The sequence below is a fragment of the Ascaphus truei genome, chromosome 3, assembly GCF_040206685.1.
Source record: "Ascaphus truei isolate aAscTru1 chromosome 3, aAscTru1.hap1, whole genome shotgun sequence".
NCBI classification, from domain to species: domain Eukaryota; kingdom Metazoa; phylum Chordata; class Amphibia; order Anura; family Ascaphidae; genus Ascaphus; species Ascaphus truei.
Genome location: NC_134485.1, coordinates 316,168,364 through 316,296,123, shown reverse-complemented (window position 1 = coordinate 316,296,123; position 127,760 = coordinate 316,168,364). Strand labels below are relative to the sequence as shown.

At 42.0% G+C, this 127,760-nt stretch overlaps 1 protein-coding gene across 6 annotated transcripts; it reads left to right on the top strand.

Annotated features, from left to right (window-relative positions):
* Positions 1 to 9,236: 9,236 nt before the first annotated feature.
* TSC22D1 (TSC22 domain family member 1) lies at positions 9,237 to 97,196 on the top strand. 6 transcript variants are annotated; one of them, XR_012799932.1, is made up of 4 exons: positions 9,272 to 13,079; positions 92,125 to 92,176; positions 95,437 to 96,456; positions 96,580 to 97,196. XR_012799932.1 is itself a non-coding variant. In XM_075591101.1 (3 exons), exons 1-3 carry the CDS (start codon positions 10,300 to 10,302, stop codon positions 95,704 to 95,706), a joined length of 3,102 nt encoding a protein of 1,033 aa, XP_075447216.1. In that variant the 5' UTR covers positions 9,272 to 10,299; the 3' UTR covers positions 95,707 to 97,196. The 6 variants fall into 6 exon arrangements, 5 of the variants coding, with proteins under 5 accessions (XP_075447217.1, XP_075447216.1, XP_075447221.1 ...); XM_075591101.1 differs by having other exon boundaries at positions 95,437 to 97,196; XM_075591106.1 differs by lacking the exon at positions 9,272 to 13,079 and adding an exon at positions 83,649 to 84,050 and having other exon boundaries at positions 95,437 to 97,196.
* Positions 97,197 to 127,760: the final 30,564 nt, after the last annotated feature.

The window sequence follows — 127,760 nt, the reverse complement described above, 5'->3', positions numbered from 1 at the left end:
CCCTCTCGGGTTATACCAATTCGTCACTATGCCATTTGGGTTACATGGGGCTCCAGCCACGTTCCAAAGGTTAATGGACAAGGTACTATGACCCCATAGGGCATATGCCGCGGCCTACTTGGATGACATTGTCATCTATAGCAGACACTGGCAGTCTCATATAAAAAGGTTAAGGGCAGTCCTAACGTCCTTAAGAGAAGCAGAGCTCACTGCAAATCCAAAAAAATGTGCCCTGGGTAAATCCACTACAAAGTACTTGGGCTATGCCGTTGGGGGAGGGATAGTAAGGCCACTAGCTAGCAAGGTGGCTGCCATAAAGGAAGTCCCCACCCCACAGACAAAGACACAGGTCCGCTCCCTTTTGGGGTTAGCAGGGTATTACCGGCGGTTTATCCCCAATTTTTCAGAAATATCTGCACCCCTAACAGATCTGACAAAAAAGAGTGCCCCGACCCAAGTTAAATGGTCTTGGGAGTGCCAAGACGCCTTTGACATGCTAAAAAAGTGCCTGTCAGAGGGCCCCGCTCTTCGGAGCCCAGATTTTAAAGAGCCCTTCATCATCCAGACGGATGCCGCAGAGGTAGTACTGGGAGCAGTGCTGTCTCAGCAATTTGATGGTGTTGAACACCCCATACTGTTCATCAGCTGGAAGCTGTTCCCAAGGGAAGTGAGGTATTCCATTATTGAGAAGGAGTGCCTCGCTGTAAAATGAGCAATTGAGGCCTTGAGACATTATGTTGCCGGAGTACACTTCACCCTGGTCACTGACCATGCGCCCTTGAAGTGGTTAAACACCATGAAGGACACAAATCCAAGGTTGACCAGGTGGTATATGGCCCTCCAACCCTTCTCTTTTGATATTCAGCATAGACCTGGAAAAGACCATGGAAATGCTGATTTTTTTGTCAAGAGAAGGAGTGGAGGGTCGGGCTTCAGCCGTGTGGGACACTAGCCACACACAAACAGGGGAGGTATGTGACAGGGTGAAGTCAACCCCTATCAGTTATGCCTTGGAAACATATGTCTGAGTGCTTCATCCAGCACTCATAAGGGTTAACTCAGGTGGAAGCTAGCTAATCAGGATGTAAGCTGACACCTGAGAGCCAGCAAGGTAGATAAGAATCTTGTTACGAGCAGTAGCTGGCTGTCTGAGATGAGAGCACATGGATAGATGTGCTGCTAGCCAGAAGGATACAGCACACTACTTACTGCAGCCAAAGTAAGATTTCTTTCATTTGTTTGCATGACTGCTTAAAAAGATTCTTACGGTTTGGGTATGGTTTAGCCAGCCAGCCTGCTAGCTAGGACTGCTGTATTAGTCAGTTTTCTCCCAACGTGGAGCAGGATTTATTTGCTTAAAGGGACAGTGTACCCGCATGTTATGTTGCTGTGGAGAAATAAAGCCACTGAACGTTTTCATTTATCCTGAAACTACACGTGTGGACTGTTCCCTGACCTCGGCTACAGGCCGTCCTGCCACACAACCCCTCTTTTTTTGTTTGGGGAAGATGCAAAAAATGCTTGGGGGAATACAGTTTTGAATGTATTTGGTGGCACAGGGGAGTTAAAGTGGGTTTCTTGGAAAAAGATGATGTCTCCTTTTGTTTTTTTAAACTCCATAAGTGACAGTTTTCTTTTTTTGACTGAGTTGAGACCTTTTACATTGAGCGATATTAGTTTTATAGCAGACATTTGGAGTCTAGCAGCTTTCCCGGAGCTATAAGCTCAGAGGCTCTTGGATTTCCCACGACAAGAGCCGATGTACCTGGGGCCCCTGAGGAGGTATGGGGGGGGGGGTAGGCGGATGAGTAGGACCGGCACCTAATTCTTAGGGGCTGATAAGCATCCAGCGAGAGGAGTTCAACCAACTATTGGGTGGTGGCTTCCCCCTTGGTCTCGTGGTGCATTTGCAAAAGTTGGTTTGCTGGGGCCGTAGGCACTCGACTTTCCGCTGCCTCTTCATGGTTTTGGAGCAAGACAATTCCTCAAGCACGTGCAGGGTATGTTCCCTCCATGTCCCAAAACTCTTGTTCTCCGATGAGGGTGGGGGATATTCCGGAGAAAGCTTTGAGCTTGCGGTAGTTGTGGGACTGCGAGGACTGCGCTAGACTGTCCACCAGTTGCTGTAATGTTCCATCACAGTCCAAGCTGTCAAACGGTGACTATGGCAGTCAGACCGGCAGCTGTGTACTGACTCCGGGCTAGCTTCTTTCTGTCTGGTGCTATTATCAGCGGATGGCTGTTCAGGCCCCATTGATGCTGGTCGGGGACTGAAATCCTCTATCTGTATGGCTAGGTCAGGGTATATGAGCGGACAACCAGTGGGTAGGGCTCCATCAGTAGGTAGGATCCCACTTGTGGCCTGGTGGCTGGGCTCCGGCTAAACCAGGAAACTGCCTTGGGAAGGTGCATACTTGATGTGGGGGTGTGGTGGATGGGACGTCCCCCACCGTGCCGTGGCGAGGAGATTCGTGGAACTCCACGGCCCACTGACAGACCTCTTGTTTGGAGTGTACGAATATGGTTTGATAAATTTGGTTCTGCTATCTCGGGCACCCCAGACCTGAATCTCAGCAGCGCCTCCAAATGTAACACCCTTTCCCTATGCCTATTAGAAACTGTGGGCGATTACGCGTGCTGCTGTTACCTGTGTGACTCACAGGAGGCCAAAGCCTCCACTTCTGGGGAACCTGGGGTACTATATCTCATGGTGCAGCACCTCCACCTATGAGGATCCCAGCTCTAGCGGGATCACTCCTCATTGGACACGATAACTACTATACAACCTGGTATAACATAACTACTTTACTGTCTTACAGTATAACAAAGATAATATATATTTATATATATATTTTTTTTTTTAAGTTATTGTGGGTGAAAAAGGTGACAGAAAACCTCCACTGTGTGTGTATGTATGTATATATGTATATATATATATATATATTTATATATATATATATATATATATAATCACATCAATACAACGCTGTGCCCTACCATCAATGGCGGTCCCCCAAAGTACTGATGGTGCCCTGTGCACCTAGAATCCCGGTGTCCGCAGAAAAATCCAACCCAAATGTGAGGTAGCGCTACCCTGTGAGTGTAGGTGCACGTGGTATCTTCCTGGTCAACGGTCCTGACCCGGAAACACTTGGGAGGCAGAACTGGATCAGGTCCCACGTAGCGGGGCCTCCAACATAAATCCCTCATGCCTTACAGGTGGTGATCACGTGCAGTCTTGTCCAAAGGCCGCTGGTCGCCGCATGGACATCCGTCCGGCAGCACAATGGTGCGAGTTACAGTTCTACTTGGAAGGGTCCCTATCTAGGGCCTTCCCTGAAATACTATTCTCAAGTGTGATCGGGGCCTAACTGGGGGCCTTGGAGGCAAAGTTCTAGCCTAGTCCAGTGGCTTACTAGCTCCCTGGACACATCCGTCACCTTTCTTGGCTCTGTGACGACTGAATTAATTCTCTCTGTCCCGCGCAGGATATCGGGAGTCCCTCAAAATGGCCACTCGCGTCTCATTGATTGGGACGGCCCATGTGACCCACCCCGAGACTTCTGGGAGTTGTAGTTTCCATAGGCACTTGCGGAGCCAATCCAAGATGGCCACCGCACTCCTGATACTGCGCATGCGCGCCTAACATGGCTGTCCCCACACTCCCGATCGCGCTGAGCTCCGGAGTCCGGCCAGACAGTGGAGCAGTTCCCTTCACACCGGAGACAGGATAGGGGGGACCCGGCTACAACTGGAGATACTACTACAATTAAGTTGTCGTCTTGCTCCTCTTAAAAACTAATCAGTGGAAATCCACAGCTCAAAGGAAATGGCCAATGCGTGTATAATTCAGATTTAGGTGGAAAATTTCCCCATCTCTACTTTTTACCCAAATCTGACAGCTATAAGTATTTTATATTTGATTAGGAAAGTTCTTTACAATGGGCTATTTTTTGGCTAGCTATAGCGGATGGCAACTTTAACGATTATATAATGAACTCACAGCCTAAAACACCTTCAAAGAAGCAGATCAAGTGCACTAAATACATTTGTGCATTCGGGGACAAGCAATCACTCTGCTACTTACAGTATATAAGCAAGTACATGGTAACAAACACTATTGGTGCTTGACTACTGTAAACATAAAGGTCAGTCACCCACCAAAACACACGGGGAATCTTTATTTATATCCGTGCAAATCATCATGTGTAAAACTTGGTATTATGACTGTGATACTGTATATTTTATATTGTGCTGGGTACATTACCCACTAATGTTTTATAGCTGTTTATTTTTGTTATTCAAATACAGCATAAAGAGCACCCACTGGTGGTCTCCTGAGCTGAAGTTGTCTAGCACTGCTTTAAACTCTACATTTTAATAATAAGTTTATTTCATACAGTGTTTTTCTCCCAATGGTACTCAAAGCGCGTCACAATTATAGTATAGTGCGCGGTACGGAGCACATAGGATTGTTACAGTCCCTGCCCAGATGAGCTTACAATCTACGTTTTAGGTGCCTGAGGCACAAGGAGATAAAGTGACTTGCCCAAGGTCACAAGGATCTGACACCAGAAATGTAACCAGGTCCCCCCCACCCCCAATCAAACTCAGAGACACTGTTTACAGAGTCAGTGCCTTTACTCACTGAGCCACCCCTTCTCCCACTTAGCTATAGAATTCTGTGATGAACACCATATCACAAACCATACTGTATGATTCCCAGGTAAATAAAACTTGCTTGAAGCAGCAATCTCGGCTATTGTTTTTTTCTCTTTTCAATACATATTGATTTCATTTGAACCAGTGTGTGTGGGGGGGGGGGGGGCGGGGGGGGGGTCCTCCAGAGCTGAAACATGCTATTTTTTGCTCCAGTTCCCACTCCCCGAGATACTTACCAGTTTATTTGCAATGTACCTGCTCCCACGAGGGGCATGAAAATGGCTACCTAATCCCATAGATCTTCCAGGCCAAGACGGAGGGATGATGTTGAGGCTTCCCTATTGGGCTGACCATGGGCATCGTCATCGTCATCAAAAATCCAGAAAGAAAGACAGAGCTAGAAAGAGCGAGGTGCATCTCTGGATGACCCCAGTTCAAATTTCTGGAAAAAAGCATGGACAGCTGGGGGATTTGCTGCTTTACCAAATCAGTGAGAATGTCTACAAAATATGTTGTTTGATAAGTATCCTGTAAAAGCAGGGTCAGCCAAACCAGTTCTGGCGTGTACCGCACATTATAATGGTATGTTTAGGAAGGCGTTCTTCCTGGCCTCTCATACAGTCTATATGCGATTCAGTATTTTGCAACAAGACTTGTACATGTAACAGCCTCCCAGCAAAAGTGGTTGGGGCAAATTCCTTCTAATATTGTGTATGAATAGGAATGCTCTTTCCATGACCATTTTGTGGACTCGAACATTGTCCTTTGAAATTCCATACTCCAAGAAATAGATGCTTTAGAATAAGACAATTATTAAGTGTATACCTAGTATTAAAATAAGTAGTATGTTATGTAGTTATATTGTTGCGTGTTAAATTGCATTAGGAATACTTAATTTCTGGAGGTTATTACAGTAGAACACAGCTGTAAAGGCGCAAACCTTCAAATATCCTTTGGGGAATACAGGCAGTCCTCGTTTTACAACGTTTCGTTTTACCACTAATGGTTTATCCAACACTATGCAATGCATACCAATGTTCATTTTTACAACGCCAAAACGGCTTTTCCAACGCTCTTACAACGCTTTGCAACATTGTGTGTGTGTGCATATATATATATATATAGACAAACCACATTGCAAAGCGTCGTAAGAGCGTATATATATATATATATATATACTAGCTGAGAGACCCGGTGTTGCCCGGGATGTAATGTTCCTGCTCCTCTCTCTCTCCTCCCCCCTCTCTCTCTTTCCCTGTCTCCCCCCTCCCTCTCTTCCCGTCTCCCCCCCTCTCTCTCTCCCCCCCTCTTCCCCTGTCTACCCCCTATCTCTTCCCGTCTCCCCCCTCTATGTTTGTCCCCCGTTCCAATCAATCCAGCTCCCCCCCCCTTTACAGGTGTGGTCCCCCCCCCCTTTACCGGTCCGGTCCCCCGACCCCTTTCCAGCTCCGTTCCCCCCTCCTTTACAGCTTCATGCACTGTGTGTGTGCGCGCGTCAGTCAGTGTGTGTGCGCGTCAGTCAGTGTGTGTGAGTCAGTGTGTGGGTCAGTCAGTGTGTGTGTGTGCGCGCGTCAGTGTGTGTGTGTGCGTCAGTCAGTGGGTGTGTGTGCGCGTCAGTCAGTGGGTGTGTGTGCGCGCCAGTCAGTGGGTGTGTGTGCGTCAGTCAGTGGGTGTGTGTGCGCGCCAGTCAGTGGGTGTATGTGTGCGTCAGTCAGTGGGTGTGTGTGTGCGCCAGTCAGTGGGTGTGTGTGTGCGCCAGTCAGTGGGTGTGTGTGTGCACCAGTCAGTGTGTGTGTGTGTGTGTGTGTGTGTGTGTGTGTGCGCCAGTCAGTGTGTGTGTGTGTGCGCCAGTCAGTGGGTGTGTGTGTGCCAGTCAGTGGGTGTGTGTGCGCACATCAGTCAGTGGGTGTGTGTGTGTGCGCCAGTCAGTGTGTGTGTGTGTGTGCGCCAGTCAGTGGGTGTGTGCGCCAGTCAGTGGGTGTGTATGTGTGCGTGCACCAGTCAGTGTGTGTGTGTGTGCGTCAGTCAGTGGATGTGTGTGTGCGTCAGTCAGTGGGTGTGTGTGTGTGTGCGCCAGTTAGTGGGTGTGTGTACGCGTCAGTAAGTGGGTGTGTGCGTGCGCCAGTCTGTGTGCGCGTCAGTGTGTGTGTGCGCGCGTCAGTCAGTGTGTGCGCGTCAGTCAGTGTGTGTGTGTTTCAGACGCGCGTCAGTCAGTTTGAGTTTGTTGTGTGCCCCTCCCCATCTGCTTTTTCCTCTGCCTCCCCTCTGCTTTTTCCTGTGCCCCCCCCCCTCTGCTTTTTCCTCTGCCCCCACCCCCCTCTGCTTTTTCCTCTGCCCTGTCGCGAAGGGGGGCTGGTTGTTGATACCTGCTCACGCTCCCGGCCTGGGCCTGGCCGCTGGTCCGGGTCGGGGGGTCGATACCTGCTGGCGCCACCTCGGCCGTGGGGGGGGGGGGTTGTGGGGTGGTGATAGCTGCTGGCGCCACCCGGCTTCCCGGCCGCCGGGGGGGGGAGGGATGATGAGGTACTTGGCTGCTGGTGCTCCCGGCGGTAGTACTGTATGGTAGGCGGCGAGAGGTGAGGTGGAGGAGGGGGGCGTTTGAGGTGAGACTGTGGCGCCGAGGAGCGTGCGCCGCTGGCCCCATGGTTCAGAGACTGGGGTTTGCTGTGGGGGGGGGGGGGGGGGGGGAATAAGGGGAGAGGTGAGGCTGGTGCGCCGCTGGCCGTGGGTAGCGGTGCAGAGGCTGGGATTTGCTGTGGGTGTGGGGGAATATGGGGGGGGGTGAGGGGGTGAGGTGGTGGCGGCACCGAGGAGCGGGCAGCGTTGGTAACTGTGTCGGTGGCGGGTGAGTGTGACCAATGAGGCATGCGGGGCGGGGCTGGTCCACGGACCAATCTGATTGGCCAGAGGGTGAGTGACAGACCAAGTGACCAATCAGATTGGCCTTATCAGATTGGCCTTTGGGACAGACATACAACGTTTTGAAAAATATAGATATAGATAGATGTAATATTATATTATACTAAATAATTTATTATGCTATATTATATATAGATATATATATATATCTATATATATATATAATACAGTATACACACTATATAATTTATGTGTGTGCTGCATATCTTATTGCCTGCGTAAAATATTTGGTGTATTTTAGTGTTAAAAATGCCTTCAGGAACGGAACCTTTCATTTAAACAGTGTTCCTATGGGAAAACGTGTTTCGCTTTACAACGTTTCGCTATCCAACGCCATTTTGGAGTAACGCATTGTGTCGGATAACCGAGGACTGACTACATGGGAAAGCAAAGTTCTCTCAAAAGTATTCAGAACTCTTTTTCCTTACAAGAGATGCTATATAAAGGATTCTGGGTAGAACAGTTTCCTATGTAAAAAAGGACAGTCACTTGTTAACTTCTCCCCAAATGGAAAGGTAAGAGTCACTGCATAAAGCATAAGGTTTGTTAAAAGGAAAATTTAACAAATCCTTCCCCGCCCCCCAAAAAATGAAAAACGAATACCACTGGTATACTGTATTTAGTTTGGCTCCTTCAACTGCTCAAGGGTGAGCAACACACTGTGCTACAATGCATTGCAGTGCTCCCTAGGAAGGTGTTTTTCAACTGGGGTTCCTTGGGCTTTCTTATAGGGTTCTGTGCAATTTTCAGATCTTTTGTAATTTGTTACAAATTACAGAATAATTTACAGTGCATCTTATCTCACACGCTATTAGAGAGGGTTGGGATTCCTTACAATGGATCTGACCTCAGACGCCCTATTGGAAAGGGTAGGTGGTTTCTTGCAATGCATATGATCTCAGCTATGCTATTAGAGAGGGTTGGGGTTCCTTGCAATGCATCTGATCTCATACAAGCTCATAGAGAGGGTTGGGGTTCCTTGCAATGCATCTGATCTCATACAAGCTCATAGAGAGGGTTGGGGTTCCTTACATTGCATCTGATCTCAGACACTCTATGGGTTCTGTAGAATCTCACAATTATACTGTTCCTGAAACAAAAACATTTTGAATACCACTAATCTAGGGACAAACGGGTTAATTAACAAGTGTCAAGCTTTGCAACACAGAACAATATGGATGAGCAGAGCACTAAAACAAGAACATTTTGCAATCAATTGTGTTTCCACAGTGACAATAAATGAAAAAAAAATGACATGCTACAAGAAGCATGAACATGACACGATGACTGCCCTTAACATGAGTCACTGCCATGCGTCTGTAGGTGAGTAACAGACACCTCATAACCTCCCGGCACATACCCCTGGGACAACAGGTGCATTAACTAGGGCTCTCCTTGTCCAATTTCACAGATTCCGATAACTGTTGGATTATTTTACATCCTTCATTGTTTCTTTAAAAATGTAAAATGTTGTTCACAGACAATCCCCAGCCACGTGGCCTTTGCATTGCACAATAGTCTCTCCCCCATCCCAGCGCACTAAACTGCTCCGAAGCTCTCAGACAAGCTGGACACGTCTGCCTGACTCCTGCACTGACGTCACCGCCCTGTGCGGGGAGAAGCCGAACGCTCCCGAAACCCTCGCCCTCTCCTCTTCGGCAATTTCCGTCACATTTACTAGGGCGAACCCTCCTGCGTCACTGTCGGCGGCGAAAGCGCCGCCCTCTCCCCTGCTCTCCCTTCTGCGGGCCTGGATCTCTTTATGCCTTTCTGTAGCCGCACTGCGCATGCGCGCGGCCGCCATCTTCCTTTGCCTCCTCCCTCCCCAAGCTCTCTGCCCCTCCCCCTTTTGTGATGTGCTTCCCCGGCTCTGAGCCGCCGCCGTCGTCCTCCAATGCCGTGTGAGATTTAAAGAGGGGGGAGGGACGGGTGCTGTGTAACAGGGAGCCGGGGCAGAGAGGAGACACACCGAGAGACAAGAAAGGCAGAGTCACGGGGAGGGGACCGGCCTGCTCCTTATAACGCGCGCTGCTCTCCGGTAATAACGGTGGATCCGAGGCAGACACCCCCTCCCCCTACAGCACGGAGAGAGGAAGAAAGACTCAGCAGTTGCCCCCATTTACACATCTCTTTATAACGTCTCTCCCGGCTACAAGGATGGGGTCGCCGCCGGGACCCGGACAGGCTGCATGTTGATGGCTGTCAGTGATGGCCGTATCCCCCGGCACCACCGCTCAGCTCTCCCCGTCCAGCTCCTCACCCACCGGACGCCGGGCGCACGCCCGAGCCCGTCACCCAACCGGATAACGCGACGACCCCCCGGTTCTGTCTGGTCACCCCCGACAACCGCCTCCCGGATACAGGGCAACAACAACCATTGCTGCCACCGCTCCAGGATTGATAACGAGGGGTTGTTCATAAAGAACAGTGCTAATCATTGTAATTAACAGCAGAGAGGGAGGCGACTGCGTGCCAGTGTCACACTGCGCCTCACATCCGTGTATTATATACATAGAAATATATCATTCGCTGGACACGACTGGATACTGCGCAGAGGAGTGGGTGACGTCCATCTGTATTTATATACATATATATATCAGGGCTGCAGCTGCCTGATCTCAGCGGGGGAGCTCTTATCCCCTCAGTAGGGGGATCGCATATTGCACGTTTTGGAGGAGTGAATGTGGGTGGGCTAAGGGCGAGAGGAGGAGAAATAAAATGCACCAGCCGGATCCAGCCGCAGATCTTGCTGCCAGGAAGATGGCGCACCCGGCAGATTTCCCCAGAAGGGGCAGTGGCAGCTTGCCTGCTTTCAATTCAGCAGCAGGTCCTGGGGTTAGTGGCCATGGCCTGTCGTCCACGGAGGACTATCAGACTCCTCTGCTGGTGCAACCGCCACCTCCCCCTGCAGCATCTTCATCTCCTGGACCCCAGCAGCATCCTCCCCAGACCCTGAACTTCCTGCCCCAATCCCTTGTGCAGAGTGGGTCCCAGATGAAGAAGAAAAGCGGCTTCCAGATCACCAGTGTAACCCCTGCCCAAATTTCAGCCAGTATGAGCTCAAACAATAGCATAGCCGAAGACACTGAGAGCTATGACGACTTGGACGAGTCCCACACTGAAGATCTGTCATCTTCTGAAATATTGGATGTCTCTTTATCTCGAGCTACAGATCATGGGGGTCCAGAGAGAAGCTCTTCAGAAGAGACTTTGAATAACTTTCAAGAAGCTGAAACTCCTGGGGCAGCCTCTCCAAATCAACCTCACCTCTCACAGCATCATTTACCTCCAAACCCTCAACAGCATATCATGATCAATGGGAATGTACACCACCACCATCATCTTCATCATGGGCATCATCATCATCCTTCACATCCTGGGATGTCTAGTGCCTCCATTCCTGGAGGGGCTCCTCTAAATGCAGCGGCTGTAAGACTGGCTACAACTGGAAGCTCTGAGTGTCCTGTCACAGTAGCAACCATCTCTTCTGCACCTTCAGCTGCTCCACCTGCAGGATCTATACCACCTACAGCACGTAAAGCAAGTGGTCCTGTAACTACAGGTATCAGCCCTGCCACTGGCAGTAGTACAATCAATAACGCTAATATTGCAAGTTCGAGTGGATTGACAAGTGCTATGTCCAGTGGTGTAAATGTAAATTCAAGGAGTGTCGCAAGTACTGGTAATGCAAGTGCTGTGTCTGGCAACATTAATACAAATATTCTAAGTACTTCTGGCAATGGCAACAATGCTTCGTCTGGTACCATTAACAATGTTTCTGGTGCAACTGCAGCATCAGCAGTTGGACCAGCTGCAGGACAGCAGCAGGCAGCACCTTTAGCAGCAACATCTAGGTTTAGAGTTGTAAAATTAGACTCCAGTTCTGAACCTTTTAAAAAAGGCAGATGGACGTGTATGGAATTTTATGACAAAGAAAATGCAGCAGCAGCAGCAGCTGCTTCAGAAGGAGCTGCAATCAACAAAGCGGTAGAGAGCATTAAACAAAACCCACTTGAAATGACGTCTGAGCGGGAGAGCACCAGTGGGAGCTCAGTCAGTAGCAATATCAGCACTCTGAGTCACTACACAGAAAGTGTTGGAAGTGGAGAAATGGGGGTGCATACAATGCAGCAGCAAGGGTTTCAAGGATTGGTCCCTCAGCAGATGGACTTCAGTAGCACTATTATTCAGAATGTCCCTGCACATAATATACCACAGAGTATTTCACAGTCCCAGCTTGCACAGTTACAAATACATTCACAAGAAGCTAACTACGCCCCACAGAAACATGTAGTACAGTCTTCTGCTCAAACTACTTTGAATGCTGCTGTTAGTGTTCCGCCGGCCCCAGTTAATATTCTTGGTGTACCATCCTCTTTAGGACATCAACAGCCTGCCATTTCCACTATGACACCACAACAATTGCCATATACTCAACAGGCACAGCCCATGCAAACTCTGCCAGCTGTTCCACAACAACAGTTACAATATGCACATCAACAGACGGCCATGGCTCAGATGACTTCTGGGCATGTCATGCCAATCAATCAAAGTTCTGTTCCAGGGAATTTACCAGAATATCTACAGCATCCACAAATACTACAAACGGCAGTGGCCCCTGTGCAGTCCAGTTCCACAGGAGTTGGTAACACTGCAACAGTGCCTGTTGCCCAAGCACAAGTTATGCAGGCGCACATACAGTCTACAACAACGCAAGCTTCACTGTCGGCTCCGGCTCAACCTGTGGCACATGCTCAGGCAACTATACCTGCAGCAGGAGGTCTTATTTTAGGTGTTGGCCAACAAGGAAACCAAACTACTGCAGTGCATCAGACAACTGTTGGTCAAGCTGCAACATCAGTTATGCAACAGACTGCTCCTCAACAGGTGTTGCCACCCATTCAGGCTGCAGTAGGCCCTCAGGGAATACAAGTTGGTCCCCCTTGCCTTCCACAACAAGTAGCTATTGCACCACAAAATCAATTACCCCCTGCACAGCCTCAGGCGCAACTTATTGAACCTGCTGTTCAAGGAATGACAACTCAGCAGGTACCTGCAGTTAGTCCTTTACTTACAGCCACCAATATTCCTGCTGTTCAACAACTAAATACAAGTGTGCCTCCTGGTATATCTTCTGCACCAACAAATTTGGGCCCACCACCAACTGTCACTCAACCTTCAGCCATGCAAAATGGGAATTTGGTTCAAAGTGCTAACCAAGCACCTGTGATTGCAAGCTGGCCAATAGCACAAAACCTGGCCCTACAGATGACATCACGTGCTAGCCAGTTCCTCGCACCATCGCTCATTCAGACCGTGGCAAGCCGCATTGAAGGTGCCCGACAATTGATGGAGCGTTCAGTGGTTGGCTTACCCCATGGCATTGTCACCGAAGGAACTGCTTTGGATGGCAGTGGTGGCCTACAAGTTTCTGGGTCCTTGCTTCCACTGAAGTCCCTGCCCCTGTCAACATCCCTGGTTGATGGTGAAGATGAAAGGTAAGGTGGAATAGTTCTTGAATTGGTCACAATCCTTTATCTAATAACTTTTTTTAGTCTTACAAATTGCTTAGCCCCATTTCAGTCAAGTTTTTAATGCCTGCCTTTGAGCTTGTAGAGGGCTTCATGCATTTTCAATGTGTTATCTCCTTTCCCAGTTTATTGGCCCCAATAAGGGACTTCTGCAAGACTTTGAACAACTGCCTTTCGACGCACCACATATGTTTTGTGCTCAATAGAAACAGCATTCTTTTTGCATCTATTTCTCTGGTACATTGCAAAACCAGAGGTTTTTTTACTTTGTAAAAAAAAAAAGTTAAGTTAACCTCTTTAGCTGTAGAGGGGCCTCCAATTTTATAATAGTGACATTTGTTTTTCGGACCCTCTATTCCTTATTTATACATTTAATACGTTTATACAGGCATTAATTTCATCCACAGGACACTCACAAATGGTTTCCTTCAGCATGGACCGCTTTCAGCATTTGAATGTGATCAGAGCTACTCAGTATTTTATTAACTGGCATAGAAGGGTTTGGCTTCTTCCCACACTGCTCTATATAAGCAATTATAAAAACATGTAACCTAAGTGGCCATGCTGCAAATAGTGCCATATTTACATTAGGGGCATTTTGTGGCGGCCAAACGTTCAACTTCCATTAGTACATGTGATCTCGGCTCCTCTAATTGATAAAACCAATTCCTTATTTAATGTTGCTTTCTCCTTTTTTAAAAGCCATAATATTTTTTTGTTTACTTTTAGAAGGGCCTACAACAATTCCTTATCGCATGCTTCTAGCAGCTAAATAGTTGGTGTCATTACTGCCATCACACAGACCAAAAAAGCAATTGGATCCAATGACTTTAAGTTTAGTACATGTCCGTTCTTCAGAGGAAGTAAAACATATTGTTTGGCCTTTAGAGAGTGACCGAAACGTCTACGCAGCTCTGTACATAGAGCTTTTTAGGCACAACACTCTCCTTTTGTAGACCCGTAAGTCGTCTTCTTGGTAGCATAGGATGACTTGCTCAAGGTCGTTAGAAGCTTTTCAAACATAGTTCACCCATACCAAAGTCAGTGGTTAACAATAGATTGCTTCTTGCTGCTCAAATGTAAACACTGTACAGTGTAACTGTTTTAAATCTTAAACTATGACATTGACAAGTTGGGGGGAATAGCACGAATACTTTGTAAATATTAGGCTCCTTCCGACACGTTTGTTTGGTCTGTAGTCTCTCTTTAAATAAACTGTTCCCTGGCAACCCTGAATACTGCACTAGCCAGAATTGTCTGCATAAAAAGATGCTATTATACTAGTGTAACGTTGTGCCAATTATGTTCGCAACAATTAGAGAGTATAAGGTACACTTTAATACACAATTCCAAATGTGGAGAGTGTAGCAGAGCCCTGCAGCACAGAAGATGTTATTATTTATTTATAACATGTTTTACCAGACAGTAATACTTGAAAATGAGAGGTAACTCAATGTATGTCCTGGGTACAGACTTATGATGACAGATACATTGTTACAAAGATATAGTTACATTAAGCGAGCAAGGTTATACATTATATACAAGGCATTGCATGCACAGTAAGATATAATATGTTATAGGTAACAGTTACAGACCAGATTAAAATGTTAGAGAGATGATTTATAAAGCAATATGCTGAGCAATGTGTTAACACACAAACGCCTTAAATGGCACATCGTGTAAATTACTGCAACGTGAAATGTCCAGAGCAATGAAAGTTAATAACATTTTCTAGCAAGAAAAACATATAAATGCATCCAGCCATGTTACCTTGTGATGCACCATTAACATTAAATCTATGCAGGCATTTGTATGTATAACTATACAGCATTCACTTTGTTAATGTAACATTTACCTTTTGATGTAGTATTTTATATAACAGGTTCTATTTTTGGTGTAAGGTGTGACTTGGAGGAAACGGTGGTTAGATACAGTACAGCAGTCATATTAAACAAGATTTTAAAGGTGCATCCAGTGCTCATGTATTTTAAAAACCACTTATGTTGTGTTCCTATTGTCACTTTTCAGCAAGTGACATGTTTGCATTGTAATATGTTTTGAGGTCTGCTTTTCCATTTTGGAAGATGGAAATGGCTAAGATTTCTGCTACAGGAAATATGTTTTGCAATACGAGTAGTTACGTTCTGTGGAGAACAAACATAGCAATTTAAAAAAGGTGCTGTAATATTTCTTGCATAATATTTTGCGTGCTTGTCTTTTTCAAAGATTTTTTTGGAGAAGTGTTGTGTGTGTGTGTGTGTGTGTGTACATACTGTATGTATATGTGAAAATATATATATATATATATATATATATATATATACACACGTGTGTATGTATGTGTATATATATGTATATATATATATATTATTTTTCTCTCGTCGTACATTACAACCAACCAAATGCTGGTTCCATGGGTTGCATTGCTGACTGTTACATCAATCCCATTTCCTGCCAGGTGGGTCTGGGAACCTTCAGTAGGCAATATTCCAAATCCCTGTTTCGTTCGCCCAAATATTAGTAAGAGGCAGTTGGGTCCCACCAACAGACCGGTTTCTAGATTAGGATGGAAAGACATGTATACTTTGTACAGGAATAAGGGGGCAATATCTTGTTGTATCTGTGCAGTGTACCCCAATACACCATGCAACATAGGACTGAGAAGTTTACGAGTGTGTGACTATTTTTATAATGTTGACATGGCTAGTTTGGGAGTAGCGCTAATGACTAAAAGGATTGTGCAGGGGTGCGCAAACTGGGGGGGGGGGGGGGATGAGATTTATTTGGGCTGGCAGTGGCAGAGGTCCCACGCTCTTCCGCTAGGCATTTAAATGAAATACCGGTTGACTGCGCCCAACCTCTGCAACCTCTGCCACCTCTGCTTACCGAGATTCAGCCGGCTCAGGACGTATCCCCATGGCAATGCGGCATCATGGGAACGTGATGTCAAATGACGCAGCGGGTCACGTGATGTCACATGACCCCGCAACGTCATTTCATGCCGAACTAAGGTAAAGGGGGGCACGGGAGGGGAGAAGGCAGGGGGCGCAGCAAGAAAAGTTTGCGCACCCCTGTTCTACTGTACCATGTGATTGTAATGTTTTGGTGCCCTATAAATAAATTTACGCAGATTAGTGTCTAATCTCTGCATGGGGGACTAATATCTATTGGTTGGGTAAAATCTATATTTTATTTATAAAATGTTTTACCAGGAAGTAATACATTGAGAGTTGCCTCTCGTTGTGTACTTGGTGACTTTTTTAATAATTTGTTTTGTATTGGTACAAATGCTGTCTTTGCATCTGTGGATGCTATGGGAGGAGTATTTAATGTAGCACAGAGCTTTTGATGGAGGTTACTCTTGCTTATAACTCTGATCTAGAAATAAGCCAGTGAATTTCCACTGCTGCTCTGTTTACAGGGAATGTTGGTGATGCTGTTGCCAAATGACGATGCGAACAAAAGGCCTTTTGTTAACACCTTTAGTCCTGGAAGGCCTTCTAATCCATTGCTTTGCCGGCCTTTCCAGTGATCAGGGGGGTCAATATGAAAAGGGATGGTACTGTTTACAAGTTACATTTTTGTAGACTGCATTTTGGGTACTAGGATGCAATAGGGCATCAAATCCATCTGCTGACCATATGCATTGCTTATTAAATTGATTTCAAGGGGCATCTCTATGTAGTGGGCAAAAGCAACTTTGAATACTATCATTCTATTTGGCTTCATTTCAACTATTCAATCACTAATGCAGAAAAACTTGTATCTTGTGTAAACTGTTTATTTTTCCGGTTCTCTGAAATTCATATTTTCAAGATACGTTCAGTATTGTTCTATTCATTTTGCGGTTTGGCTAATGATGGTATCATAATTACTGTACTGACAAAGAACACAAAACAATGGACACTTGACACTTTTCCTGTAGCTTCTCAAATCCTCATCCTGTTTTATCACGAAATTAGATTGTGGTTGTGAAAAGCCTCAGAAGTATCTGGTCCCATGGACCGAATCAGTCTAAAATCCTTAAAATACTCGTCCGTCCTTCCTTCCCGTTTTTCTTTCTTTTTTTTTTTTTTAGAAAGGTTGCCAGTCTCCAATATAACAAGTCACTGCCATTAGTTCACTTTGGTACTAGCTGGGACTTTATAACGTTAGAGTAACTTTGACTTACTGTAAAATTTTGAAGGCAAATGGCATAATAGGATGAGTTCATAGTTTAGTTTTTACTGATTTTTCAATCTGGACAATCGTGCGTGCGTGTGAAAAAAAAAAAACCAATTATAATACAGAAATTTTCTTTATTGGTCTTCACATTTTGGAATTTCCATTTTATATGCAAATGTAGCTCTTGGTGTCCCGTAGGTTGCCACCACAGTATTTTTATATACTGAGGTTTGTTTTGAATTGGATAGCGAGGAGACCAACTTTTTGGCAGGATATTTCTCTGCAGCATCTAGAGCAGAGGGTCCTCCAGTCCTCAGGGACCTCTAACAGTGCAGGTTTCCAGGCGGTCCTCACATTAGCACAGGTGGCCCAATCATTTTGAGTGACCCACCTGTGCTCAAGCTGGGGTATCCTTTAAACCTGCACTGTTAGGGGTCTTTGAGGACTGGAGTTGGGAACCTCTGCTCTAGAGCAATACGTACTTTCCTCCCGAAATCCCAGCACTCGGTCTCTCACTAGATTTGCTACCAATAGCTAGTGACCTATTTTAAAAGGTCAATTTGAGAGCAAGGGTAATATGCTTAAAATAGTGCAAGTCTGTTATCCCCTGCCATTACACTTGCACCTTTTTTTTAGTGTATTTTTTCCATTTGAACTTTTTAATGTTTTTAATTTCTGAAACATGTAACTACTATTAAATCCTTCTGATCCGTGATATGCTGAAGTGCAGTTCTGTCCTCCCAATATTGCTTATTTAGAAAGCGAGCTCCACGTGATGGTCTTTAAAGTAGATTATCAACTTAATTTGTCTTTTTTTTTCTGTCTGTTATTTAGTTTTAAGTTTATAACAAAACAAAAAAACAACTCCAAGCCTGCCGTAGTGTTCACATGGCAACTCCTGGTGTTTTATTCTTCCTTCCACCAGGCAACACAGCTGTTTTATGTGCAGGCTATTATTGTTTATTTTGTAAAGTGCCAGACTATTCCACAGTGTGGTACAAAGAATATTATCTGAAACTATCTTAAATGTTTCAGACCAGCTTCTTTTGAAGTCACTAATTGTCACACTAATAGTTACTTGGGTCACTAATTGTCACACTAATAGTTACTTGGGTCACTAATTGATAGGGTTTAGGGGCTCATTTTAAGAGTAAGGTTAAGGCCATACAGCCTTCGCCCATGCAGAGGCGGGCGAACGCTGTGACATCACCCGCGTGAAGCGGTGCGTTTAGTGTCCATGTTGGACGCGCCATGGGGGGGATGCCCGGGGGCGTCACAGAGCTGGTTTGCCCTCATTGGACGAACCGCTCACATGACCTGCCTGTCACGCCAAGAAATCAGTTTCTCCTGATTTCTTGTGCAACGCGCACCCCCTCCTGCTTGCGTCTGAGCGGTTTATGGGCGCGATCTATGCCTTTTAGGACACCCCCGCGCGGTCTGCAGCAGTATGGACCTGCCCTAAGATAGTGTTTACAAATCTGATCAAGGATCGAAACTAGAACAGTGGAAGCTGAGATCCTACTGTACAATATTGTGAGGAAATCTTTAAAAAATGTAAGCAAGGGAACTGCCTCTTTTACCCTTTTTAGTGTTTTGTTGAGTGCCGTGGCTGATTCAGCACTTGCGATCCCGTTATCGTGACAGCGGTCACATAAGGGGAGGAGTCTTACCCCTTCCGTCCGCCACCAGTTCGAAAGGAGTCAGGACGCGATCTGATCTCCCCTAAGAAAACATACATTTTTGGGGGTGACAGAGCTACTACATCATGGGTGCCAGAAACCATGATGCATTAGCTATGTCCTAGGGCACTCAAAGGGTTAAATGGCCCTAAAGATGTTGTGCACAAGCTTTCAATACCTGAAGAAGAGTTCTTCCATTGAAGGGTGATATCGCATATGTTTGATCGGGAATTTTGGAGTTTACACATGTATCATTGTGGAGACCTTAATCCGGCACTTGTTCGACAAGGGCTGATGTCGGGATGTGTGCACACACTGTGGCACTCCACTAAAAATGGCGTTCTGTCTGGGTACCACTGGAGACGGTAATACAGAAAGGATGACGCAGGCACTCCAGGGCTTGGAAAAAATGAATAAAATTTATTACAAAACGATCAACATTTCAGCTCACTACAGGAGGCTTTATTTCAAGACGATGTATACGTATCAAGACAAAAATGTATATGAAACCTAGAGCAGTATTATGTTTTTGGCATAAACATATGCCTAAAAACCAAATGCTAAGAACAGGTGTCTTATTATTTAATCTCTTCAGTAATGGTTTTAATGAACCTCCCTTATCACTGGACAAATATTTCCACTTATTTTCTTCTGCTTTAGAAGTAATAATCATTGCATCATTAGCCAGGGTGAAGACCATACATTATTGGTAAGATAAGAATTGTAGTAAGTGAATTTTTTTTTTCAAGTCTATCATAACTTGCCAGAAATGGTCTGTATATGATATGTCTATATATTGTGTGTAACACGCGCACGCACACGCACACAGTGCTGGCATGGTGTATCGCACAGTGATCCCGTGTTAGTTGGCATTGGCTCTTGTTGAATCTTACCCCATAGTGGAGGATGCTGCCATCTTTAATAGAAAGTTTGACTGCCAGAACACTGCAGTTTCATCATTCTTCCTGTTGTTGCCTACAATTTTTTTGTTTGTTTTTTGAATGAGTTTCACGTACAACTGTTTCCTTCTTAGAAGAGATTGTTAACAAATGTAACATCCAGGAAAGCAGGTTATGGGAGAATTTAATCATTGTGAAGCAGAAATGGCAACACTGATAGTGCCTGTTTAACTTACACAGAAATTCACCCTTGAGCATGTGTGTATAATTTTTTCCTAGTACTGTAATATGTTTCACAAGAGATAAGAGCTAGACTATGGCAGACCCTGCACGTTATCCAGTGCTTGAAGGCTAGGCTTGGAGAGGGCAATGCGGTAACTTTTATCATGCATAAATAATTATTATACAAATCATCCTTAAAATATTGAAGGTATTTTGATTGATAAAACTGCTTTATAAAGCATTAATCGGAATACAAAATATTTAATTGGTGGATATATATGTACATACGCCACTATTTCACACCCAAAATGTCGGCTTCCAAAGTGTACACCAGCTTCTGGAATTCAAAACAACCTTTCTACTTTGCTTCTAACAATAAAAATGTATCATGAGGGGAGGTTTTTGATGGGGGGAAAGCATATTCCATTTAATTTTGTACTTGGGTCAGCATGTCAAACTTCTCATATCATTCCAAAACATCATGGGAATACGTACACAATGAATGTTGTTGAGACTTATGCAAAAAAAAAAAAAGAAGTGCTAAGCCAGGGTTACTGAAAATGCTTTTAAAGTAAATCTTAACGTAACATTTAAATAACCATTTAGTGCCAAAAAAGCCATGCATGCTTAAGCCTTTAAATGTTGCCATTAAATCTAGTCTATTTCCTTTTAATCGCATATCTGTGTTCTGTCAGAAGGGAAGAAATGTTCACAGAATAGAAACACCCCAACATACCAGAAAGGGATATGCATTAACATGATGTCTTGTTAATAATTTAATGCAGCAGTAAGAGGCAGAGATGGATGGCTGTGTACAATAGTGTCTATGGCTGAGCACCACTTGTTTTTGGTAAGAGAAAGTCTTATATTCAAATAAGCGATTTGTCCACTTAAGGCGAGGTAGGAAGCACATTCCCAATATAAATAATATACCACATTTAAAGTTGGTGTTTATAATGAATTGGTATTTTTTTAAACATTACTTGGTGCACTATTTATGTGGACAATGAATGGAGGAGTATTATGATTCATTTTTATTTTTTATGTCTAGGTACTCCTGGTAATTCAAATATCGGTGACTGTGAAAATCCTTTCAGTTATTTTCAGCACAATATTACGTTTGTCATGTAATTCTAAGAGCAATAAAGTGGGAGTAACAAAGCAACCCTGCTGTGCTGAAATAGTGCAGAACCGATATTAAGGAAAGTTTTCGTGCTGAAGAATCTACAAATGCTAAATGTGTAAACTGACCATATGTCTTGATCTAAATAATTGAAATAAAGTGCTGAATTTGGTTGTCTTTAATATATTGTAGGGGGTAACAGCTAGCTCCTGTCCTCTAGGACCTTTTTTAGTATTTGCCAAAGTTTGCTAAATTACAGTAACCCATGGGTGTCAACATGGCAAGTATTGTTTTGAATCTGGGATGAAGGAATTCTGGTTGTAAGATCATTTGGATTTAAACTGGATACACAGACAGTTGCAGTTATCTATCTCTACATACTCGATTATTTACAATTTCTATGGAGATTATATTTATATTTCATTTTACAATGTCTACGGAGTATGTGGACATTTGACATATTGCACAGAAGACAATGTGCTGTTTTATTTGAAAAACAGCTTTTTTAAAACAATCTTTCATGGCAAGGTACTGGAATAAGGATACAGGCCGATAATGCTTATGTTTTGGGGCAAAATAATTTGTTGTAAAATAACTTGATCCCTCTCCCTCCATTTTCAGGAAGCAGTCAAATTTAAAAGTGCAAGGATTTAATACTACTAGCCTTTGTGCAAATCACTCTTAATCCATGGAAATTCTCAAACTCTAAAACCAACCACTGGAGGAAGTGGCTCACCAGTATTGTCCAGAAACAATCAATTGCAGGTCTCTACAGTCCGCCTTGCCTTTCTTTAGACTAGACTGTTTCCAAGTGACAGGAACCAATAAGCAAAGGCAGGACAAAGGAGCTATAGTTACTCAGCACCATTCTGGCCCATTACTGGTGTTCTGGTTTGGGCTCATCTAGATGGGGAGAATAAAGTTAGAAGAAACTTTGCACAACATTCAAGTCAGTCTACTGAGAATCAAAATATGTTTGGGATAGGATTTAAATATGTGGTTCGTGATATAACATCACCGTTTGCTTGGTGCAATATCTGACATGCCTTCGGTAATCTTAGATGTCGGAGTAGTAAGATCAGTCCTTGACAGACCACTATTATCGGGCTGGCATGATGCACATCAAAACCATACATCCTTCTCTAGCAATGAAGATGGGAATTGATGCCCAGTCTCATTATTTTGTTGGACTGTATGGACCAGTGTAATGCAAGTTGAAATAACTGTTTACAGACATTGCAGTTCAGGTTCAATTAAGTAAAACCTGGCGGGTTGAGGAACAGGATCTCCGTAGTGGTGGCAGTTATTCTTTCAATCAACATCGTCTCCTTTGTGTTAGGGCTTTACATTTCTCTGTTTTTGTAGAAAGTACTTGTCTAAATTTGCAGATGCGCACGCTTTGATCTTGGCACATTTTTCGTAAGGATCTTCATCTGTGTGTATTTAAAGTAAGGTATGATTATAAATGTAACAATGTTTGAAATGAAAGCTCTAAAAGTAGCTGGAGAAACCTGTTTTATTAGCTGTGTTGTAATTTAATTCTCCTGAAGTAAAATGTTCAATAAATCTCTTGCACATTTTGTAAGTGTGGAAGCATGTTGGCCCAGGGAGAAATCTGATTGCAATTACTGGAGTCGGGGAAGGTTTTTATTTTTAGCCCTTATAAGACGTGTTTCTCTGGATTTTTTTTTTTTTTTTTTTTTTTTTTAAAGCTTTTCAATGACTTAATATTTCACTTCAACTGCCCGTGATTATACATTGAGCCTGGATTTCCTAAGTAATCTTAAAATCTAGTCAATTGAAACCAGAATTCACTTTTTAGTCAGTTTGCCCTAAAATTAATCTTCAAAAGCCATAAGGAAATCTGTTTGATTGTAGAAGGTGGCTTACACACGGCTCCTGTGTGGTGTAGGTCAACAAAACATGACATAAAAAATATTGAGACCGTTAGTGAGCAATTTTGTGTAGCAGTTCACTGTGAAGCCAAAGGCCCTAAACCACTGCTGCAAACCTCATCATAACTGCTTCCAGTGCAGAATCTTGTGGTCTGGCCAGTTTTTCTTTTATAAATTGTTTTGTAAGAACTTAAACTTTTATGATCAAATTCTGAAGTGTCACAGTTACCTATGCTGTGGCTTGCATAGCATTGTGGACAGAAATGTTGTGGTTAATTCATGCCTCCAGCAGAGCATGGCATGTTGGGTGACTGAACTGATGGTATGCCAATGCAAAATTAATTAAAATCTGCAATCCTAATTACATTTTGAACATTAAAATGTAAGGGAAAATTAGAAATGTTTGGAATATTTTAATCCTGTAGAAACCAAATAGTGCCACAATAAATCAAATGACTTCAGCTAATGCTTTTTTTCCCCTATTAATAATGAGTTGTAGTTGTATGTGCAGGTTGTCTAGATAAGGATCTGTCGGTGCTCTGTGTTTTTAAAGTACCGTTTGATTATGTTTTAATTTCCATTTGAAGTATTGAATTTTAGGAGTAGTTTTGATCAGACATTATTTTCTTTTGCATATTTTTGTACCCAAAATTGGAGGTTTTCTGAAATATTTCAGGGACATATCAGGGTCTTTTGTTGTTTACAGTGTTAGTGTTTTTTTATTTTTAACCAACTGTGGTTTCTTTTTGTGAAATCAGGTGGTGCCTTTTTATTGGTGTACGAGTGCTGAATCATTGGCTCCCTTAAATGTGAATGAGGATAAATGCAGATTGGTTTATGTTTTGAAGTTTCATGGTACTCTGTAACACATCTCCAATAGGTTTGTTCACAGTGAGGAAGTACCTGCACCCAATGCAGTGACTGTGACCATCATGGCGGTTTTGCTTGTGTCACACAATCGGAAGGGAGAGGACATCCCCCTTCTGTTCCCAACGTCCAGGTGTGGGTGATCTCTACACATTCTATCTTGATGTCACCGTATCGCCAAAAGGGTTTAAATTGATTTGATTAACTGAATCATACTTGTATGTTGTAGTTCTGGCTGTCTGTTTCAGATCAGGTTTGTGAGACGTAGCATGTGCATGGGTATTGTGCCTCGGTGTAGGAGCACTCCTAAACTCTTAGATACATAAATAACAAAGCAAGTTGCTGAAGCATCTAATTGTGCTTGAATGAAACAATGGCTATTTAATTTATTCATGGCTGCAACAGAATTTATTTGGTCTGCCCTTTTGCAATGATGTTGCTCTTTGGAGAGTACACTTTGCCTAGGCTTTCAATGTATTAGTGGTCGTAAAAGTGAATGTTTCAAATAGCTGATCACTGCTGAAATTGCAGGACTGAGTATTAAAATGAAGGGGGGCGGGGGGGGGGACCTTTCTATGAACGAAACGTTCATTCATTTTGACTATATTTTCAGGAAGCCATTCTCTTGCTTGAAGAATGTAATTGTCAGCATAGCCATGGCTTAAAATAGCTTTGTAGACATTGCTGCCCTGACATTGGAGATCCGTTGGCAATCTGCCAAGAAAATGTAACACAGGAGCACAAAATGAGTTTGGATACCATGCTGTATTGCTGATCTAAAAGGATATATTGCATATTTTGACTGCACACTTTTGAAAGGCAATAAATCGCTTCAGACACTTCTTTATTGGAGACTCCTAGAAGTGAGAAGTTGTTGCAATACATGAGCTGTTAGGACTCCTGACTTGTAGAACCTACTTGTCCACTTAATCTAAGTGACCAAGCAAGCTGCACTGCCATAAAGTGTTTTGTCACAAGGTACATTCTAGTATCTACTACAAGCTCACAGAGGAACATATATGGGAAGTTAGCAGATATCCTTCCTCTGTTCAGCTAGCTATCAATAGGCTTCCAAAGTGTCTTCTATTGTAAGTTTGGTTGAGAAAATGCTGCGTGGCTTAAACCTTGAGGTCCACTGAATGTTTTGATTTTTTTTGAGCAGAGCTAAAATACCAATGCATGAGTTCGCATGTCTTCCTCAGGCCCCCAAACCTACTTAATTCGTTTCAGTATCATACAGTAATTAAGTTGCAGACAAGGATTCTGGGGAGTGACATGTAATCGAACACCGGCAGGCGTGTTACTTTTAGCATACTGTCCACTTTATTTTATGGATACCCTAGGGCTTTTGCCTCATGCATTAATCCGCTTATCTGGCTAAACCTGGGTCAAGAAAAAAACAGAATCAGTGGACCCACTCAGACAGCTGTTTTTTGTATAAAATTTTTTTTTAAATGTAAAAATGTTTAAAACCTTTAACATTGCCTATTAGTTACCATTTTGTTTTTCACTTGCCAGTTCAGATATATGTATTTTTAACACCAAGTAGCAATTCTCCACACTTTCGCCATCTTCCCCTCAAACCCAGATGTAATATTTACTGGAGATTCCCCCTGCTCATGCCTGTATCAGTCGTAACTCCAAGAAGTCCTCTGGTTCTGTAGATATTAGACTTTAAAGTCGTTTTCTTTTTTTTCTTTCTTTTTTTCCCTACTGGTAATCTTCTGGAGGAATGTCTAACATACAACCTAATGTTTCTTTCAAGTTGTAGTTGGAGATTGGGCGCAAAGTAGAAGATAATCTTGTGGGTCGGAGAAAATAAAGTTGTCAATTCCCAGCATTAAATCTGAGCCCAACGCTGTCATAGGTTCAATATCTCATGTGGAACTGCATCCTAGATGGTGCAATCCTAGCAAAAAACTTTAAACCAACCTGAAGAAGAGGCCCTATTACGACTACTTGCCTTATTGGTTTTTCTAAACACATGTATTATGTTTCTGATTTTTATAAACGGTTTGTTTTGCAAGATTGACACTGTATCAGATACAATTATTATTTCCTCTCCCAGAACCCCCTGCTTGTCCAATTATTCTTTCATTGGCAGTGACATCATTGTCTCTTTTATTGTATTTTGTGTTTTGCAGGGACTTTCCATAGCAGTAATGTTGCAGTATGCTCATTTAATAATCAATACTAGAAAATATTACATTACATGGAAAATAAGGTTTAAAAAAAAAAAAAAAAAGATACGCCCACACAGAAAATGTTTTTTTTTTCCAACCGAAAAAAAAATCTAAAAAATAAAATAAAAACCCTGTGAATAGCAAGTGCTGCTGCTTTTAAACTTTGTGTGTTTTACAATGAAATTCCCAAATGTCAAATTGAGGCTAGATTGCACTTCCCCCTCCTAGTTTTCAGCCTGGGTAGTGCAACTCCTCTGTGATCTTTAAATGACCCACTTAACATAGGAGATATTTACAAAACATGATTGCATTTGCATGCAGAAAGACTGCTTCAGCCACATTCCAACTATATGGCTACAGCTTGTCTCCAGCAATAAAACAAAGTGCAGAGCAAATACTCCACGGCTTTTCACAACGTGTAATCCATGGCTAAAATCTTTTATAAAAGGTGCCCCTGCTGTATGCATTTCTTGTAGTTTTATTCGGGTCTCTTCCCTTTTTGAAAACTTGACATTCAATCTAAGGCTGCGCTTATACAGCCGGCGACGCGACCGATGCCGTCGCCATTGCGGAAGCTGTGTTTCAGATTCTGGAGATGTCGCTGGCTGCAAGGCCAGTGACATCAGCAAAGGGGAGGCAGACGGGCGGAGAAGCTCCACTGATTGGCTTATAGCCAGTCACGTGGAGACCGTCTCTCCAAAAATCAAATTCCACTGGCTACCAGAATTTTGGTAGCGCCGTCGCGTCCACTATAAGCGCTGGCGACAATGCATTTGTTTTGACTCGACGTCGCTGTCTCCGGCACTATAAGCTTTAAAGAGGCAATCCAAGCAGCTTAAATTAAAAAAAAATTGTGTTAATATATGCAGCCTTTGATGACTTTTTTATTGAAAACTAATTACCTAAACTGACGATCGATTTTTGTTTCCTGTAATCGATCAGCAAAATCCTGTTTCTCGAGGTTCACTAAATGGCTGCCTTTCAGTTTCAAATCAATCCTTCAGTCCGTGCAACTCAGCAGCTACAATGTATTCTTATATTACTATGGTAACAGTATCTATTGTTAGTTTGCAGCTCAAACGGCTGGGAATATTGGCAACAAATTATCACAACAGAAAAGTGTTACAAGGATCTTGCACTGCTGGGGAAGTGGGCTAAAGTCTGCTATAGAAATCAAAATGTCAGTGTATTAAAACTAATTGAAAATGGCATCAAGAGTAGAATGTACAAAAAAGGGATAGGAAGTATTATATAAATAAAACCATACATATAGGCTATTTTTTGGATTGCTCCTTTAAAAATTGATAGGATGCTAGAATGCCTCATTCCTGTCTGTTCATGTATTGCAGCTCAAATTGCCCTGAGATGCTTCTGTCATTTGGACTGACTCAGTCTAGATGTCCATGTGCTTCTGTGCATTAAACTTGACTGTAAAACACCACTGTTGTGCTTAGGAAGCACATATTCAGGGTAGCAGACCTGTAAAGGTAAAGAAGACAAACATACTTTATATGTATATCTTTATATAGCGCCATTAAAGTACATAGCACTTCACAGCAGTAATACACATGACACAATGGTATAAATAACAAATCGTACAAATAACACAAAATGGGAACAAGTGCTTCAGACATAAAAGTAACATTAGGAAAAGGAGTTCCTCCCCTGAAGATCTTACAATCTAATTGGTAGGTAGGAAGAATGTGCAGAGATGGTAGGAAGGTGTCCTGGTAAGTGCGTCTGCAAGAGCCAAGGTCGATGCATCAGGTGTAAAGTATCAGCCACAGAGCTACTCGTATGCTTTGTTAATGAATTGAGCTTTAAGATAGGTCTTAATGGTGGAGAGAGAGGGTGCTAGTTGGATATTGAGGGGAAGGGCATTCCAGAAGGGTGGAGCAGTGAGTGTGAGAGGTTTAAGGTGGGGGAGGGATTTAGATACAAAAGGGGTACAAAGAAGACCTCCTTGAGCAGAATGACGAATGAGTCGGGATGGTGTATAGTGAGAAATTAGGGCTCAGATGTAAGGAGGGGCAGAAGTGTATAGCCTTAAAGCTGCAGACCAAGCAATATCAAACGTGTTTTTTTAATTTTATTTAATAAATCAGTTCTATACTATGAGAAAATACATGTAGCGTTTTTTTTTAACTCTGACATTTTAATGTATTATAATGAAACAAGCATTTTTTTTGTTTCTATAGCAACCATTTACAAAGTCACATTGCCTTCCTCTTCTGAAACAGGCTCTGGCACACCCCTTTTGAGCCCTGCCCTCCCTCTAGCAGTGCACCAATTGTATCTAGTGACTGCCTGGTCACATGATCTTCCCCACAGAACTTTGTATCTTTGGTCCTCTGCTGCTGCACTGACAGCCATTTAATGAACCCCCGAGCCGAATCTTCGCCGATCGATCACAGGAGAACGGATCGATCTGCAACTTGGCTAATTACTTATCATTGTGTGATTGTATTGATGCACATATTAAAGGGGGTGGCAGCTTTGACTGCTGCTTTAAAGAAGGAGAATTTGTGTGTGTGTGTGTGATACAGGATTTGATTGGAAGCCAGGAGATGGATTTCAGCAAGGGAGATGCTGAGACAGATTTAGGAAAGACAGCAGCGTTTAGGATAAATTGTAGGGGAGACAGGTGAGAGGCAGGAAGGCCGACAGCAGGAGGTTACTGTAGTCGAGACGGGTGAGAATGAGGGCCTGAGTCAGAGTTTTAGCAGTAGAGCAGCAGAGGAAAGGGTGTATCGTTGCAATATTGCGGTGGAATAAATGACCTGTTTTAGCTACATTTTGACTGTTTAGTAAGAAAGCAATACATTTGCAGGTAACTTGTTTTTTTGTTTTTTTTGTTTTTTTTTCATTTATTTATTTATCTTTAAAGAAAGCGAAGGGCAAAAAAATGACAAGTCTGAGCTGTACTTGGGCATTTTTGTAAGGGTTTCCTAAAATGGTGACTGTTGCAATACCATAGGGAAAAGAACTGCAGAAGGAACCACTTGTTTTCTTCTCGAAGTAAATCTAAATCATTGAGTCCTAAGTACTGTACAAAATATGAAGGTTCTTGTCATTTTGTGTAGGTATATATGATAGATTTGTACTTTTCTACTCTAAGCAGCTGAAATGCATAAGGCTGCGCTTATAGTGCCCGGCGACGAATTCCATCCATCGCATGCACTTATAGTAAGTGCGACGGACCTGCAAAAAATTTGCAGCCATTGAAATTTGATTTTGGGAGAGACAGTTGGCATAAGTGACTGGCTCTACACCAATCACAGAGCGCCTACTGCATTCTGCCCGCCCCCTTCGTGACGTCACTGGCCTTGTCGCCAGCTACGTCGCTCCAAACCTAAGTGCAACTTTCGCCTATTGGCCAGCACTATAAACGCGGCCTAACACTTGAGGTGCAGTGTTATGGTTTTTGGGTAATGGTCTTCGGTTCAAAAAGTTGTGGTTCTAATATTGAATACAACTTTGAATCCAGGGCATCATCGAGCTGAATTGTGGCTAATACATAGCCCCACACAGCATGGTATATATACAAAATAGAAAATAAACAATTTATCAATGTCATTGACTTCCTCAGAAAATGAAATGATCCCTAAAGTAAATATTTTACTTTGTGTCGGATGAGAAATTAATCTTCCTTTTCTTTGGATCCACTGAAATTCGTACTGATACTTCGGATTATCATTTTGAGTAATGGGCATCATAATTACTTTTTATTTATAAAGAACAAAATAAAATGAGTAACTGTAGATTTGAGGATTACACAATACTCTTACCACCCAAAAGAATGAAATCTACATTGTAAAAACTACTCAGCATTTGTTTCTACCAAGGAAATCATGTAATAAGACTGGTTATTTTTGTTAATACATTTAATTTATTAAACTTGACGTGGTTTTATCTGGTTCCCAGGAGGGATTTGCCCCTTTGAAACTACTATATACATACTTCTTTGTGTATGTGTGTGTGCAGAACAAAAAAAAGTTGCTTAACAATTTTTGTCAACATAATCTAGGAGTCTGCTAACCCTTTGTAAATAAATCTAAATTGGCTGGAGAGTTAATTTAACTAATTACAGTATGTAACATTGTTTTCCTCCTGTTCTTTAGCTGTATTCAGTATCAAAGACCTGTTAATCTTCTGGATTATTGTTATATTGAAATAATGAAAGGGGTGGAGATTTGCTCCGTATTTGTTTTATTTTGTTGTTGTTGTTGTTGTTTTAATCATCCTGCAAAGGTTAATTCATTGAGTTCAGACCGCCCTAAACAGCCTGTTTGGTACTAGTTGTATAACAATATACAGTAAAGAACAGCTGATGCACAGCATGTTTGTGCACTAGGCCTTTGTACAGTATGTGTACATCAACATACAGGGCTTTCTGTGTTCTATTTGAACTATCTACTTTGCACTTTCAGAAGTACTTTTAGTGAAGGTTCCATTTTTCATTATTCAAGTAAATGTAGCCGATATTTGGGTAAAGCCTTTGCCTCTGAATTGGGATATCTGTTAAATACTTTGCTTCACACAGATTTTTGGTAAATACTTTGCATAGCACTTGATTTCCAGATCATCAGATTGAGATTAAAGTTGCGGTCGGGGGACCCAACGGCACTTCTGCGTCATGTGACCGTTCCTGGAGTGATCACATACTGCAACTGGTGCCCGGGTGCCTGAAACGGATGGGGAGGGAGCTCTGCTACCGTTTTGATCAGGCTGGTCACTCATTGGGAACAGTCGGCACCATATGCCCCTATAAAACGAGCAAGTGCCCATGATGTAGCTGGTATATCAAGCTTGCCATGCCCATGCTGTAACTGGTTCATGATGAGGGCACGCTAAAGATTAGAAAGGCATTCTGATTACAGGCATACCCCGCATTAACGTACGCAATGGGACCGGAGCATGTATGTAAAGCGAAAATGTACTTAAAGTGAAGCACTACCTTTTCCCCACTTATCGATGCTTGTACTGTACTGCAATCGTCATATACGTGCATAACTGATGTAAATAAGGCATTTGTAACAGGCTCTATAGTCTCCCCGCATGCGCACAGCTTCATTACAGGTAGGGAGCCAGTATTGCTGTTCAGGACGTGCTGACAGGCGCATGCCCGAGCTGCCGTTTGCCTATTGAGCGAGATGTACTTACTCGCGAGTGTACTTAAAGTGAGTGTCCTTAAACCGGGGTATGCCTGTAATGGGTTTCTAGAAAGTTTGCAGTGTTAAAACTGTTTCAATTCTTGGACTCCCCCCCCCCCCCCGTAATACAACAGTAGTTTTTTTTTTTTCCATTTAGATTGATAGTCTCCCTCATAAATAGGAAGAATGGTCATAATCTTCCCACGCCTGTATTTTTACGGCATTTGACTTTAAATCGTAATTCTTCGCCTTTGACGGATGTTTAGAAAAGCAATTAGCTAAATATTTCAACTGGGAGGCAAATGGTTTGAAGGTAACATTAAAATAATGTGGTTCTTTATATGTTTGAGAAGCATTTGAAAAATCAAGTACTCTTTTTGCCCTAGAGTAAAATGCCTAGCTTATCTCTGTTGCAAATCTTAAAAGTATCACGTAGGGGGGAAAAAAACCAAATGCTTTAAAATGAATGCGTTCATTCCCTCGGGGCCAGCAAACCGATACTTCACAGTGCTTTGCACGAAAACCTAGGGGTGATGCACTGGCTATTGCACCGTTTCAGAACCTTTTATCTTCAGGGAGCCCCTATTTGTATGATCTAGCGCTAAGAATCCCAAACAGAACAGGTGAAGCAGGGACAATGGCAAATTAAAAAATTATATTTCTTTTTTATTTTTTATTTATAAAAATGTTTTACATTGAGTTACCTCTCATTTTCAAATATGTCCTGGGCACAGAGTTATAACAATACGTGGTTACATAAAAAGAAGAGTTTATACAGTCAATTCACAGACATTTCATGGACAGAGTTGGAAAATTGGGTACAGGGGATAAAAGGGCTGGAAAGTTTCAGATTGAAATAGAGGAGGTTTTACATCAGCGAACGGCAGAAAATAGTTCACACCTTTTGGTTGCCCTTCGCCCTTGCCAATGGCTGCCCGCCTTTGGGGAGACGCAGATGTACACTGAAGGGGTTCAGATTGAATACAGCTGTGAATTCAAAGTCCTTTGTCCTCTTGACTCATTAACATTCCAGTGGGTGGGGTTGACGTTCCACATAGTGCAATCAAATGTTAACCCTTAGCACGCTGGTCCTGTGCAGAGGGGAACAGCTCTTGGGAACTCCATCAGGCGTCGCCTTTGGGGCAACGCAGATTTACACTGGAGGGGTTCAGATTGAATGCAGCTGTGAATACAAAGTCTTTTGTCCTCTATATAAAATACTTCTACTTTTCTACCTATTAACTTTAACTTCCATGATAAGCAAAAGCTTTAGGGTTGAGGTGTTACAACCTTTTATCTAATGTCCTGTTGATAAGACTGTCAGACTTAGGGGGATTCTGCTACCACCATTTGGAGATGAGCATGTTTGTTTTTCACCCTTAAAAACATTATATTTGTCATTAAACCATACTAAGAAACTACAGTGAAATCTCTAATTATTCCCATATCTTGGTTACAAATGCATTTGGGAAGTGAATGGGTATATGCGCTGCATCAGACTTGATAGAATAACCCCTGAACTTGTGAATGGACTTATATTTTGCAAAACCATTGTATATTCTAAACCCGTATCATAACTTATGTTCATCCCTTTTGGTGTGTCTAAGGCCGTGCTTATAGTGCCGGCGACGCAAATTCGCCCAAAAACAAAAGCATTGCCGCCGCCGCCGTCGCGAAAACCCGCCGCCGGCAAAATTTGATTTTTCAGGGGCCGTAGCGTCACGTGACGGCCCTTGAACAAATCAAATTGTGGGAATCCCGCGATGTGGCCGACCGGCGAAACATAACTTGCGACGGGTGACATCACCCATCGTTTTGCCTTCGCCGGCACTATAGGCAACGCCTAAGGCAGCCACCTTAATAACTTAATAATGTTGAATTCTAAACCAGCGTTCTAAGCATTGTTGGAAAACCCATCAGAATTACATGGGCACTCTATTTTTTGATCAAGTTGATCTTCTGATTTGGACATTGTCACTTGAGTTTTTAATTCACGCCCGTAACCAGCTCTGTAGCTCTGTATCTCTTTATCTGTGTCTAAAGTGTACATTTCAAAATGTTTGTTTCAAAATAGCTGATAATGACAATTTCTTGGGAATTAGATCACATACAGTTTGTGTAGCAAATAACATTTTCACTTGTGAGCACATTGACATGCCCGACTGGTCCACAAAAATGCCTTTCCCTATTATCTCTTAGCATACAATGCTTCCACTGCAGCTAGGGATTGTGGGTACTGACATGCAAATGAGCACTGTGTAGCTTTTTGCTTCTTCTCCATTTAAACATGGACCCCTATAAGCTTATGCCTGCCGTACTACATGGCTTTTTCATTGGGAAAGACAGGGTTGCAGACCTATCTAAGACATACGAATGTACTCACAAATGGTATTTTTATTTTCCGTATGGTGGAGGGTTTTCATCGCTTTTTTTACTCACCATCACTTCTTTTGTGTCTAGTTAAAAGATTTGTAAATACTGGTAGTCTTGTCTATGTAGTATGTAGGGTTTTTAATTAAACTAATATCTTCTAGTTTCTCAAAAGGCTTATTGCCCATAATTTGAGTCTGGGAATTGTAACCATTTTGTATAGTGCGTTCACTGAAAATGCATCTGTGTAATACCTAGAATTAGATTTCTATTTATTATGTACCAATGTGGAATTCAGCAATATCTCGTTTAAGGCAACAAAACTGCGAAAAAAGTGAACCTTCCAAGCAATGTAACACCTACTTACCTACAGTTCATATTAGTTAATACTGGTATTTTTCTAAAGCCCTATGGGAGCATTTCACAGTAAAAAAATAATACAGGAAATCTGTCAGAAAATACATGAGTTTAGGAGAGGGCTATACATAAAGTCAGAGCAAGGATTTTGCATGTTTGGCTATTTTACTAATAAGTCAGTCTAGTACAGGTATGTGCAGGGGATATTAGTTTAGAAAAGTCGTCATGCTAATACACATTTTTAGCTGGTCAATGCTTCCACAGATCTGGCAGAATTAAGAGGCGCCATTAAAAAGCCAAATGGCACCATTTGCAGATGCAAATCTTGATACATGTCACAGAGATACAATCCACGAACGGTTTAACACCCGCTTCCCAAATCACTTACTGACGCGAGTAGAGCAAATTTCACACACAACTCTTTGTTGAAAACTGATGCTCCTATTGTAATTTTAATGACTGACATTCAGTCTTTGCATATCCATCTCCGGGCCTGGAGTCTGGTGACATTTCAGTGATGTCAATGTAAAAAAATGTTGGGGTTTTTGTAAACGAGGCATTTATTGTTTTAGGTAAAATTAAATGCTTCTATCTATAACTATTCTGTTTGTTAATGAGGGCGCACATCCTTTGGAAATATGGCCCTTTGCCAAAGATATGTTTCACCATGACACTGTTGCTAGCGTTGGGTCGTGATTAAGGTACTCGAAATGTGTTGTGTATCCAATTGAAACATTTTATTTTTTATAAATATACTGGTGAGAATCAGCACGCCCACGAAGATTGGCAAAGTGACAAAACAGGTGCAGGGAACCCAAAGAGATCCTTCTGCTTGGTCTGAGGAAAGGGCATTTGGCCCTGAAACGTTACCTTGTCCACTGGCTCTGATGAATTGAATTCAAATAGAAGTTTTTTGACTCTACTTCAGTCTTTTGTGTGCTCCTTCTAATCCTTGTTCACTACTAGTTCATGGATCCAGCTATGCGACGCCAGGATCAGCAGAAGGTGAGCACCAAAAGGGCATACTTTTTTACTCATCTTTATTAACAGTGGTGTGCCACTTTTACCATATATATATATATATATATATATATATATATATATATATATATATATATATATATATATATACATATACACATACACATACACATACACATACACATACATATACACACACATACACACACACACATACATACACACATACACACATACACACACACACACACCCAAACACATACACACACACACACACCCAAACACATACACACACACCCAAACACATACACACACACCCAAACACATACACACACACCCAAACACATACACACACACCCAAACACATACACATACACCCAAACACACATACACCCAAACACACATACACAAAGTATTAACATGGGGACCCGGACACTCAAAAAGATGCACAAGGAGAGAGAGAGCAAATTAAAAGAATATATTTACTGAGATCATATATAGAGGACACCATATGAAATGAATCCAAATGTACAGGCGAGTGAGCTTTAAAGACAAATGTGGCTAAAGCAACAAACAAAATAATTGTAAAACAAGTGCAAGAAATATACACGGAGTACTTAACTAGTCTCACTATAAAAGACGCAGGACTAGGCATGGAAAAAGTACAAGAAATAGAGCTGGTAAGTAAAAAAGTGGATGGCAAGGGAGAAACAGATGGGAATAGGGGAAGAATTCAAAAACAAAAAATGTGGAGAGGGGAGGGATTACAAACAAAGGGTAAATAATAAAAGGGGGGCATCGTCTCGGGGAACATCCCGTCTTCACGCCTATTCCCAGCAGTTCTACGCCACCGTGGTACTTCTCTTCAAAAGAATGCCTGTGTGAAACCCCCCAAAAAACCTGTTGCCAGATATAAGTATTTCAGCCAAAGTTCAGCAGCATCAGCCAAAACGAAATGTTCTATATGGGAAGAAGTCTGTCAGAATTAACTATAGTGAGACTAGTTAAGTACTCTGTACATATTTCTTGCACGTGTTTTACAATTATTTTGTTTGTTGCTTAAGCCACATTTGTCTTTAAAGCTCACTCGCCTGTACATTTGCATTCATTTCATATGGTGTCCTCTATATATGATCTCCGTGTGTATCTCTTTAAGTGTGCGGGTTCTCCTGTTTATACATTGTCTATTTTACTTTGTATGTACTAAATCAGTGGGGTTTTTGAAAATGAAAATATGTGGAACCCCAACCCTCGCTAATAGCACGTCTGAGATTAGATGCATTGTAAGGAACCCCGACCCTCGCTAATAGCGCATCTGAGATCAGATGCATTGTAGGGAACCCCAACCCTCTCTAATAGCGCGTCTGAGATTAGATGCATTGTAAGGAACTCCGACCCTCGCTAATAGTGTGCCTGAGATCAGATGCATTGTAAGGAACCCCAACCCTCTCTAATAGCGCGTCTGAGATCAGATGCATTGCAAATTCTTCTGTATTTGGTACAATTTTCAAGTGACCTGAAAATTGCAGGGAACTCTTAGGGATGCCCGAGGTACCCAGAAAGGTTGGGAGGTTTACAGAGGTGGTAAGACGTGTAATTGCAATGGATAGCAGTGCTTGGCCCAAACACTTTTTTTTTTTCTGTTCATGTACGGGTGCATGGAGAGGTAGTTCTGAGTCTAAACTATTAAAATGATTAATTTAGACGGTGTTTCTTTCAGATCTTATTTGAGCGTGGGGAAAGGTGCTTGTCGTTGGTGATTTGATAAATGAGTCTGTGTGATCCTCACTTTTTTTAAATTCGGACGAATGCACAAAGTTGAACTTGTGAAGAAACGCTGTTTTCGCAGCAGTTGCAAACATTGGCAAATCTTTGCCCTACTTGTTGTATACTCATCTTCTCCTCGGGACACCCTGCCAGACCAGATAGTGGAAATAACCAAAGAATTAAGTACATGTTTTGCACTTATCTTGTATGTAAATGTATAATCCTATTAATCTGGTTATCCCTAAAACATGGCCTTGCTTCGGTGTCCTGTGGAGAGGTATCAGAAACCGAAAGAGTGAATTGTGCCAATGTTGCACAAGAAGGAACTGAAAGCTCTAATTGATATTGCTGAAACCCTACCATTGTTGGTGCTCCATATGACATTTAAATTGGCAAACAGAAATATAAGCCCTAGCACCATGTTGTGGGGCAAAGTATGCATTAATTGATCAGTGTGTGTTTTTGCAGCTCAGAGCATGTCAGTTTTCTCTCATGATGGCAGAGATTGAAGGATTGCTTTGCAAGGAGAAGCGATGCTCTGACAGCAAAGGGATTGAGATTAAACTCTACCTTCGTACAAGCTACTTACAAATGTCACTAAACTGGGGATGCCTTTGTGACGTCTAACGAAGGATTCCAAAATCTGATCTTCCAGCTTTGTACGTAATGCATGTTCAGAACTCTTATGCCAGCTAGAATACTATTTGTACAGTTAATTAGAAAAGGTTTTTTTATATTCGTATAATTAAAATGAACCGCATTAAGCAAAATAGGTTTTTAGAACTCATTTGATGCTGAAATCCTCAATGCATTGAGTGCATGTCCAGCTGAGATCCTTCAATTTCCATACGGTTCTACTTTACTGTCAGATCCTTTCCAATGCTTGCTTTGCCAGGTTGGTGCTAATGGTGCAGCAATTACATGTATTTCAAAGCATTTGTTACCTCTGTAAATCACTGCTATAAAAATATACGTGTATTGAGGGTGGTGTATGCCTGTTTTCTTCTATGCCCAGGACATACTTGAAAACGAGAGGTTATTCTCAATGTATTCTTCCTGGTAAAATATTTTATGAATAAATAAGTTATTCACTGTGTATGCTTTCCCTGAGTAACAATACAGACCACTAGTCGAATGGTACAATCCCTCAAAAAGTCATGAAAACGCATCGAATCAAAAGTACTCTTAAAAAACTTACAAGAAAATGCATTGTTGTGTTTTTTGCTGTGCAAATTATAACTGTAAATTAGTGTACAATTCAGGAAACGTAATCTGTTTCTATAGCCTAAAAAGTGTTGCTGCACAATGCATACTACTTCAGCAAAATATGATTCGAACTTTACTAGAATACATTTGACCTTTTTAATGTATTCTGAGATTAGCATTAAAAAAAAATCATAAAATGTGCTATGTGGGTGGGTGTTCACTTTAATACAGCATCATTATACCTGGCTACATCTGAGCGTTAATTTGATTCTCCTTATCACAAAGAAGTTAAACATTAGTCTGTAGACCATTTACATTCACGCTGTGAGCACTTTACATACTATTACATTAAGCTCCTGTGATGTTGTTTATTACTGCCATATATTCACAATAAACACTGGTAATATTTAACCTGCCAAATTGTGCCTTGAAGTTGGACTGGAATTCCTAAAACATTTTTGAACAGCAGGGGATCTGGGTAACTTGGGTGAGTTGGGTAATTAAATGAGACAAAGTAGGGATATTGGGAGCTGAACCTTTTTGTTTCATAATTTAAGATATGTTTAATAGCATTACAAATTGAAGCACCAAAAGTGTCTTATTCTATATACGCCAAACTGTTTCTGGGTCTAAAGAATAAGGCCCTTAAAGGGGCAATCCAAGAAATATCTTACGTGTGGTTTTTTTCTTCAAATAAATCAGTTCTGTAGTATTAGATCATACTTGGGATACTACCATTTTTCCCCCTCGACTCTTAAAGCTGCAGTTCAGTCAATATCCTGCATGTGTGTTTTTTTTAATAAATCAGTTCTGTAGTAAGAAAAAATACTTTTAGCATTTTCTGTTTTAAAAAAAACAACTTTTAAAGACCAATTTTCTTGTATTCTATTTTAACAGCTATTTGCTAAGGCACTGCCCCTTCATGTCCTGTCACAAGCCCTGGCACACCCCTTTGTCAGCCCTACCCTCCCTCTAGCACATGTCAGTGCTGGAGTGCTCATGAATATTCATGAGCTTCCACTGACAGACAAGCAGAATATAAACAGATCCCTTCACTAATTATGTCACCAAATTTCGACCTATCAATACATGGAGAAAGAATTGACCTGCAGCTATACAGTTCTTTAGGTAATTAGAGATTGCCCACATAAAACTATTAAAGTAAAAAAATAAATGAAAAAAAAAAAAACTGAACTGCAGCTTTAATGCCATTTTTAATTAGTTTTAATATGCTGCGCATCCTTTGATTCCTTTAGCAGGCTTTAGCCCACCGCCTCAGTGGTGCAAGATCTATGTAAAACTTTCATGTTTGTGATAATTTGTTGCCAATATTCCCAGCAGTTTGAGCTGCAAACTGTAACAATAGATAATGTTACCATAGTAATACAAGGATACATTGTAGCTGCTGTGTTACACTGACTGAAGGATTGATTGAAACTGAAAGGCAGCCATTTATTGAACCCTGGGAAGCAGGATCTTTGCTGATAGATTACGGGAGAACTAATCTATTGACAGTTTAGGTAACTAGTTTTCAATATAGGTGATCAAAAGCTGCATATATTAAAACCGTTTATTTAGATATATTTTTTAACATGCCTTTTGGATTGCCTCTTTAAAAGGAAAATTCCATATACTCTGAAGCAGTCGTTTCGGCTGTTTTCAGCAATAATTTTAGGTTGAGAACAGCTATTTTGGCATATACAGATGTGCCCCTTAAATCTCCCTGAACATATAACTGTTTCAGATTTTATTAAGGGCTTATGCCTTAATGAGGAACACGTGCTTCATTTGTTCCACCGTAATAGTGATGAGTGCTGATGGTTTAAGAGAAGTTAAATGATGTAATGGAGCACTGGTTTGTAACTTCAGTACTTGTAGCTGGCAGTAAGTTGAATTAGATAAGAATTCATGGACCCGTTGTGCTGAGGGTAATTAGTCCGATCTTCCTGGCATGCATCCCGCTGGGAAATATAAGTAGAAACAAACAAAAATAGGATCACAGCAAAAAGATGAGAATTGGAGGCACTGGATCAAAAATACAAATCAACATTTATTGCAGCATTAAGCCAATGGAAGAAAAAAAAGGGTGTGTGTGTGTGTGCCAAGAATGCGCATTTTAAGTGAAACTTCTTTGTCTTTTATCACAGAAATTGTATTTGTGATGGTGATTTTAATGAAAAATCAAAACACAATTTCAATGCCAAAATGCAAAGAAGTTTGACTTAGAACGCGTGTGCTCGGCACCCCCCCCTGTTTTAGCTATTTGCACTTCTATATTTATACTAACTGTGAATTCCTTGTGTTGTTGGGTGACTGTGTGTGTGTGTGTGTCTTTGTGTGTCCCTATGCTGCTGCTGCAGAGGCCTCTGCGCATGCGCGCCGAGCGGCTAACACTGATGTCGCTGTCGGCCTCTTCTGCCAGCAGTGATGTCACTTCCGTTACTTTACTTCCGGCACCATGAAGGCGATTTACTGCAAGCAAAATTTTTAGAAGGTGCCAGCAGAGAAGTTTCACTTCAAAAAGGAATCTCTGACGCGTTTCCTGCTGTAGGTGGCACTTTATTAAAGAGTGGTAAAGCGACAGCTACAGCGGAAAACCTTTTTCTTCCATTGTCTTAATGCTGCAATAAATTTTGATATGTGATCTAGTGCCTCCAGTTCTCATCTTTTTGCTGTGCTCCTATCTGTGTTCGTTTCTACCAATTGATGTAAGCAGCGTTAAAGCTGCAGACCAAGCAATATCCTACATGTGTTCTTTTTAAAATAAATCAGTTCTGTATTATGAGAAAATACTTATAGCGTTTATTTTTTAAAACAACTTTGAATTACGTTTTTCATGTATTATAATGTAAAAAGCCTTGTTTTTTTTTAATTTCTTTAGCAACCATTTACAAAGTCACAGAATCGGAATCAATACTCCTCTGCAGTCATTTAGTGCAGGGGAGCGCAAACTTTTTGAGCTGCGCTCCCCCTCGCTTTCGCACCCCCATCACCTTGTTTGGCGGCGCAGGGTCATGTGGAGTGATGTCACGTGACCCCATTGCCATGGAGATGGACGTGTGATGTCACTTCGCATGACGTCGCTTTGCCATAACAACGCATCTTACCAGCTCTGCAGAATCCCTGTAAGGGAGTTACAGAGGCCTCACGCGATCCCCCGGCATTTCATCTAAATACCACGGGGAAGAGAGCGGGGCCCACCGCTGATTTACTGAACCCCCAAGCCGAATCTTCGCCGATCGATCACAGGAGAACGGATCAATCGCCAACTTAGCTAATTACTTAGCATTGTGTGGATTGTATTGATGCACATATTAAAGGGGCAAAAAATAAAATGTAAATAAAGAAACGCCAGCTTGGACTGCTGTTTTAAGATGGTTCAAAGTGCTTATTCCACTTTCTTGTTTTACTTGCTTAATTGGTACTTTTTCCAGTAGAGTTCTATTTTGCAGGATTATAGATGTCTAAAAAAAAATGCAAGGTCTTATTTCCCGAGTTATGTAGAAGTCCTGAATTATCTTTTATCTAAAAAAAACATGCAATGTATTGTCATGTTAGTGTATCTTTCATGGCCTTTCTCTAGATTTAAGTTTGCACGCTAATGCTGAAACAAATGATGAAATAGAAAGGGTGTTTATATATTTTATTTTCTTAGTGGTGCTGTGTGACGTTGCACATTCTAAAATGGTGGCACTGTGTGCTCATTTGCATGTAATTTCCCAGAATCCCTGGCTGTAGTGGAAGCACTGTATGCAAGGAGATAATGGCGAAAAGGTTGCGGACCTATCTGAGACATGTGATCATAAGTGATATTTCATTTTCCTGTATGATAATTTCTTTTGATAAAGTCCAGCATTGTAACCACCACTTGATTCATATAACAAATGGCACAAGTGTCAGATGTTGCAATGGGTTGATTTTATAGTCTGTCATATTAAATGTTACTTTACCTTTTCACGCAGTTCCTAACGTAAGGGCTGAAGAAAAGTCCTCCTTGGTGCTGGTCTTCAGAGTGGCTGTGATGAACAGTGATATAAGGAAAAAAACAAAAATAATTCAGTGATAACCCTCTATTATAACTACCGTAACAAAATCACCACTTGTGCAATAATGTGACTATTGTCACAACATGAATTGCACATTATTTCACAAGTGGTGTTTTTGTTACAGTAGTTATAATAGGTTTACACTGATTTATTTTTGGTTGTTTCCTTATATCACTGTTCCTCACATCCACGACGAGGACCAGCACCAAGGAGGACTTTTCTTCAGCACATTTCTGGGAAGGATTTTGGACAATCCAGGAGTCAACCCGGCTGCAGGACCTCAGTCACTTTGAGGTGTTTTTCACTCGCATTTGGACGTTGGTTAATTTATATATATTATATAATTTTTTACTTTCCTGTTTGGATTTAGCGCTTAGTTGTGTATTTTTTCTATCCTAAGGTACGTGCCTGAGTAGGTGGCTCTGCTGTATGCACAGAAAGAGTATTTGTCTTATAAAATATTCACCAGGCTGCTTTCACTGCAGCCATTTCACAGAGAAGTCCGTGACACATGTTAAATAAATAAAATATATTTCCAACGTTTCTAATTACAAACTGCGCATGTAATGATATATCTGCGGGTCCGTTGCTTGTGGGGATTTTTAATCCACAATGGGTAATTGGTCACTAGTATATGACCCTTTAAAGAGCTGCCCCCCCCTCTGTTGTAATGTATGTACTTGGCATTTTAATGGTTTGCTAGTTTTTTGCAATTCATTCACTGCCTCTGTTGATCAAGCTAGGATGGTATATCTTTTCCCGGACACCTTGACAAAAGTCATTGAATGTGTGTGTATATGTGTGTGTATATATATATATATATATATATTTATATATATATATATATATATATAAATAAACAGATGGCACACACATATGTGGTAAAAAGGTGCTTGTCCCATACAGGTAATGTATAGATAGGTTCCTTACCGAGTAGATCCAGGATCACGAGGCAAGAAGGAGACAGCACACTCAAAGGTACAAACACGAGGCAAGAAGGAGACAGCACACTCAAAGGTACCTTTGAGTGTGCTGTCTCCTTCTTGCCTCGTGATCTTGGGATCCTGGATCTACTTGGTAAGGAACCTATCTATATATATATATATATATATATATATATATATATATATATATATATATATATATATATATAAAACAAAATGGGGCAGCCGGCACTCCCAATACCATAAATAGTTTGCGGTGCATGTCCTATACCAATAGTAAGAGAAAAGTAATCCACTCCAGCAGGAGCAGACACAAGACAGCACTCAAAGGTAAGTAAGAAAACTTGTATTAAAAAAATAAACATAGCACAAACATGACCAACGTTTCGGTCCTCGTGGGACCTTCCTCATGTGTTGGTGTATGTATGTGTGTGTATATATATATATATATATATATATATATATATATATATATATATATATATATATATAGTGTAATTACTTCACTTGTAGTTTTTTAAATTAGCAATCCACGTGGGGTTTTCCTCTTTTATATATTTTTTTCTGTCATTTTTTTAATACAGGATTGAAGCAGGGCGTCTCCGGAGCTGAACCCCGTTAATTTCAGCTCCGGGAAACCCCCTGCTTCAAGAGATACTTGCATCCGAAGTGGGTGACGGTATCTCCTGAAGTTTCCTCCAGTTGAAAACTCTCGCATCACATGTCCCAATTGGAGGAGTTAACCCCTTAATTACCATAGCATCCGCACGGGATGATGTCACGGCTTCCTATTGGCACCCAGGCTGCGAGAGCTTTGAAAAGCAGCCATAATGGTGAAGCTACCAGCACCCACTACGGAGGTAAGTACCTCCAGAAGCATGGGGTCCCCGGAGCTGAAGTTAATGGGGTTCATCTCCGGAGACCCCCTGCTTCAATCCTGTATTAAAGGAATAAAAATGAAACGGCATGGACTGCTGCTTTAAGATGAGCAAACCTTTTTGTTTAACCACTTGCTTGTTCCAAGTCCATTCTGAATATTAAATAAAGAGGCATTATTAAAATGTAGACGTGCATCAATAATGGGATTAAAATGTGTTCTGTGCAAATGGCAAAGGAGTTCTGAGAAAATTCAGTGGCCTTTTTAAGAGTGCAATGCTTTTCAGAATGGTTTTGGGAGATGAGGGGGGCTTTTAAAAAGATTTCCAGCACCCTAATTTTGTATTTTGTTTACTTAACCGATTTATTAGTTATTGCATCTGCTGTAGACCCTTAATGTAATATTTACATAGAGAAAAGTTATTTAGATTGTAATGATGCAGTAAAAAAGGGACTAACCTAAATAAATGTTAATGTAGTGAACTGTGTGTGGCTAGGGCTTTAAATAATATATTAATACAGAATAGATTTGGACACGGAGATGGCGTAAAGGTTGCTAAAGACTCATTGAGGGACGAGGGAAGCACAACCGAGTAAAATTGGAATTTCAGTGTATTAAACCCCTCAGAAAAGCCTTCCCTGGAATAAGCTGCTTTAATCCACTCATTTCACTTTATTAGTGACCACATCAATTGCCTGAGCTTTTCCATTTTACCTCATCTTGATCATATACTTTGTCAAGGTCGGTTATAGAGAAATGATGTAAAATGCTATGTGGGGGCCTATTTAGCACTGTTGCCATTGGGGTTTTTCTCAGAACCTGTTCAGAACACCTGAAATCAGTACAGCACCGCCGTATTCTTTCCTCTTTTCAGTGCAAGTCCAAGGGGGTCATTCAATATACTCTGGAGTAGCCGATCGCACCACTATTGGCAGAAAACCCCAATTCAAGTCCATGAGGGTTTTTGGATGATCTCTCTGTGATCAGCTTCTTCAGGGTATGTTCTATTACCATGTAAAGAAGGAAATCTAAATTGTGTTTTGAGAAATATTATTGTGCAATGCCGATTTTTAAATGTTACGAATTACATTTCACTTTCTAGCACCTTCAGTATATCGTGATAACGGGGACCATTTTTTTCAAAGTGGCAAGTAAGAATATGTAATGCTTTTAGGGGAATTGGTGAGACCGTACTAGTATTATTAAAGCATATTAAAGTCCCGTCAAAAAACGGCATGCCACTTACGTGTTGCCAAGTAATGTCATGGGTCTTGCAGTGATAAATTCACCATGCTGTTTTTGGAGTTAGTTGGGTAAGAATAGCTGTCGAAAAGAAATTGGACACTACGGGATCTATATTAAGACATCATATTCTGCAACTGAGCCGCTTTCTGCGACTTCTTATTTATTTTACTATTTGAACACCACACTCGCTTTAAGTGCATGAACACGGAGACCTCTAATTGCTGTGGATGTATTTGAGCTAATTTTACTGGCACACCCTGTTTATTTAGCAGTATGTTTCTGCAACAGCCCATGACTGTTGTCACATTGAGTTCATGCACTGCCTGTGTCATTTCTTCCTGCTTTGCTTTATCAAGGCGATAATCCCTGTAACAGCTCTAAGGCCACGCGTATAGTCCCGGCGATGCTGACGTCACGCTGAAAAAATCAAATTGAAGTATATTATGCAGTGAAAGGGGCTCGGTAACCAAGCTGATTTGGGGTTTGGACTCATTTGTTAGGAATAAAATACATTGATTTTGTTTAAACAATGAGCAGGGGGAAAAAAACTATAGAGGTGCAAACAGACATCTTACAGTATATATATTGGGAAATAACCAGAAAAACAAAAGGTAAACATGCAGAGGGAACTGTCCATTTAATTCATTGGCACCTTAGCCTAAGATATTTGCTGATGGCAGGAAAACGGACGCTTACAAGTAATTCTTGAGCAGCCGATTGGCTGCATCCACAGTAGTACCATGGTGTACGAGTGGTACCTCCGTACACAAGGATGGTATTTTAACCCCTTATGCCCTTGAGCCACGCAGTGAACCTGCTTAAACTCGTATTTTCTGAGAGTACTGCAAGATTGTTTTCTAGGAGATTTCAGGTTTTGCAACTGGCACGTTTAAAAGCTTTACTTTTCGCATCCTGGGCACGTGTTTCATGGTCAGCCGTACCATAAGATATTTTTCAAAATACACTTGAGTTGTAATAAAGGTGCCAGTCCCCTACATGTAACTTTTTAAGCATGCCACGGACGGTCTCCTGAGGAGTGCCATCTAATTCAACCCTGATCGGTGAAGCTTTGGCATGGCTACAGCCCTCCTCCTTTCTGCATGAGCTCTTTACAGTCTAATTACCGTTTCATTAAAGTGGAGCAAACAAGATTGTCAATCAGTCTCCAGTAACATTAAAACATGCATTTTAATTGATTCCATTCAGTATAAATTAAAACATTTTAAGAATTCTACAAAAAAAAAAAAAAAAAATCTTATGTTTGTTTTCTAGCTTGCTATTGTAGAATGATCAATTACACAGAAGCTTAGGGGGGAGAGCTACTGTTTTCTTACCCTCCTTGACAAAGCATTTACAGGACAGTTAAAGCCCAAGGTCGCGGACTTCCTCCAGTCACCTTCACGGCTTACTCACTAATCAAACCGAAGCCTTCAGCCAAAAAGCCCATGGATATATATATATACATAAACATTTAGTAATCGGCTTGTATGACACTGCCTATTAACATTTTCTTTGGTTAATCAGTCCGGTGTAATAAAAGTCCCATGACTTGGTATTGCTCAATGATTGCTTTATGCTTTGGACTTGGCTTTTTATTGCTAATGTAGCTTGTTGAGCAGTGCTTCCTTTTCTAAAAAAAAAAACCTTGATGTCTATCAGGGACACAACCTCTTTTATATGTGGGGAAAGGGTCAACCAGGAAGGGCGTGAGCAGTCCTAATCAGGGCTCAATAAATGTCCCTTACCTCCACTCGTGTCTGCTGAAACTGCCCCTTATCCATCACATAGCTGGAAAGACCAATGGTGTAGAAGACGTCTGTTGGTGACAGAGCTATAAGTAACCGCACTGCTTCCAGCAGTTCCCTCGCACAACGCCAGGCATACCGCTTCACTGTCGGGTGCGACTTCCGAAAGCATTGCGGCAATTGAAGTCCAACGCGATCATATATACACAGTTTTGTAAATGGAAAGTTCTTCCTCTGCCAGGTGCCGAAAATAATAATTTAAAAAAATCAAGCACAATTCTCTCTCCTGGTCTGCTCTTTATTTCATATTTTCACTCGTCCTGGACAAGTGTTTATTTATTTTTTATTTAAGCCCTAGTCCTAATAACCATGAAAAACAACTCTGGATCCATCGAGATACAATTTTGGTTTCCTATTCTGTTATTATAGAAGCCATGTTTATAATCCAAACATGATGCATATTGGCAGTGAAAAAAAAACCTCATACCTTTGGGGGTCTGTGCAGCTTTTATTTTTTACTATCCTTCTCCATCTCAATCTTCACCCTTTCATACTATTACCTTGTCTTGGTATGTACTCCATTATGTTTTTGCTTGATTTCTGGAATTGAGTCTATGTGCAATTTAACATAACATTCAACAGTGAAAGCTCCCAGGTTTCCTGTGGGAGATTGGCGTACTGTATTTTAACAACCAAAGCTTGAGATATACTGTACAGTGTATATCTAAACAGTAACCTCAATCAAACACATACAGTCAGTCAGTGTAACTATGTGATCTGTAGACCAGTAGATGAAGCAGGAAAGAACATACTGTGTGTGTGTGTGTGTGTGTGTGTATCTATAGAGAGATCTCTATCTCTCTATTTGAGGAGCAGAGTGTGGAAAAGCAACAGTCAATTTTCTCAATAAATTAAACATGGTACATATGCTAGGTAATTCTAAATAAGCAATTCCTATCAGAGGAGTTACGCCGAAATGCACAATCCCCTGGCACCACACAGTTGATGCATAGTTTATTTTCTAAATACGTGTACAGTAGCTTTGGATAGTAGCTGTTCAATATCTAAACCGTCATCATAAATTAACCAGAATAAATTAATCAATGTTAAATTAGAAGTTCAAAGATCTATACTTCTACATAAAATGGTTTAATCAGTGGGCCACAGCAGGAGCAGACAGATAGAAAAGGACCATTCTGCACAGTATATACCGGCCTATCAATTTAGTATTACTATGATTAAAAATAAGCAGCATGAGCTGAAAGCTTCATTTGTTGCAGTATAAAGTAATTACCCACAGTTTTGATTTGGGTCGCATTGTATTGCTGTTTCCACTATGCACTATAAAGATTGAAAGCTTCTCTGAGCAGGGCACCTCATTACCTATTGTTTTCATTAAGTTCTGAGCGGTTTGTATTGAATGTTTTTTCCATGTCCTTAACGCTTCTTACTGCGCTGCGGAAAATGTTGATGTCCTTGAAATAAAATATAATGCAAACTCCTTTTCAATACTGAATAGAGCTTTCAGTTTCCTTGAATGGACAACGTTTAGGAGAAAGATGGCTTTGGGTATCAGCCCGGTTCAAATAATATATATTTAATTTAATCATCTATTTACTTGTGTATTTTAAAACATTTGGAGCAGATGAATGCTACAGGATCGAGATGATAGAGCACATAGGCACCCTGGAGGAGAGGGATAGAGAGTAGGCCGTTGGGTCTTTTGGTCTCGACACAAATTGGATTCCACTTGTTCTTAGGACTGCTTTCCTAACTGTTGGCCTTTTTAGTGAACCTGCTCCTGTTCTGCGCTGGTCTTTTCATCCGAACTATTTCTTTTTACCTTGTTTGCAAGGACAGGAAATCCTTGTAGCCTCAGGTCTGTGATTCACATTGTACAATTGACTTGCATTTTCTTTTTATTATTGACCTATCTATTTATAAACTAGTTGTTCCTTTGCCAGGCTGAGGGACAGGGCACCCATGTCTGGTGAGTGTTTCCTAGCATTTCATAGTGAAGATCTGTAAAGACGTTCAGTATTCCAGAATCATCATTTGTATCTGCATTCTCTGTGATCTTTTGTTGTTGTTGTTGTTGTTGTTGTTGAATGGTGTAAATACAACGGAAAAATGGTACTTATGTAATGTTGTGTAAAATGAAGCTTTGGTAAGGTAGCTTTTTGTGAATTCAGATCCTGTTTTAGTTTTTGCTTGAAGCCTATGCGTGAGGTTGTGTATGCTCTGCTGCTTCTCTCTGGAGGCTTGGTAAGGTATATAGGATCTCGTGCCCTGCACAAATAGACCAGTGCTTTAAATCCTGTTAAATGTGGAAAAGGTTAACCTGTTTTGGACATATTTTTATTTATTTTTCACTTGGATGGCCATGAAATGTGCTGCTCACCTTCACCTTTTTTTTGTTATGCCGATTTTCATTGCAAACTTGTGTTGGATGCTTGTGATTTTTGCGTGCAGTATTATGCCCCTGGAGGAGTGCCTGGCTGTGTAAACTCTGTCTTTAATCTTTCCCTTATAACAATACAGCAACCCAGCTGAGACCGTAACCAATTTTCCACTGCCATCATAACCCCACCTAATCATCCTTCTGGTGCTTCCTCTTGGCTTTGCTCTTGTTGGTTTCTAGCTATTTAAAGTGCTTTATCAACGACATGTGCTGTTCCACATAAACAGCTTTGATCTTTTAGTTGGCTTTGATGACCTGCACCCAATGCAAAAACTTCCAGGAGACAGCTGAAAAACCTGTCTGCCTTTTGGCCTGGGTGCATTGCAACACTACATTGAGACGCTAGTTGCGTTAATTGAGGGAAATAATGCTTCTAAATTCGGTGTACGTACATTTTCAATGATGAATTATCTGGAACTTCAGTGGTAAGGGGGTATGTTGTATACACACAATAGGCTGAACATGTAAAGAAAGATACTGACTTTGAAAAATGCTTCACGGCTCATCCATTATTAATGAACCCTGTAGGTAGTTTTCAAAGTAATTTTGGAGTAACCCTGCTACCTATTGTGTCTATTGTATGTGTTCACTGAACACTGGTATGGTAATTTTCAGTTTGACATAGTAAAAAGTAAAATATAAGTTGCGGTGTTTGCACAATGTCTGCCATAATGTGACACTGCGGTTTCATAATTGCAATCACAGCAGCCGCGTTCTTTCCTCGGTTGTGCGTGTGTTCCAAAATAAAGAGCAAACATTCGGCAACGGGGTGATTTTTAGAGCTTTTCATGCCTAGATTTTATAAGGCTATTAATGTTGGCTTCTGTCATTACAAATAGCGGCTACCGTATACATTTCTAAGTCTCTCTTGTTTCTGTGTGAATGGTATATATCCCACTGTGCAAACATATGTAGCAGTTTCCATACCATGTTTTTTTTCTTTTTCTTTTTTAATGGTTTTACATTAAACAATCTCCTTCTAAAAAAAAAAATGGTACATTTCCCAATCAGCTACATTTCAATCTACATTCAAAGGTAAAAGTGTTACTTTTGTAGTCTCCCTTCTATAATTTGCCTTCATGAATATTTTATGATAAAAGCTTTTCAACTTAACTTGCATAGCAGAGATCTTGCTGTCTGGCTTGGTTACTGTATTCATACTGTCAGTACAAAGGGGCATAAAATGAGATTCTAGGCTCCAAGCTAATCCCTTGCAGTAAGCAAATATGCTAATGTATGGTGGTCCCAAGACAGAAAGCGAGAGAATGAAGTCTGCCAGATCCAGCTTGCCACCAGACACTGCTGTGGTAGAGGTCTTTGTGTGGGCTTTCTTTTGAGTCCCTAACGACGAAGGGTGACATCATTGTGCTTTTATGAAAGTCCCTTATTAGCTTTGTTTTGATGGATGTCTACCTGAATAGTAGAGGAATGTGTAATCTTCTCTGCAGGAATCCCATATTATTTAACCATTTCGATTTTAGATACATACATCGTTACCATTCGCAAAGTCCTACACTATTTTATGGAGTGGATGCATGGCAGATGTGTATTTTTTGTTATGCTCTCTTCCCTTGCTCCTCATTACATGTTATTGTACATGAACTTTAGAGGCCGTAAAGATGTAGTAGAAAAGTTGCCAAAAGGTTAACGCTGCTTTCCTCTTAGGGCTGGGACCTGCTGCGCTCGGCGGCGCGGATTGCCACGCGAGCGTTCCCCACCAGCAGGGGAATCCTCCCTAGCCGGTCCCAGTCCCCCCTCGCTGACGGCTCACTACGCACTGTGATGCGTCAGCCGGCAGGGGATTCAAGAAAATTGTGATCCCGAGCAGTGACGTGGTGCGCTGATGAGCCAATCAGCGGCGGGGGCGGGAGCTGTCATCAGGCAGCTTCCTACTCAAGGTTGTGTGTGTGTGTGTTTGTTTTTTGTGGAAGAAGGTGGAGGGAGCTGCTTACCTTACAGCAGCCCGCAGCAGCTCCCTCCTGCAGCCCGAGCCCGTGGATGGGGGAGTAGCGGGTCCCTCCGCTCAAGCCACGCCCCCTCCCGCCCACCTCCCGCTCCGGCTCCCACTCCCTACAGACCGCATATCGCGGTCTGTGTCTGTCAGCGCCCCGCCTGTCTGCAGTGCGGGCGCGCTGACTGAGGGAGCGGGGCCTTAGCCTTATGCTGCATTCTTTGCATGCTCATCAGCTACTGGGTGGCAGCGACAAAACAACAACAATCTGTTAGCGTGTCTACAATGCCCATTGCAGATGCAATTAAAGAAGCTAGACACAAAGAGCCTTCTTTTTGGGCATCTGCCTAGAATATAAGTTGCTAAAAATAAACTATACCGCCTCTACCCACCCCCCTAAAAAAAACTCTATTTTCAAGGCTATCAAACAGATTTGGTTAAAACATCAAAGACAAAAGACATTGCTGTGTGCGGTCTGAAGCTTTTCTTATGTAATAGGTGACCAATGTCGGATTAAGGGGTGGGCTGGCCAGGCATTTGCCTGGGGTGCCGACCAAAAGGGGGGGCTTCTCCTCACGCTTGACTTTTTGCCACGCGCGCTCCGACCCAGGGGTGATTCTATGTCCAGGGCTCTTGCTCAGTCAGACGATCCATGCTTTGAGAGTGAATGATAACTCGTGTGATGGTATCCAACTCCTTGTATCTTGTTTCCTTTAGTTTCCAGCCCTCTCCAAATGTACCCTTCTGTGGGAGGATTTTCAGATGATCTGTAATGACAACGCTAGGCCCATCAAACATATTGTTAGGGCACTTCGTAACAAATCTTACTGATCCAGTATACATATAAACCAAATGAAAGCTCTTCATGCAATGAAGAGTTTGTAAAGCATACTAGAAACAGGGGTTTGGAAAAGCTTTGTGAACAAATACCTACTAAACAAATATCATGGTAACCTGGTATACCACAAATCGTGTTAAACTCTGAGGCAACATAGATCTTTGTACAAGAAATAAAATAAACTGGCAGTAATGCTACCCTTTCATGGCCTACGTGCATATTGCAAATACAAGATGTCTGGATTACTAGTATCCCCATTTAGGCACTGCAACAATGTAAGTTCAAGGAAACATACAAGTGGCAGTAAAATCCCAACTAGGATACTCGTTGTCCTTACCAGATCCAAGGCCCTTTCCTGTTCAGTCTGCTTTAAAGTCACCTTCCATATGCTGGCAGAGAGTTCAGTACTGCTGTCTTTGCCAGCACAGAAAATTACTTCACGGTTTAAGTTGGCACCTAATGCTTTTATTCTGTGGTACCCACCTCTAATAGGATTATCTTGCCTGTCCCCAACAGTATTTGTCTATTTGCCAGTGTGTTTTAAGTGTGATGGTACTAAGGGGGCACAGAGTACCACTGCTTTTTATTTGCAGATCAATATTTACACGCTTGGCCTCCGTTTAAAGAGTTGGTATGAAGTACTGAATAGACTAAGGAAGCTTTTACAGTGCGCGCGTTTGTGTAAGTCAAGATGGCTGATGTCTACCTTCTGCGCAGAAAAAAAAAGACATCTGGGAAAGTATGTTTTTAATGAAACAGAAGTCTCCTGAAATTCCCCACAATCTCTCTGGGGTATTAGAGTACAAACCTTCTGTTCAGTTTCCCATCTTTGTGAGAGCGTTTTTTTCCTTTCTGCCATTTAAAATCACTATCCCTTCCAGTGTCTACCTTGACATTACAAATTCAGTAAGGCTACCTGCTAAGCAGAAAGTAATGTAATGTTAATTGTGTATTTTAGATTTCATTTTGTGACTTGTGTATATCTAAAAATATTTTCTCTCTGAGCTTTTGTTTTTTTTTTTTTGTTTTTTTTTTTAAGAGGCCTGCCTGCCCTTTTTGTCCTAAAGCAGTAATCCCCTGCCTCTCTCCCCCCAGAAGCCTGTGTGGGTTAGGCTGAGGCCCCAGTACCTCCGCTGCAACGCTCGCCCGTGAGATTGGCGGCGCGTGCAGCCGATGCCCCGGCCTGCAGCTCACTGCAGGAAGAGAGACCGGGGGGGGGGGGGGGCGTGACGGGGGCGCGGCCATAACGTCACCCGGCAGGTTCGCCCTCATTGGCTGAACCGCCGGGGGGCGTGCCGTATCGCTCGACGCGAGTCCTGCTCTCAATTCTATTCAGAGCAGGAGCAACTCTCGCCCCAGCGCTGCAGCCCCCCCTCGCAGCGGGCCCGGCGCCATTGAGGGGAGGGCTCTCGTCCGTGCAGCGTCCGTAGTAGGCAGCAGGGTCAAGGCCTTATTCTCATAAAATTGTAATATCTTTCCCCCTAAACATGTCCTGATTGTAATGTTTTTCTTCCATCTCTGGTGTCTGACGTCACCATGGTAACCATTACACTGCACAGGGCCCAGGAAGAACTTTATTTTAACTTCCTCAACACTTCCATAGAAACACAGAATTTGACAGCAGATAAAAAAAAATCTTTTCCCACCTAGACTACCCATTCCCACTTACTATTTTACGCCTCTATCTCCTTTTTATTTTTAAACAAAAACTGCATTGAAAAGTAAATATTGATCGGTGCAGAATATGTGCATTCAGGTCCCTATCTGTCTGCGTAAGCAAATGTATTTCCTAACTCATTTTGGAACTTTTAGTGTGTTAATGCTAACAAAATATGTTTACAACCTTTTGTCATGGGACTATTTGGGTGTTGGGTACATGTTCTGTTCTCTCCTCCTGTGTTGTTGTCTAGCAAAGTACTTGAGGTCACCATTACTAGATGGGGAAAAAAAACAGCATCCAGTTCTTTATATAAGTGAAACTTTCTTGTCTAGCAGATGGCACTGGTCTCTATCTCCTTCATACCCTTGTGATATATTTTTATGGGTAAGTTAACCTGAGTTGTGGGCCACACAAGGCAACCACTAGTTGAGCCAGATTTATATGGTCATAACGTGACTACTGTGCTTAAGGTTTATATTTAAGCTGGAGACTATGAAGACTTGAATGTGATCTGGCATTATCAAACTGCTCTAATAATTCCCAGGTGTCGGTATGGATTTGTAAAGGGGAATGAAGTGTCTAGTCCATCTACTATAGCCTACATAGCCTTGATAGCCTACATAGCCTTGATAACTATCACCTGTCATGAGTGACATGGTCTGTATTTTCACAGGGATAGTGTCTACATCTGGCTTATCAGAGGTTACATCCAAATAGCAAAGTATATGCACGATTAACAGTCCAAGCGCTTCTCAGGCACTATATCACCATGTAGGGTTGATAGAGAACACTGGATATTCTCCTTTTGTAACAAGCCCTATTCACTGTGTAGTGATGTATAAGTTATACTTACAACGTATCAACTAACTGAGAAGTGTGATGAATTGTGCTGTGTGTGAAGAAACACAAAAGCAACATTTGCTGCACTGCTTTCTATATACACTACCCAGTGTGCAATAACCCTGAGACACTTAGGCAATAGTTGACAACAATTATACAAACACAATAACTTTGATATAGAGATCACACATCTGTATATTTTACTGACAATTCCGTGCAGGATATTTTAGAGATTGGATCAACTTGTAGGCAGGTATATACAGCAGTTGTTAGCTTGGTGTATGTGATCTTCTCCAGATCAGGATCCTGACACAGCATTCTGACATGAGAATTGTCTAAGATGTCCAGTAAATGATCAAAATTAGATATCATTGTAGCGACATCCTTGATTTGGATACGTTTTTATGGGTAGTATAATCTTTTGTGTGAGTTCACAATTTATCTCTCACTTCAGTAACGAGCCCACTGACAATTCAGCGCTCCATTAGGTTTTAAAAGTTTGTCTTTCTGTAGTTCGTTTATTTCTAATAAAATGTTTTTATTTTGTTATCAGTAGAGTAGTGTGCGTCATTTAGGGTCTCTCTCTTTCTCTTCTCTGTTTTTGATATTTTGTGCGGTGTCAGATCTCCGAATACAAAGCCTGAGCTTCACGTTACTTTCTCTATGCAATAATGAAAAATGCAACCAAGATTTTAACTGCTTAATGACGTAGATCTGACATAGCAGTTGTAGTGCAGACCAATGTGGATGCATGCTTCCTATGCTTGGAAGATTACATTTAGCACAGGTATGTTTTAGCATGTCATTAAAGAGAAACATTTATCCATCAATGGTCACAGGCAAACCTTTTAAAGTCTCAGTCCAACTTAGCACCATATATTGCGTTTGCGGTTTAAAAAAATTAAAAGCACAGAAACCAAAAGACCAATAAATACAATTTATACTTTAGAGAACAACCTTTAAATGAGGTTAAAATGCTGGAGTGGCTTCTAAGTTGCAGTGATTTATTTTTTGCCACGTTAAAAGGGCTGTTCGTAGGAAGTTCAGTATGCCGGTCCTTGTTTAGAGTTTCACAGAAAAAATATCCATTATCTTAGGTTGAAAGTCGCGGACGTATTTAACAGTGACGTTTGCTGAAAAGAGCAATTTCTAAAAGTGTTTATACCATCTATATGGGACTGTTGCTTTAATTCCAATGAAAGCCATGGAATAAGTTATAATGGAATATAGTGCTTACATTTGTGCAAAGTAATCTTATTCCTGGCACTAGATGTCAGTCTCCGACATGTGTTGTGCAAAAACATTGGAAGTTGATCCTCTTCTGCCACCTTTTGGACAGCTTGAAAAGTGCAGGTACAATTCTGTGTGTAGAGTGTTTGAGCCGTTTCCTCAAAGTTGTCTCCTATATTGGTGCCTGCAATAGAAATAAAAAGTGAAAATGCACCTTCTTCCGATTTATCCCCGTTATCTGTACATTGTTTTAAGCTGCTAAAATGTGGTTCGATATGAAAAAAATACTTAACCCATTAGTGCTTGAAGGGTTTATTGAAGGTACATCGCTGCTTTAACAGCCTACCTAAGAGATGTACTAATGATAATGAAAATGTTTTGGTGCTTTAACATTAAATGTAAAATGTGTATGAGGTCTGATCACGTGCTCATGTTCTGATTGTACCGTTGTTTTGTTACCATTGAATGCGTGTGACCTGCGCAGTGTGGACATCCATGGTGAAGCTAAAGAGCAAATCCAAAGTGCCAGTGGGATGGTGAACCAGCCGACCGTGTCTAACCATTTGAGGGCCAGAGGGGACTGGTTCGCCCTCATTGGCTGAACCACCGCCGTGACGCGGCCAGCGCCCCGTCGCCACAAGAAAAGACAAAATCCTTGTCTTTACAAAATGTGGTAGCGCATTGCGCATTGTGCTGGGCACGCAGGCAGCTACTGAGGCCGGCCCCATAGAGGGCCGTGCCTTGTGTGCGCCACGCACGCCGCCGCAGCCACTGGGGACCTAGCCCTAGAAGGCAAAGAGAACAGCAAAATGGACACGTGTTGATCAACATTTTTCCTGTGCTTCTAACACTTTGCCTAATTTCTTGTGAGAGTAATGTTTGTAAAAACAAGCATTTGGTTACTATGGAGTTAAGGTTTTTTTCTTCTTCTTAAACTTATTTATTTAAAAATATATTTCACCTATTGAACGTGCCACTGCCTTTAGTTCACTTTGGTCCTAGGAGAGACTCTTAATATTCGCAATGAGAAAATGGTGTAAGTGAGGCGGCGTCTGTCATGCTTTTATATATTAAACTAGTTACATTTAGTGAGTATATAACACTGTAGGGCAGGGGAGCTCAACTCCAGTCCTCAAGCCCCCAAACAGGACAGGTTTTCAGAATATCCCAGTTTCAGCAAAGGTGGCTCAATCAGCCCCTGCTTCAGCACAGGTGGCTCAATCAGATTGAGCTACCTGTGCTGAAGCTGGGATTTCCTGAAAACCTGACCTGTTGGGGGGGCTTGAGAACCGGCGTTGAGCGCTCCTGCTGTGCTGATTGCTCTTGGCTAGTTTTAATATCCCTTCATGTCCCAGATTGTTGGCCAAGGATAGACAATAAAACTCATTGTCAAGAATGAAGCCTATGGCCACATTTATAGTGACGGTGCTGTCGCCTTTGGCGAAAGTTGCACTTCAACTTTGAGCGACGTCGCTGGCGACAAGGCCAGTGACGTCACAAAGGGGGTGGGGGGGCAGAGTGCAATAGGCGCTCTGTGATTGGTGCAGAGACAGTCACATGTGGCGACAGTCTCTCCCAAAATCAAATTCTACTGACTTCAACATTTTTGGTCGCTCCGTCGCGCTTACTATAAGCGCATGCAACGGATTCAATGTATTTGTTTTGGCGCAACGTCGCGTCGCTGTCACCGGGCACTATAAGAGCAGCCTTACGCTCTGACATTAAACCTCTGCGCAGAACATCTTTTTCTCCGGAGATATTTTTGTGGAGCTATCCCTACGCCTTCGCCTTAACTTTTTTTTGCGAGCCCTGAATGAGTGAAATGTATGCAGTTTACACTTGTATATAGAGAGACCTGTACTGCCTGGAAAGGCTCTATAGGTTGCTTGCCTTTCCTGCAGCTACTGATATCACTGAACACATTAAAGACGGATCTGATTTGCAATAAAAGGAAAATTGTAATGCATGTGACACGTTTATTTACCAATTTAAATGTTTGATACATTCTATTAAAAGCTTTTCACATATAGGCCCAAAAGCGTAACTCCGAAACATCACATCTAAAATGTGTATACAATACTTCATCCTTTCCTCAAGGGTTGTTTCAAGCAATGAGGTAGGAATGCTACTGTGGCATTTGGTTGAGCTAGAAGTGTAAACTCTCACAGGGACGGCAGTTATATATAAAACAAAAAAGCGAAAAAAGCCGTTAACATGAATATTTCTCTGAGAATACAAATTGCTAGAGTTTGATGTAGGTTAATAGTAATGAAAAAGGGAAACTAAAAGCAATAACTAAAAAAATTGGGAACCGTCTGAGTTTGGAACTTAACACGGTTTTTATTCTGTTATTCCTCTTTAGCGTCTGCTGAGCGTTGGATTTTATTACAGTATAAAATTAAGCTACAGTTTACCGACATGTAGGCTGTGTGTTTTAGGCAAGTAGTTATAAAAGTTATTTCAGTTTTGACATTCATATTGTGTTCATTATAAACCACTATGTGGCAGCATTGCCCAGCAACATTTTGAACATTAGCTGGTGTAACAAATAATATGCAGTAAGTCGTACGCTCAGGCTCTCAAAGCGGCAGTTCACACTAATCACCATTTAAAAGTAAAAACATTTTTTGTTTTATCAGGAAATGTGTTATTGCACTTTCCGTGTTTGAAATATTAGGTGTCCGGGAGGTTAAAATCGAGCTCTACCCACAGCCACTGCCGTCTAAAGGTTGCCATGGTAACTTTATACTGTAGATGAAGAAAATCATGATTTCCAACACTAAAAAAACATTTTAAGAAAAAGGCAAGTCCTGCTCGGAGGGCAAGATGCCAGCATTTAACAGTGCATTCAAGCACTATTTCATGTTTTCATTTCAAGAACTGATGTCTTAATTTACCCTAGCATATTTTGTAGGCAAATCTGGTTAGAGCACCAGCTAGTTCCACTAATACTTAATACACAATTAATTAAAGAATTAGTTTGATGCAAAGAATATATATTGTGATTATTCTGCTAATCACTTTGTTTTCTTCATTTTCTCCCCCCTTGACTACTGTTTATCCTTCTGAAATGAAATTCTATTATTCTGTGTCTGCCATCAGGTAAGACTATTGCTTTTTCTTTTTTCCTGTATATTAAGTGCTTGAAAACTTGTTTTATTTCATGTTCAAAGCCCCTTTCCTTCTTTGCAAGCTATTTTGGCATTGCAATAGACAGAAACCATTCAGACATTAGTCTACCTTCATGGAGAATAAATTTGAATTGTTTAGTAAATGTCAAAGTACAAACCATTTTCATAAGCTACAAGTATGAATACACAACTAGGACTTGGCAAAGTGTTATAGTGCCGAAGACGTCGCTTCAAAACAATTGTATTGATGCCATCGCATGCGCTTATAGTGGGCGCGACGGTGCTACCAAAATCCTTGTAGTCACTAGAATTTGATTTTGCAGAGACAGTCTCCCCATGTGACTTCCTATAAGCCAATCTGCCTTCCCCCTTGTTGACGTCACTCCCCTTGTAGCCAGCGACATCTCCAAACCTGATTACAACTTTTGCGACGGCGATGGGTTATGTCATCGGTGCCGTCGCCGGCACTTTAAGCCGCTTATAGTGCCGGTGACGCGCGTCAAAACAAATGCATTGTCGGCGGCGGCTGCGCTTATAGTGCACGCGACGGCTCAACCAAGCGACAGCGCTACCAAAAATCTGGTAGTCACTGTTATTTGATTTTTTTTTCGCCGACGGTCTCCTTGTGGCCAATCGGAGAGCTTCTCCGTCCCTCTGCCCTCCCCTTTTATGACGTCACTGGCCTTGTAGCCAGCAACGTCGCCTAAACTTGAATTACAACTATCGCGATGGATGACATCATTGGTCGTGTCGCCGGCACTATAAGCGCAGCCCAAGTGTGGCCTTGGAGGTGTCAGTGGTATGAGACAAGTTTAAAGTGCATTCACCCGTGTAGATAGAAAGTAAAACTTCTGAATGTTTTCACCATCTGAAATTGAGCATTTTTTGTATATTATGTAGATGTCTATTTTATATTTATTTTTCTGATCTTTTATGCTGTCCTCTTGGTTACTGAATTGCTACCTACAAAATATAATATGTTCTTATATATAAAAAATGTTCACTGAATGTTAGAACCCTGGGATCTGAACCTTCTTCAAAGGCTGTGTCAGTCCTCCTTGTGACCTTGGGAAGGTCACATTAACTCGCTGTACCTCGGCTACCAATATTAGATTGTAAGCTTTTTATAGGGCAGGTACTCGTTGTGCCTGGAAAATGCTATGTACAGCCCTGTTTGAAATTAAGAAGAGAGAGGGAAAAAAAGGATTTTTACGCTTGTCCACCACCAGAAGGGGGCGCGATAAAGCTATCAATTCTGTGGGGATGAAAATACCACCAAAGGAAAAGCACTACAGTGGAGATGTGAAGAACAGGGGGAAAAGGAATATGCTAAATGATCTATAGCAGGGGTCTCCAAACTACGGACCGGGGCCACATCAGGCCCGCCACAAGATTTTATCCGCCCCACAGCAACTTGAAATATATATATTTTTGCTCATTATGTATCATTTCCCAGTGTAAGCACGGCATCCTTTCTTTGTATTTGTCACATTTCTCTCTTGTTCTGAATCATAGCATGCTGATTACCCCAAAAAGATCCAAATAAAACTTATTTATTCATTTATAAAAAGATTTTTTTTCTTTGGCCCACAAAAATGTGTAGAATATACGATGTGTCCCTCGTACTGAAAAGTTTGGAGACCATTGATCTATAGCAATCTTGGCAGCTATGTTAAATTGTGCACTCTCCATGAAGGCACCAGATTTGTTCTTTAAGCTTTCCTAGGTATTAACGTTCAAAATCCCCAGGACCGATTATGCATTACAGCACTGCTCTATGCTTCGGAGCGAAATGGCACCTGTCATTAATAGATATTGCTGCTGAAAACCATCCAGCAGGTTACACAATCTGTGTACAATATTTTCTATCATTATTAAACCAAAACTATAGGAAATTATATATTCAAACCTTTAACTCCTTCCACAAAACAAGCAAAAAGGAAATTCAAAACGCCTACAATATGTATTCATGTTCTTTGTGTTCCTTTACTTCGGGTGACATTATATGGGAAATTGTCATGGTTATTTTTCTGTCTACTTCGTTATTCTCCTTTATGCATGCTGCAATCTCCTCGGAAGTCTATATGAGTTTAACTCGCACGATGTTAGTATCTTGCCACCTGAGCATGTCCTTTTCTGCTGTTAAAAAAACATGGTTTTCGTCACGTGTCTGAGGTTACCATGGTAACATTGAGACTGCTCTGGGCCGAACTTCATTTTTTAACCTATAAGACACTTAATATTTGAAACACTTATCACCTCTACAGAGCATTTAGAAATAAAACACTTTGGAAAAGGCAAAAAGATAAAGCAAGTCAAAGTACAAGGCAAAAAACATGGCGATCTGCTCAAACTGCTGTTTTATGTGGGAGTTTAGGTTTGCCTTCACTGAGGAGAGATTTTAAAACTGCAGATGTGAATGTGGAAATTGCTTAGTGGCTGCCTGTCCAGGGCAAGAATAAATATTTATGGGTCCGCTTACATTCACAGTTAACCTGCCGGCTTGGGCAATTAGATTGCCAGCACATCAAGATGGTGACAAGTGTAGAGAAACCGTACACGCGTTAATTCATCCCCATTAGGAGTATAACGTTCCTATCAATAACATTAAAGTAAAATACATTTTTAATATGAGACTTTTTTCAATATTTCTTGTAAAATTCGAAATGCATTTTTGTTTCACTCCAGTGTCTGATCTACAGTATAAAGAATGGTGCAAACTCGATTAGGTAATTTTACACCACAGAGGAATGTCTCCTGATTACACTGGTGTGTAGAACATAGGAGTGAATAATTTACTTTTTTATTTATTTTTTTAAAGATTGTCAACATTTCGCAGTATAGTAGGGTTGTAAAGACAATAACAAACTTACTACATTACTTTTCTCTGCCTTTATAGTCTCAGGTCTCAGCAGTGAACTCTAATTTTATTGGTTCTTCAGTGTACAATGAATCAGTCTTCCTCTTGCTCAGTGACTTAGATTTTTGTGGGATGTCTTTGCTTGGTATTTACAGCCCAATTTGAGAGTGAAGTTTGATGCCAGGGATAATGGTCTCTATTTTTATTTAGTATGTTGCAAAGCTTTCTTTATCTTGCTAAGGAAGACTCAAACATCATTCTTTTGAATTGGGCTAAAATCTTCAAGCGGAAAGGAAGGACAGCTTTGTATCATATTTATGTAACCCCTTCTTAAGTGTGTGTGTGTGTGTGTGTGTGTGTGTGTGTGTGTGTGTGTGTGTGTGTGTGTGTGTGTGTGTGTGTGTGTGTGTGTGTGTGTGTGTGTGTCAGAATATTATACAGCTGTCTGTCCGATTTTAAGGCAGAAAATGGAAAACATGATCCATTCCACATTTTCACATTTGCCGAGACTGTGGGATAGAAACTCCAGTAAAGAGTTTACAGTGGTTCTGGTTTTCACTCACCTGCTCTCCTAATTGAGGAACAGAAATATATTGCAGTTAGTTTGGCAGCGAAAGTCTCTCTCTTAGAGCCTGGAGGCTGGGAGGACGCTGCTCCCCAGGATCCAGTTCAGGGTAGACGGCCCCCACGTGTTGCAGCACCTGAGGATCTATTGGGTCGCTGTCCCCATCTGACAGTTAAGGACTCAATGTTATCTCTGTGTGTTTTATTTAGAGTTGGTAACTGGCTTGCCCGGCCAACATTGCAGATAGGGATATGCATGTGAGATAGACTCCAGACAGGAGTAGATGTTTATTTTTATGATTTTGTTTGTTCCTAAAGTGACGGTGTTTAAAATGTTTAGTGTCACTACTGGAAAAATAAACCACTGAAGGTTGAGGGGTGAGTTCCCCTTGTGTGTATACACGTGTTTGTCCTCCTTTTCTACAAATTAAACCCTAGAACAGGGGCGCGTAAACTTTTTTTTGCCCCCCGCCTTACCTCCTCCGTTGACCCCCCTCCTTACCTCGCGTGGCATCAAATGACGCTGCAGAGTCGTGTGACCGTCGCGTTACCATGGCAACCGTGATATCACTTGACCCCGCAGCGTCAATTGATGCATCATTGCCATGGTCACATGTCCTGAAGCCGGCTGAATCCTGGTAAGTATAGGTTCCAGAGGCCTCGCGCGGTCCCCCGGCATTTCATCTAAATGCCTTGGGGAAGAGCGCAGGACCTCTGCAACTGCTCGCGCCCCCCCCCAAAAAAATGTGCACCACCCAGTTTGCGCACCGCTGCCCTAGAAGACTGTGTCGCGAAGCCTGGGCAAACGGCAGCCCTACATAAATGGAGCCATTTGTCACAAAAAAATAAAAATAAAATAATTATATATATATATATATATATATATGTAAATACAACTGTATGTGTGTGTATTAGTGTGTGTGTGTATATATATATATATATATATATATATATATATATATATATATATATATATATATATATATATATATATATATATGTATATATATATATATATATATATATATATGTATATGTATATATGTATATGTATATATATATATGTATATATATATATATATATATATATATATGTATATGTATATATGTATATGTATATATATATATGTATATGTATATGTATATATATATATATATATGTATATGTATATATATATGTATATGTATATGTATATATATATATATATATATATATATATATATATATATATAAACATATATATTACACACACACACACACACACACACACACACACACACACACACACACACACACACACACACACACATACACATACACATACACACACACACACATACATACACACACTAGCACCCTCTACAGCAGGGGTGGGCAACCTATTTTTCAATGTAGCCACAGGTGTGGCGAATTAGTGAAAATCGCCACACCATGTAAAAATGTAGGTATTATGTTGCGCATGCGAAAATTTTAAACACACGGTTTCAAAAAGTTTATAAATTCTCAGACCATAACCCCCCTCAAGCTCTCTCACCCCCTCAAGCTCCCTCACCCCCCTCCTCCTCTCACCCCCTCATGCCACCACCACTATCTTCCTCCTCATCTCATTTCCCCCATCATCTCATGTAAATCCCCTCATCTCTCCCAGCACCCTTCATCATCTGCCCCAGCACCCTTCATCATCTGCCCCAGCACCCTTCATCATCTGCCCCAGCACCCTCCAACATCTCCCCCAGCACCCTTCATCATCTGCCCCAGCATCCTTCATCATCTGCCCCAGCACCCTTCATCATCTGCCCCAGCACCCATCATCATCTGCCCCAGCACCCATCATCATCTCCCCCAGCAGCCCCCTCATCATCAGGCAGCAACAGCCCTCTACCCCCGTCCCAGGCATCAGCCCCCACCCCTCCCCCGTATCAGGCATCAGCCCCCGTCCCCCTCATCAGGCATCAGCTCCCCTCCCCCTTGGCAGGCATCACCCCCCCCCCCCCGCCCCCATCCCAGGCATCAGCCCCTGTCCCCCATCCCAGGCATCAGCCCCTGTCCCCATCCCAGGCATCAGCCCCCCCCCCGTCCCAGGCATCAGCCCCCCTAGCCCCCATCCCAGGCATCAGCCCCCTTCCCCCCGTCCCAGGCATCAGCCCCCGTTGCCCCCGTATCAGGCATCAGCCCCTGTCTCCCGCATCAGGCATCAGCCCCCGTCCCCCGCATCAGCCCCGTCTCCTAACCAGATTGCGGCGGCTGAGAAAGAAAGGGAAGGAAGTGGTGGTGACGGGCCTGGCCAGGGGAGGGAGGGGATGGGGAGGAGCGTGTCAGCGCATCAACTTCTGGTGCTGGAGGGGAGGAAGCGCGTCACACCACTGAAGCGGGCTGGGAGGAAGGGGAGCGTGCCACACAGCCGGAGCGCGCTCCTTCCCTACCAAGTAAGGCAGGCCTGCACAACTCGTAAAGCGAGAAGGGCCGAACTGCTCCAAGGAAAACAAATTTGGGCCGCGCGGGAAAAATCATCATCATCATCATCATCATCATCATCTCTCCCCCATGCACCTCTCATCATCATCCTCATATATCTCCCCCAGCACCCCTCACTATCAACCTTTGCGATACTCCCCCACCTATCTCTCATACCCCCATCTCTCCCCCTCACCCCATCTCTCCCCCTCACCCACACACATAATACTCCCTCTCCACATCAAATATACAATACCCCCCTTCACACCACACACATCCCACCCCCCCTGCACTTCACATCCTTCTCCCCCCGTGCACCTCACATCACTCTCCCCCCGTGCAAATCACATCACTCTCCCCCCCTGCACCTCACATCACTCTCCCCCCCTGCACCTCACATCACTCTCCCCCCCTGCACCTCACATCACTCTCCCCCCCTGCACCTCACATCATTCTCCCCCCCTGCACCTCACATCACTCTCCCCCCCTGCACCTCACATCACTCACCCCCCCTGCACCTCACATCATTCTCCCCCCTGCACCTCACATCATTCTCCCCCCCTGCACCTCACATCACTCTCCCCCCTGCACCTCACATCACTCTCCCTCCCTGCACCTCACATCTCCCCCCCTACCTCCAATCACCCCCTTACCTCCAATCACCCCCCCCCGCACCTCCAATCACCCCCCCTGCACCTCCAGTGACCCCCCCCCTGCACCTCCAATGACCCCCCCCCTCCCCCTCCAATGACCCCCCCTCCCTCTCTACCTCGGTTTGCTCGGAGGAGGCGGCAGAGAAGGCACGCGCGCGCTCTAGCAGGCACGGAAGTGCCTCAATGCTAGAGCGCGCTGCTGCCTGCAGTTCCCTGAGCGGGCTGATCCGGGAGGGGGGAGAGCGGGCTGATCTGGGAGGGGGGAGAGCAGGCTGATCGGGGAGGGGGGAGAGCGTGGGGGAACGGGAGCGAACTCGAGAGGGAGAGCGGAAAGCCGCCGTGGGCCGCACAGTGAGTGCAGGCCCTTATATTGTGGTTACTCAATTCGCCACACTTTGACTCCCAATTCGCCACAAGTGGCGAATGGCGAAAGGGTTGCCCACCCTGGCTCTACAGGGACTCTCCAGTTTCTGATATACATAGCAGTGAAGTTACTGGTATTACATCCTGGGGTTTTTTTTTCTTTTTTTTTTTTTTTTCTTCAAAATATACTTATTGAGTTTTTCAGGCGTTATATGTCATAATTAACTTACTTTCATTTTGTGTTACATTGTTGTTTTTCTTCTCTTTACTAGATGATCACAATTATTACCTCACATTGGACATTTATACTTATATAATACTTTAAACCTACTAGTCCATTGATCTCTTCATAGTATATGTCGCAGTGTGACTTTACATTCAGATGGTGGTCACATAAGGAAGAGTAGTTATCTGACATCTATTAAGGTTCTTAGTTTACTAAAGTAACTATAACAAATTAACATTCACAAATTAACATTCCACTGTTAACTGTCTCCTTTGGTTTTTTCTTGTGTTTAAGACTTTATCTTCAGGTTCTTTTCCCGCTTCTCCCATGAGCTTTTGGGCAGTCTTGAGAATAGTGGGGACCACCTTCCAACAAATGTGGCTCTGATTCTCATTCCCTAAATGGCATCTAGTCTATTTTGAAAAATTCTACTAACTTGGTTTCCAGGGTTGAAATTGTTGGCGCCCTGTGTTCTACCCAAAGGATAGTTCTTCATTTTCTTGTCGCCATTTCCCAAATTTCTAAAAGTTTTGTTGTTTCCCCCCCCCCCCCCCACACCTGTTGCCACTGATCCAGGTCTCCAAACAAAAGCGGGATGGGGTTTATCTTTAAATCCATTCCTAACCTATCATTTATATATTTCGTTACTTGTTTCCAAAAAGTTTGGATATATCTGCATGTCCAGAAATGATTCACCATGTCAGCTTTGTGATGTTCACATTTTATTATTGACTTGTAAAATTTGCCTATTATATACTGGGACATCAGTGCTCTATGTACTATTTTCAATTGTGTTTCTCTCCAGATTAGACACATTTGTATACCCTGATTAATCCTGCATGAATATCTGTTCCCTTCGTTAATTCTGGGATATCCCTTGACCTTCTGTCTACTTCCTCTATTATTTGCATTCTGTCCTGATTCATGATCAAATCATAAATGGGACCTATGGAGAATTTCTTTTGTTTTGGGGCATGTAGCATTTGGTCTCTTGCTTTCACTGAGATTCAGAGGTTCCGTGTTTTGTAATGTGTTTGAAAAAATGTCATAGGCTGCGCTTATAATGCCGACGTCGCAGCAAAACAAATGTATTGCCGCAGTCGCGTGAGCTTATAGTAAGCGCAACACAACGGAGCAACGGGAGCAATGCTGGCGGCGCGAATTACTGAAGCCGGTCGTCGGAAAGCGAATTACAACTTTTGCTGACGGCGACGGGTAACGTCATCCGACGCCGTTGCACGCACTATAAGCGCGGCCTTACCTGTAGATACGCAAAGAAGTTTGTTTTGGGAATTTGGAATTCTGTGTTTTTCTTGAAACTATTTGATACAGTGGTGGGTGGTGTCTAGAATTTGTTTGGGTTTTACTCCCTTTTTCTTTCCATTGTTGGAAAGTATTTCCCATGTTCTCAGCTGGGAATTCTGGGTTGTTGCACAAGGGCACAAATATTGTTGTGGATTTACTAAGTTTACATTTATTTTGTACCTTCCTCCAGGCCAGGGGCGTGAGATTTTTCTGGGGGGGGGGGGGTTCAGGCAGTTGCAGAGGCCCCGCGCTCTTCCCGAAGGCATTTAACTTAAATGCCGGGGGATCGCGTGAGGACTCTGCAACACTAAAGTTACCATGATTCAGATGCTGTGACGCTTCACCATGGCAACGTGGCATCAAATGACGCCGCGGGGTCATTTGACGGGATGTCACACGGGTCAAATGACGCCGTGGGTCACGTGATGTGACGTCACATGACCCCCACAGCGTCATTTGACACAGCTGCAACTTAGGAGGGGGGGGGCACATGAGCACCGGGGGCAGGCAAGACAGGGGTCGCAGCAGCAAATGTTTGCGCTCCCCTGCTCCAGGCTACTCTTGTAGCTTTCAGTAGGAGAGAGGTTACTAGGTGTTGTGGTATAATTTGTTTTTCTTGCATGGACTAATGCAGTGGGGTTCCAGCTGTCCATATATTGTTTTTCCATTTTGGGAATTGTGAAATTGTTTGTATTAGTCATCCAGTCTCTTGTGTATCTGAATAAACATGCTCAGTTATATCATTTTATATTTGGTACCACTATGCCTCCATCCCTAATGCCCAACTTCAATTTATTGAAGCTAATTTTCGTTTTCTTCCCATTCCATACAAATCTCACAAAAGTTCTATGAATTTCCTGAATGTCTGTGCTTTTAAATGATATCGGTAGCATACACAGAGAATACAATAATTTTGGGAATGCCATCATTTTGATGAGATTAGCTCTGCCTCTGAATGAGTTTATAGGTTTAGCATTTTTTTTTTTTTTAAAGATCGTTTTTTACTTTCTCTATGATGGGTGTAATATTTAGTTTATAAAGGCTATTGAGGTCATTTGGGATATGTATCCCCAGATATTTCATTTGATTGAATGCCCATTTGAACGGTTGTATATCTATTCTTTTTTTAATATCTGGATCATTTTTGATTACCGGCAGTACCTCAGACTTATTAAAGTTAATTGTGTATCCAGAAAGCTTCTGAATGTAATTGTTTTTACTATTGCGGGTATGGATATTTTTGGTTCAGATACAAATAGCAGCATATCATCCGCAAAGAGTGACATTTTTGTTTCCCATTTACAAATTTGTATACACTTTGGATTACCCCATCTGGTTCAAGTACACCAATAGTGTAGGCTCTAAGGCCATGATAAACAGCAGCGGGGACAACGGTCAACTCTGCGTCGTACCTCTTCCCAACGTAAAGTATTTTGATTGTTTGTTTACCATTACTGACACTTCTGGTTTGTTATATATTCGTATGATAGTATTCAGAAAACGGCCTCCAATTCAAAATTGTTTTCTTGTATGGAATAGATGCGGCCATGAAATTTGGTTGATTACTTTCTCTGCATCAAGCCCTAGGATTAATACCTTCCGGACATTAGTGACAGAGTTTCTGCCAGGTACAAATCCTGTTTGATTCTCAGAGATGCTAGTATTATTTTTTTTTTTTTTAGTAGATTCACTAATATTTTGGTCAGCAACTTAAAATACTAAATTTAGGAGTGATATGGGTCTGTACGAGGCATGGTCTTCACAGTCTGTTCCCTTTCTATAGATCACCTTAATGAAAGCTTTGTTAAAGGTTTCTGCTACAGGCTTGCCACATAAGATGTCATTAAATACTTTCTTTCTTTAGCATTGTTATCAAATCTTTGCACATTGTCATATAAAGCTTCCCCCCCCCCCCCCCCCCTTTCACCCTTTGGTGTTATGGGTTTTCACTCAAAGGATTCTGGGAGTTGTGGTCCACTTGCTTTAGCAGTTCCAGCACTTAATAGAAACGCAGGACTACAATGCACAGAACCCAATTGGGATAAGGAAAGGGATCACATGGCACACAGCAGCCAATGAATACAGACACCCTGAGCATCTACTGATTGCCAGCTGGGAAAGATGGCTGATGGCTCACCTGCGGCAAAAATGCTCTTGTCCCAGGCGTGTGGGCGAATGCATTTGTTGAGCCCTTTCTCTTTTTCTCTCTCTCTCTCTCTCTCTCTCTCTCTCTCTCTCTCTCTCTCTCTCTCTCTCTCTCTCTCTCTCTCTCTATATATATATATATATATATATATCCATATATTGATTTTTATATATATATATATATATATATATATAGAGAGAGAGAGAGATGTATCATACCGTCTTAGCCGAGCTTTAATATCTGAAGGTGGCCATACTCAAAGGTAATCTTAGAACACCGAAAGAGAGACTGTTACATGAATACACATTTATGCAACTGTTCGGGACACTTAGCGGTGGCCGAGACCGCAGTTTTATGAGTCACTACTTACATGAGAGAACTCTTTTCCCATGAGTGCTAATGGCCATGTCTATACATACTGCGCTACATGTATGCCCACACAGCTGTCTCTTACACATACAAAAATACTCTATGTAATTCTATCCCTATATACCAATATGGACCACATAGTATCTACACACACTTTTAGTAATGCAACACCCTCTTACATTTCCACACCATTGCTATACACTCCCACTCCACACACACCTTTTGTAAAGCACTGTATACACTTTTTTATTTATATTTACATACACACATACACACATACACACACACACACACACACACACACACACACACACACACACACACACACACACATCACTAACATTCATAGACTATTTAACACCTCAAGTCTTAAATCACATACTACACAGGGGGAGGGATAGGCTCTGGTCACAGATAAAATTCCAAGATGCACTGTTTTTACGTAAAACCCTTGCCTTCTTTATTCAATGTAACATCGCCAGAAGAAGAGATCAGTGTATCTCGAAAGCTCGCACAAATAAAAGCATTTCGTTAGCCACAGAACGGTATCATCTATTCATTCTTGATTAGATATAAATATAGATATAAATGTATATGTCATATATCACCACACTGAGTGCATTCTACAGGGATTTTCTTTTTTTTCTTATGTGTATCTATATAGTTGTCCCTATTGCACCATGTTATTCACACTAAACATAACTATAAGAAGCTGATGCGAGTCTCTCCTACACTCCCTCCCCACATTCCCACATTCCAAACCATAAGAGTGACCTCCCTCTTATTCTTGAGCCTTGCCCAAGCTACTTCCACTAGATGGAGCCTTAAACTAGCTCTAAAGGAGTTAAATATTAGCATAATGACTGGCTACACACACACACACACACACACACACACACACACACACACACACACACACACACACACACACACGTGAAGATGACCTAGGCGCAAATATTTGCGCCTAGGTCATCTTCACCAATTTCTTCTACTCTGCGTTGGTGGGGCCGTGGACCTAATTGGCAGCATCCAGGATAGGGACAGGTAGTCACTGGTAGCACCTCCTCCAGATTTATTTATTTATATATTGTGTTTTATCACTGTATTCAGTTTATATTTCATTTTGATGCGCTATTGTTCTTTCTTCATATATAAATATATATATATATATATATATATATATATATATAAATATTACTTGTGAGCACATTCACATGTCTTAGACAGGTCTGCAACCCTGCTTTTCACCATTAGAGCCTAGCATACAGTGCTTCCATTGCAGCAAGGGATTCTGGGAAATAACATGCAAATGAGCACACAGTGCCACCTTTTGTCTTAAAGTCATTGTGTGTGTGTGGCGCACACACACTCAGGACTTAGTGGTCACTTATGGATCAGTATGTGGTGACACATGCAACACCTGTATAGAGAATATAGGACCTGGTAGATGTAGTCCCAATAGGCACAGATACAGGATTTCAAGGGTGTGAGTGTACGTAAACACCTAGGGGTAAAAGATCCTAAGGGAAACACTAATGGACATCTGTGCAAAGGAATGGGCATATACACAGCCTTGCAGCTACTAAAGATCCCAAATGTCACACTTAACTCGCTAATGGTGCATATATCGATGTACATTTTTGTCAAAGCAGGTAATAGATTTGGTAAATATGTAACCATATGGGAAGTAGCGGTCTAGGCTGCATAATATGGCATGAACAGCAATCATAAGAATATGCTCTATGGAACAAGAACTAGTAAATGCCAGTAAATGTATAAACAGGGGCTAGAAGCTCAGATAACCCTCAATACGAGCCGTGTTAGGGGAAATCCAAGATGGCCTCGTCTCACCGCCGTGATGTCATCAATCCCTGACGTACGTTACGCGGGACGCAGCAAGCTTCATCAGGGTGGGAGGAGTCAAGTCAGTGCCAGCAAGCCTTAGTTATATACCTTGCACTAGGGAGGGTTAAGCGGTCAGGTGATCATAACTGCTTCTTTTAGCTATATATTAGCAACACAATGTAACCCTCAATCCCCCCCCTCCCCCCCCCCAGAAGAATGAGTACGTTGTATAATGTTAGCATCCTTCCTCCTGCTCGCAGTATGTTCTGCTCCTGAATGTTTTTTCGTCTTCTAGTGTTGAACATAATCCCTAGCTTCTGAGGTTACCATGGTAACGTATACACTGGGCTCTGGCGAGTGCTGGGTTTTAAACTCCCGTAAACGTCATATTTCTAACTCTTACATCCAGTGAAAGGAGCATCAGATCTTAAACATTAACACCATGTTGAAAAGGTCAAGATAACTTAAACGTAAAAAGGTTAAATACAAAAAAAACAAAAAACGAGCCTCATGGACCACTGCTTTATTAACCCTGTAAGTCCTAATAAAAAGGGGGATGGTTCAAACTACAATGTGTATAATGATTATGAATTTTAAGGCATGTAAACATGTTTTAAATGCTTCAATTTACATTTTTAGAATAATGGTGACAATTTGTGAAAGGCTGTAAGAAAATAGGCTTTAAATAGTTGGCAGTAATAACATGTAATCCTCATTACAGTGGTACTTAGCCGAGTCCTAAGCAGATTGATTGGATAGCTGTTTTATTTCTAAACCGATTTGGATTAATACAAATCTGAAATATTTTGGCATTTGTAAATGTGGGAAAAGACCTATATAAAAAAAAGTATTTTTCAGTTTGTGCTATTTGCGTGGAAAATCTGTTGTAGTAAGCTGTGTGAACCAACTAAACTGTATAACAGTATATTATTGTGAGCCCTTGTGTAAATCATTTTCTTTCCAGATCACAAATAATACAGAAAAACAGTATTGAGTGATTTGCAATGTTACATGAAGACCTTCCAGCTTCCATCACTTGTCCCATGAAGATGCTGTACATTTCTTATACACGAACACTGTAATATTCATCCATTTGATGTTTTTCCATTTTCGGAAGAAACCAACCCCTTGAAAACTTTGAATGAAATACTCCTGTTCTACGCCATCTTTTTTTTTTTTTTTTAAATCATACACACACACTTTCTGTTAATGCAAAAAGGGCAAAATATATTAGGAGAGCAACTATAATATATATATATATATATATATATATATATATATATATATATATGACAGAAAATATAGACAGCGCCCTTCACACACTACACCTAAATTGCTGCAGCCCTGATTTCACAGACTTTTTTAAGTCCTCACAAACGTTAGTGAAGGGGTCACAAACTCCGTCCTCAAGGGCCAACAACCAGGACAGGTTTTATGGACATCCCTGCTTCAGCTTAGATGGCTCAATCTTTGCTTGAGCCACCTCTGCTGACGCAGGAATATCCATAAAAGCTGGCATAGTTGTGGCCCTTGAGGACTGAGTTGGAGACCCCTGCGTTAGTGTAAAATTGCATCTTCTCAAACACACTGATTGGTTTTCTTACGCCAGTGTAATCATCCTTAATGCAAATATGTTACAAGATTCTAGTTCTTTCAAAACAGAGTTTCAATATCAGCAGGGATTCTGAAAATGTGACATCGGACCTTTGATTGTTTTCTTCACCAAAGGAGAAAGGGAACTTTCCCCATAATATGGAGGGCTGACCTTGCCCAACACACTAAAGGGAGTGGCAAAATGATTACCTCTTAATGTGTTTACAGATAAACGACTTGGGTACCAGTAGCACTTCAGCTTTAACTATTTCAGTGCTAAACTGGCTGTGACACCTGAGCAATTACCATGTAATCTAACGTGCAGTGATATCATAGCTCCCCCTGTCCCTGGCCTCCCAAGTCCTGTAATCCAACTGTAGTTCTTTTAACGATCACCCCTGCGTGCAAGTAAAAAGGCATGAAATACCTCTGGCATGCTGCACTTGTCATGTTTAGTTAATGTCAGAAGGGCACTCAAAAGGTTAACTGATAAATTAGTGCTTCACCCCCACAATTCCTAAAAATAAGGGCAGTGTAATTTAAAATTGATTTCTGTCGTAACTTCATGGAACATGCTAAAATGTTTTCTGGTTAGTGTTTGGTAATGGTATGTTGAGTTTATCCAAAACACCACTGGGCCAACCGAAGTCATGTGTACCAGATGATAAGTTTTGTGGAAATCATGTCCGTAAGAATAAAGAATTCATTGTTTCTGTTGCTCCGACAGATTTTCTGATTTCATCCTCCCATATTACATTTGATCGTCATCTTGGTCTTTTAATTTCTCTAAATCCAGTTAAGTACTATTTTTGTCCAACGATGGTCATTTCTTCTTGTGATATGTCCGGCCCACTGCTAATTTAATTTCTTCACCCTTGAGGTAATGTCACAGACTTTTTGTTTGATTTCAAACTCATTCATTGTTTTTACTGTCTCTGTTGGGAATACCCAGCATACATCTCTCCATACTTCTTTGCGTTGTCAAGTTTCACATGTGAAAGAAACATGGGCAGAATACACTGGTCGAAAACTTTCTTCTTGAGGGCCTGGTTTTTAAGCCATATCAAAAGCTGAAATTAAAGTAAACAAACATTGCTAAAATAATCGAGGACAACTTTTAAGATTGTTCAAATTATAGTTCCTAGGGTACTTCAGACTAAATTTAGCTTTTTGACATTTTCAAAACACCTCCTAAATTATTTTCAGTTGGCCTTTATTTCCCCACTGAAAAGGATTAAGCAATTTTCTAAAATGCAAACATTTCACAGCTTATTGTGTTTAGTGCAAATGGAAAATGATAACGTTGTGCAGGAAAAAGCATATGCTTTATAAAAAACATTCTGGAAATGTAACCTGTTCTCGATCACATTCCCCTGCTATTTGGAACATGGAGGCTTACGTAAATAGTACTGAGTAATACTGTTGATATGTTTTCATTGCCATGATAAGGCTCTACTCTACTTGTTGTTTAGATTAATCCAGTTCCCCCATCGATCTCCTGTGGGGAGGAGCGTCGTAAACAACTTCTCTCCTGAAATAGTTGGTGGTTTTTCCCTGTGATCCCTCACATTTGTTTTGGCCCCTGCCGTGCCATTTGACGGGATAAAAACAAAAGCAACAACTGATCAGAGTGCTATATTTTTGGGACACATGCTATTTCTGATTCATGGGTTGCTAGTTCCGGATTTCTCAAATAAATTGAAGTTCACAGCATACCTTTCTGAAAGTTGTTTGATTGTAATCCCAGTGTACATTGCGAAATGGCACTGCTACTTGACTTTTTTATTTTTTATTTATTTTACAAATATGTTAATTACATGTTTTTATTTCTGCTATTCCATATGCTTCCCCATTTATCCAATAAGCTTATCTGGTAAGCCTTTTATTAGCAGATTTTTCTCTGTTACCTTTTGAATGTGGGGAATTTCCTTGCTAGTAACTAGGGTTGCCAGGTGTCCAATATTGAACCGGGCTGTCCTGTATTTGGAAACTCTGTACAGTAAAAAATGATAAGTACTGTAATACTGGACATGTATGTGTCCGGTATTTTCCTCCCTGGACATAGTGACCTCACGCACCTTTCACCATTGAGTCCAGTATTTTTGGAGAAGCCAAATGGCAACTCTACTAGTAGCATGATATCAGATGAGCTCTATTTGATAAAGCACTGAGGACACAATACCTCTAAAGATCGTGAAACAATCCTGGAGGGAAAAAGCTTTACAAATGTTTTGAGAAAAAAATGTGTATATATTTTGCACAAATATTAATGATGTTGGGTGTGGAACACTTCTCATCTTGAATGGGAGTGTTGTTATAAGGAGAAAACAGTTTTTACTATTAATAAAACACCATTGCATTCCATGACACAGTCTGTCAAATAAAGCAATGTTAACAAACCGTCATTATAATCATTCATGGAGCTCTCCATTTATTTCCACTGTGGACTATAAATCATGCAGCAGATTCCAACCAGTTTCAGTTTCTCTGAAGCCAAACATGCTTTTAGCTATGTTTATACTTTTAGATATGCTAGCCATCCTCTTTCCTTTTCTTAGTTATGTTGTTCCTGGCTCTTCATAATTTAATTTGTGTTCTAATGTACATACTTCTTTAACCATTTGGGTGCCCTTATGATATGAAGTCTGGTAAGCCAAGGGGCCCTTAGGACTACAGCGTACGTTCAATGCAAACCATGTGAGCTTATTACACACAATAACACACCATGAAAAAGGAAGATATTGCACCCCAGTGGGATACCACTTCTCACAGCCAGATAATTCCATAAATCATTTAAAAATCCAAATCCTCAATGGAATGTTAAAAACCAAGAATGGAAAACATTTGAACTCAAAATGATCATTCTCTTTGATACTAAAACAAGAGGACTTAATGCTGATATACTGATATACCCACATTCATAATTTTTTGTAATTTTTCCACCTGCATCTCTGTAAATTTTACAATTAACCCCCTCTCCCCCATGCATTCCCACACCTATGTACAATGCTGAAGGTTGTAGGGTCCTGTGTCTCACTGTCCCTTTTATCCATTTATTGCCCTGTCTGTTTATTCCTTCTATGCATCATCTGCCTTGGATAGCTACAGCTGAACCCCGTTATAATGCGGTCCTCGGGGTCCACACGATACGACTGCGTTATAACCGGGATCGTGATTTTTAAAAAAATGCCCGCTGCGATCAGGGATTCCGCGTCCGCCGGAGGGGTGAGCTGGGATAACTCTCCCAGCTCTCCCTGAACCCGGCGTTGCAGCGGCAGCCCCCCCCCCCCCTACCCACAGCACTTACCCGCAACAGCTGATCTGTGTGCTGTGCAGAGATGCTTTGAGTCTGCGAGAGGGGGAGGGAGCGTGGGGTGGATCTCAGTCAGGAGAAGCCGGGCAAGAACCAGCTCCCTTCTCTTCTCCCCCGCCCCCCCCCCCCCCTAGTGGAGGTACAGGGAGGGAGGTATGTGATGTGCAGGAAGAGGGGATGTGATGGGCAGGGGGGGTGATGTGTAGGGCGGGATGGGATGTTATGTGCAGTGGGGTGATGTGTAGGCTGGGGGGTGATGTGCAGGGAGGGGTAATGTTCAGGCTGGGGGAGTGATGTGCAGACAGGGGGATGTGATGTGCAGGAAGGGCAGGAGGAAAGGAGATTTCACCAGCAACAAAGGAAAGGGTTCTTTACAGTAAGGGAAGTTAAAATGTGGAATTCATTATCCATGGAGACTGTGATGGCAGATACAATAGATTTGTTCAAAAAAAGGTTGGACATTTTTTTTAGAAAGGAAAGGTATACTGCGATATAGAGCAAGGCCCCGCTTCTCAGCGCCCCGCTTTTCGGAGATCCGCCGGTACAGAGAAGGGGGCCGCCATGTTGGCGCATGCGCAGAACGGGGTAGTCTGAGGTCACGCATGCGCAGAACGGGTGGTTGTCGAGGGTACGCATGCGCAGAACGGGAGGGTGCGCACACGCAGAAGGGGGAATTGCCGGTTTGGCATGCGCACACGCCGAAAATCACCGGTTCCGCTTTCCGGCGATTTTTGCTTTGCGGCGGGCCCTTAGAACGGAACCTGCTGCTTGCCCAGGGCCCTCCTGTACCAAATAAGTAAACATGGGAAGGATGTTGGTTCAAGGAATAATCTGATTGCCAATTCGTGGAGTCAGGAAGGAATTTATTTTTCCCCTAATGAGATGTCATTGGATGATATGTTACTGGGGTTTTTTGTTTGCCTTCCTCTGGATCAATAAGTATCTGTTGTCTAAATGTAGCATAGATTGAAATCGGACGTATGTCTTTTTTTCAACCTCATCTACTATGTAACTGCACCTAGTGCTAAAATTGGGCTGCCAATGTTGCAGCTGAGGTGTTTTTGTAAAGTAAACGAACGTTATAATAAAATGTAAGGGCATCGCTGCTCATAGGACACTGGGAAATTGTGATCATTTAACGCTTTTCACCTTTTAACTGAGCTTTCGTGGCTGCAGTTCAATGAAGAGTTATTCCAGTTATGTAAACACAGCAATATTAACGTTTTCTGCTCATCGCCATACTGTACCCACCCCCATTGAGTGTATTGGTTTTACCCAGAAAACTTTAAAAAAAAAAAAACTATCAATAGTCTTCTGAAATGGCTTCTGTTGTAACCAGAACTACATCTCCAAGATCTATCTGGTTTACAGTTAGAAATGTTAAATTCCACTTTTTTTTTTTTTTTTTATGCAACATTAACTCCTCTTATCAAATCATCCCAGATATACATTTTACAGCAAAATACTTCTTACCAATGGGGCTAACATATACTAGTGGCATTTTAACATTTAGATCCTAAGTCTGTGTAACAAAGGAGTCATTTAGTTGCATACTTTGATCAAAACATGATCCAAGCCTGCCAACCTTGCATATATCCAGTGTAGGTACCTGCTAAATGGAGTTTACCTTGACGAGGTTGGCAAATATATATATATATATATATATATATATATATATATATATATATTTTAACAACACAGGGCAGCCAACGTTTCGGTCCTCAGAGTGGGACCTTCCTCAGGGAGGTCCCACTCTGAGGACCGAAACGTTGGCTGCCCTGTGTTGTTAATACACTTTATTTACTTCATTATATTGCGGTGTGCAGTCTCTTTGTTACCTGGATTTCCCTGGTTACCCTGTACATATTTCTATATGGGACGAGCATCTGCCTTCATTTGAGAAACCGTGAGTGCAAACTATTTTTTCATTGACTATATATATATATTTATATATATCAACTGTAAATATTACTGTATGTTCGTTTGCATGTCTTAGACAGGTCTGCAACCCTGTCTCTCCCCATTATCGCCCAGCATACAGCACTTCCACTGCAGCAAGGGATTCTGGGAAATGACATGCAAATGAGCACACAGAGCACACTTTTTTGTATCATCTTTGCGGTGTGCTGTCTTCTTTGGTCATCAGGATTCCCCTGGTTACCACACGTCTATGTATATGTATATATATATATATATGTGTGTGTGTATGTATATATATATATGTGTATATATATATATGTGTATATATATATATATGTGTGTATGTATGTATGTATATAGATATAGAGATGTAGAGAGAGATTGAGAGGTGTATATAAAATCTGCTAGTAATCGGAGGAAAGGGTAGGTATCCCATTGCCTTGAAGTATGAAATATTGTTGTTTTTCAGATTGTCAACGGCTAAAACTTGCCTGTATTTGGTATCATGATGTACCCAGAGCAGCAAGTCATCTGTGTGCAACCTGTCACTTTATATAAGAGCCTGAGCGGTTCAAGACAATGGGGGAAGAGCATAGCATGGTGCTGAATTCTTCAATGTGACAGCAGAAGAAACAATATCCCTGAACTTCAGGCATTTTCAGTTGTAGCTAGAGGCTGTTTTTCAAAGCCATCAAAATGTTCTGTCCTTTAGCTAATCCAGTTGATTTAAGAATTTAATTTAAATTTCGATTACCGATTTTAGTTGTGAATTCACACATAACTGAGCAATGTTTTCAGATGCATACACATATTACGGGAAAAGGGCTAGTATGAATTAGAACATTTGAAAAATAAGAATGTGTTGTTACGTGTGACATAAAATGTGTGTTGGCACTTCGTAGTGGCATATGATGAGATTTACATAACCCCCTTTTCTAGGACCGGAGGTACTGACAAGGTGTGCAACCATATCTCTACCTATATCCTTTTTATTCTTAAACACAAGTGGAGGTTTTTTTTTCATTCGTTCCAAAGCTAGTTCTCATCTTGTAACCGTTGTAGGCTTTTATTCATTACTTGATTACATAATATGCCACGTCATGCATTATTTTAACAGATCTTCTCTAGCACTAGGCTTTAGAAAATGGTAAATAACTTTGTTTGATGCAAAAAAAAAAAAAAAAAAGGTTGACACGTTGTAATGCAAAGTTTTAAAAGAAGAACAGGCACCATATGTTTTTATTACAAGTTGTAAACCGTGTATTCTGAACGAAACGTTTCTTACTAGAAATAATCCACCTCTTGGTATAATGTAATTATATTACTTAAGAGCAGCACCCTCTGCTATTTTTGTTGCTTCCCCCTGTGCCTCTGAACAGCAGGGAGTTAATTTCAGTTCCATGGACCGACTGGTTCCCGAGATACCTATGTATATAGGTAGCACAGCCACTGTCCCTCCACAGGAAGCAAAACGACTGTTTAAATCTGCATTAGGCTGCGGCCATGGTAAACGCTGGAGAGGGCGCCAGCGTTCACTCGGCTTCTGCCCGCTGCCTGCAGCAGTTGAGAACTGTGTCCTGCATGCAGAGGAGACGGGGAGGCGTGTCGCGGGGCGTGGCCGTGACGTCACAGAGCTGGTTCACCCTCATTGGGCGAACCGCTCACGTGATCCGGCTGCCGCTTTGCCACCGCGAGTGAAAACCGATTTTTCTGTTTCTTCCTACAACGCGAGCGCCGGCGCCTCTGCTCTCGTGCGCGTTGGCGCGCTCTATAGACCGCCTCATAGAGGCACATCCATGTGATCGCGCCGCGCATGCCCTCCTGCGCGCCGTCACGATCACCATGCCCGCAGCCTTACGCGGGACGATAGGAAGCTACGACATCACCCGCCGCGGCTTCCTATTGTTCTGTATAACGCAGAAATTAAAGTACAGTACCAGGAAGTAACCAGCGCCATATTTCCCGGTATGTCTCTCGGGAACCAGGGGAAATGAACGCTGTTCAGCTTTGGAGACCCTCTGCTTCCCACCAATCTTTAAAAAAAGAAAAAAATAACAAAAAAAGTGTACAAGGTGTGGATTGCTACTTTAATGAGGGGTTTTCCGTGCATGTGGGAAATTGGTTTTGTGTATGGATGTTATCCATTTCTGGGCAATTTTAAATGTGCAATCCCAGATACTTGGCTTTGAAAAACACTTTTTTTTCCCCTCCTTTGGTCGACTTTATTATTTTATTTTATTTTTGTCCCCCTTGCTCTGTGCAGTAACTTTAACCCTTTTTATTGTTTCTCACTCCAGGGATTTATTTTGTCAAAATAATTTTGCTGCCTAGGGATTTAATAAGGGTGACATAATAATTTAAAAATAGTAATGAAAAAACTAAAAATAAATTGTGGAATATTTGTTGTTGTGCTTGTTTTCCCCTAAGCTTTATAACCAGCTTTTGTGCATCAATATGTCTTGTGAGTTTTTAAATAAACACCGTACTTTATCATGGGTACGACGAGGAGCAGCGAAATTGGGAATTTGCCCATATCGATGAGTACTAGTAACATGCAGTCCATTAAATGTATATTTACGTACTAAACCCTGCACCACTACTCCTTGTATTTGTTCATATCCAAGTAGGAACACACACGTGTGTAGCCTCCGCCTTCCCTCCAAGGTAGGACAGGAAATGTCTGATGCGGAGGAGGCCTGTTTAAAGGTAGCCACGCTTCTCACAGATTGTTTTTTCTGTCCTACCTGGGAACAGAGGTTCCCGGGGATCCTTCTTGGATAAGGAGGGAGACGTGAGAGAGGAACAAGCATCTCTTCTAGATGTGCCACTGTTAAGATACTTGCTATATGTAAGCAATGCGGTCAGACACAAGTCCTCCTGTCTTAGTTCACCCTGCAATGTTCCATTTGCAGGAGCAGTACCATCTTGACACCCCTCCCCTTTTATTTTATATACACTATGAGGAAAGCAGGGGCTCTCTGGAGCTGAACCACGTTTCATTTCCGCTTGAGGGACCCCATGCTTCTTGAACCACTTATCGAAAAAGGTGCAGCCGGTCCTCCATGGAGGTTTAAGACCACCGCGTCACGTGGGCCAATGTAAAGCGCTGCGGCTTCCTATTGGGCCATGTCACGCGGGAGATTTAAACCTGTTTTGTTTCCCCTGTAGGGAAGTGCGCCGGTGACACCTTCCCCGATATCTCTGGAAGCTGTGGGGCCCTGGAGATGAAATTAATGCAACTCAGCTCCAGAGACCCCTGCTTTCTAGCTATGTAAATAAAACATTTACAGTGCTCTAGTAACATACCTGCTATGAATTGGGCCCTGGCACGTCAAAGGTCCTTATGATGTACAATGTACACAATAGGCACTTGCTCGTTTCTTGTGTGATTTGAGCTGAAGCAACCAGCCTGATCAAAATGGAAGCAGAATGCGGTCCGGGGCCTGGTCGCAGTCATGTAATTGCTCAGGAGTGATCCCATGACCTGAAAGAGGCCGCCGGACCCCTGGCACTCGAAACATTATTAAAGGAACAGGGTTGGGGGTTTTTTTTAAACCTATTTAACAGGACACAGATTTTGATATGGTTTATACGGAGAGGGATTTTTTTTTGAGTTGTACATCTTGTTGACAGTTAATCTTGGGGGGAAATATGGTAATTAACTAGGCAGAAATAACCTTCAGGAATTCTTCATGGCCACTCAAGCCCATTGCCATCACTGTTAAGAATTTTTTTTTAAATTAAAATAAATCGTAAACTAGTTTCGGGGTTACCGAGCACAAAAACAAATTGTTTCTGCTTTCTCTAGTGTTAACATAGATCAATGTGTGGGAACATTAGTATAGCAGTTAACGGTACTAACTGCGCTCACTGTGTTTTAGTTTTGCTCATTTCCTAGATCGTAATGGCACAAATGGAGTAGTTCTTGTATAAATGTTAACGGTGTTACATAGTTACATAGTAGATGAGGTTGAAAAAAGACGTACGTCCATCAAGTTCAACCTATGCTAAATTTAGACAACAGATACTTTATCCTATATCTATACTTATTGATCCAGAGGAAGGCAAACAAAAAACCCCAGTGTGATATCATCCAATGATATCTCATAAGGGGAAAAATAAATTCCTTCCTGACTCCAAGAATTGGCAATCGGATTAATCCCTGGATCGACATCCTTCCCATGTATACTTATTTGGAATATCCCTGTATACCTTTCCTATCTAAAAAGATGTCCAACCTTTTGTTTTAACAAATCTATTGTATCTGCCATCAGTCTCCATGGGTAATGAATTCCACATTTTAACTGCCCTTACTATAAAGAACCCTTTCCTATGTTGCTGGTGAAATCTCCTTTCCTCCAACTTTAAGGGATTGCCCCGAGTCCTTAGTACTGCCCATGGGATGAATAGTTCTTTTAAAAGCTCCTTGTATTGTCCCCGAATATATTTGTATATAGTTATCATATCCCCTCTTAGCCGCCTCTTTTCTAATGTAAATAAATCTAATTTAGCTAGCCTCTCCTCATAAGTTAGATTGTCCATCCCCTTTATTAATTTGGTGGCTCTTCTTTGCACTCTCTCTAGTTCGATAATGTCTCTTCATAGGATTGTGTTACATTACAAATATCCCTTTCTTGGTAGTAGTTGCATTATGACTATTGCTCCTGTATCTCCCTTTGATTGCTTGGCTTATTTTCAGGTTGTGTTCAGCTTGACAGTAATTCTGCAGGACAAGCTTTCTGCCCTAGTGCTAATTACTATGACCTTAATGAGCAGAGTGTTTAACCCCACCAGTGCCAGATGGTTTTGCTATAAATTGCTTTGGTTGGTGTTACTAATCCACTTACATGGGATCTATCCACAAGGTCTGTTTCCGGTCTTAACCCCTTCTTTGTCTGTGGCAGTGAATGGGGTTAACGTACAAAGCTGAAATTAAGTGACAGGTCCCTTGTAAATGGATTAGAAAAAACTTGCACCAATTAGTAGCCAGACTCCTTTGGGAAGGAACGGCAATTTCATAACTGGATTAGCCCTCACTGTTGAAAGAAGTGAGCGCCTGTGCTTGCTGAGATGTGAAATCTCCCAGTCATAAAGATTTTAATCTCTCTTGATGCTTTATGTAACGCAGTGTCACGTGACCTGCAGCTCGTGATGTCATCATCTGCCCTTGTTTCCTCCTCCTGATCCCGAACCAGCCACTAACAACTGCAGCAAACCTTGTACAGGAGCCAGCGTGCCCTAGACTGCAAGAATATACAGTTGTTGTTTCTTTCCCCTCCGTGAATAGAAATCGCAAAGAGCACAGCATGTAGAAATGAGAATAAGCCGTGTTGGAAGAATTGTGAAATGATCGAGCATGAGGGTTTCACTTGGGAGCTAGTCAGCAGGTTCAGAATAGAAATCTCAATGCAATGGAGCATGCATGGTAGCCGGGGCGGTTACGCCGTAACCATGAAGGTGCTCGTCTTGGAACTGGAGCAGTATCTGAAAAGGTATTCTTGTTTGTATATGTGTTGGTGAGTTTTCTGTCAGCCAGACAGCTTGTTGAGGGGAAAAGAAACGCGTCAAATGGCCGTTGAGGTGGTATCTGTAATGGGAGAAAGAGTGAGTAGCTTTATTGTTTAAGCACTAGCGGTTAAGAATGATTGCTAACTAGAAGTAATTTTACCACTCTGCCTTGGACAATAAAACAAGATTTTAGAAAGGGATTAAGTGCCTACATTCCCCTGGGTGCACCTCTGTTGAAAGATTCAAGCTTCCTGGGTCTCTCGGGTGCCTTTTCCATACACCAAAAGAAAATACTTGTTATAGATTATTCTTCAACTGATGTGGTTTATGAACAATATGTTCTCGCTATTGGAGTGAAATACTTTTATATATTTCATAAACGCTCAATGCCCTACTAAAATGGATAGGTTAAATGTTGACATTTGGGATAGGAATTTATTTTTCATTGTGTAGCTGTGTTATTGCACCATTTCATCTTTCTGGACCATGACCACACAGGGGGATTTTTACCACTAACATGTAGAAAATGATACGTTTATTTTATTATTGTCCGTGCAAGGGATTCTGGCTGTGTGTAAGGTATTTGGAAGATTGATATATTGATTATAGCTGTAGCAACTGCAGGATACTATTGTAGGATAGTAGAGAATGTTGCTGTCACATCAACATTTCTGATCATAAGATTTAAAAGATAACATTCCCAAAATGTTAAAACCAAACATTTTCTATACCAGTTGAACCCTTATTATTTCTCTGTCAAGCTCGTCTGTGCTTTGTATTGAATATTTACCTTTTATGGAATGTATCTAACATTATTTAAGGGCTTATTGTTTGTTTTGCAGTTGCATAACAAATTCACTTTGGTCTCCAGAACTTGTGCAGAGTGGAAACTAAGGACTTTGACAGAAAATGACCACACACTAAAAAGAGAATGTAGATGTAATGCGGAAGAGCGAGCCATGTCTTTTATACAATGTAATCCTAGTTTTTACCAGTTAAACTTTTGAGCCTAAATTTGAAAAACCTCTTGAGGAATTGTTGCCCAGCTGAGTAGTTTCACTTTGCAGCGACCAAAGTGCAAGTTCAAATATTTCATGTTTCTAGCCACTATGGATATAAGAAACATTCACACATTTACAGTGAATTTGGGGCATTCGCCCATGTAATGTAACCTCTGCTTGGGGAATAGTGACTGAAGAGCACCATTGGTGCCCTCAGCTGAACTAGACTTGATGCTAAAGAATCAAACCACATGAAGGGATGTACAGATAAATATTCTGGTGGGCAAGGTTTAGTTGGTTTATTATTACATTGGTTAGAATTGATTCATTGATGGCCATTTTACACACCTATCATGGCATGTTTGGCAAGGCTCTGTTTGTTGTGACCACTGTATGTTTTACTGTGTTGTAATAATGTAGCTTTTTTGTGTTTTTAGATAAGCTGTACATTTGCTGCATGTTTATTTCAACGACCATGGTAATTTCCTGCTTTAAAGTTAAGGCAAGGCTAATAAGGAAAGAAAGAAATGGGCGAGTAGAAGCTTGGATATATATGCAATCTAACTTGGTTGTCCAGAAAACCTTTTGTAAAGACTGTTAAAAGTCTGAGTTTTCATAAACCAAACCACGCTAATGGCAAAGATTTGGCTGCTTTTATTTATTTTTTAAACCAATCACAAACCTCTGAAGGGAGGCATATTTGTCAATCAACTGTGTTCTTCTCCCACTCTGTCTTTATCACTCAATCGGGATAGAGGGGGATCTGCCTATGAAAGCACTTCCTGAACACACAATGACATCAGATAATGGGTGTCGAGGAAATCAAACCGATTCAAAGTCTCAGCTCATCACGTTTCCATACGGGCCTAAAAATACTCATAGATGTCACATTTGTGAATTCATTCACTCCGAAGTAACCCTTTAAACATGTCCGTGATGTTAGTTCACTTTGGTCGTAGGAGTTTTCATTCTGTATTCATTAAAACACGTATAGTTTTTGCTGTTAGCTGTGCTCTTTTTGTGTACTACAGAAATCCCCCCAGAAGTTAAACTCGTATCATGTTCATATCTTGCCCCCTGTGTATGGTCCTGCTCTTAATCTGTAGGTATATTAAAAAAAAATCATGATTTAATCGGTAGCTTCTGACGTTACCATGGTAACCTTGAGCCTGCACTGGGTAAACTTGAGACTTCAATTTACCCTCCATTGTATTGCAGGTGCCTACAATATATCTCGTTGGGTGAGCGTCACATTTTAAAAATAAAAACCTTTTTGGAAAGGGCAAGAAGAGATCTTTTAAAGCAAGTGTAACAATAAAATGGCGATCAGTACGGATCGATTCTTTAAAAGGGTTCCAGGGTAGAAATATCAAAACATTTTGAGAAAACCAAAGTACGCTTAGAAATATGCAGCAATCTGCTGCAAGTTGTCTGATTTGTATATCGTTGTAGAGGTAAATATTAAGTGCATTTTTGGCAAATACGCACTAAATGCACTGCCTGACTTGGAATTTCTTTATATTTCATTGAAAAATTAATTCGACACCTAATCTTCATAACTAGTCATCTCAAAATACCTTCCTTTTTAAATACAGACTTTTTCCTGTCAATAAGAACATTTTACTCGCCTTTTCCTCAGTACTCAGACTATAGTTAATGACTTTTACCTCTACGACGACGATATGTAATCATAAGGAATCAAAACCACTAGCTGCTAATAGAAAAACTGCTGTTAATACCATATTGTAAATAACCTTCACACGTATGCCCAATGTCCTGCCCTGAGCAATGCAACTTGCACAATATACAACACACACTAGTTTTTGATGGGGATCATACATAACCGAGGCAATGATGCTTTAGTGATTGAGGGGGGTGGGTTCTAATCTCTACAATCTTTGAACATTGGAGCAGGCCATTTGTAAGAATTTCAGGGGGAAAAGATGATCTATTTTCTCAATCTGTAATCTAATGAATAATTTAACAACAAATTTACAAATTGATGTAATCAGAATGGAAAGTCAAACCGGAGGAATCTTTGTCACATTTGTTCAGTGGCTTGTTGTTCACAACCTGCTGCATTGCCGTAGCTACCATCTCACTGTTGCCACATGCTGATTGTGTGTAGGCATTCACAACCCATCTATAAACGTGCTAATCTTATTTACGCGTATGACGAAGTCCACTCACAGCTGTCTGCCCGCTGGATGGTGACGAGTAGCTTCTCTCCCCCTTCTACCCCCTACCTGTTTTAACGCATGAGCTGCACTGCGTTATTATGAGTAGGGTTTTCAGTTTTTAGTATGTATGTAAAAAAATAAAAATAATAATAATAATTTATCTGCTTGTTTTGTTTTCCCAATGTTTTCAGTTTTACAAAATCTGTGCTTTCTGTTGTAGTTTCCATACTCCCCTTGTGTTGCTTTTTGTCTCCTACCTGTGGGTGGGCTGCTTACAAGAGGTGGAACTCAATAAGAAACGATGCGTCATTTCCGGTTTAAATCGAAAGCGCAAGATCAGTTGGTGGTATTTTCCAGTTAAGCCTTAAAACCTGAATCCCTAATTATGGGGTATCTGCTTTTTTTGCAGTGTCTGTACATGTATAACTTATTCTTTAGAAGTAGCAGAGATTAGAGGAGCCAGAACATAGAGAACCATGCAATTATCTTTTTTTTCCCTTCCCTCCACGTTGCCCTATAGCCTTCTTTCTTGACATTTGGTGCCCAGACTCAATATTCCTATACTTTATGCTATAGACTAGGGGTTAGCAAATCCAGTCCTCGAGCTACCAACTGGTCAGGTTTTCAGGATATCCCTGCTTCAGCACAGGTGGCTCAATCTGCGGCTGTCAAAGACTAGAGTTGCCCACCTATGCAATAGACGCACACATTTTCCTCCCATTTACCCTTAGCATGAAGGCCTGTAAAGTACTGGTTGAATGGAACACCTCAGAATTTTCTATGGGTTGCAATGCATTTAAAGTCTTGGTAAGTAAGGCTGAGTCCCCGCTAGCGCTGAGCGGGTGGCGCTTGCGGCGGTTACTTACATATATAGATATACGTAAGTCCCCGCTCACGCAGTGCGTGCGGCGCTCGTGAGCGGGCACACACGCTCACCCGCGATCGGCGCTTAGGTAAACAAAAAAACTATGCTTACCCGTGCGCTCAACTACCCGCAATGCCCCCTCCCCTCCCCCGCGTGCGTACAAGCAGGACACCCGGCGCTCAGGCTTGGAGCGCTCTCCAAGAATGAGCGCGCTCAGCGCCAGCGGGGACTTGGCCTAAGACTGTCCAGGATCATGTACTTTTTCAATTTTTGAAACCTATTGGTTGGCAAGCTGACATACCTAGTGATTGTCATTTCTAGCCCCCAGGCCAGCTAAACACTTAGTAGTAACTATAAACAAAGTTAATCGCAATATAAGTCTGAGCTCAGACAGGATGCGATGCGACGTGCACGTTCGCCACTCTTTCGCTTTGGTGTGTGGGAGTTTTCAAACGGAAGTACAGCGTTGACGCCGCTGCACTTGAAATTACAACTTCAGTTGTCTTTTTCAAGTGGCAGCCGCGTCACGTGTACTTCACCAACCAATCACAAACACACAAACTTAGTTTCTTTTTTTTAAAATTAAATGGCTGACGTGGTTTTGCCTCCAATTGCGTCATTCTGTCTGCTGGGGATGAGCACACCGCCCAGCAGACAGAGGCTTGCAAAAGCGGACGCGCGGTAGTGTAGCAGCCTGTCTGAACTGAGCCTTAGGCTGCGGTCCCAGTCACTGCCACAGCGCTCGGCTCGGCGTGCGCTGTGCGTGTAAGCACCGCCCCTCAATGGGGAAGGGCCCAGTACGCACCATCATGCTGAAGGTGCAGCCGCACCGTACTGCAAAAAATTTTAAACTCAATGAAATTGAGTTTAAACCTTGCGACGGAGGCGTGGCCACACCCCAACCGGCGGTTCACCCAATGAGGGAGAACCTGACGCGTGAAGTGATGGCCACGCCCCCGCAAATCCCCGACCACGCTCCCTCTTCTCTTGGAGACCGCAGATCGCAGTTAGCGCTGTGCACGCGCCGCCGTTCCCCCCCGGCGGGCGCGTGTCATAGTTATGACTGGGACCGCAGCCTTAGGCATGTTTGTAACTTGACATCCTTGGTGGGAGATTTTTGCTGCCACGACATTCACTGGACAGCAATTAGATGTAGTCCCCAAAAATGTTGTGATGTACATTTTGTTTGTTTTGGGAATCAAAAGTCTACTTCTGTACACCATCGGTTTCACTGCAATATTTCTGTACCACCCACTTGAAACCTGCAATTTACCATGGGGGTCATTCAAATTTCTAATCTAAATCTGTAAAGCTGTTCTATAAAGTTTGAGTAATAAAATGAAGGCAATCTATATATTTACTGTTTAAAGCTGCAGTTCAGGCTCCCGTTTTTTTTTTTTTTTTAATTATTTTTTTAACTTCAATAGTTTCATCTGGGCAATCTCTACTTACCTAAAAAAAAAACTGCATAGCTGCCGGTCAATTCGTTCTCCTTCTATTGATCGGCAAAGTTTGGCGACATCTTTAAGTATGGGGAATGTAAATCGTTGCTATAGGAACAAGCATGCTTGTTAAAATAGAATACAAGAAAATTGGTCTTTCAAAGTTGTTTTTTTTAAAACAGAAAATGCTAACAGTATTTTTTCTTACTACAGAACTGATTTATTAAAAAAACACACATGCAGGATATTGCCTGAACTGCAGCTTTAAGCAATGAAAGGTGTTTGAAACACAGAAACCTGCGTTCCTGGCAGTCGATGCATTGGGCAATGTGCTTTCACTTATTCCACCTTCACAAAATGGCTACTGTAAGCATTCGCCTGTAAATACAGACCATCGTCCATTCTTTTTTTAAATTTAGTTTGTAGGAATTGAGTTGCTATCACGAACAATCACATGATGGGTTATTATTGGTCCCAAATTGGCTCGCTTACCGTGATGCTTTATGGTAGTAGTGTACACAATGAGGGCATTGTTAAAAACAAAAAAGTGCAATTACTGGGACAGTGGCCAGAAGCTTCTATGAAATGTGGGTAAGGAGAGTATGGAAACTGAATGGCTGTCTGTTTAAATTACATGCCGTCAGTTTCCACTAGGAGGCGATGCAGCATCGCAAACCGTGCCCTTAATAGCACAGCTTTGCATATAGTTTAAACTAGGGGTGTCCCCATGTATAACTCCAAACGTGCTTTAGTTGTATAGATTTGTAGTGCCGGTCTTGGACCAATAAGACAGATTATTTTATCGTCCGATCTGTTCTTTATGAGCTTTCAACAAACACATGAAAATGTCTTTTTAGGGCACGTGTGCTGCTTTGGTAGGAAATTGTTAACTCAATCTCAACGTATCCATAGCAATTAGTCAGGTACACCCTGAGAATGATTTAATTAAAATGCGTTGTATTGGCATCACCCCAGCATGTGATACCTTTTAAATAGATGAGTATTTATATAAAGGTATTGTTTGTCTTTAGAGATAATAGAAGCATGTGAAACATGTTCGAGGTCTGGGATCTCGTGTCCCGATTATGGGTAATGATGCAATCGGCGAGTAACCAGCAGCATTTATTACACGTATTCGAGCAATCCCCTTCTTGTTTCTATCAGGGGTTTCATTAGATTAGCTCAAAACAGGGATATGGGGCAATACATAGCAAGATTTAACCGGTTCTAGAGACTGGGACAGTGCCAGGGATTGATCTCCAGTTGGTTCAGTCTTTTCCACATCCCTAAACACACTGTACTTTTTCATGCCATTTCAAATAATGAGTGATCTTAGAGGACGTGTCGCCTTCAAAGCTCTCCTTGTACAATACATACAGGTTGCTTTGTTCCAGATCTACTCATGGGGATCCAGTGCATCCTTTCACTTCCCCACCATCAGCCGTGTACATACTCTGCGCCTCCATCTCCTTCCAAGGCATCCATCCGCACCCTTTCAGCGCCGTGCACCCATCCTTCCCCCGACCCGAAAGGCTTCGCTTGGAGCTGGAGGGGCGTTTCCGAACGCAGACTCAGCCAATAGGCGCTGTCGTCCTATACATAATACATTATGCAATGAGCTCCGAGCCCCCGGGTTTCCAGCGGAGCCTGGGAAGCGCTGACCTGGCTGGAGATTTCTTCCCGCAGCAGAAGCTGCAGCATCATCACCCAGCATCACACAACAACAGCAGCAGCAGCAGCGCTGCTCCCACTGTCACCAGGATTGAGGGCATGCACCCATGTCTGCTGCTCACTAAGGAGCTTGATGTAGATTTAAATTTTGTTCTAATTTTTTTTTTGCCCCCTCCTTCCCCCCCGTTATATTTGGGTGCTTGCGGTTTGCATGATCAATCTCCAATGTAGAGCAGCGGCAGCAATGGATCTGGGAGTTTGTCAACTGAGGCATTTTTCCATCTCTTTCCTGTCGTCCCTGCTTGGCACAGATAATAACTCGTCGGTGAAAGTCGACAGTAGGTAAATGAGAGCCGCGGTTCGGCAGAGGGAGGGAGGGGGTTGGCGCTGTGTGATCTGTGCAGTAATGCAGGTGAATGGCACAGTCCCGATGATCCCTTTGTCCGCTGTTTTGGACACAGTGGGTGTAGGGGCTGCAATGGCACCTGCTTATGTTACTGTATGTGTAGCTCGCGGTGGGACAGTTCTGCAAATGAATGATTGTGGAAGATCTAATCGTCTGAACACCCCGATCTATGAGCTGTGCGGGATCGTCAACCTTTTGTAAGCATCTCGTTTTACACTATGGTCGTGCCCACACGTTTGTAGCAGTCACAATTTCTATCCGTATGCCCTGCTCTTGTCAAGCATAGCTTTAATATCAAACTGTGGGTAGGGAGGGGGTTTGCAAGGCAATGCAGTAAGGGGGAGGGGGAGACTGCAGCCAGGCTAAAGTGTTTTTCTGTTTTATGATTTTCCTCTGTATGGTGACATCCTTAGTAGTGCCACTGTGGACACTAACAAGTGTATCGTGATGCGTTTCTTGGTCGAGTGCTAATGTATCTTTGTTTGTTTTTCAGCTCCTCTGGTGCAAGCGTTGTAGCTATAGACAACAAAATTGAACAAGCCATGGTATGTACTCCTATGATTTTCTTTCTGCTGTGGGGGGAGGGGGGTTGTCATTGCTGTGTTGTATTACATTTGAATACTAGTTGAGAGTAGAAGCTAAAGGGAAGGATGCAGGTGCTGAGGGACCTCACAACGCAGCACAGCATATAAATGCTGAAAAGTAAATGTAGGTGCAGGGCATTGTATAGTAGGCAGGGATATTTAGTGTGTGTGTATATATCATATACATATACATACACACACGCAAACATTTTGCACACTACGAGTGCATCGTTTATGATTTTTGATAGTAGTGATACGATATTTACACCAGGCATCACCCAGAAAGAGCTGATTTATTTGTAATTAATATTGACACAACATACCTTGCTGCTTTCCAATCATTTAAGCCTCCCCCTTCCCAGGATGCGCACCTGGCACAAACACCATAAGGGTGTGTGTGTGTGTGTGTCGGGGGGGGGTATCGTTTATTTCTCAGGCTGATTTGTGCCCTGTACTTTGTATTTCCTCTTTGGCCGCTCTTTGTTATTGGAGCGCTGCCTGTGGCTTTGCTGCTGCTCTCACGCGATTCCGTGCCTGCTGTTACTAGGCAAGATGAGAACCTTTAACTCCCGGTTATAAATAGCTCTGCTGCTGATTGGCTGCCGGGGGAGTCAGGGTGGGAGGGCGGTACCGCTGCTTCTGACGTCACCGCCGGGGAGGAAAACACTATGCGGCAACCTGCTTAGTTCAGACCGGCTGCAGCCGGTGTGTGCCGGGCAGGCTGCCTGAGCGCGGGGTGTGAGCGGGTACTCCGCGCGGCTTCCCATCCATTAACAGATTAACACACATGCACGGAGTATAGCTTTCTGAAGCACACCATTCATGTTTAATGTAGTCTATACGGCAAAATCCTGCTTGTACGAGTTGCAGGAAGGGTCTGTTTTACTGTGTTGACATCTTGCTGAGGTCATAGATGATGCATTTTGAACGTGTGAGGTGTTAAAGGAAAAACTTTAAATGCAACGTGTGAAATCTTCGTACCGTACCATACAACATTGACATTTTCTGTCATTTTACAGGGTTACAATACCAACATCAGTAACTTATTATTTATTAAAGATACACCAGGGTATTCTACAGCGCAGTTAAATAGGGCGAAGATCAGAATGATAAAACATACACAACTATGGTTCAATATGTAAGGAGGGTCCTGCTAATCTAAAGGTTCTAAAAATCTAATTATTTTAACAATATATTCAAATAAGTTATATTGGTCATTTAAAAAATATATTTTATTGACGATTTGCATTCAGGCAAGGAAATTATGACTTCCAACATCAATGACACAGTAAGAACATAGAGCGATGTTATCGGAGTATATCCTCAAGACCAAAAACATTGACATGTACAAGTAACATGTTCAGTTTTGGGAACAAAACGAACACAAGCAAGGCATCTTTTCAATAGAATAATGTTCTTAACCAATCCTGCTAGAATAAAGAACTGGGCCGTTCTCCCCAAATTGGGACTGCAACCCAGGTAGTATATTTAGAAGGTGTAGCTGTTTAGATCGGAAGAGGGAGCTTTTTATATACAGGGACCATTTCATAAAATAAATCTTCTAGTCCTTGACTCCCAAGTCAGCTCAAGCAACCAGTCTTTCGGAGGAAAGCATTGTTAAGTATTGTATCTGCTTGGGATATCTGTGACCTGCAATCAGTTCCTGGTCAGCAATACGTGGTATATGAATTGAGAGTAATTTCCAATTAGACAAGTTGCCAACATTAAGGCTTTACAATTCATCTACACAAGTGCTGATTCCCATTAGATTTTAAAGTCTTATACCAGAATCTCTTCACCTTATGGCACTATTCAAAAACAATGCAGAATTTTTTTTTCCCCTACCACATTTGTGACATGCTGAAGAGTAATTTCCAAGAAATGTACTCTGCATCAAAGGGAAGATGCCCTACGCTGAATCTTAAATTGATTCTGAATGAAGGTCACATTTTCACCTGGTTGGGGGAAGAGGAATTTATCCAGTTCCTAATTACAGGGGCCACCAATATAGGTCTCTCTTTCTTTCGTTCTTTTTTTTTTTTTTTTTTTTTTTTAAGCTTATTTAAAAATAAATAAAAGTAACACATTTTGTAGCTTTGGAAAATTCAGATGGGAGACAAAAGGTATATGGGTTCAAAACAATTGCAGCCATTGCTAAGGGGTTAGCGCAGTGCCTGACCAAAAAAATTGTTGAATTTATTGAATTTGTCCTTCAAATGCTGAAAGGACATCAAACAATTACAACATGGGTCCCAGTGATCCCTGAACCATTTAATTTGCTGGCACTTATGTTCATGACAGGAGCATCATAATAGCCAGCAGGGATATCCGAGGACAATTTGAATCTTCTACAAATCAATTGCCAAGCCCCAACCGTATCTAGATCAATACATTATTTCATATCCCATTGTATACCTGAAAAAAACTTATGTAAAAAAGGATTCCTTCTTGACTATATCATGCTGTTTGAGGTGGTTCAGTGCACCTTTGCATAAATGTAAAGTTATAAAGAGCATGAATTGTCAGTGGTTAATACTGAGAGAAGCATGCTCATAACTCCTCTTTCCTATTGCATCACCAATAATACTCTAGGCACAATTATGGAATTAGTGTGGACCTTTCGTATATGATTTAATGATTAAGCCGAAAATGCTTGAATTATGAACTTTTGTTATGGTTTACCAAGCAGTTAAGCAAAGTAATAATTGGCACATATGGCATCACTGAACAATAATTCATCACCATTTTTTTTTTTTTTCAACAGAGTTGTGGTAGTGTATGACCCTTGTGTGTCAGTAAAGCATGTATTTCTTGTTATCTTTCATGGGCCATTTCTTCTCCATCGACCCCTGTGGCTGAGCCATAACATAGTACTCTAAATACAATTTGTTTAATTAAATGATGATTCATTTGTGAAACAAGACATGCACACTGATTTATTTATCTAACAGTAGGACTAGGTGGTTGTGAGATGCTGAGGTCTAGTCTTTATACATATATAGATGACATCGTCACCTTCACTTCCATAGGGTGTTTCTATAATGTTGGTTTGTCCTGACTGATAGAAGGGAGGAGTTTTGAATATAGATCTGGTCCCTCTTTTTGGTTACTTCAACTTTTTCCTTTGATCAGAGGCATACAGTACAGCATGTCCTCCAGGTAAAAACTATGTTATCACAGTTGCCTCTGCCTTGAAATGTGACTGTTATGTTCTGTTGCAGGACTTGGTGAAGAGCCACCTAATGTATGCAGTCAGAGAAGAGGTGGAGGTCCTGAAGGAACAGATCAAGGAGCTAATCGAAAAGAACTCGCAGCTGGAGCAGGAAAACAGCCTGTTGAAGACCCTGGCCAGCCCCGAACAGCTTGCCCAGTTTCAGGCTCAGCTCCAGAGCGGCTCCCCTCCCTCCTCTTCCTCATCTTGTTCGCAGCCTGCAGGAAACACCCCAGCACCTGCCCAACCCGCCTCACAAAGCTCAGGCCCCTCGGCATAGCACTTTGAATGCCATCCTGAACAGTCAGTCAGTCCAATGTCTCATTCAGACTTTTTAGACGGGACTAGTTACACTTTGACTTTCCTAGTGACCATACAATATCACCACCACGTCAACAAACACTAAGGAGTTGTGTTACCATGGGGTAATGTTATTCTGAGGGCCCAAATGTATGATACCGCCTAATGTTAACAACTCTTGAGTGCTAATGCGCTTTGACTTCGACAATTACAGAGAGGGTGGCCAAAATCTCTGCTTTTTCTATGGAAATGAAGTGTCCTAATAATTTCAGCAAAGGCCCCACGATTCTCTCACCCCTGGATGTGCCTCTGACCAACACACCATATTTAATGAGCAGGTGCCAGCCGTGCCTCCCACTCCCATTAGACACCGCTTTCACCTTTGCTGCAGACATCCATTTTCTTTTCAGTATTAAAGAGCCGTTTTTGTTCCCCTTCTCACTCCTTGACTCGAAGGAATATTTTTATTATACAGCGTGTTATATTGGAAATTTGGCATAATTCCACTGTGGACTACAGCAACTACTGTAAATAATACAAGGAACATTGAGTCACTCGGGAGCTGTGACTCCTCATCTCCCCACCCTTTTATTTTATGTTACTTTGCTCATCATATGCTGTGCTGTAAATGATGCAAGAACTTTCAAGCATAATGGTTGTAAAGCAGTGGATTGAACTGGACTGGAAATAACTTGTAGCCTTCCTCATTCCCTCTTTCAGCAACTTGGAGGTAATTTGGTGGAAATAAACAACTGACAAGACACACACACACACCTAAGTTGCAAGTGGTTAAAGGTATTGAAGTGTTTTCACCATTCATTTTCTATCACTCAACAAACCCCTTGTTTTGCAGTTCATCTTCTTTTCGATCTGAGGCAGGTCGTATGCAGAGCAGTTTGAGGAGAACCCACATGCGGTTGGGAACTAAGATTATTTCAATGAAGTTTTTTTGCCTACTGTATATTTGTGTATGTAGTGTAAGTACTCTGTAATATAGAAAACTTGTAAGTTAAAGTACTACTTAGGTTGTACAGATTGAAATTTAGTGGTTTCATTGGCTGAACTGAATTGTTTGAACAGTCTCTCTCTTTTTTTTTTTTAAAGCTGCTATCCCCGTAAGTGCCAGGGAAGTCTAAGTTGCAGGTTCCTCTGGCACTGACGTGGCTAGCCAGGAACACACCTGTGCAACTGTTTAGGGCTTGGCAGATTCATGCCCGTTTTGTGTCTTTTTTTTCTGAATTTGCCTTGGCTGGTATCTTTTTGAAGTAAAGCCCAGTTCACTGAAGTTTCTTGTTTTTGGTTTAGACACTCCAGATACTGACCACATTCTGCTAACAAAATGGAATATATGAGCTGTACGGTAGTATGCATACGTTGTGCATGTTCTCTAAACAGTTGTAACACGTCAATGTATTTAACTGTTGCACTTCCTGTCAACTTTCAATAAAGCATACATTGTTGGTAAAGAAATGTCTTTGTAACTCAGCTTGATCTTAAAATCCGTACAAATTGATTTTTCTGATAAAATTATTTTATTCTTCAATGAATTTCAAACTGGCACTCAACGCCTCTTTTGTCTTTGGTACTTGTGGTGCTCTGGTCTGATGGCCATCCAAGGTTCACGTTCCATATACTGCAGAAAAGGTTCTCAGGTGAGCAGCACACACAGACTTAGAGTAGAGGAGACTCGTGATGCTTCATGTTGCTTGTTTTATTCCACCTATGTGAATAGTACTTATTTGGACATCATGTGGTACACACGGCACAGCAATGTTTCAAGGGTGTCCTGCCCTGTACTTTCATCAGGCTTGGAGACCAGCCTGGTGCTCCAACATGCTGCGTGTACCATATGATGTCCAAATACTATGTACATCGGTGGAATAAAAAAAAGGCAACTTCAAGTATCATGGGAGTGTCCTCTACTAAGTTTGTGTGTGCTGGTCGCTTCAGATAATTTTCTGCAAAATAGATTAATAGGTGTTCCAAAGCTTTTTCCCTAGATAACTTTGTCTTTCTTTGTTCTTGAGTGTTTAAGAATTACATTAGTTAAATGTTTTACCGCTTATAGTAGCCCTGTATTGTGATCTGCTAAAAGGTTTGTATATTTTCTTTTTCCGGCAATTTGTTCAAATTGTATCCATGAAGGGATTTTCGATACCAATGCAAAGTAGACATCACAGAAAATCAGATGTGCTGGCATATTGCAATATGCAGGAAATGAAAGCTGTTGCTTGGCTCGGTAAACTATGAAACGTATTCACCTAGCAACAAGCCACTCCTTCTTACACTAAGCTATGAAGGGTTTCCCATGCAAACTGCCTGCAGGCATATGAACAATGCATGGAAAATGTTGCGTGGCTTTACAAATCCCGAGAGTCTAAGCATGTTGACCTAAGATTTCAAAGCAGCTGTACTATATATTTTAATAGACGTTTGTTTAATGGCCTTCATGTGTTGCACATTACTATGTTCTCTTCATGCCCTTTTTAATTTTAAAGTCGTATTTGTTATAGCCACAAATGAATAATGAAACATTATTTATTATAATCAAGTTTATGTACTGAATTCATCAACATGAGATGTATTTAATTGTCATAAGCTATTATAAGTTTATAACTACATGTCTGCAGTTATGGCCAGTGTAAAAAATGTGCAGGTTAATTGGTTAATCAAATATATGCTACTGAAGTGGCCAGTTTGCAGTTTTAGTGTCATTCATTTGTCTATTTATTGTCCCAACAATAAGCAATTGTTCACAAAATGGGTTCACCAAGCAACCCCAGCTCACGAATAACTCTGTTTTACAGTTCATAATTACTCATTGCTGAGTCACTGTTGTATTTGGCATTTTAGAAATATCTAAACAATGCAGGACGTTTCATAATATGGTAACACATTTACAGTTTTGGACACTTATTAGGCAAATCTGCCTTCCCCCTACAATAATTTGATCCAATTTTCAGAAAGGGAGAAAAAGCAGTACAATTATGAAGTCTTTATTGCAAAATAAACCACACACATTGGCTATGTTACTTTTATTGTTAATTTTTGGTCTGGTGTCTTCAAGAGGTTTGAAACCCCCCGCCCCCCCAAGTAATGGTGGATCCCAGCTGGTATAGTGAATTTCTAAGCCCGTGTTGGAACGATGTGTTTATTAGTAAGGTCCTTAACTGCACTTCGGTGTGGATGGTAGAGTTGTAAATTATCGTGGGATCTTCCAAAGTCGCGGCCCACCGTACCTGGCGTAAGCTATTGTGTGGCGTGCTTGTGGCAGCTATACCACCTACGCTACCTGCACACACTGAAGTGCGGTTTGGGACCTTACTACTTACTGCGTGCGCAGTCCCTGGATGAGATCAGGACACAGTGAAAATGTCTTTTAGCAGCGGGGTTCACAATGTAAAAAAGGTTGAGTCTTTTACAGTGTTTTAATGTGACAAATCATAGAATTGCTTTTTCAATGCTACAAAATAGCCATAGCAGAGGGTGCACATTTAGGGGCACGATCACCAAAGTACAATAACAATTACAGGCATACCCCGCATTAACGTACGCAATGGGACCGGAGCATGTATGTAAAGTGAAAATGTACTTAAAGTGAAGCACTACCTTTTTCCCACTTATCGATGCATGTACTGTACTGCAATCGTCATATACGTGCATAACTGATGTAAATAAGGCATTTGTAACAGGCTCTATAGCCCCCCCGCATGCGCACAGCTTCGGTACAGGTAGGGAGCCGGTATTGTTGTTCAGGACGTGCTGACTGGCGCATGCGCGAGCTGCTGTTTTCCTATTGAGCGATATGTACTTACTCGCGAGTGTACTTAAAGTGAGTGTCCTTAAACCGGGGTATGCCTGTATTGCTTCTTTTTGGTCATCCAAATGAATGGCTATTAATGTGTACACTAATAATGTCCATCAAACTAGGGGTTTGTACCCTTTGGAGTCGTCGCTGGGCGCTCATAGCTGAAGCATACTGTGATACTCTGGAGACGGTACATATTAAAAGCTAGGCATTGAAACTGGTGGTTTCAGGCTTGTCTATACCTCATTCAAGCCACAGAAGACTATTAGAACGATATCGGCAATGATGCATTACACGCAGCAGTGCGCAAAGTGGGGGGCGCAGGAGATTTTTCGGGGGGCGCGGGCCATTGCAGGGGCCCAGCGCTCTTCCCCGAGGCATTAAAATTACATGCTGGGGGATCGCGTGAAGCCTCTGCAATGCTATTACTTACCTTGGCTCTGCATGTGTCACTCGTGTCCATGGCAACGCCGCGGGATCATGTGACGTCACACGTGTCAAATGACGCAGCGGGTCACGTGACGTCACATGACCCTGCGGCGTCATTTTACGCTGCATCAAGGTAAGGGAGGGGGCGCAAGCACCAGCAGGAGGGCGCAGCTGCGAAACTTTGCGTTCCACTGCATTACAGTATATTAGAAGAGTCAACTTACAAGGTTGTAAGTACCCTTGGGAGTGAAGGGTGAATCTTATATATAGATGTATCTATATATAGCTATCTCCTGCTACATGTGACTGCCCCTTTAAATTAAAGAGCCGCTTTTAATAAGCCTGTAACAAGTATAGGAGAACGTAACTGCTTTCTGGCATTCCCTGGAGAAAATTAGATACACGCATGCAAACAGCAATGTGTCTATGTGGGACCTCGGAAGAACTGTACCCCCTTTTTTACTTTTTATTAAAGATTAACAAAAGAAAATCATATAATTATGAAATTATAGGAATGGAGCTGGAGTATGAACAGGTGGATCAATGCTTTTTTGTTTTACCACATACCTTTTATATACATCAGAATTAGTTAATATATATGTATATATATATATATATACGTATGTATGTGTATGTCTATATATATATATATATATATATATATATATATATATATATATATAGTGTTCGACAAACCTATACATTTGCTCGCCCCGGGCGAGTGGATTTAACCCCCGGGCGAGTAAATATTGGCCCAAGCAGCACACGTTTGGTACTAGGTGGCGAGTAGATTTTTTTGTGTGGCGAGTAGATTTTTTGGTGATTTGTCAACCACTGTTAATAAATATATATATATATATATATATATATATATATATATATATATATACCACACACACACATACACAATTTTAAATAACTGAATGTTGCGGTCATCTGCTAAACACAACACAGATTGCAGTAAATCCCATTGCAAAGTTTTACCATGTACTAAAAGTATCGGAGTTTGCTATTGTGAGAGATGAGCGATGAGCAGAGAAATTTAGGTGCAATGATAGAGGTTCTAAGATGGGAGAGTATTATGTGCCCCTCTGTTAGCAACATCTATGAATATGTACTGTCAGAACTCTGCTGCTTTCCTAAGATGTTAAAAGGTCCAGTGTTATCCTGACAGATTGAAACTAAATCTTAAAGGGACAAAAATTATATTGCCTTCACTCAACCATTTCTTGCTTTTTTTTATTTTTTTTATTATTATTGAAATTATGTATACAGGCATACCCCGGTGTATACACTTAAAATCAAATCTAAGAATGAATATTGTCACAATTACTTTGGAGCGCAGTGTTATCATATTTTGTGTATATACTTTAGCACCCAGTTGCTTATCGTGCATCGTGTGATCTGTTTCAAAATTGAAATGCAAATGACACTTTCCAGCACAAATATCAACAGTGGAAACTAGAATTGGTCCTTTTAACATTTAGTAAAACAATGTACAGTATATCACAGGTAGGAAAACCTAAAACGTAAGTGTGTAAATAAACATAAGGGAGAGGGCAATCCATGTCCAAAAGAGAGGTGGGTGGGTTGATGGATGTGGTTTGTTTCATGTATAACTGTATAACTATACAATGTGCATGGGAAATACTTTCTTTCAAAGGAAGGTTCTTTGCCCCTAATTTATTTATTTATAAAATGTTTTACCAGGAAGTATTACATTAAATGAACAGGGTTATACAGTCAATTCACAGACATTTCATGGACAGTTAGAGTTGGAAATTTGGGTACAGGGGATAAAGGGCTTGTGAGTTTCAGATTGAAATAGAGCAGCTTTAACATCACGAAACATCAGCAAACTGGTAAGTTTGAGAATGAAATAGAGAAGCTTTAACATCAGCAAACGGCTCACACCCTTTAGCTGCCCTTCTGCTGTGTCAAAGGCTGTCCGCCATTGGGGCGACGCAGATTGGTACTGAATGGGTTCAGATTGAATGCAGCTGTGGATTCCAAGTCCTTTGTCTTCCTGACACATTAACATTTCAGTGGGTGGAGTTGACGTTCCACATAGTAAAATCAGAAGTTTACCCTTACCACGCTTTTTCTGTGCAGAGAGAAGCAGTTCTTGGGGAACCCCATCAGGTATTCACCTTTGGGGCGATGCAGATGTATATTGAAGCGGTTCAGATTGAGTTTATAATTAACTATATTCTGTTAGAATAAAGTACATTTAATGTGATTCTTAACAGGTCTTCTTACTGTAGAAGTCCTATGCCTTCAGCTGGTCATGTTAATATCGGCTATATGTTTTCGTTTTGAGCTCTGCCAGGAAATATGTTCACTTAATCTCTCGCAAACATTAAAAGGGAGGAGGCCTGTTGTCACAAAAGGCCAAATTGTTTGCCAGCAATCAAGGGTATTAATCTTACATAGTTTATGAAGGAAACATCTTTGTGAGGAAAAGAAGTTGAAGTATCTTAACACCTTCAATGTTTACGCTATGTCTTTAAAGAACCCAGCACAATGTCCTTCTGGCTAGATGTTCATGTTGATGATGACCATCTTTCTACAAACATTGTCTTAATGTAATGTATTGTTGGTGTTCCACATGCTGTCCTAATGAAAGGTGTTTCCAGTATTGAAAAGTGTCAAAACAAAGCATTTAGAATTTGTTGCTGCTTTGACCTTATAAAAAGAATATAGGAATGCATAAGGTTGAGCCTCCGCCCTTTATATCTGATGACACCTATAAAGTTGTTTTTAACAGCACCTTTTAAAACTATATAGTATCGTAAAACAAGTTGTCCTAATAATTTGGATGAGCACTACATTTTTTTTTATTGTTTTTAATTATTTTATAACCATCATACTTACCATAAACACATTATAAAATCTCCCCGAGCACATTTGTTTCACCATACTTTGACGTGTCCATGAGAATCTTTGAGAGTACCTAGATTTTAAATATTCTTCATCTCAATCACGATTTATATTTACACTAAAGGGCAGCGCTCATTCAGATTAGTATGTTGTAATAGAGCAAGCTATGTATTTTTAAAAAATTTTGGCTTGGTTTAGTTTTTGTATCTTCCTGCCCACATTGATACTAACTGTAGTAGAGTTTACAAATCATGCGCATTTTGTGATGATTAGATTGGAATAGAATGGATGTCGTCGTGGCACAGTAGCGCGAAATGGAAATATTCATTGCTTTTGTTTCACATCCAAGGTTTGGAAGAATTCCTCAGTGTCTGGGTCTTCTCATTTGTTTCCCCTCAATGTCACTTATCCTTATTTTTTGCTGGCTAGAGATTTTTGTTAATTAAATACAGAGACTCCTCTGCATACAGTACATGTTGAGTACCCCTGCCATTGTAAATAAAACCAAAATCAAAAGTGCCATTTTGCATCCAGCCTCGGCTGGTGGGTAAATAAGCCATAAATCATTAATGTGCAGGCGTGAGCCTTTTACATGGTGTCTGAGAATGTCTTTGTCCTGCATACTAATTCTAAGGTTGAATGCCACCTGATATTTCTTAACTGCAATTTTCATTTAGGACCACTAGCCTTTTCAGCCTTGTATTTCTGATGTGCCTGTTTCACATTCATTTCAATAAAACACTATTTGCAGTGTTTAGGTTTATTAAAGAATTAATAATAAGAGCAGATTGGGGGTGAGACTAGAATGGGGTGTCTGCAATCTCAATATCATTATTACTACATAATAATAACTTATGACTGATCTAAACTCTCCTTTTACACAGCGGGCTAATTTAATTGTCCTTCGGTTTTATTATTGTCAGTGCAGCTTGAGATCTTCACAATGCTGTTTTCTCAGGGATGCTGGTTTTTATTAATGTACTAAATGGCATTGCACTGATTTCTGACCCATAGACTAATTATACACAGAAAAGAGTATGATAATAATCAGTGTCACTTTGTCTGTTTATTTCATCGATCAGTAACCATTTGCTTTTATATTCCAGTAAATTTAAAAGGTAATCAAAACTGACCCCACAAATATTATAGTACTAGGTGCTTTCAGGGAAGGAATATATACGCTCTGACAACATTGTTTTTATGATCCAACTCCTGAAAGCGAGGTCTATTATACTGCAATACAAGGCATGATTAAAGATGATTTTGTATACTTCATGAACACAGACCACAAAGAAAAACAGGAGAGAAAAAAGCACACCACCACCTTCCAATTATATGTAGAGAAACCGGTCCTATGAGGAAAGATTAATTGGTTATTGCTTTGGGTCATAGTGCAGGGGGTGCAACATCACTGGTCAACATTTTTGGTTGTGTGTGTGTGACTACTTAATTTTATCCTCATTGTGCAGCCTTCATGATGCAATGATATTTAAGTAGCCCCACATTTTAATATAAATTGCGGTGTAGTGCTGCAAGATCTGGTGTTCGCTGCCATTGATTTGAATGGCAGTTAATGCCGGATCACGGGTGCGATACCACACTTTTCAGCGTGACGAATCCCTGGGTAATGTGATCCACACACAGACTGCAATAGTGTTAATTATTCATGGCTTTTAGACTACATAGGACACATGGCCCTTTTTTTTTTATATGTTGTTGATTTCTATCTAGTTTGCCCATTACCCTTCCTCACTGTAAACATTTAGACACGAATTCATACCTAAATTGTTATGCTCTTGCTCTCCTTTCACTTTCGCTGTGTACATACTGTATGGCTACATCCTTAGCCTTTTCTGGTATGGTGTAAACAATGCTGTTTTTAGTTGTTTGACTTTTGACCCTCTCCATTTTGCTTCCTCCAAAGATAAGAGTACGGTAGGTAAGGTCTGTACTAGTAGCTTGACATCTGTGCATATTTCCAACTGTAAAGCCTGTGCCTTACAGTATATGCGGTCTTTTCCATGGTCTACCTACAATCGTTAGATCACCAGATATATCCCTTAGATTCCCCTATTCTTCGGGAGATGGAAGAATTTGTACTTTTACACACATTCTTTCCCAGGATTTTTGTTGCTGACATGTATGACTTTTCACTTCTGAACATTACAATTTTGGTTGGCACTGCCTTGAACATTCCTGTACCATTAATTGCAAAAATCAAAATCAAAGGGTTATATATCATAGATATGTTGCTGATCCTCCTCCGTCCGCTCTGGGTTTTTTTTATATCGTTGTAAGATATTGCGTACAACACTTCACCTCCGTTGTGCAACTTGGCTGCATAAACAGATAAGCAATTTTTCTATACGAGATGTTATTTTTGCATTTGCTTATTCACCCCGCAATTTATTTTTTCTTCTGACTCTCGTGACCTTTGTGTACCTACAATAATTTCACCTTCAAAAGCTGCACATCTCTTCCCTGTCTGCCAACAATCTGTTCCTCTCTGCCGCCCAACATGGCAGAGAAAGTCATTGCTGAATCGCTCAAACAACAATTTCCACTTGCTTAGTCAAAATAAAATCTTTATTGTGCATTTATTATTCATTCTTAAATTACAGGCAAAATTGGCAATGAGTAGTGTACAGGCTAATTTGCCAATGCTTGATGTCATGAGGAAATTGCATAGTCTGCTGTAGTCTTCACAAAGATGGAAATGCTTTGCATCGCTTCCTTGGTAATATTCAGCACATAGAAGAATTGGCTTCCGTTATGTTGTCTTGCATAATAAATGACATGGGGAGCTTACAATTTAAAGGGGCAGTCTGCCTGTATGTAAACTTTTCAGTATTAAAGATCTATTCACAATAGTGTATAGCAGGATGTCTGCTTTCACTTCAGTTTTTTCCCCAGCTCTATTTATTTTAACTATTTTATGCGTCAAACATTAGCTCAAAGCCTAAATTAATATTGCTTGCTTAGGTCCTCTCAATTAGTGGCATAAGACTAAGTAGACCTTAAACAGACTGATCTTAGATTAAGAAGACTTTTTTTCTGATGAGCCATTAAGGCAGATTCACAAAGCTCCCTTAGTGTCACGGTTGTGCTCGCCACAAACTCGGGTCGGACCGCGTGGCTGAGGTAGGGTTGTAAAAGCACCGACCTTAAACCTCGCAGGCTGATCCGGATTGCGCAGTTCATAGTCGTACGTAGCAGGGTCTGGATTGGAGAAGACAGCATCGTCGTTGTACAAGCCAGGGTCAGGATAGGAGACTTCAGAATAAACATTGTCCAAGCAAGAGTTCGGCAACAGAGAGTCAGGAGAACCCCGCTTTGGCTTATGAGCGCGGGGGGGTTCTCTGCGCGTGCGGCGACCATGGCCCATGGTACTGGTCTCAGGAGGTGGAAGACAGACCAGATTTACACACCGCCTAGCTGCACGGTTAAACCAGCGCTACAGCGCAAGAGTCCTGAGCGGGTTAGGGAATCCTCTGTAGCAGCGCAGGAACCAGGACACGGCCTCTCTAGATTAGGGAAAGAGTAGGCCCCAGGAACCAGGAAGCTGTAGATACACAGGGAGACCTCCGCTTCAGAGTAGGAATCCAGGAGACTGAAGGACGCAGGGGCGAAACCTCCGCTTCAGTGCAGGAATCCAGGAGGCTGAAGGACGCAGGGACGAAACCTCTGCTTCAGCACAGGAGAACAGGAAGCTGACGGACGCAGGGACGAAACCTCTGCTTCAGCACAGGAGAACAGGAAGCTGAAGGACGCAAGGGAAACCTCCGCTTCAGCACAAGAGAACAAGCAAGAGCTTGTGGCAGAACAGTTGGTGACATCCGGTAAGGACTATGCTCGGCAAGGAGCATTATGGGAAGGCAATACTTAAAGGCCAGCAGGCCAATCCCCAGCGGGGGTGTGAAGATATTGCTCCAATGAATGAATGCAAGTCTAGGTTGCATAATAGGCTGCACAGCTGCAGTAGATACCAGAGGGAGTGTGTATAGCTTTGGTGAGTGAATCCAGGCTGCAGCAAACATCAGGAGAGCTGTTCCAGAACTGCACCGGTCTGCAAGGTAAGGTAACCAGTACCCGCGGAGCGGATTCCTGACAGTATCCCCCCCCTTCACGTGAGACCTCCGGGCGAACATGAACACTCATAGAGTTGGAGGACTGGGAATTGTTGCTGAACCGTCTAGGATTGGGGTTAGAATCGTGGTCCAGGGACTCGTGGTTAACCCTTAGTGTACTCCCACCCCCCGGTGAGAACTGCGGCCATACAGGGTCATCCATGGGTCTTGGGGACATTGAGTTGTTCCTAAAATTCCTTAGGTGGAAAGGACATCCGTAAACGAGCAGTTCTTTGGTGAGTACAGTTCTAGGATATGAGATAGATGGAAGAAACATCCTTGGTACATGGCTCGCCTCGCAAAATGTCTTGGAAATCCAGGGCTGTGAAGAACCAGAGGGCTCCAGAGCAGAAACGGAAGAAGGACCCCCACTGAAAGCCCAGTCCTTAATAGAGGAATCGGAATCTAGGATCAGCGGCCCTGCTAGTTGATCGAATATACCAGGAGGGACTTTGTAACAGAAAAAGTCTTGGCTGACCACTGTATGTTGGAATTTGCGAGGAATTTTTCCTCTAGAAGGCTCCCAGGTAATGGTTAGTAAGGGTATAGGCTGGTTGGAAGCTTCTCCCGGTATTGGTATGGAAGGTGACAAGGCATGCAGTAAACCAGGCATAGGGACCGAAATCTTGGGATACGTACAGAGTATTTCCAACTGAGAGGAAATAACAGGGGCAACTGAAAAATCCGAGGCCCCAAACCATGGTTTAGCAGGAGCAGATAAGCAAACAACAGTAGAGCTCTCCAATACTGGGAAATCTTCATTGGAAGATAGTATTGTCAGTGAATCAGGAATAGACCTTGGAATTTTCCTATCATGAACTTGAGAAAAAGGCAGAGCCAGGGTAGTGGCGGGAGGGAAGCTAACATCAGAAGCTGAAATCTGTACCTCAGTGACAGAGACCTGAGAATCAACAAGCAGCAAGTATGACTTATGAAAACTCTTAATGACAGGCACCTTAGGAGTACAAGGAGTTTTCTCTGAAACTGCAATAGCCCTAACCACAGGGGTGCCTAACCTGACACAAACAGGAATAGGTGTGTTTTCTAGTGCAAAATCTCTGATCACAGGACTCCTAACAGATAGTAAGGGTGTCTGGGTTTGATTAGAGAAAAAATCAGATGTATTGATAAGTGACTTAGAAACAATTACAGAGGTTCTAGATTTGCTGGACATGTGAGAAAAAATACCCTTTAAGACAGGAGCTATAATCTCCTCCCAGAGTAAGCCCATGTTTGCTGGGGCATTTTTAGACACAGCACTGAGGGACTGGGTCTCAGCAAAGGCAGGACAGCTAAATAGCTCAGATTTAAACCCTAAGACTTGTAATATATGCATGGTGACCTCAGACAGTACTAAGGGACTGACTACAGATATGCTGAACCCTGAAGGATTAGCCTGGACAGAGAAATCAGGGGGGCCCCCAGTCAGGCTAACCATTGTAGGAAGAGATTCAGAATCTGAAGGAAAATCATTACCTCTCAGAGTCTCAGGACCAGTAAGACACAATTCAGGGAGAGGGGAAACAGTGTGCAGGCTTCTTACTAGTATATATGAAAAAGTGTCACTTTTGAGAGAAAGCCGTGTGTCAGCAAACCCTCCTGGAAACACAACATGAACCCCAGGAGAGACATATAGACTACTGTATGCGTTTAATCCTAAGCTTAGTGAAGAGGAGCACCCAGACAGTACACGGGGTTTAAACCTAACTGTACTGGTCTCTGAAGTAGGTATTTGGTAAGGAATGTCTGGGAAACCAAAAATGACTGCAGATTCCTCAATGTGGGAACTATGCACTGAAGCAGGGATCACCGCTCTCTGGGCGACAGACTGGTTCAGTGAAATACCCGGGAGGAGGAACTCTGTGGCTAAGTTTAGGGGAAACCCTGACTCCTGAATACATTTTACAGGAACCAGAACTTTAGCTGAAGTCTCCGGAGGTGAAACTGCGGAAACTTGAGCTGAAGCAGGGGATTTATAGCAAAGAATTTCTAAGGAATCCTTAAGGTTAGGGGACTCCTTCAATGCAACCTCTGCTGTCTGACTTGTGGACTCATTCTCTGAGGCTAAAACAAAGGCATTAACTTGGAGGCAGCAAGAATTTACAGGGGTTAATTCAGACCATACCTGAGAGTAAAACATAGCTAGACCTCTCTCCTCTCTCTGAATTGGGGAAGACTAGGGATCTCTCTTCTGGTGCTAGGGGCGTGACCTTAGCTGGCAGAGAACAGGGAATAGCAAAAGGAAACTCAGAGAACTGCCCCCCAAGGGTTAATACAGAACTGACCCTGGGAACAGAACTTAGGGATTCTTTCTCAGACGGGTAAAGCGCACAGGACTGTTTGGTTGGGGTTACAGTAGACATATCATTGGAATCAGGGCACCCGGGCAAACAATCAGGGCTAGGGACCGTGGTAGTAACTACGTTGGAGAGCAATGCTAGTGGGACAGTTTTGTCATCTCCTGGAGAGGAAGGTATGCTCCCAGGTTTAGCAACAGGACTGGCAGCAGAGCGGGACCGCCAAGCGTCAGCGCAGCTGGCGAGAAGGGAATCCTGTTCTATTATGCAAATATCCAATGTTTTGGAAAGTAGGCAGAGTATCTTTTGTACGTGAGCAAACATGAGGAGAGGATCCTCTGGTACTACGTAAATGTCCAATGATAAGGCCAGGGCATGGAGTGTATTACAGGCGGTGGCCAGTTTCCCAGGATTCACATTATCCCAGGACAAAGGGGAATCAGGGAAGAGAATACTAGCAGCCAGAAGCTGTTTTAAGTACTTGAGGCGATAAGCCTTCAAAAAGAGATCTTTACGGCATTTTTTTTGCAAAGGGGTTAAACCTTCAAACATAAACGGATCTCCCATTTGAGGTAGTATTTCGCATAGGTACTGGGACTGGCCTACGGGCCGGGACAGGAATTCAGACAGAAACTTACCAACCCTCACCACAGGACGGTCCGAGTTTGTGGGGCCGAGCATACTGTCACGGTTGTGCTCGCCACAAACTCGGGTCGGACCGCGTGGCTGAGGTAGGGTTGTAAAAGCACCGACCTTAAACCTCGCAGGCTGATCCGGATTGCGCAGTTCATAGTCGTACGTAGCAGGGTCTGGATTGGAGAAGACAGCATCGTCGTTGTACAAGCCAGGGTCAGGATAGGAGACTTCAGAATAAACATTGTCCAAGCAAGAGTTCGGCAACAGGGAGTCAGGAGAACCCCGCTTCGGCTTATGAGCGCGGGGGGGTTCTCTGCGCGTGCGGCGACCATGGCCCATGGTACTGGTCTCAGGAGGTGGAAGACAGACCAGATTTACACACCGCCTAGCTGCACGGTTAAACCAGCGCTACAGCGCAAGAGTCCTGAGCGGGTTAGGGAATCCTCTGTAGCAGCGCAGGAACCAGGACACGGCCTCTCTAGATTAGGGAAAGAGTAGGCCCCAGGAACCAGGAAGCTGTAGATACACAGGGAGACCTCCGCTTCAGAGTAGGAATCCAGGAGACTGAAGGACGCAGGGACGAAACCTCTGCTTCAGCACAGGAGAACAGGAAGCTGAAGGACGCAAGGGAAACCTCCGCTTCAGCACAAGAGAACAAGCAAGAGCTTGTGGCAGAACAGTTGGTGACATCCGGTAAGGACTATGCTCGGCAAGGAGCATTATGGGAAGGCAATACTTAAAGGCCAGCAGGCCAATCCCCAGCGGGGGTGTGAAGATATTGCTCCAATGAATGAATGCAAGTCTAGGTTGCATAATAGGCTGCACAGCTGCAGTAGATACCAGAGGGAGTGTGTATAGCTTTGGTGAGTGAATCCAGGCTGCAGCAAACATCAGGAGAGCTGTTCCAGAACTGCACCGGTCTGCAAGGTAAGGTAACCAGTAACCCGCGGAGCGGATTCCTGACACTTAGCCTGTTGAATTTACCGTCAAACTAAATTAATGTTAGGTTAATTATGACGTCTATGCATTACAGCAAATAACGTAATGTTAACCAACTGCTACTACGCCTTAAATAACGTCTGATTGTTTTAGCCTGGTGTTATTTATAGGAGAGTGCTATTTTGGTCCCATGCACTAATAACAGAAAACATAAGTGCATGTCCCATAGTGTAATACAGTTTATTAGAATGGCTAGGTAGGAGTAACCATACAAATGCACACTTGCAAACAAATGTAAAAAAAATTGCAGTGTAAGAAACCTGATCACAGGTGGGGTAAGCTGCTTGGCTGCAGTCCCAAAATCCAACCAGGAGAAACGATGGCACGTCTCTCTAGTGAAGCCCTGGGTCTGGATGACCTCCGCTGAGCTCAAACCAGATCGGAATGGCTGTGGGAAGACACCAGGGCACTAGCTCGCAGTATTTCTATGATATTCATTTATATTTATTTGGTTAATTGCTGGTTCATTTTAATATATATATATATATATATATATATATATATATATATATATATATATATGAACAACAAGAAAAGAAAGCGCCCGATCCTAGTGCAACATGAAAAAATACACTTTTAATAAAAAGATTAGGTCCAACAAAAATGCACTCACAAACAAACAATAAATAAAAGCATGTAATGAGTATACTCATTCGCCTCCACGTGCTGCTATGTGGCTCCCTTGGTGTGCTGCTCTCCCTTGGATGAGGTGTCAGCTTCTCCGGCAATCTCCACTGGGTGCAGGAACTGCAAATGCCTCTGGAACCCTGACCCGGAAGTTCAACAGGTCACGCGGCCGGACCGGATGCCAGAATGGTGGGTATGTACCCCCGTGGTTCGGTATAAACCGGTAAGGTGCTATATCCTAAATTGTCCACATATGTAGGATGCCCGGTACCTGTACCTCCGCTGGTACACCGCTTCTCCTTGAAGATGGAGCCTCGGCCTTTCCCGCAATCGTCTAGTAGGGTTCACAACTGGGGCTCTGATCCGGAAGTACAAACGCCTCCTCTGGGCGAACCGGATACAGAATAACGTGTATGTGACCCCGCTGTTGGAATAATTAACCCGGCACAGTCCCAAAAGTCCTGACAAAGTCTAGGCAATGGAAAAAAGTGGCAAAAAAAGGCTGCGAACAAGTATATGAATAAAATCTGGACAATTTAGGATATTGCACCTTACCGGTTTATACCGAACCACGGGGGTACATACCCACCATTCTGGCATCCGGTCCGGCCGCGTGACCTGTTGAACTTCCGGGTCAGGGTTCCAGAGGCATTTGTAGTTCCTGCACCCAGTGGAGATTGCCGGAGAAGCTGACACCTCATCCAAGGGACAGCAGCACACCAAGGGAGCCAGAGCAGCACGTGGAGGCGAATGAGTATACTCATTACATGCTTTTATTTATTGTTTGTTTGTGAGTGCATTTTTGTTGGACCTAATCTTTTTATTAAAAGTGTATTTTTTCATGTTGCACTAGGATCGGGCGCTTTCTTTTCTTGTTGTTCGCAGATTCTGGGGAGGTCGTTGGTCCTTGTGGAGAGCTGCCAGATCCTATTTTTGAGCCCTTTTTTTCATTTTTGCTTTTTATATTTATTTTTCATTTTAATTTTTATACCATTTATTCACATTTATATTTTTTGGAGTCTATTTAGCATTACACAATAATATCATATTTTTATATATATTTGCAACAGTGATTTAGGGTTTTAACCATTTTAGTTTTATTTTACTTTGGTCCACCATCACACCCATTTATTATAGCTTGTATAGAGAGTACCAATATAAATTCAGCTATTGAATTACTATCAATTTATGTATAGTCGATCATATATGCTAATCAAGATTGTTTATTAATACTACTACATTTAGATCCTGAGTACCTGTCGAGCGCAGTCATTTTTCTGTATATATATATATATATATATATATATATATATATATATATATATATATATATATATATATATATATACATACATACATACATACACACATACATATACATACATATACATACATACAGACACACACACATTGTTGCGCAAGAATCAGTAACCTAGCACAGGTGGATAGATGTGTGTATCTATAAACAGTCAATTTGAATGATGCTGTAGTGTTTCAGATCCCACACAAACAGCAGGAAAGAACAGATAGCAACATAGACATAAGTGCAAAAAAAAGATACAAATTAACCGTACACGTTTTGTCTCAAGAGACTTCACCCCTGATGTCAGTATTGAGATAAAACTTGTAGGGTTCATTTGTGCTGCCTGTTGAGTGCCGAGTTGCCTTCCAGGCGCTAACACATTGTTTGAGAAACTGCTGAAACCTGCCAGCCTCCACCGCGCACACAGCTGTGGGATTTCCATCTGAGAGCACGCTGCACGGATTCTTCTCAATGGAATATGTAACGTATATTTAAATGATTCCCAAACCTAAAAGATTTCTATATGACACACTGACAAACCTAAGGTCACTTGTGTTGATGACAGTACTAGTTTCCGTCCCAACAGGATCAGAACCCACAAACTGTTATTCAGGGCAGCAGTTCTAGCACTAAACGATCTCAGATGCTGGATAGCTCTCCTGTCATAGCTTACTTCAGAGCTCAGGAGCTTACACCTGGAAGTCGTCTGATTTGAGTCAGGGAATTTTCAGAAGTGTGATTGGCTACAGGTGTGGTTGAGTTGTAACGTATACTGAGGCAGTAGGGCTATCCAGTTTCTTATATAGTTCGATGCTAGAGTCCCCCCCCCCCCTAAATCTCTCTTGCTGTCCTCCAATCTCTCTCGCTCCCCCCGCCCTCACCAGCCACATCTCTCCCTGTATCTCTCTTCCCTCCCCCCCTTCTCCTTGTCATGTTAAGCGAACACAAGGCAGTGCTAACTTTAACATGGTGTTAAGCCTATTCTAATGAGATAACTAGCGGCCTCTTCTTTTTGCATAGCATTAGCTTTGTGGATACTTACATTTTTAACATTTCATTTAACAGAGCTCTGTGGATCTGCCCCTTTGTAGTCTGCATTTAAAATAGGTCTGTGCTGCCAGGGGTAGTGGGAAAAATGAGTGTAATACCCCTATTTCCCTACCTTCCCACCCCCTAAGGGAGATCTGTGGTTACTTGTGATGTGATGGTGCTGTGGTGCACACCTGCTGGCTCACAGGAGGACTGAGTCTCCGTGATGGTATGGGGAGTAGTACAACAGGACAGTTTTTTCAGGATGGTGCAGCACCTCCATCCTGCAGGGCTCTGCCAGAGGCAGACATTCATTCCCACAGGAACAGTCATGATGGAGACTCCGGGAGAGGGTAGGACTACGGTGGCCGGAACAGCTGGGAGCATGCAAGACTCATCAGGGTCACTGGCAGATAGCGTGGTCGGGGTCACAAGACAGGCAGAGGTTGGTGGTAGGAATAGGGCAGGGAGGCAGGTACAGGACTGGAACTCAGGAACAGAACTGGGACTTGCAAGCAGGAAACAGACTGGGGCATGCTAGTTCAATAGCAAGGGCCTTTAAAATGAAATCAGGACGACAGGGAACAGGTCAGGTCATGGCAGGAACAGGAGTCTGGATCAGAAAACAAAGGCAAAGAGAAACAGGAAACTATAAGGCAGGCAGAGACAGAAGACAGGAGCACCCTAGAGGAGACAGACAGAGGAAAACCAGAGCAGACAGAAACAGCAGTATACACGGTGGACTGACAAAAGAACTGGAGAGCGGGAGATCTAGGAAACTATGTCAGGGCTATTCCTGACATTACTTTCCTCCCCCCCCCCCCCTTCTCCAGGGTGGACCCACGGACGAACCTTGAGGCTCTTTGGGGAGACCTTGATGGAAGGCCGATTTGGGGTGGCCCACGTCTGGTGATTTGTTGACAGGCACAATGGACTCCAGAGGCATAGGCTGTACAAGTCCATCAGAAGGCCAACAGAAGGATGCAATTCTCTGAGTGTCGGGTTGCATCAACCCAAAAGCCAGAGAATCCATGAGCCGTAAACTTGACTTTGCAGTGGAGGTCACAGACTCTGCAGAGGACACATCAGACACTGATGGGAAAACAGAAGAAAGTGCGCTCGTCTTCACAGCGGGAGAAAAGGAGCCAGCATTAAAAAACTCCAACTCCCTGAAGAAGTGATTTTGCGTCACGAAACGTGTTGGAGTTTTTTTTAATGTGACTATACTGGTTACTATACCTACATGCTCATTATATATTTTATGCTGTACGTGCATACATTACCTTATCTATAAATTGATTATTATATTTACTACACTGAAGGTTCTGCGCTTTCTTCTTTTTTGTTCAGCATCAGTGTATGCCTTCTCCAGCTAATTTGATATGATCACCATATCACTCCAACTGATGCTTTTCATTCTCCTGGAGTATGCACTTAGCAATTGCTGTGGACAGACACTTTTGTAGTGCAGCCTTGGCCTCTTGCTCTTTATCAAGTCATCCATAGAGGCAATCAATCTCATTCCATGCAGATTGAAGTGCCTTAGTTTAAGCATCTTTACCTTGGTTAAAGGCATCCTCTTTCTTTTCCACTATTCCTGGGATGATTCTGCTAGTCGCCTTAGGCTGCAGCATATCTCTGTTCCCTAATAACGCATGCTTTCCTGATGTTAAAGGGTCATCCTTAATTCCTTCTGCAGTATCCACTGTAATCGGAGAAGCTCCCTTCTGTTTCTTTCTCTTTGCTTTGAGAAATTCTGAAGAATCAGTGGTACGGTGTTCTCATTTATTGCTCAATACGGTTTTCAAAGTGGGTGCCATAGCTTCAGACATGGGGAACCCAAACTTCCCAAGAAAACCAGTAAAGAGGAAATATTAGGCACAACAGGGAGACAAAAGATAGGAGAGCTGACCTTTAGATTTGAGACCTTAGCATCAATCACAGAAATATCATAAATTGCAGGGGAAACCATAGACAGAGAAACTTGCAGTTACATCTGAAACTTTTAGAATCAGGCATAGAAATATCACAGATTGGGAGACACTAAAGACAGAAATTTGCAGTTACATTAGAAGCTTTAGAAGCAGGCATAGGAATATCACAGATTACTACAACTTTCTACTTGCAGTTAGATCTGAAGCCTTAGGCTAAGGCCCCACTGCCTCAGACAGCGCGCCCGCACTGCATACAGGCGGCGCGTTTAGAGGCACTTCATGCTATCTCCGGTCCACATGGAGCATTTTTGTGTGCGGGGAGGGGGGGGTGGCCAAAATGGGCCGAGGGGGCGCGGCCATGACGAGGGGATGGGGCCACGACGGACACCGGCCAAACTAATATATGTTTGTTTTCCCCCCTGAGCCTCATACCAGAAATCTTTGCACAAACACTTTCCTTCCCAAACAATTCAGGCATTAACACAGGGTGTTTGCAAAGGCAGTGGGTCTGCAGAGGGGAGAGTGACACCACACACGCACCCAGACTAGTTCCTGCTCAGTGAAGTGCCCCTCTCAATGGCCGGCTCAAAATAAAAAAAACACAACACACAGAGCTCAGCATTCAGCATTCCCTCCTCCCTCCTCCCTCCTCCCTCCTCCCTCCTCCCTCCTCCCTCCTCCCTCCTCCCTCCTCCCTCCTCCCTCCTCCCTCCTCGCTCCTCGCTCCTCCCTCATGAAACTGAGCCGGCCAAAAGTTAAAAAAAAAAAAAGCCATGACACACACACAGCTCAACAGGCCGCCTCCCTCCTTCCCTGCTCTCCTCCTTACCTCCTCATTGGCTCACACACGCACCACGGGACGCGTCAACGCTTCAGAACACCACCTTCTGGTAGCAGTTGCCGGCTGATGCATGACAGCACGTAGTGAGCCACAGAGGGAGGAGGCAGCGGGGACCAACACATTGCAGGTAAGAGGCTGGTGGCGCACGCGCACGTGGCCGCTCACGTCGCCGGACGCAGCAGGACCAAAGCCTTAGAACCAAGATTGGGAAGATCACAGATTAGAGAAATCATGGCATATAGCAACAAAACAATGGGAGTACTCTTGTTTTTGAATGGGAACCCTGTAAAACAGCAGTGGTCCAACCAGGGTAAGCAGAGAAATCGAGTCTGAAGTGGTGGCACCAGATACTGCAAGGAAATACAAGCTGATCTTTGGGAAAGGGAATATGAGGATCAGCAGGGGTTAAAATAGGCACTGCAAAAACCTCAAAGAAAAGTGCACTGGTCTCTGCAGCAACAGTTTCAGCCTTCGCAGAAAAGTCTCAGACGCAATGTGTATTCTCTATCTTTACAGAGGGTACAGTGGAGAGCTTTCTTTTGAAAACTGAAAAAGCCTATTCAACTGAAATTCCCACAAAAAGAAAAAAGAGAACTCTTCTCAGGGACAAAGTGCACAATAATCCTACAGAACACTTGCAGCAAAAAAAAAAACTCCAGGATCCCAAATAGGTCTTCAAAACACTAACAAAAGTACTTATCTTCAGCCCAACACAAGCAGGAGGGGTCTGCTGAAGCAGGCAGGTGATGGATCTGTTCCAGCGAGATCCAGAAGTGGCCTTTGTTTTCTGTCACAAGGGAGACTCCAGGAGCGGGTAGGACCCCCATGGCCGGAACAGCGGGAAACAGGCAAGGATCGTCAGGGTTGCAGGTAGATGGCAGTTAGCATGGTCGAGGTCACAGGCAAAGGTCGGAGGCAGGCGGTAGATTGCATGGGTGGGGTCACAGGCAGAAGTCGGCAGGGAAGCAGGTACAGGACTGGAACTCAGGAACAGGACTGGAACTGGGACTTGCTAGCAGGAAACAGACTGGGGCAAGCTAGTTCAATAGCAAGGGCCTTTAATATGAAATCGGGACTACAGAGATCAGATCAGGTTAGGTCATGGCAGAAACAGGAGTTTGGATCACAAAACAAAGGCAGAGAAACACGAAACTATAAAGCAGGCAGAGACAGAAGACAGGAGCACCTAAGAGAAGACAGAGGAAAACCCAGAGTAGACAGAAACAGGAGCATACCCGGTGGGCAGACAAAGGAACTGGAGAGAGGGAGATATAGGAAACTATGTCAGGGCTATTCCTGACAGGAACCTTTGTAATAAGATATTCACAGGCCAGGAACGGTACAACAGGATTTATTGGTTGACCAGCTCACACTTCATATTTCTCTCCATATTCCTCTCCTGCAAGAGAGGATGCATTCCCTTTGACTAGGCCCCCAGGAGCTTGAGGCCCCTGGGCTAGTCTTATCCGCCTTACCCCCTGACGGGGCAAGGTAGAATCCTGCCTACTCCCTAAGGAGCAGACTACACTGGAACACTCATATTAAATTTGGAAGGGACCCATCCTTACCAGGGGAGGGTCCCACTCCTAAGCTCCAGTAACTGGGCAGCACTACTCCAGTGAACCCCCCCCCCCCCCCCCCCCCTCTGGCACATGCTGCAATGGTTTCCTGACTGCACCTGGAAACCACAACAAATTAACATCCCAGTGGGGAGACTCATGCTGGCCCATGTGAGAGGAATGTAATCCTAACACTGCCTGCTCCGAACCAGGACTTATAGTGTCAGGGTCAGGAAATATATAGCATTGGGGCACTGGACTACATGAGAATAAGCAAAGCGTTGCATGTTTATGCCTAAAGCCTGTCTACTGCGGGCTTTGGTCATTTTTCAATAAAAACAAAAACAGGAGAAAAAAAGAGTAAAGAAAGGTTGGTAATCTGTTTTGTATGGCCTCACTTTGTGGGAACGCTGCATTATGATTACCAAGTATAGCTGTTTCAGGGTTCTCCAGTTTAGACGCACTATTGGAGAGGGCTTATTCCATGGTGTCACTTTGTCTGTGTAAGTAAGGGGTGCGCAAAGTTTTGGCCCTGCACCCCCCTCTGCTCAGCCCCAGTGCTCTCGCCCCATCGTACCTGGTATCCAGCGTCAAATGACTCTGCGGGGTCATGTCACGTCACGTCACATAACCCTGCAACATCATTTGATAACGCGTCGCCCGAAGCCGTCATAGAGAAGGTAAGTGAGTAATACAAAAGCCTCACGCGCTCCCCGGCGTTTAATTTAAATGCTTTGGGGAAGAACGCAGGACCGCTGTAAGCGCCGGGTCCCCCCAAAAAACTTGTGCCCACCAGTTTGTGCACCCCTTGTGTAAGTAATGTTCTGTACTGCTCACCCCCCTCCTCTTATGCTTTGCTCTGAAAAGACTCAGAAAGAAGAGACCTCAAAGGGGAAAGAGGGTGCGGGAGCAATTGAATAGGTGGCAACTTGTTCACAAAATGTAAGGGGAGCTAATAACCCTGGAGAAAAACCCAGTTTGCCCAACTCTGTTTCACATGTCAACCTTAATTCCTTCGGTGGCAAATTCAACATGCCTTTTGATACTAAAGGGTATACTTACCATTACCAGCTCAGTCCCAAGAGGATCCAGCCCCAAAGAGTTTAGGAGGACATTTGAGCAATGTAGAGCCACTTCAGCGTCCGAATTCGCACGCAGCAAACACATCTCCTTTCCTCTCTGTAACCAGCCCGAATGTTTAAAATCTGACCGGCTGGCCAGCATGCCCCTCTACACAATCTGTAAAAAAAAGCATCCTGTGCTTTACTATATCTGAGAATTATGAATTTATTGGTTTCTTTTTTGTTTAGAGCTACATTACAATTTTTCTCTGCTCACTGCAACATTGCAGGGTTCTTGCACAATCACACCTAAGAGCTAAAAGAAAGTTCTCCTCTTGCTGCTGAAGTATGGCATTTAGGTCTTTAGCTATTGCGGCGCACATCCCAAATGCTGAAGTATTGTGTAACGTGATATGGTTGCTCCGAGGTATTTTTATCATTGTAAATTCCGAACAATCTTTTCACTTCTAGCAAAAAGAAGACCAGACGCTGCGCTGCGATTTTCAGATACCAAACACACAATGACCTTATTCATTAAATAGCATTCTTCTTTTAGTGACAAATCCTTGTGTCTACACGCAGATCTCATATTTTCACAGGTTATTGTAGTAGGCCATCTGATGTGTTTATATAATAGCCAGTGTTATGAAATCCATAGTGTTTCCTGACCATTTTATTCAGCACCTACTTACGCCTGGTGTTGGTTAATATTTTAGAGCCTGCCCATTTGAAGTACAAGCAGTGAAGTCATCAATCGGTGAAGACCGAGTAGCCGTGGAGAGGGAGATAGATTATGAGTGAGGTCAAGAGGATTAATAACTATGCAGGCCTCAAAGGGAGAAGTTACAGTGAAATGTACAGCACCATTCTGAAATGAATCCCTTCACTGCAAGGCGGACTAGCAATGCATTACTGCTACTCTGTAAGAGAGATTGAAGCAGATTTGGAACGGTTGATAGCTAGGGCCTATTGTGAAAATGTTTTCCCCATATTATTTATACCCAAGCCTGGCAGCATACACAAACCCCTCAGATAACATGCAGTACAGAGTATGCTAATTACTCCTATAATGTGTGCTTTGGACATATGTCCTTTAGGGAATATGGTATTACTGCCAGGAAAATAGTGTGAGCTATCCACAAAGTACGTCCTATCACTTTATAGTCTCCTAACGTCTTCAGTTCAAACTTGTATTCTGTGAATACCCCCAAATCCCTTTATGCTGTTTTAAAAAAATATATATATATATATAGCACAACGAAAAAGCATCCATATAGTTAGCACACGGGTATACCAAGGTAGAATATAAGTAATACATTTTATTGATGATGAATAAAAACAGGGGATGAAATATTAAAAAGGGAGGGGGTCTCCACAAGGACAATTCTAATTACCATGGGAACTAGATATGGTACAAAGACAACTCAATGGTTGTGAGGGTGTAATGGGCTAGATTCGTGGCATAAGGTGCAAAAATACTGCTATAGATGGAGTAAGCAGATAGCAACCGAAATGGATATCTCAACCAACAATAATGGTACAAAGGAAAATACCAGCCAATTTGGCACAGGCAACCACATGTAACACACAGTATCTCAGTGCTGCAGGGACTGAGTACTAGAAAATCATGGAGAGGATGTCATAAACCTCATCCAGTGGTTACTATGAAGAATTCAAAAGATAAGTGCCAGTGAGATAAGTCCAGAAGTATAAGCAGCATATAATCACATAGGGTGGAATTGATACATCACCAAAAGCTGATAAGGCAAAGCCAGTAACACAGGCATGTCCATTATGGTGAAAGGTCAGGGGTCCCCCTCCAAAACACTCCCACTCCAACCCGTTTCGACTGAACGGTCTTCTTCTGGGAGTGGAGTTAGGAGGAATGAGCCAGTATATATAGAGGAGGCAGAGGAGCAGAATTCGCGCCAAAAATCTTAAAACAGAACAGCTGTAGCTAGTAGTAATCACTGAGAAGGTTGTCACTGATGTCATCACGTCACGGACTCTCCAGCCCTCAAATTATCCTGCTGGTTAACCTGGAACAGCAGGGTAGCGCTGGTGACGTCATCACGTAAGGGACGTCAAAGCGCGCCGTCGTCACGGCAACCACCGTGGCGCTGACAGTATCTCCAGGAGCCAGAAAGGAGCCTCATCTACGTAACATTTCTTGGGAGCTATGATTAGCAAATGTGAGGTCTCAGTTGTACACACTTGTAGGTCCTTTCTACAATATAACAGCAGTAGTAGCGCTGATTAAATATGCCAGAGGGTGGAGCAAATTTTCATTAAGTCCACAGCCAATTCTGTCATTCTTAGAAATATGTGGTGAGTGAAAAGATCCATGCTTAATATTTCGAAAGATACTGTCGGTGCCGCGGTGGTCGCCGTGGCGACGGCACGCTTTGACGCTTTGTACACAGGCTCTGTTCATGCAGTGTAGTATTGTTCCCCATACCTTAGGTTCAGTTTATTTCAGCTTTGCAAGTCACCACTGCTCCTTTTTAACCATTTATATTTGTATGTGATGAATACATTTTTTGATACATTTCGTGTATGTTAGCGTGCTATTTTGGGGATTCTTCCCTTCTGTGTCAGTATTCATATATTTTCTATCCCCAGCACCGCCAGTAGTGTCTATTACTCACACTTTACCCAACTGGTTTTAGCACACTTTATTTTAGGTCTGTGCAGGTTATATATATATATATATGAAATACAAAAATAACCTGCACAGACCTAAAATAAAGTGTGCTAAAACCAGTTGGGTAAAGTGTGAGTAATAGACACACACATATATATATATATATATATATATATATATATCCCTTGCTGCAGTGGAAGCACTGTGTGTTGGGTGATAATGGTGAAAGCCAGGGCTGCAAACCTGTCTAAGACATGCAAATGAGCACACAGTAATATTTCCATTTGCTATATATAGATATATACAGTAGAAGGGAAGAAGGTGCGCAAATACAAAAACCCAACAGTGTAATTTGAATGCTGATGGATGCTGCCACAATGTGTAAGACACACACAATTCCAATTATGTATACGGGAAAGAGAAAAAAAGGTGCAAACCACAGCAAATTTAAACTAATAAACAATAGTCGGATAGTGTACTATGAAAAGAGTTCAATCAACCAATGGTATCCGGGACCGGGTATGACCATAAAATGAGAAATCCCGGTTCCCATTGATTGGACTCTTTTCATAGTACACTATCCGACTATTGTTTATTAGTTTAAACATTGCTTGCGGTGGTTTGCACTCCTTTCTTTCTTTCTTTTTTTCTTTCTTTCCCCACATAGTATATCTGCTATGTAAGTCCTGTTAAGTTCCAAGCGGTAGCTGGTTAATCTATGGGCCAGTGACCCCCCTTCTGTTATTCTGGAAAGTGAAGGAAGAGAGGTGGTGACTCATGGCCTGTGTACAGCCCCTTAGAGGTGGGTACAGTCCATGAGCCCGCCCCTAGAGGAGTCTGCCTCTGCTCCTCGTGGAGAGAGGAAGGGCTGTAAGTCTCTCCCATCGCGAGGATGAGCTTGCCCACTCTAGGTCCAGGAGGCCTAGAGAACACCCTGACCAAGGCCCCACACTACCTGGGTAGCACCAACTGAAGTCCTGGGACCAGAGAGACAATACTGCTAGAAAGAACTGCTACAAGAATACTATACAATAAATCCTGTTCAACTATACCTCTGCCTGGTGTCAGTCTTTGGGCAGGAGGGGTGAGGAGTGCAGTGATGGGGGCTGACACCCACACACCCTGGGTTCCATCACGGCTGGAGGCGCTGAAACATCAAGGAAGAAGAACACAGAGATTCATCTAAGCCTGTCCTGTTCCTGTCTCATTACCATCTAAGCAAACGACATAGAACTCCTGCAGCATACAGGTATAGCACCACACACCTGGTAATACACCTATCTCCCCAGCACTGGTCCCTATGTGAGATTGGGGGGGGGGGGAGAAACCGGGTTACATATATATAATCAAAAATAAATAGAAGATACCGGGTACTCGGTACACCCCTAATATATATATATATATATATATATTCCTTCCTGCATAATCAAGACGGGACTGGGTCTGCCCTCACTATTTAAATAATATCAAGCCTGTAATCTCAGAGCAGTATGGGAATGGCACAGTTGTGGTAATCGCAAAATCTGATTTGCAGTTGAGCTATCTTTCACGTTATATTTTCATCTTCGTAACCTCTGCTAGTTGAGACCCCAGGCCCAGACCTAACGGGATGAAGTTGGCCCAGCTAATCGTACTTTGTAGATCTACATGGAGATTCACAAATCTTTAAAAAATATATGTTATGGGGAGTTAAAAAGTGACAAAAATCCTCCACCGTGCAATATACAGCAATTAAAAATATCACTTGTGAGCTCATTCACATGTCTCAGACAGGTCTTCAACCCTGCCTTTCCCCATGATCTCTTAGCATACAGTGCTTCCACTGCACCCAGGGATTCTGGGTAATGACATGCAAATGAGCACTCACAGTGTCGATCTAAGAATTTTACTACGTTCCCATCTCCATACACCCCTCTCTTTTACGAATCTTGCCTCTGGAATCGACAGATTTCGATTTTAAGACTGGTTAACAGCTAGGCTCACTTCTTTGGACAATTATTTGGTCCAATTGGACACGATATACTTTCTAGTTGTTGAAAGATAAATACAGTACTACCTAGCCAAGACATTTCTTCACATATTTGCAATGAAGACTATGGGCAAATATTCCGGACAATAAGTCAGATGCCTCTAGACAGTTCACCAAATGTAAATAGATGCATCAGGGACTACCAATCAAAGGGTCTCACCACCATTATGTACTTCATTTTGTACACAACTACTAAGAATAAAATATAAAAATAAATTGAAATAATGTAATGGTACACTAAAGTGTATTTTTTTATTTTATTTTATTTGTGCTGCTAAGCTCTTGTTACCCTGATATATAATTACAATTTAATTTTTTCCTCTCCTGCTCAATAAAACAATGTTATAAAAAGGTATTTCATGCTAGTACCATAACTATGTGTGTGTATGTGTATGTATGTATATATATATATATATATATATATATATATATATATATATATATATATATATATATATATACACACACAACACAAAAGTCAGCCGGCACTGCACTGGTAAATCCATGCAAGGTAGGTGCTTGTTCCATAAATAATCATAAACATACGATACCGTTTTTAGGCGAAGTCAAGGAGAAGCACTCAGGTAAGTCAGGCAAACGAATTTTGTATTATTTTGTGTTATAAATTTGGTTACCTGTGTCATTTTGTTTCTAATACATCATTCTTTACCTGACGTACCTGAGTGCTGTCCTTGATTTCGCCTAAAAACGGCATTGTATGTTTATATATATATATATATATATATATATATATATATATATATATATATATATATATATATATATATATATATATAAATATATATATATATCTTCTTACATAGCATAGCTAACTTCTCCAGTAGTGAATGCTTTATGTTAAACAAGCAACTCCTCTTGCTATCAATCTTTCTCGGCTCATTTCCAATGTATTGGATTTCATTTTTATGGAATGCAGAATTCTGTGCTGCCGCAGCTATTAGTCCCACTTATAACATCTAAGCATTTTTAATATGTTTAAGAATCATTTACAGTCAGGAGGCAGAAGCAGCAGCATAATTTCCTCTAGTGGACACACTTTCCTTCCTGCGCAGGCTTTTGAATTTGATTTTATAGTTATCGGTATATTCCCTAGTTGCAGAGTAATCACATGAGTAAGTGTTTACACCGGGTGAATCAGGTCCAGCAATTTGTACTGTGTGAAAAAGCTTGGATATGCAGAGTTACCGTCTTCTTTATTTGCCTAAGGCAATTCATAGTTTTCGTTGTTTACATATGTCTCTATGTAATAAAAGTTAATAGGGTCAAAGCTGTTTACCTTTTGTGACAGGAGCGCACCTCATGCAGGTGGGTATAGGACGGTTAAAGCAGCAATACTACATTCCCCCTACATTTTTTTTATTTATTATTTGTATATGTAAAGCATGTGACAATGTATAATTCTACATTCTTACCTAAACTGGCAATCGCTTGATGCTGCTGTTATAAACCTGTACAAATCCTGATTGTGTGCCTAACGAAATGACCGCGTTCTAACATTATGCTGCACGCTGTGACATGCTGCAGCTGATCTGTAACATTATATTACTAAGTGCAACACATTATTGTTACAGCTTTCCAAGTAATAGACAGTCTGCTGTTTGGAACACAGCAACTGATCTGTTGGTAATACTTTGTTGCCAAAGGGCAGAGCTCAAAAAGATGCGTGTCAGAACCTGTTTCAAAAGAGGAAGTGGATGTGACTTTCTAAATGGTTGCTGTAGCAATCAAAGGATGATCAGTACTTTAAAAATGGCATTCGGAATTTAAAAAAAAATGCATACGGTATTACATAATACTACAGAACTGATTAAAAAAATGCAGACAGTATTACATAACACTACAGAACTGATTAACATAAATAGAACATAGAATTTTTCACATTTTGCTGCTTGAAACTGAGCCTAACTAAATTTCCAGTTATCCCATAAGCAAGCACCGTGTCACCACCTCTCGGTAAACCAGTACTTAAGTGTACGTAGTGCCCCTAAAACGGTGAGTCCCTCCTGGTTCTAAACTGAAGGGTTAAACAGGTTACCTTTATTTTATTTTTTAATCAAACTTTTTTTTTTCTGGGTAGGATTTGGCAAAGTTAGTTGTAAATGCCATGTTCTGAACCATGGGCGGGTCCTACTGCCTTTAGTTACTTTACCTTGTGTACAGAAAAGAGCTGCCACCCCCTTTCTCTTTCCTCTTCTCCTGTATAGTGCTCTGGCTAATTAATGTGTCATTTAGGTGAGGTCATTATAGGGCCAAGAATAGAAAAAACAGTGTAATCTGCCCAGCAACCAACAAGTTAAATATTCAGTGGCGTTCAATGGGCAGTGCCTCCTAGGATCTGTAATAATGTGGGGTTTCCACAATAATGTCTTCACACATTAAATAGTGATGTGTACTGTATGAAAGACAGATTATTGATGACGTACATGTTGCATCTGTGAACCAATTTACGCTCCAACTGTCCTTGGACATCCCATAATATTATCCATGACATCAACTTAAAATGATAAGGCACGAGTAGTCTGGAGAACCAGATTTCCTAAGATATTACAGGACCAACATGATGTACAGGCGCTGGCATGTTCATTATATTAAATGGAAGGGATCGACACCTTTATTAAAAAAAACAAAAATAGACAAGTTATTAAATATTTTAAATAATATTTAAAGTTTGCATACTAAATAAATGCTTTGGAAGGTTCTAAGCATCGTTATGTCATTTTGTTTGGTGCTAAGACTATTTGTACGGTAAATCTTCTACAGACAACAATGTAAATTTACGCAGAATAATGATGCTGAAATAAACATAGGGAAAACATGCAAAGAAGGATAATACAGATGGTATTCATGTGAGTCAGAAAACGTTTCAATTACTTTTTGCACATACAGTATATGCCAGATCCCTATTGATGATCATACAGATCGTGACTTTTTTTTTTTTTTTAAATCAAAATAATTATGCTGCCATCATTAGCCAGACGGATTAGAGGAAAAGCACAATAAAGGCCAGATAAGATTAGAACTTTATAAAACAAAGTTAAATGTATTCATTTTGCATATGAATCAGGTAGCGATCATGGGCTGCAGCAAAAATACTGTACCATTCCCCAATGAACCATAGGGTCTGTTTTTGTAGTGGATAGCAAATCGTATCCGTCCATATAGATTACAAGCAATATTGGTGTCACAAAGCGGAGCAGATTCTGTGCAATTAAATGCCCAGAACAGATATATATATTAGGCGCTTACAAACTCACTCATTCAAAATGAACATGCATGGCAATGACATGCATAATAAAGACGGGTGAATGTGTAAAAATTTGAGCCGCCCATTCTTTGCTTGTTTCTTTAACTAAATTTGTGTTGCTGATTGTCATGATAATATCATGAGATATTAGGTATTTTAATCCCTCTGGTGCTTTAGGGGTTAATAAATTACAGTTTGAAGTTGAAAATACAATATTTGGGGTTTCTGGCATGTCTTTAATATGTGGGAGCTTTAAAGGGTCTTGATTGAAGTTGGGTGCTAAAAGTACAAAGAGAGGGTTGATGGTATGATTACACCTTTTGCAGGCCTAGTGGTAAAAACTGATATGATCTCGAGCTAAGGTCAGATGTTCTGCTAGAGATGGGTTCCCTGACATAAACAAAAGGTTTTTCAAAGCATTTTCTTAAGGGGTTTATGGATGGTCAGGGGGCGTGGCTAAGAAAGTATTCAACATCAGAAGTACTTTATTAAAAATGAGAATATCATGTGACGTCATCTGCAGAACATGCTAAGAATTACATGTGTGTATCCGTGGCACCGAGTGG

Coding starts and splice junctions, on each gene's coding strand:
- TSC22D1 (XM_075591101.1), top strand. CDS start 10,300: ATGCACCAGCCGGATCCAGCCGCAGATCTTGCTGCCAGGAAGATGGCG. Junction 13,080..92,124: donor GTTGATGGTGAAGATGAAAG/GTAAGGTGGAAT, acceptor TTTGTTTTTCAG/CTCCTCTGGTGCAAGCGTTG. Junction 92,177..95,436: donor ACAAAATTGAACAAGCCATG/GTATGTACTCCT, acceptor GTTCTGTTGCAG/GACTTGGTGAAGAGCCACCT.